Raw genomic sequence first — 141,960 nt, 5'->3', positions numbered from 1 at the left:
AATCTGAGAACACATAATCTGAGAAGGATCATCTAGGACATAGAGGAGAATGGAGCCCACTCACAGAAAAACATCAGGAAAACAAGAGTGGATGCTTAAGAGAGAACATAGACACTAGAAAATAAGCCAGTCTTTGAGGAGATCTTACTTTTCAATGGTTTGTATATGTCTTTATGATACACACCCTTTTACTTCAGCTGCTGAAATGAGCCTCTGTTCCTTCTTTCACAGTAATCCTAGGGGTGCCTGGGTGGCTCAGTTAGGTCAATATCCGACTTGGGCTCAAGTCATGATCTCACAGTTTCATGAGCTCAAGCCCCACCTTGGGCTCTGTGCTGATAGTGCAGAGTCTGCTTGAGATTCATTCTCTCTCTCTCTCTCTCTCTCTCTCTCTCTCTCTCTCTCTCAAAAATAAACATTAAAAAATAATAATCCTAGTACCACAGGACCGCTAGAATTGCGACTACCATAGACTACTATAAATAACCTCATTTAATCCCCAGAACAGCTATGGTTGTTATACTTAAATATTTCATAGATCTACATCTTAAACACAGATGACCAGCTTTAATTTTCATTTGATACTATGTAGACTTGATTTCTAGGAATAGAGTATTTCTGCTGGACCAGCATTCAGCAGACCTCCAGAGAATACAGTTAAGCTGGTTTGGGTTTTGGACACCTAGAAACCAGGTGTCCCTAGAGACTTCTCTGGTCAGAATGTGGTCAGAATGGTGAAGAAAAACTCCTGTTTCCTTATGGCTGTTCCTTTTACTTAGGTGTGTGTGTGTGTGTGTGTGTGTGTGTGTGTGTGTGTGTGTATCGTGTGTGTTAATGTGTTTAGCATTAGAGAAAAAATAATTATAAAGTTTTTGATGAAAAGGAAGCATCAGGGAGTGTGTGGCATTCTTCAGTCCTTTGGAAGATACAGGCACTAATATGGGACTGGGTTGATACGGTGTTCCCTGTAGGAACTTCAGAGGAAAGCTCTGAAGTCATGCTCAGCTTTAATGTGAGGGCACGTGCTGTCAAGCTTTGTAAAGAGAACCTGGAGTAGAACCTGGACAAGCGATATACGCACATGGAACAGCAGAAAGTCACACGCCGAGTGCGTTTATTCCACAAGCATGTGCTGAGTTCCAGACACGATTTCAGGCGCTGAGGACCCAGCAGGGTTGAGAACAAAGTCCTCTCCCTCACGAAGTTTATATTCTGGTTCAGCGTGTGCCAAAGTGTGACCTCCAAAATGCCAGTGTGTGGAGCGTCAGTGGCCAGTGCTCTGGTTTAAAACGCTGGAAAATACGTGGTTGGGTGAAACCCAGTAGGTTTTTCCACTGGGTGTCTTCACAGGCGTATTAGTTTGCTGGGGCTGCCTTAAGAAAGTGCCGCAGACCTGGGGGGCTTGCGCGGCAGAAATTTACTGCCTCCCGGTTCTGGAGGCAGGAAGTCCAAGCACAAGGTGTGGACAGGGTTGTTTCTTTGGAGGCCTCTCTCGGCTTGTGGATGGCCGTCTTCTCCCCGTGTCCTCTCGTGGTCGTCCCCCGGTGTGTGTCCATGTCCTAAGCTCCATTTCTTACAAGGAGACTACAGTAGTTATATTGCATTAGCACCCACCCCAGTGACCTCACTTTACTTGAATTGCCTCTTTCTTTTATTGTTTTTAATTTTTTTTTTTAGAGCATAAGCAGGGGAGGGGCAGAGAAAAAGAGAGGGGGGGGGGCAGAGGATCCAAAGCTTGCTTCCCTCTGACAGGCTGACAGCAGAGAGCCCGACGCGGGGCTCGAACTCACGAACCACGAGATCATGACCTGAGCTGAGGTCGGATGCTCAACCGACGGAGCCACCTGGTGGCCTACTTTAGTTGCCTCTTTAAAGACCCTTTCTCCCAATACAGTCACATTCTGAGGCACGAGGAGTGAGGACTTCATAGGAATTTGGGGCAAAGAAGAAATTCCACCAAAGCTGTGAGCCTGACTCTTCCAGAGTTGTGAATTCGACTCCACCCCCTGCCTAGGTTAAGACCCCTTGAATGAAAGACTGAACCCTAATGTAAACTGGGGACTTTAGTTAATAGTCAGCATTGGTTCATTGGTTGCAGCAAATGTTAATAATAGGAGAAACTGTATGTGGCGGGGAGGGGGCTACTTAGGAACTCTGTTTTATGTTTCTGTAAACCTAAAACTGCTCTTAAAATTAAAAAAAAAAAACACCTGATGGTTTTTTAAGGACACATCCTACATAAACATTTTAATTTATTTATTTTTTTATTTTTATTTATTTATTTATTTATTTTTAGTTTCTTTTTTTTTTTAATGAAATTTATTGACAAATTGGTTTCCATACAACACCCAGTGCTCATCCCAAAAGGTGCCCTCCTCAATACCCATCACCCACCCTCTCCTCCCTCCCACCCCCCATCAACCCTCAGTTTGTTCTCAGTTTTTAACAGTCTCTTATGCTTTGGCTCTCTCCCATTCTAACCTCTTTTTTTTTTTTTCCTTCCCCTCCCCCATGGGTTCCTGTTCAGTTTCTCAGGATCCACATAAGAGTGAGACCATATGGTATCTGTCTTTCTCTGTATGGCTTATTTCACTTAGCATCACACTCTCCAGTTCCATCCACGTTGCTACAAAAGGCCATATTTCATTTTTTCTCATTGCCACGTAATATTCCATTGTGTATATAAACTACAATTTCTTTATCCATTCATCAGTTGATGGACATTTAGGCTCTTTCCATAATTTGGCTATTGTTGAGAGTGCTGCTATGAACATTGGGGTACAAGTGGCCCTATGCATCAGTGCTCCTGTATCCCTTGGATAAATTCCTAGCAGTGCTATTGCTGGGTCATAGGGTAGGTCTATTTTTAATTTTCTGAGGAACCTCCACACTGCTTTCCAGAGCGGCTGCACCAATTTGCATTCCCACCAACAGTGCAAGAGGGTTCCCGTTTCTCCACATCCTCTCCAGCATCTATAGTCTCCTGATTTGTTCATTTTGGCCACTCTGACTGGCGTGAGGTGATACCTGAGTGTGGTTTTGATTTGTATTTCCCTGATAAGGAGCGACGCTGAACATCTTTTCATGTGCCTGTTGGCCATCCGAATGTCTTCTTTAGAGAAGTGTCTATTCATGTTTTCTGCCCATTTCTTCACTGGGTTATTTGTTTTTCGGGTGTGGAGTTTGGTGAGTTCTTTATAGATTTTGGATACTAGCCCTTTGTCCGATATGTCATTTGCGAATATCTTTTCCCATTCCGTTGGTTGCCTTTTAGTTTTGTTGGTTGTTTCCTTTGCTGTGCAGAAGCTTTTTATCTTCATAAGGTCCCAGTAATTCACTTTTGCTTTTAATTCCCTTGCCTTTGGGGATGTGTGGAGTAAGAGATTGCTACGGCTGTGGTCAGAGAGGTCTTTTCCTGCTTTCTCCTCTAAGGTTTTGATGGTTTCCTGTCTCACATTTAGGTCCTTTATCCATTTTGAGTTTATTTTTGTGAATGGTGTGAGGAAGTGGTCTAGTTTCAACCTTCTGCATGTTGCTGTCCAGTTCTCCCAGCACCATTTGTTAAAGAGGCTGTCTTTTTTCCATTGGATGTTCTTTCCTGCTTTGTCAAAGATGAGTTGGCCATACGTTTGTGGGTCTAGTTCTGGGGTTTCTATTCTATTCCATTGGTCTATGTGTCTCTTTTTGTGCCATACATAAACATTTTTAAAAAGACCCCTCAAGGGGCTCCTGGGTGGCTCCGTCAGATGAGCATCCGACTTCGGCCTCAGGTCATGCTTTCACAGTTCGTGAGTTCGACCCCACGTCAGGCTCTGTGCTGACAGCTCAGAGCCTGGAGCCTGCTGCGGATTCTGTCTCCCTCTCTCTCTGCCCCTCCCCTGCTCACACTGTCTCTGTCTCTCAAAAATAAACACAAACATTTTAAAAATAAAAATAAATATCAAAAATAAAATAAAATAAAAATAAATAAAAATTAAAAAGACCCCTCAACTGGCTGCACATTACCAGAGACCTCGAAGGCCTGCGCCCTTTCTGTGACTCTGAACACCTCTGCCCCTAGCTTCACTCTCCCAGCCACACCGACCTTCCTTGTGGTTCTGGAGCCTGTCGGTCTTGTTCATAATTGAGGGTCTTTTGCTTATTGTTTCCTCAGTCTGGGTTCTTCTTTTTCCTTACCTGGTTTTGCAGCTCTCAGTTTACAGATCACCTCCTCGGGGGGGGGTCCTTCCTGACTACTCACCCAAGGTGACAGGGACAGGGCACTGTCCCATCTCCCTGCTTTTTATTTTCTTCACAGAATGTATCCTTGCGTATTATGTTTTATTTCTCTGTCTGTGATCTGTTTCTTTTCTGCCGCCCCCCGGGGTTCTTGTTCTCAGTGAGCCCTCACTGACCACTTACCACCATTTCCTCTGAGGCCACCTGGTCCAAGCCACCTTCTGACCTGATCAACCGCAGCCGCCTCCTAGCTGGTTATCGATAAGATACAAACGAAGATGAGTGGGGGTCCTTGAAGATGATTCCAACAATTGGGTCCTTTCGGCCCCATGTGGATTTAATTTTCATACACAAGCGTTTACCCGCTCCCCCCCCACCCCACCCCCGCTAAGATTTTCTCTTGAACGGTGTGGCTGTAAACACAAGGACATGTAAACACAAGGACAAGAAAAGAACGCCTTCTTCCCGTGAAGAGCTTTGTTTAGCATTTAAGTTTTAACATCTTGGAACTGTTAGGGTGACCACCTGAGTTGATCTCAGCTGGCGTAGTGGAGAAAGGTGATCCTGAGAACAGTGCGGATTTACGAGGCAATTTAGAAAAAGATAGATTTAAAAACATTTGAGTGTTCCTGGTAGATTTTGGAGCACAGGTGTACTTTCTTCCATTTGGAAAGAATTGCAAAGAATGCTGTCCAACGCTGTACATTAGCTGATGCATGGCAAGGGCTCTTCTCTTTCCCCAAAGGAAATGGGCTTTAATGGGAGATTTGAGAGGTAGGGGAGGGGGCCAGGGAATTTTATGTCTCTTTTCCTGTAGGAAATGACTCCCTCCTTTTTTATTTTCCAAAAATCATCACAGGGGTGAATGAGTTAATGGGTTGGGGGTTTTATTTGTTTTGTTTTCTCTTTGTTTTGTTTTGCAAACAAGAGAAACAAACTCAAACTCTCTTAGGCAAACAAGAGGGAATTGATGTTGGGACGCAGGGGTGCCATGGAAGTGAAGGGCAGAAGTGGAAGGTGGCCTTAGGACACTCCTGGAAAGCTCTCAGGGCTCCCTGTCACTGCTCCTCTCTGCCTGACTGCAGACTCCCATCGCTTCCTCCGTGAACTGCCTTTCCTCTTCTGTGCCACAAAGTGAACACCCATCAGCTTCCTTTCATCACCCAAGTACACAGAACGTCTAAGTGTTACAGTCAGTAGAGGCTGTCATGAGTCTCCGTCTCAATCCGCATTCCTGGCTGAAGTCATTTTAGCGGCACGGTATCTGTGTCTGGTCCAGTATCTGTGGCCAAGGGGAAGAGGAGAGAGGCTCACAGTGCACACTCACAACTCTCATCTCTGTGTTCTGTCCGTCGTGGGAGCGAGATGAAGGGTGGGGAAGTGAGAAAAACCTCAGGGAAGGGGAGTCGTTGGGAGCCTCACTGATGTTCCCCCAGGGCTCCACAGAATGTGCATAACGGTCATCCATTCACCATGATTTATGGAGCCACTAAAGCAGAGGGGCAGACTTGCAGGCACCACCGAAGACAACCTCTGCCCTCTAGAAGCTTGGAAAGAAAATATGCATGGATGGCAACTGTCGGGCAACATGCAGATAGGGCATCTTTGGGTGAAATATTCGTCCAGTACCTGCCATTTGCAAGATACTTCAGGTCCTCAGGGAGTGAGACTACAAATAGCTAGCTGCCCCCTCCTTGTCCAAGTTTGGAACCCACTGAGAAATAACAGAAAGCCTGCAGAGTGCTGCCTTTACTACCCGTGAAGGCTGTATGGAGGAATGTAGATGTTATCTGCAGTTAAATGGGTTTCCTTTGCTAAACCACAAAATTAGGCAGAGATGGGGGGAGCCATGCTTACAGACTGGTATTCCAGACTCAACGTATTGAACACCTACTATGCACCAGGCACTGCTGTACATATGGGGAGATAGCCATGAACAAAATTAAGTTTCTGCCCTTACGGACTTGACTTCCTAGTGGGGGAGAAATAGACAACAAAAACAAAAATGTTGCTATATACACACCTTTATTAGTCTGCTAGGCCTACTATTACAAAGTACCACAGACTGAGTGGCTTCAAAAACAGAAATGAATTTTCTGAAAGTTCTGGAGGCTGGAAATCTGAGATCAAGGAGTTGGTAGAGTTGGTTTCTTTTGAGAGTCATGAGGGGAGGACCGATCCCAGCCCTCTCCTCTTGTCTTACAGATGGCCGACTTCTCCCTGTTTTTACTGCATCTTCCCTCTGTCTTAATCTCCTCTTATAAGGATATCAGTCACATCGGAGTAGAGCCCAGCCCATCCTATCCTAAATACAGTAATGACCTGCAGTCTTGGGGGGGTTAAGACTTCAACATATAAACTTGGGGTGGGAAGACACACAGTTCAGCCCCTAACAGCACCATAAGGAAAATCAAAGCGGGGTTACAGACTTTTGGTGCATGGAGGGAACACTATTTTAGACAGGGAAGACATTTCTGAAGAAGTAAAATTTGAATCAAAGTTCTAATTTATTGAATAGTAAGGCCTTTGAAGACATTGCAAATAAGGTAACAGAGGGCTTGGGCATGGAGTGTGTATTAGCTATATCAGCGGGAAGTGAGGAAATCAAGGGGGACTCAGAGGAGTTTTGTTGTTGTCGTTGTTTTGCTTTTGTTTTTTTTGTTTTTTTTTTTCTCGGTAGCAGTAGAAATTAGAGTCATCTGTAAGGTGTAGTGAGGTAATAAATTACACTTAGCTTGAGGTTAGGAATTTGGGATTTGGCTTAAGACCACTAGATTCCAGGAAATGAGAAGAACAATGAACATGGCCTCTTGGGAAGAAGACTCTAAACTTAGTTAAGTAGAATGAATGAGCACTGGGACAGGCTGGAGTGAGGCCAGGGGATCATGCAGAGAGCTATTTAGGAGGGTCCTGGCGTGTTGTCCTAAAGAGTTGTTCAGATAGCACTTGGAGGAAGAAAAACTCAAAATTAAAGATAATTGTAGAGGAAGAATCCAGTGACTCAAAACCAGCATTCAAATCTCTTAGTTATGTGAAATAAGTCATACTCTTTAAACTCCCTGGAAATGGTTTCCTGGAGTAGAGCTATGCCCATATCTATAGTTCATCTGGTGCTGCAACTAAAATGCAGAAAAGGCAGTCAAACTTGGACTGGAAATACTGAGCAGGCCTCCAGGCTCAAGGGATGGCTAGTTCTTGGCCATGCCAGAGGTTGGGATGTCCATCATGCCTTTGTCTCTCAGGTATGTCCACCCCTCGACCATTAGTTATGGGCAGGATTGTGTCCCCCCCAAAACTCATACACTGAAGTCCTAACTTCCAACTACCTCAGAATATGCTGGTATTTGAAGACAGGGTGTTTAAAGAGGTAATTAAGGTAAAAGGAGGTCATTGGGGTGGACCCTAAACCAATATGACTGGTGTCCTTATGAGGAAGAGATTAGGAAGCAGACACGTGTGGGAGGGAAGACCATGTGTGGACACAGCAAGAAGACGGCCATCCATAAGCCAAAAAGAGAGGCCTCAGAAGAAACAATCCTATACACACTTTGTTCTTGGACTTCAGCCTCCAGAACAGTAAGACAAAAAAGTTTCTGTTGTTTAAGACCCCCAGGCTGTGGTACTTTGTTACAGCAGCCTAGCACCCTAATGCCCCATTCCATTCTGCTGGTGGCTTCTGAGCGTGCCAGAGAGCTCCAAAAACTCATCTTTTTCTCACGGTTTGCTCACAGCCGATGCTTAGCCTTCTTGCTTCAGCTGAAGTCCATTCCTCTTGTTCTGTCTGTAAATGAAGAAAAAGGATTCCAATCACCCTCATCGTGCTGCCCCATCCAACACCTAGCCACGCATCACATCTGTGCTTATTTAAACTTAACTCAATTAAAATTAAATAAAATTAAAAAATTCAGTTTCTCTAGCACTAGCCACAGTTCAAGTGCCCAATAGCCGCATGTGACGAGTGACCACCTAGTACCACATAGAACATCTCCGTTGTCACAGAACATTGTAGTGGACAGTGCTGGTGTAGAAGAATGCTTAACCCTTCCTTAAAGGCCAACCTGTTGTGTTTAGTAAGGTTCTCTCCGGCATAAGCATCAGAAATCCACTGTTGGTAGAATAAGTTTTTAAAAAATGGGATGGGAAGGTGGTGGTGGGTCTTCCTGGGAAATAGCAAATATCCTACAGGATCAGAAGGACAGTTGGAAGAACCAAAGGCCACTCCAAAGACTGGGGCAGTGACGCTTTTGCGGGCCTTTCCTCTACGGAGCTGTCAGTTTCCACCTCTTTCTACTCAAAAATCAGGAAAGAGAAACTGAGTGGCCCATTTTCAGACAAGAATCTACTCAGATAGGGCGCCTGGGTGGCTCGGTCGGTGAAGCATCCAGCTCTTGGTTTTGGCTCAGGTCCTGATCTCAACGCTTTTGTGAATTTGAGCCCCGCGTCGGGCTCTGGGCTGACACTGCGGAGCCTGCTTGGGATTCTCTCTCTCCCTCTCTCCCTCTCTCCCTGCCCTTCCCCCACTTGTTCTGTCTCTATCTTTCTCAAAATAAATAAGTAAATTAAAAAAAAAAGTCTACTCAGCCAAATGAGGCTGACAAAGAGACAGCAACAGGGTGCTGAAGGACAAAAGAATGGACATGTGATGTCCACCCCAGTGTCTTTCCCACGACACCAAAGAGCAAGGAGTAGCTGTGAGTGGAGCTGCCCTCTCAATCAGGGCACTGTTAACTAAGATAAATATGGTAGCTCTTTAGTGGTTGATCTAGAACCTTCCATTGCGTAGTAAGTGTTGTGTATGCTCTGATATTTATTTTTTGTAGGGTGCACGCAGCAAACATGTTGGTTCTCTTTACCTATTTTGACAAACATTTATTGAGGGCTTCCTTGGTGCACAGGTGCTGGTATAGAGACTATGGGACATATAAAAGGGGATAAGATATGTTCGGTTAAAAATATACCTAGTCCCCTAATAGAAACTCGTTTTATACAAAACTGAGTAATTTGGGAACTGAGAGTTTCACTGGATTCTTTGCCCCATAGTTGCCCAACCTTTATAAATATTTTTATTCTTTTGCTGCTTCATCACTACGAAAAATTACACACAGTAAACAAGAAACTCTCAAACCCAAGGCCCTCCCTTCCAAAGCAACTACCTCGTTTACTTTAACCAGGTATGATCACCAGGATCAGCTATAATGACATCTTGGTGAAACCAACAGTTTTGTTAGTGAGGGAAACCCTGTAATTTTCCACTTTCGTGAATAGTTCACCCCGAAAGAGTTTTCCAACTTGAATCTTGTACATTTTATGTAAGTCGGTGTACATATGCACTAACCATCCCATAACACTGAGCTTTATGATTGCAGTTAAATTCCACGCAAAGACTTCAAATCCCTTTAAAATATGCTAGCTTCCGTAAAGAGGCCACTTCATTTCAGAGAACTCAGCTTAGATTAAACTCTCTCCTGCTTCCAATTAAAAAATGTTACTCAAATGAATCATTAAAATGATTGCATTTGTGGTTAAAAAATTAAATCACTAATGATTCCAAAATTAATAATCAGAAAACAAAAGGAGGCGTGTATTGAGGGGATGACAGCAAAAATGAATCTCCAGGCCAACAAAACAGTGAAGATTTTAATTTGGAGTTGCTCTGCTCCCAGCTATCCATTCATAGTGCACATCCATCAAGTCCTGATGACTATGAAGGACCGCGGTTTATCATGCCATCAGAGCACCGACTGAGGATGTCAGATTTTGAGTTGGTCAGAGGAAATGGCAGACATCTATATGGTGAATCTTCACTGTTCCTCTCCTTCCTCCCTATTGCTTATTTCCAATTGCACTGATAAATAGCGTAATTGTCATTTCAAAGGCATTCCAGTTCTTTAGATACACTCACGGTGCTTCAGAATCTGTGCTTGACCGCGATGAAACGTAAACGCTGAACTAAAACGTGCTGCCATGTTTGAAACTTGAGTTATTCAGAGAAAGCTTGGATGTAACATCCTCAAAGAAAGAAAAGCAGCAAGTCCTTTTTCTCTCTCATTCAGATTCTCCTTTACTAGTTTAAACCACCTATATTTATTCTTGCATTTTTATCTCCCTGGCTCCGTTCCCTTTTGTGTCATGAAAGAGTATTTATTTTTCCCCTTTGTATTATGTACTGTTTATCGCTTTGTAAGAGCAGTTTGCCTTTTATCTTTTGCTGATGGGGAACTGTTACCTGTTGAGTGGTTTCTGGTCCTGAGTATGAATGTGCCCATCATGGGGATGGCATGACCATCCACTGAACCCATTTCAAGTTCATTTGCATTTCACAATACATATTTCTATATTTGCGTGTAGATCTAAGAGGAGCTGAAAACCATTAAAATTCCTACTATTCTGCATGCTCTACAATCTTCAGAAAATTCGTCAGCTGCCTCAGGAGTATTGGGATGTTTTCACCTTATGTACACTCGTCTGTGACTAAATATCCAATGACTTAGTATAGGCTTAATTAAGGTGTTACTAGGGTTGAAATAAAGAGTCTTAATTGTAAGTAACCAGTGGAATGTGAAGAGAGAAAAGTGATTTTTGTACCTGCTGTAAGTAGCTTGCTGTGACATCACAGGGGCGCATGGGGTCAGTAATCTCTTATATGAATAGTTCCTGGTGTTTATGAATATTGTCATCAGGCAGGATATGCATTCATTTTGGTTTCAAAACTGGAGAATTAGGTGTGATTTATTTCACTTCCTATCTGCCCAACATTGTGTTTTTATAATGTGAGTAGTAACGCTTTTCTATCTGTAGTAATGCACGGGTCCAAATATTGTAGGCATGACTTGGGAACAAATCTGCCAAATGGTTTAACTTCTTTTCTTTTTTCTGTAGCTAGTCACATTTGACTGATCTTTTCAAATTACATACTAAAAAGAAACAGAAATGTGGAATTTATTTGCATTTGTTTCCACCGAGCTTCGTCACTCCGATGATAGCATTTACTACACTTCTGATTTTTATTTGAAAATGAGCCGTGGCCCATTCGGGTTTAAACCGCACCCTCTGCCCTCGATCCCATATCATTCTGTTCTTGCTAATTGTGTGTTTTCGGGGAGTCTTGTTTCCCTCTTGTTGAGTTTGTCAGCTTTCTTTGAATGAATCTCCAGATGTACTAGGGTTGGTAAGCTGCATTAGATTTGGGCTTCTTTAGTTTGTCACTGGGGAACATTTCTTCATTTTCTGTGAAGCTGCTTTTGACTGTTATTCATGATACAGTTCCATACTTCTCGCTCACTAAATTCTTAGAATTTTATAATAAGAATAATCTCTTTCTCCTGAATGTTGGAATTTTTTTTTCATAAATCACAAGATGAAGATAATCTGCAACGTTTTCCTTTTTGCCTTGGCTACTGGGGAACCCAGAAGTATTTTCTATGCAGCAGCCACCACCCTTGATGTAACACTTCTGTGGCAAAGCTTTCTCCCTTGTCCCCAGCCTTTCTTTCAGTCACCTAGCTATAGTTCTCTTATTTTGATTTTTGAGGAGCTGTTTTACATGTCTTTGTGTTTTTCTCTTTAGAAACTTCAATACTTCTTTGGAACTAGGTGAAGTTTAGAAGAATTAATATGACCATTCTGTATGTTACTTTATTTTTTTTAAGTTTACTTTTTATTTATTTTGAGAGAGAGAGAGAGAGAGAGAGAGAGAGAGAGAGAGAGAAAGAAAGAGAGAGAGAGAGAGAGCAGGTCAGGGAAGGGCAGAGAGAGAGGAAAACAGAATCCCAAGCAGGCTCTGCACTGTCAGCGCAGAGCCCAATGCAGGGCTCAAACTCGTGAACTGTGAGATCACAACCTGAACCAAAGTCAAGAGTCAGACGCTTAACCAACTGAGCCACCCAGGTGCCCCTATCATTCTGTATTTTAGAAGAAATATCTTGCCTCCAGTTCTTGACAGCAGATAGACTATAGGCAGAATACCTTGGCATGAATCTTAAAGAAATGGGCGGAGAAACCCATAGGAGACCCCCTGGGGCCTGTAGTTTAGGTGCTTCGTATGGCCATCCTCTTGGGCCAAAATCCCTGAGAAACTCATATTCTCTTTCAGTAATCACAGTTGAATTTTTGCTCCCCACCATGCACACAGTATGAGGCATTTGGAAAATACAGTCGTTAAACAAATTTAATTGTCGTTTTCCACTATCATAGCCAACCCTGCACACATCTCTCCTTGCGAGGTAAACACATACGAGGTCTGACATCTAAGGCCCTCATGCATCTCTGCCTCCGATTCTTGTACAGGGTATTTCTCAGCTCCTAATTTTGCTGATTTTATAAAGATCTGATACTAATCTGCTTCTTAAACTAACACTTTTGGCAGGTGAAGGGTTTCCAGTCTTTTAGGGAAGTCTAGTCCTTGGAAATATCTAATTTCCAGTCCAGGCATGTTCACTACATCCAGATTTCTATTTTTTTATGTTTATTTATTTTTGAGAGAGAGAGAGTACGAGCGGGAGGGGGCAGAGAGAGAGAGAGAGAGAGAGAGGTACACGGAATTGGAAGCAGGATCCAGGCTCTGAGCTGCCAGCACAGAGCTGGACGCGGGGCACAGGGCTCGAACCCATGAAACGTGAGATCATCACCTAAGCTGAAGTCAGATGTCTGAGCCACCCAGGGGCCCGACCACATCCAGATTTCTTAAACCTTAACAATTTCTTTTGAAAACTATACTGTCCAATCGTGATTTAACAATTCCAATCAACAAACAACGCATTTGGCCCCTAATCAACATGTCTTTGGTGCCTGGGGGTGGCATAGGGCCCGAAGATGAAAACTGCTAGCATTTCTGACAGTAACAGAAGGGGGACAGAGGTGACAACCGCCCCCCCCCCCCCCCCCGGTCCGGCACCACCACCACCAAAGCAATGGGAGGGAAGTGCTGTGAACCAGGACAAGCCACAGGCTCTGGAAGAACCGTGGAGGCAGGGAGTGGCAAGGGGGTGCAGGGAGGGAGCCAGTAGGAGAAGGGATGAAGGAGGTGGTTTTAGCAGATGGGTGGAGTGGGGCTGAAAGAGGGATAATAGCAGAAGGAGGAAAGAGAAGAGGGAGGAGGTTGGTTGCCAGAGTAGAGGAGAAGGCAATGACAAGACCACTTCTGGCATGATTAACTGAAAACCAGAAAATGGATAAAGAGGGGGCTGGGTATGCAAATCAAGGCTGGCCAGGTAAAGAGGCCTTGGGGCAATTTCTGAAGAGCCCAGCATTCCAAGCTTGAGTACCTGGACTTTCTGGCCGTGCGGACACTAAGGGTGTTGCTATTTCTGGGCAGAATGGTGAACCACCCTGAGCAAGGTGCTGGAGGCAGGTCGTTGCAAACGGGAGCGTGAGAGGGGTCCGGTCATGGGAGAGGCGTCAGGAGGAGCAGATGTGTAGCAAAGCCCAGTTCTTTTCTTGCAGGTTTTAACTCAGTTCAGTTGAATTGAATGGAACACGTTAATGAGAAGATAATAGAAGTGACTTATCTAACAAATTCATTCTAACTAGTAGAGTCAAAACTGGATAAAACATTAGATTAGGGCCTTCTGTGCTTGTTCTGAATTTCTGAAGGAAAAGTTAATTATGTAGTTTAGACCTGATGCGTGATTGTATCTGAGAACCACATGTCTAAAATTCCTTTTAATTAAATCCTAATTTTTTTTTTCTTTTTTCTATTCAAGGCCTTTTGTAAAAAGGACCATGTCACCCTTAGCCCTCAGGGAAATGGGCAAAGAGGGCCAACCAGTGGTCTGTGTAATGCTAGAACAAATGTTCGTACTTTCCGGGGTGCCGAAATCACGTTATGGGGCTTTAACTAAGAGAAGCCATCATGGGTAGACCACATCTGGCTCTCATTATCCAACTACTAAGGTTTAACAAACCCTTAAGAGTACATGTAAAGAAACTATACATATGATTGCAAATACACACACACATATAAATGCATGATGGCAACTATTGGATAATAGACATGCTCGAGTAATCCTCAATTTAGCAAATAGTTTTGAACTTTCTTTTATGAAAGCAGCCATTGGTAATAAAATGAATCATTTTGCTTCTGTTTCCTGCCCCGGTGAATTTGCTAGCTTGCTAGAATGGTCCAAACAAGGCAGCAGCAGACAATAAAAGGCTAAAATACCCAGAATGATTACCATCTGTGGAGCAGCTCACACTCGGAATATTTTTATGTGCTGATGAGTCTTAGAAGGCCTGAGCGAAACCATAGACCTTTGTGGATATTGATGAGTGGAAAGATTACCGCTTGTATCTTGGACTGTCCAGGCAAAAGAAAAACATCAAACCCTCATCTAAGTAGCACCACCTTTTACTACATTTTCCACTTTCCAGAGCCAAATATAAAGTAATTAAATTATGAATTGTTGCAACTACTTTCAATGGGAAACACTGAAATATACAACTACTTATACTGAACATACAACTCCCTACGATAGTTATTTTTTTCCCCTCCAGCTTATTACAGATCTAAATTACAATTTATTTTTAGGATTATGGTTTTAAACTGTATCTATTTTTATATAGTTCAAGACTGTTCCCAAGAGGTTGCCCGAATTAGGGAAAAGCTGATATGTCTATTCATCTACAAATACCCAAGGAATGCAGTATTTTTTTTCCACAGGACAGATTGTTCATATTTGAAAGTGAGTTTCTCTGGGGGTACTCTCATATAGCAGTGGGGCTGAATGTACCTTCATTTGATGTTTCTGTCGACCCCAGCCCAATTTCTCTTAGAGCCAGATTCTAGAATAGCAGCTGCTCTTGGCAGGGTCTGGCTCTGTTGGTGGTTCTCTGTAACCTCTGTCAGGATTCATGATGCTTTTGATTTTTAAAACAATAAGACTACCGCAGTTCTTATCGCTACCTGCCTGATTGACCAATCTGACCTGACCAATTGACCTGTAGGCTTCACAGCTGTGTTTCTATGATATATCTCCTGCTTGGAATTCCCTATAGTCTAATGGCAGTAGTTTCTTGAACTCGCCCATCTTCCTCATATGGCTGAGTTATCATGACCATCACTTGGGAGGACTTGCTGACCCCTGAGATTTCATTGTTGGTAACTTTCCCTTCAGTTCTACATCAAATAGGGTCTTAGGGCCTGAACATTCCACCCGTGGAAAGCAAGTATAAAATAGCATATCCATACTAGAGATTTCATCCTTGCATTGATTGATATGACAAGAATTTGAGACCAACTTGAAGGGGCGCCTGGGTGGCGCAGTCGGTTAAGCGTCCGACTTCAGCCAGGTCACGATCTCGCAGTCCGTGAGTTCGAGCCCCGCGTCAGGCTCTGGGCTGATGGCTCAGAGCCTGGAGCCTGTTTCCGATTCTGTGTCTCCCTCTCTCTCTGCCCCTTGCCTGTTCATGCTCTGTCTCTCTCTGTCCCAAAAATAAACGTTGAAAAAAAAAATTAAAAAAAAAAAAAAAGAGACCAACTTGAAGCCATGCAGTATACCAAGTCTTATGCAATGTGCTACTCAATAATTTTCCAGCTGGCTATTCAATAGTTTTCTGGCAATAGACCTGCCAAGCCAGCTTTCCAACTCACTATCCTCCATGGAGAGTTTTTTGTTGAAAATTCCCTACTGCATGTGGTTATGACTTATTTCCTTCAGAGTGATTACTCTTCTGGCTAACTATACAAAGCAGCCCTCTCTGATATATGTTAACTTTTTCAAGAATCGTCATCCACGGGAACAGTTCCTGAGTAACTATCTCAATGATTTTTATGTACATTTGCAACCTGTTGATTTGGGGAACTTTCCGGGAACGGGGTGGGGGGGGCACGTTTTAACGCTTCCTAGTAGGTTTTAAATCCAACATCTTGGTCTGTGAAACTGCAGTGAATTCAAATTATCTTGCTATAAAAGTGTTTTTTTTTTTCTTATTTTGGAGAAAGGTGAAGGTGAGCGTTGTTTTGAGTTTCGTCTTACTTCATTTCATATTATATAATATGACACACAGGCGCATCTCCTGGAAAACTTGTGTGTTCTATCTAGTTTTGTCCAAGTCTGTGATACTTCGTATCCATTTGATGGCATTTGTCTTAAATCTGACCCTTTAGCTTCCTTTACGAAGCCTGTGTCCTACCGTCCAGCCCGTATGCACATGTTCTACTCAGCGGTCCTACAACAGATAAACATGAAAACTGACATTTACTGGGCTCTGGTCATGAGTTGGGTAGCGCTGTAATTGATGCAGTAACTTGCGTCTTCACAACAACTCTACAAGTTAGGTGTTAGTGTTATTCCCATTTTAGAGAAAAGGGAATTAAGCCTCAGGGAGATTAAGTAACTTTCATAGCTAGTAAATGAAGACACTGGATCCAAATTAAGACTCATCTGATTCCAAAGCCATAAGGATATACTACGACTTCCTTCCATTACTCCAAGCAGACCCTTTCTAGAAATCTCGAATTCCTCAGCCAAAGGAGTATATGTCCTGAAATACAATTTGGAGACCCAGAAATCAAAGGTAAATAGCTGATCGCAGTCTGATTTTTTTTCAGACTTTTAAAATCTCTATTTCTGTAGATAGTCCTTGGGTTTGCTAACTCCTTTTATTTTCTCCTTATAAATGCTATTTCTGTTTAAGTGTGGCTGCATTTGGAAATCATTCTCATGACTAAAGATTTGTTTGCCTTGTAAGAGCCCAGTGGAGGGCTGTGCTGCCGGTGGGCGCTCAATAAAGATTAATGATGTCCCTGCACATCTGTGTGGGAGTCGCGTGCTCAGGATCTGCTGGGTTCTCCGAAAGAGACAGAGATGATGTGGGGAAGATGAAAATCACAGCACCATCATCCAACCTGGATCTTGGGTTTCTGCATTTAACTTCATAATCCGAACGGTCACAAAGTCCCAGGTGTAGAAGGAACGGGAATACGGAGCCTTGCGTTTCCTTGAGGAATGATTGGGAAAATTAGATTCCCAGGGCTCATCTCCAAGATTAACATCAAATCTGAGCGATAACTTGCTTCTCTGATGATGACTGAAGAGAACCCAATATTTTTTTTTTAATTGACACATTTTCTATTATTATATACATATAGAGATGATGAGTAATATGCCATATCAGATGGCTTATTCAAACTGTCAGAATAAGGGCTGAAGCGTGAGTAACTTTCCAGAGAACCTTCTCAGAAATTCAAGTGGTGGAAAGTGGCTGCAAGCTGCCATTAGTTCACCTACTACCCAGTCATCCCTGAACAACAACAAGAAGCTTCTCCCAAAGCACATGGTGGGACGCTTCTAGAGAAAAGGAAGGAGACCAGTAATTTAAGCTTACTTCGCTGAAAAGCCAGATGTCCGTGGGCCACCCGGGTTTGTGCACTCAACAGGAAAATGGCTCAGCCATGTGGCCTGGCCAACGTTGCCTTCTTCGTGAAGGAGGACTACAGAGCACCTTTCCAAACCTCAGCGGAACTTTAAGATGCCAGTGCCCTCGCTCGCGAAGCCAAGCTGCGCTTTGGCATTAAAGGAAGGAGAAGGAGAAGAGCCTCCATGAACAGAACGGTACCATAGGTCCGTCGGTGCAATGTAGAGGAAAGGGTACCAGCACGCACACTGGACGGCCCCGGTTCTGCTCCCAGCTGTGTCCCGCCCTTACAAGATCTGCAAAAGTGAGCTGGTGTGGACTCGCTTGCCCGCATTCATTCCAACCCTACCATTTCATGGCGTCCTCACCGGGTTCCTCTGTAAGGTGAGCAGTCTCCAGCGGAAAATGCCATGTATCTCGAGATTTTTCAATGAGAATTTATTTATTTATTTATTTTTATTTAAAAAAAAAAAATTTTTTTTTCAACGTTTATTTATTTTTGGGACAGAGAGAGACAGAGCATGAACGGGGGAGGGGCAGAGAGAGAGGGAGACACAGAATCGGAAACAGGCTCCAGGCTCTGAGCAGTCAGCCCAGAGCCCGACGCGGGGCTCGAACTCACGGACCGTGAGATCGTGACCTGGCTGAAGTCGGACGCTTAACCGACTGCGCCACCCAGGCGCCCCGAGAATTTATTTATTCAACTCTACCTTTTAAAAACTCCCCCCTCTACCCCCCACCTGGACTCTCTTTAGCAATAAAGAAGTCTGCTGAATGTTGATAACTTGGTGCATCGGAAAAGAGTTTGATTAATGCATTAACCTTCATCCTGTTAACACCCTTTACCATCTCGTCCCCTAAAAGAAAGGTGGCTTTTGAGAAGCAACCCAGGTCGTGTGTTAGGAAAATAGGCATTGTGGCCAGTGGAGAATGTGCTATGTGTCCGCTGCTCAAATATATGAAAACAAGGTTCCTCGTGTGAATAAAAGTATTCTGAAATACATGTATAATTATGCCCAAGACACAGACACACGTTTCTAAAACCACTACCCGAAAATAAAAGTTAAAGGTTTGAGGAGTGGGAAGGACTCTTGTCCAGTAGCAAGAGCGGCGGCCCCCTCAGCAGCCAGAGGGAGAGAAAACCTGGAGACCTAGGCTGGGTTGGGCCCGGCGGGCCTGCGCCTCGCTGTTGATTCTCCCAGGAAAGGCCTGAAGGAGCTCCTGACATTTCTCTTAAAAGAATCAATGAATCGGTGTTGTCTTCCGCCTGCTCATTTGACCTTACTTTGGAAACCGAGAAGAAGGAAAGAAAGAACTAAACCGGGGTGCTGTGGAAGGTAGGCGGAAGGAACAGAAAAGGAGACGCTCGGTGCTATGGTAGCCGCAGACAAGATCCCAGGCCGCCGGGAGGTTACTGTTCGCTTGCTGTGGTGTTGTTTGTTCTTGCTCATTTCAGATTCTCACCCTGATGTAATAAGTCACCATCTTCCCAGCCATCATCCCCGTATTGACAAGCAAATGCCATCCACGTTTGATTGACATCCATGGGTCCTGAATGCAAAAGTATGATTTACAAATCAATTCTGCTTGTTTATTTAAGGCCGTTCTTGTGTGCCTTCTGTATTTGTTAGTGGGATAACTTGCCTAATACCTACTCTGGGGGTTTTACATTAATATTACAAATCCAGGCTTTCCCTTCTGCTCTCCCATGTTACCTCTTTTCCCCATGCCTCAGTGTACATGCAGGAACTGTGCCTGGAGCTTACAGGACACTTTCCATATCTCAGCAAAAAGATCTTGCCCAGCACTTTTGTAAAGGCTGCTTGCTTTAAGACCTTTAAAGACATCCGACAAGTCATTATCTCTTGCGCATGTGGTGCAAGTACATGCAACTTCAGATCCAATGGCAGGATCCCCTGAAAGGTAGCTAGAACTGCAGTCCTGTAAGCGAGGACACGGGATCCACGCATTTGTTAAAAGAACCCACCCCCACCCCCACCTCAGTGTGTGGTGGGCCTATTCATTCATAATCATTCAAAACAGCCCTTGGGCTTTTCGACACACCTTCCTGTTCTCTGGGTGGCATCTTGTTTCATTTTAGAAGACTGGCGAGGGAAACCATAAGGTTACAAAAGAAAACCATCTGGAAAATTCTAAAGGGCCCTTCTTATGTTAAAAGTGGCATTTTGAAAAACACCTGAAGCGCCGGCTGATTGTGGGTGAGCCAGCAGAGAAATATTGTCAACGGAGCCATCCTCTTTTCAACCCTCACCTCCACCCTCCAAGTGGCGCAGCTCCCCGCGGGGACACAGGGGGCTTAGGTGTGACCTTCGAGTCCCCGAGGCCATTGCACATCTGTCTCCCTCCCCCTCCCCCCGCCAGGTGTGTCCAACGAGAGAGCTGCCATCACCTGGGCTCGGCAAGGGAGTGTTCACGATCTCACTGTTCATCCATGTGCAGAGGGGGAAAAAAAGAGAAAGAGAGAGAGAGAGAGAGGCTGAGAAAAAAAAAAAATCCCACATTGTCAGAGTAATGCCAAACTCTCTCTGAGTGGGATGCGCGGAGCAGATGCTGCAGTGAGATGCCAGAGCGGCTCCCCTTCCTCTGTGCCTTGGGTGCCTATAAATTGCTCCGGCGCGCGTTTGTCAGCCTCCTCTTCTCCTGGCAGGTGGTACCCGGGCAGGATTCTGCGTTCAGTCTCTCTCGCGCTCCGCTCCCGGCCGCCAGGCGCTCGCCGCTGCTCACTGGCTCCTCCGCTCCAGCCCCGAGCCTCGCCGCGCTGACCGTGCCCGCCGCCGCCGCCGCTGCTCCGCGCACCCGGGGGGCGGCCGGCCCGAGCTCGCGGGGGGCGGGGGGGGTGCGCCTCTCTTAGGGCTGCCGTGGCGGTGGCGAAGGAGGGGGAGACAGGCAGCGGAAGGGCGAACCGAGCCAGCGAGAGAAGCCGAGGAGGAGGCAGAAAAAGGCAACTTCAGACGGAAAGTTGGTGCGAACTGGCGCAGTCGGCAAAAACGGAAAAGTCGATCGCAGGCAGCGGCCGCATAAAAGTGTGAGCGGCCCCGGGCGGCGCGAGAGGCGGCGGCTGGCTCTGCCCTCCGGGTGGCCGCGCCGGCGCCCGAGGCGCAGCCACAGGTGCCAAGGGGCTCGCGGGAGGCGAGAGGGCGCCCTGCGCGCCCCTCCCCCAGCCCCCACCCCCCAGCCCGGGACTTCAGCTCAAGTCGCCTGGCGTCCGAGCTCCCTCCCCAGCCGCAGCCTCAGCAGGGGGAGCGGGAGCAGGAGCAGGAGCAGGCGGGGAGCGGCCGGCGCGCGCCCGCCCAGGGGAGTTGGGGTTCGCAGGGGGTTGTTTTCGGCTCTGAGGAGGTCCCCGCCCAACCTTCAAAATTTTGTCCAAAAGCAGACAAGAGGATCGCCCCGCGCTGAGCCGGCTGGTGGGCAGCAGGAGGCGCCTGATCGCCGCCGGGGCGCTGGGGGTGGTGATGGTGCTGCTGTTGGTTATCCTCATCCCGGTGCTGGTGAGCTCGGCCGGCACGTCGGCGCACTACGAGATGCTGGGCACCTGCCGCATGGTCTGCGACCCCTACGGGGGCACCAAGGCGCCCAGCACGGCCGCCACGCCCGACCGCGGCCTCATGCAGTCCCTGCCCACCTTCATCCAGGGCCCCAAAGGCGAGGCCGGCAGGCCGGGGAAGGCGGGCCCGCGCGGGCCCCCCGGTGAGCCCGGGCCGCCGGGTCCCGTGGGCCCTCCGGGCGAGAAGGGCGAGCCCGGCCGCCAAGGCCTGCCGGGCCCGCCCGGGGCGCCCGGCCTGAACGCGGCCGGGGCCATCAGCGCCGCCACCTACAGCACGGTGCCCAAGATCGCCTTCTACGCCGGCCTCAAGCGGCAGCACGAAGGCTACGAGGTGCTCAAGTTCGACGACGTGGTCACCAACCTCGGTAACCACTACGATCCCACCACGGGCAAGTTCACCTGCTCTATCCCGGGCATCTACTTCTTCACCTACCACGTCCTGATGCGCGGAGGGGACGGCACCAGCATGTGGGCTGATCTCTGCAAGAACAACCAGGTGAGTGCCGGCGGGCAGCGGGGTGGGCGGGGAGGGAGCGCGGGAAGGTGCAGGCAAGAGGGAGGAGACCCCGGAAATGGGGGTGGGAGCCCGCGGAGGAAGGGCGCGGCAGCCGGGCTCCCGGGAGTGGAGCCGAGGGGACGCTGTTACTCCCTGGAGAGGCGGGGGTCGCGGGCCTAAGAGGGCGCCCGGAGGCCTGGAGAGGGCGGTTCCCAAGCTAGGACCTGCGCTCGCTGTGCGCGCCAGTGCGAGAGCGACCCTCGAGGGCAGGGGAGCTGGGAGCTCGGTCCCCTGGGCAGCCTGTGCCCCGGGAGGCCGGCAGAGGGACGCTACCCTCGGCCGGGGGATCTTCTGCAGCCTAGGGTCGCTCTCAGGCTTTGCCTGGAATAGGACGGCTAGCGGGGAGCCCCGAAGTGGGCGTGCCAGGGTGGCAAACTCGGGGGAGAAAGGGGCCCGCTGGAGAAAGAAGGGACCCGAAAGAGCGAGTCCAAGTGTGGGGCGTCCCGAGCCGAAGAGGGACCGGGAACTTGCGGTCGCCAGGGCCCTTGCGGCGTCCCAGACCTCGGAAACAAGCATATAGTCAAATGCAAGACGCAAACTCCTGTTTAGATTTCAGCCCCAGCAGAAGAAGGGGGAGAAGTAAAGAGTGTTGATGACAAAAGAAAAAAGTTGAGACTCGTGAGTGCACTCCATAAAACACGCACCCAAACGCAGAGCCCTTACTCCACCGGCTGGGGTAGGAGGCCGCACAGGCAGGGGGCAAGGAGGGCCGGAGGCCGAGCCGGCCCTGGGGCGACGGGCCTCACCGCCAGGGAGCCCCGGGCCGCCGGCTGGGTAGTCTTTCCAACCCCGCCTTCTCTCGAGAGGCAGTGGCCTTGGCCTTGACTGTGAACCAGCCTCAGAGCAGCGCCCTGGCCCCTGGGACTTACTCTCCTGAGCTGGTCGGCTCTGCCACAAGGGCCACGGGTGGGCACTTTTATGCCGGGGCCACTTTACCGTTTGCTTGAGAAATTCGCGGTCAGTGCGAAAACAAAGTGTGTCTAATTTCTCAGTCAGAAGAGGACAATAGTATTTGTAACTGCCTAAAAGTGTAATCGGACCTGAGGCTCGCGCGCTGAATCAGCAGCCGCACTCGGGCAAGGCCTTGCAACCTGCAGCCTGAAGTCTGGTCTGGGTTCTCTGGCTTTAATGTTGCTTATTGGGTGGCCCAGGGAACCCCGCTGTGGCCAACTTAGATTTAACGAGGGCTCATTGGGCTTCAGATCACCCGCCCCCTCGAAATCAGACCTTTTCCGTTCTAACCCAGGTCTCTATTAAGCAGCATTAAGGCAGGATTTATTCCAAAGGCCTAATTCAGTATCAGAGTTTTTTCAAAAGTGGAAGACAAATACTCTAAATGTATAAGGAAGGGCACAAAATCCTGCCCTCCCCCTTCCTCCCACCTGTCACTTCTAAAGGAATTAAAAAAGCTCAAGGAACCCACAAGACAGGTAAATCAAAACAAAACAAAACAAAACAAACAAACAACAACAACAAAAAAGGGAAAATGGCCACCAGGCGGCACTGACAGGGTTGTTTATTATAGTTATTATGCACAAAAATAATATTAAGATAAATAAAAATCATTTATAGAGCAGTGAGCCAGGTGTAGGTAAATGGCTAAAAAGGGCATGACTCACCGTACCCAAATAGAGGTATTCTGTCGCCTTTAGGGAATGGTTTATGACCAGCCCCTTGGCAGACAGTGATGAGGCACCCATTTCTTTTCAAATTGGCTCTCTTCTGACTCAAAGGTTAGGTCTGGAAATTACTGTCGGGCTGAAGGATTGTTTTTAGAGGTATTAATTAAAATGGAACAATACCAAGTTTTATCAGCCACTGAATAAAAACACTCACATCTTTAAGTATCCAGAAATGGCAATTGCATGACTAATCAGGGAACGATACATATTAATTAGTTTAAGTGTTCTTATCTCAACTGCTGAGCTCAGGTATATTGTACTGATTCCAAGAAAACCATTTCTTATACATGCGCTACCTGCATTTTGTTTTTAAAATTATTTCATTGTTTGGAGAGTCGAATGCTCCTTTGTATCATCCTAGCAGGCACATTCTGTGAGGATCAGGAAAAAAAAAAAAATAAGGCAAACCAGCTGACCTTATCATGTAGCAAGCTCTCCATTGGCATTATTAAGCTGTGACTTCTTCAAAAGGTGTGCAACAAGTAATTAAAAAATATATGTATATGTAGCACCACACAATGTATTTTCGACTTCAACATGGACTCTTTTGGAAAATGGCTATTAAAATATTACCATTAAGGAATTTTATCCCTAGGACAGGACTATTTTGTAAAGTCTGATTTGCAGAGAGTTGCAAATGAGAACTATTTTATGAAATTTATTTTATTACTATGAAACAAATTGTTTATCCTTGGTTTTCAGTTATGTTCTTGTCCGATCACTTCTTAGCATGGCAGTCTCCCCCCTGAGCAGACCTAATTTGTTTTCATAAAACAGAAACTCAGAGATCTATGTCAGTGTAATGTGCTATGGATTAAGTGGATTTGAGAAGCACAAAAATTAAACTAAAAATGCAGTTCACTCTAGGATAGAAGAGTGCCTCTGGACCGTAACTATATGGGAAGCATTTTATTTGTGCTTTGTGTTGAATGCAGGATCACAGATGGAAACATCAAAGGCCGGTAAATTAACCTGATGCACCACTTAACCTTTTGTTTATGATCCCACAGAAGTACAATGAAAATGAAATTATGGGAGCATCAGTAGCAATTAATTAAATTAGCAAATGTTACCATAAATATCGTCTCCGATGATAAACCCTCACTAATAAGATAATGCTAAAGCCACACAGGCTGCTACATTCTCACAAATATGCCACTAAAGGGATTACAGTTCTCGTATTCCCTGTTGAAACCATCAACCTAAAATCTAATCATACCATTTGTTGATATGAAAGGTAAAAGTTGGACTCAAATGGCTTTATAAAGAGACAGGAAACATAATTGTAATGTGTTTGTACACTTTTAGCAGCCAAACCTGAATTTAAAAATTGCTGTGTGAGCACAGTCACTGTAATGTCCCTGTAACAAGCCACTGTATTAACCACTGAAGCTGGCCCCAGATTAAAACCATAAAACAACTCAGGACCGATTTTTATTCTAAGAATGTGTGAATTACAGCATTGAGGAACATGAGATATATTGGAAACAACAGTCTGTGAGTTGATATTCATTTATTAGCAAGATTAATGAAATGCCAAATTAATACCATCATTTTAAAAAGCTGTGAAACCCGCACTACAGATGAAGCGGAATCTAAATAGTTAACTTGTGATATGAAAAGATTTTAGAGGACCTTTAGGCAGAAATGGGTACATAGGGCTGAGGAAAGGATGCATCATATTCCCGGAGAAAATGCTGAAATCGGTGTACATTTGGGAACCTGAAAATAGCCTCCAAGGTGGATGCATTACCTTGCTCAGTAGTTTGATGGCTTAAAGGAAGAATTGTTCGAAGTCGCCAAGCTGGTTACTAGAGCTTGAAATTTCAAGTGCCATTGTACCTTCCGAGCGTGATCAGGTGAGCAGACATTCTGAAATTGTCCAAAGCGTGCTGGAGTATGGCAGTTATTTAATTGGGAAAGTCTTGCGGTCTACAGTATAGCTTAATAGCTTAAGAGAATCACTTTTATTAAAAAGCAGTCACATGACAAAGGAAGTGAAAAACCATAAGGGTAACCTTCTAGTCTGTAGGATCACACTAATGCATTTGCAGGTCTCCGTGTTGTACCTACAGAATAAAAATGGTCACATTTACATGGTTCTGTGCTTATACCCTATCGAATAAAAACTACATTTAAGACTATTGTCTCTAAATCAAGGGATTTTAATGAGTCCTGGTTCCCAGATGCCTTTCTATAGAGAACAGTGTTAAAGCGCAACACCCATAGAGCAGAGCATATATTAAATACCTAAAGCACTAAATATGTCTGGTTATCAATAATAGCTGAATAGTATATTTATGGATTGTGAATTCATTAATATATTACTGATATGGCCGATTACTAATTTGTCTTTTAATTTCTCTAACCCATTAAAAATTCACACGTTAAGAAAAACATCAGGCCATAACAGCACTATCCTCCTTGTAGATCCCCCCTCCCCCCCCCCCCAGGGAATTTATAACTAGGTGAAATTAATGAATCAAAACATTCAACTCCTACAAACCTACAATTAATTTCTAGGAAATATTGTGACGTTACATTGTATTATTACTTAATGGTCAACACAGATCGCCTCGCTGAATCCGTGTATACATTTGAGTCAGTGTTTCTGAGCATAATTGCGTGGTACATTGCTTTCACTGTATTAGTGTCAGTTAGCCCAGGGTTAAGCAATTCTAAATCCTTTAAGCCCCTTTCTCCTTTTGCTATACGATATCCAGAGAAAGAAATTTTTAAAATATTACTCAAATTACTTCACAAGTTCAGCAGTGTCAAAGAGCCTTGTCCTTTTTTAACATTTCAGCATTAATGTGAGAACATAGCCCATGAAAATTTAATTTGAAAACCTATCACTTAAATTTTGAAAGAAACACCTGGAAATTCTTGACGTGTGCCTCGTTTCCCTCATTTTGCCAGCACACGGTACCCCAAGTCAGGTATTAGTACATAACACAGGTTTACAAAACCACTAAATCGTTTGCTCTGTTATTAAGGGAAGCACCATTATAATGGAATAGAAACAAGGCACAGAGTGGAAGATGTCTTACTGAAAGTAGTCAAATGTAAGTCTGCCTATGGAAAATTTTTTTTCCAAGGCAGAATCAAAATATGGCTAAATGAATATGAAGCCTAATCGGAGTTGAGAATGTGATAGGATGTCTATGTCACAGGCTGAACATGAGAGGATTATAGGCAGCAAACCACACATTTTAGAATCACCTAAATATAAAACGGTATTCAATCAGATCATTAAAAAGTTTTAGAAATTTTAGAGGCCTCAAATCTTATTTCCTTCTACAACTTTTAGATATGTGGCAATTAAATAATTTATTTAAGTGCACACAGCACAATGAAATAATAAAAAGCCACAAATAGAAAAATGACCTCTGCAAACTTGGGTGACGTTTAAGTGAGTTAGATTTCTGGCAAAAAAAAAAAAAAAAAAAAAAAAAGGCTTTACTTGAATTAGATTTCGAAAGCCTCACGTGAAAAGGCTTTCTTCATTTTTTTTCCCCTATGTAGTAGAGCTGGGGTTGTTTTATTTCCCTGAATCTCAACTGCCTGTGGATCTCGATTTTCTGAAAATCCTGGGGACCCGCTGAAGTTTGGATTAAACCTCTGTACTCATAAACAGCTGGTTTAGATTATTGCTAATTGGTCTGAATTGAAATGCAAAAAAATTACCCTTATTTCCATTCCAAGAAGTGATTGGGCGGAGAGGTTCAAGGAATTAGAAAAAGTGCTGATTTAGGAAGAGAATAGGTTGGTGTGCATTGTTTTTACCACGTAAGGTAAGGTAAGAAAAGACGGCTGCTGTGACTCTCAGGAAAGCACCATTTTCTTCTTTCTGTTCCTCCTTTCCAGGGATAGAGCTCGAACTGTTGCAAAGATCTCCTCAAAGAGCTCCAAGGCCCAGGTGGACTCTCTCATGCTAAATTCTGTGCTATGGCAGCAAGTCTGCTTACGGTGCTGTGAATGGATGAAAAAAGAGAGAGAGAGACAGAGAGACAGAGAGACAGAGAGAGAATACTGGAGAATTTTCTTCCACGCATTCTAATTCTTGTTTGTTTCACATAGGTGCGTGCCAGTGCCATTGCCCAAGACGCCGATCAGAATTATGATTATGCCAGTAACAGTGTGGTTCTTCATTTGGAGCCAGGAGATGAAGTCTACATCAAACTAGATGGCGGGAAAGCACATGGAGGAAATAACAACAAATACAGCACATTTTCTGGATTTATTATTTATGCGGACTGATAACGCAGAAACTAAGCTTATTATTCTGAGTTTGGACACTGGATTCGTACGGCTGACGTCACTGAATCAAGGATCCCAGGGGATGCCAGTTGCGGGGCACCTCAGTTGTGTATATGTGGGGAATTCAAATGCTACCTGACTCACATCTGTATACTCAGAAACATTCTGTAAAAAAAAAAAAAAAAAAAAAATTAAAAGCAAGATAAGCAGATGTGTTATCCATTACCGCCAAAGCAAATTCTCCTCCTCATTGTTAGTGCCCATGTGAATGAAGTCCTATATAGATCACAAATTTTTATAGAAAAATCTAAGACACTGAATTATTTCTCCAATATCTATGATACTTTGGTGTTCTGTGACCCTGCTGCTTTGATCCATATATCAGCTTTGGTTCTTGTGAGTTTACCTGCTTCTGATGATACTTGGAGTCCATTCGTAGTGTGGGGAGAATGATCTTACCCTGCAGGAGAAGGTCTAATTGAAATAATGCTGCTTGTCCCCAAAGAAATTGTTTGCCTTGTACTTTTGTTAACTTTAGAGCTAGTCCTGGGAATGATTCAACTTCAAGCCTTAACCTGGAATTTTCTGGATTTGAGGGAATTCCCAAGCCTCTGATCATTTTCACATTTCCTTTTTCTTGTGAATTTTCTTTTCTCTCCTTTCTGGTGATTATCTTTTAAAAATGGAGATCGAAATTGTATCATAGGATTACCCTCTAAGTGTGCAAACGTGTAATTATGTGTGGTATTTAGAAAATCCCCTGTGTGTCCATTTTGTCAATAGAATGCGTTTAGATTTACTTAGAAAGTCAGAGAAATTTATTCTTTGGTGTTAAATCAGACTGAGGCTTTTGCTTTCTTTGGAACAAAAGATTATTCATAAACCCAATGCACAAAGGTTTAATTTGAGCTACTGCATGGGTCACCAAGGGGACACTAAGTAAGGCCTTCAAATAGTTACTACAAGTCCTGGCCTGAGGTTATTTCAAAAGGAATAATTTCACGTATAACCAATATGACAACAAAGTGTATATATTTTATACCAGTATCTGCTACAAATACATGTATTTGTGTGTACACGCACACACACACATATGTTAGAGGAAGTATAATATATATATGGCTTCAGACCACAGGCACAGTGGCTGTATAGCCTCAAAAATTTAATTTAAAAAAGTATGTGTATATATACACACAAACACGCAAAAATTATTTGACTTATTTTGGATCGAAATATATTTTGGATTACAAAAGCGTATGGAATAGCAAAACAATTGAAATGGCTTCTCTTTTAAGAGCTACCCAGAAACGTAAAGTTTATTAGGTTAAAATGCCCTATCCGTCACATGTCTGTAAATTAAGCCTACGGCTTCTTTATCACCATATGCCAATCAATATTCCCACCGCATTCTGTGTCAGACTGTTAATATTAGGACTGCAGAAACGGGTGGCTCTTCTTTGCAATGTCTATGAATGATATGCATTTGAATGATCACTTTTTTCTTTTTTCTCAGGTGGATTAAAGCTGACAGTAAAGTAGATTCTGAGAGTAGTGCAAATCATTTCTCTCTGGTTAAAATACACTGCCAAAAGCCATCTCTTTAATCTAAGAAAAAGATTAAAAATGCATGTTGATATATCCTCCCTATCGGACAACTTCCACTGTTACAATGAAAAACCTGTCCCCACCCCTCCCCCCCCCCCACCTCCTCGGTTGCCTTTGAAGACTCTGACAAGTAGATTTCAAAAACAGGGATTTAAAAATCTGCTGGTTTTACTGGTGAAGGACATTTGCATTTTTTCATTTAAAGGAATTAGTTTGTTCCCCCGGCTCGTTCCTCTTGGGTACTTTATGTTCTAATACACAGAAAGCGTGATCATCTTTGAGCCACAGAAATATCTTGTGTTTCGTAAACCTCAACTTTCCGAAAGAGTTATGCATGATGTTCCCATCTGAAGGTGCTGTTTGCTTAGTTTAAATGCCTTGGTCGGAGTCACTGTCATGATGTCTATGATCAAAAATGCTTAGCCCATTCATCAGGAATAATGACTAATTCTATTTGGCCTTTCTAATATGTTAGATAACTGATAATGGGGTTTCAACGAATTTATTTCTATTGAACGATATATATTTATCAAAGAGGAATTGGTAGCTGGAGTTTGGAGTTTTTGGGATTTTTTGTTTTTGTTTTTGTAACAAATAGCATAATGAGGAATCAACCAAAAGATTAATTTATAAACAGCAGTGCACATCAACTAAGAGTTTTAAAAAGGCTTTATTTACACAAAACATCGGGGGTGGGTACCTTTTGAAGAGTAGGCTCGAGTCAGAATGCCATTTCTAATAGATCTGACCTTTTCTTCAGATAACTAAGCATCATTTTCTCTGTTTAGGCCCAAGGAAAAACAAATAAAAGGTAAGGGAGATAAAGGGAATATACATATGGCAAACATTTCTCTTTTTTTGCATATATATTATTAATTAAACTGTGGCCTTTGTTATTATAAATGTAATGATTCATTAAACTATATTATGTAATATATTTTGACTTTTACCATTGAATTTTTATAATTCAGTATTATGTTATGTGTTCATGCCCCCTTATACAAATGTTTAAACTAACAAAGCTTTACAGCAAAAATGGACACCAGGAAGCCACAGGCAACAAAACTGATTTATTACCAGTCAATATAGATAGGTAGACAACTTCTACAATATATAATGAATATAATTAAGCTTCGACAATATTTTTATCACTGTGAATTGGTGATTGTATTACAGTGTCCTTTGGGGGGGAAAAGCCTCAAACTTTAACTTCCCTTGCTGCAGAAGCTATTTTCAAGTGCCATATTATTCATTAAGCATTAATTAAAGAACAGCAGGATAATTAGTAGGATCATCAATATTACAAGAAACATTAGATTGCTCCAGAAGGGGGTAATTTAACTAGAAACACTTTAAATTTCCTCAAGTAGTGCAGCTGATAGATTAAGAAAACAAAGCAAAGCAAAACTTTGCTAGAGGGGATACAGAATGTAAATCACTGTTTGGAAATAGGTGCTTCTGTATTTATTTTGTTAAAGGCAGAACAAGAGGGCTCCGTTAGGTCAGTAACTTCCTAAAGGTACCGATGTACCAGCTGGTTTCTGAGAAGGCAAAATTTCTAATTCTCATAAATAGGAAATGATCCGTCATTCGTCCTACATAGCTCTGATTAGTATCTCACTGTGGGTCTGAAATCACTGAAAAATGTTCTCTGCGAGCTTTCTACTCAAGGTGTGAGTCTGTAAACAACCATCCTACTTGAAAGTTAGCCATTGCTTAGGGTTCTCTATTAGTATCTTATCAAGTGCATTCTCAGTGATCCCTCTAAGCAACATTTTAGGAACAATGTTGGTAAGTATATGAGAGTAGCCGTGACCTCCATACTTCATCAGCCGATGCTTCGTATGTATGTCGTGTGCCATCAGAATTCGATCTTCGTAGCCTTCATCCACCAGAAGACGCACTCTGTGAAAAATGTCAACTCATTATATGGCATTTGTCTCACATTTAAAATGATCAGGGTGCTTTCAACTTTTTACTCATAAATCTATTGTGCTTGCTGTAGAGCTACTGCCTTCTTCTATGGCATGTGTACTGGGAGACCCTTAATAAAGATTGCGTGGTCATGATAAAGGTAATATTGCATCGTAGTAGGAACATGAACATGATCCTTATTCCATGCACACAGAAACTTCCAGCCTGTGATATTTATGACAGTGCCTACAATACGGCATTAAAAATCGTTCTAATAGGATGTGCCAGTCTGAGTGAATGGCTGCTTGGGCATTTCACGAAATAACTTTGTTCTAGGTTTGTATCCAGCTCTCCACTCTAAAATACCTACCTCGGTGGTCCCATTTTCCAGACCTCACTCTCCCCCCGCCCCGTCTTTCTCTCTCCCTCTCTCTCTCTCTCTCTCTCTCTCTCTCTCTTATTTTCTAGCAAATAAAATCAATGGCAATTTCTGATTAAAACAGAGAAGCAAAAGGAACCTTCGCAAAGGTAAAACATTCTGAGAGTCAGATCAGTTGATTTGAAAGGAAGGGGCATATGATAAGCGAAATGGTCATTTTCAAAAGATCAGGAAGGGTACCTCTGTATTTTGAGCATCTGTTCCTTTGAAGTCTACGAGAATTCTGACTTAGTAGTAGTAGTCTTGGAGCACTGTATTAAATCAACCAGTACAAATTTACTCTGTCTTCCTTCTATCTCAACAAGATTGCTGTAAATACCAAGCCGTTCCTTTAAATTTATAGCCAGTTGACTGGAGAAGGGCTTTCCAACTACTGTCTAAACATCTAATCCTCTTTGCTTTGTTAAATGCTGTAATCTATAGTGTGAGTCACCTCCTGACAGCCACCATCTGTGTATGTCTGGACTCTGGGCAGTGTCTGTCATGACTTCCACGGGATTCTACTTGCAGAAGGTGCAAAGTGGAGACAATGGCTCTTCCCTGGCGTTCTCTTCATGGTCATGTCAGTCTCTGGATTCCCAAATGAATCTAGATGGTCAGACAGCACCTTCCTCCAAGGGCTAATTATTCAGAAGATATCCTTTTTGTGTCTGTGACATTTCTTGGCATCCTAGCGTGTGAGTCATATTTAGTAACTACTAAAAGTATGCAAAATTGGGCCACTGCACAGAAACCTCAGACACAAAGCTCTGCCCTCTGAGAACATACATTTTAAAATAAAATAATAATTGAAGGTGAGACATTGTGTTCGTAGGTCGTGCCTAACAAGAGCCACGCCGAGCATTTTTGTCTAGAAATCTGTATTCGTGTCATTCATACGCATGTCCTGTAAGTACTTGGATGCTGTTTGAGCCACCATGGATATTTACCTCGTAAATCTGTACAATGTCCAAAAGCTCTGACCTGAAGTTACTTTTGGAACTCTCTTTGAGGCAATTCCCTAGAAAGTTCTAGGGTCATTTATGAGAAGAGAGAAAGATTTGACAGAATGCATGCCCACGCTGAAACTTAGTGTGGCAACCCTTAATCCACAACTGAGAAGGAGTGTCACGTTATGGGAAATTTTAGGGTATGCCTTCCTCCTTATCGTCTCTGAGCATTTCCCAGAAGTTTTTGTCTCTTTCCCTTGTCTGAGGAAAAAAAAGCGATATCGTATTATGTCAGAGGCATATCGTATGGAACAGCAGATCCTTGTTGTTGTTCCTGCAACACTGCTACTCAATTGTGAAGTAGTAAGGAAAGAGTATAATGGCTAAGACACTCGCTTAAAACTGAGAATCCTTAGAACTGATTTAAGTCAAGAACGTAGAGACTAGTTACCTCACGACAAAGACACTGCTGTGACTCTACAAAACAGTTCTCTCCTGACTATCAAATCAAGATATGACTTGGCCAGTCTTAAAATAAAAGCTCCTCTCTCATGCTGTGCCATTGTGTGGAAGAACAGTTCCGAGACGCTGCCAGAAGGAAGGAACCACTGTAGATGAGAAGACAAAAATGACAGTAATTATAGAAATACAAATGAGTTAGTGTTTTGCAAACAAATATTAGAGAGAGACTACAAAGTGTGAAAAGGCAGAGATATAATAAGATTTGAGAAATGGAGCGTAAGATTGAAAACAGGTGTCAGACACAGAATTTCTGGTGCTGAAAACCAGAGGTAGGCAGAAGCGTGCTTCTATGTTCTTGCAGTTCAGAGATGTAAGATGACTAAGGCTCAGAAAGGGACTGCCAATGGATGATGAAAATCAAGTGCCCAAGAGATGGCGGACCAGGGGGGGTGCTGGAACACACCCGCTGCCTAAAGGTCATTCGGTAATTACCGTGAATTGTGCTTGAGCCAAGTGACCTTATGCATGATTTTAATTTAGGGAAGATAAAGCATACATACATATACATGAACACGCATATACCGCATATATATTTTGATGTATTTCCAGACATCTAGAATGTTTACATTTGGCTCAATGAAAGCTGGCCAAAATTAAATTCTTGTTCTTGAATTAATAGCCAGAAGTTATCAAGGAGGAATATGAGGAGAGGTGCTGGTCATCTTCCCCCCATATATCCTTCAGACCCCCTCTGCCGATCCCCTCTCTCTTAGTCAAGGTCTGGGAGCCGCATGGGTGGCGTAGGGTTGCTTCAGAAGATATAAAAGATACAGCTCACTGCCCCAAAGGGGCTTAGGAAAAGGAAGCGGGTCTTAGAAGCAAACTTCCCATTTCCAAGATGAATCGTAAAACGTATGTTGAGGGCATTCATCAGGAAACAGGGTTTGGAGATCATGAAAGATGAGAAAGCCCTACCCTACGCCCCCACTTTAAATCCCAAAGAATATTCACCTCACAGCATGGCCCAGGCTCGTAGGGCCCTGGGGTAACTTGTCTGCCTGTACTAAATGGTGCTCCTAAGAAAGTTAGGTAAAATCCTGACGCAAAATTAACAACAACAAAAACGGAACAATAAATTGCTGTATTAAAGAACTGATTTCAGTGGTTTAAAAAAATTTGTTTTAAGTCCTAGCTTCATTGGTCAGGTCAGTTTGCTCCTGTACAGCTGAGCATCTCCATATTTACATAGCAAGCATTACATGGATCAGCTAGCTCTCCCTGATGATATTGAACTTGAAGCCTATTTTACTGTTAATGAGGTCATGCAGGAAGAGTATCCATACGCAGGGATGGCAGAAGGCACACAGGTGTAAAGGTTGGCCGCCCACGCTAAGAGCTGAGGGCTGTCCCCGACCGTGGCCACAGATCTTCCCCTCAATTCCAGTGTGGGGGTATGTCCTACCATTGCTGCTTTAGCCTCCGTTTCTGGACATCACTTCTGTAGGTCAGGTGTCTTTACTCGTAGCCCACACAGTTTTCTACGCCCTTAACCACATTCTGGCCCGTCTCCGTCCCAGAAGACTACTTCCTCTCTGAAACCCCAATCTTCACTCTCCCACCCCGACCACGAGTCACATTTCTCTTTTTCCCTCACCGTCTTCTGGGTACATTCCCGCCTCACTCAAGCTTCTGATTGGTTGTCGCTGCTATGTTATTCCCACCTCTTCTTACTTTTCTCTATACCTTCTTCTGTTCGTCTTGGACCTCAGGACCCTCACTCAACCCCACCCCAGATCCCCTGTCGACCACATTTTTCAGACAGAATCCCAACCCTTAGTCTCTCTAACTGTTCACGTTTTCTGCTTCTCCTCAAAGCTTCTTTGGTCTTATTATCAAAATACAAAACTTTTGGGCGGGGGCGGAATAATCACCAAGTCATGTGCACTGGTGCCCATGTTCGGTCGTGCAGACATGATCTTGAGCCTCACCGGGGTCTCACACACACCGTGTCCTATCAGTATCTGTCTCATTCACTCAGTGTCCATTCCCAGCCTTCCTCCTCTTCTACAAGGTCCTGCCCTGAATCTGTTCCCTCCTTCGCAGAAGATAACCATGTTGACTTCACAGGGACCCTACAGAACACAGGTGGTCATATGTCCTCGGTTTCCCATTCTCACCACATCTATCTGCATTCACCCCATTACTCGCCTTACACCTTTCAACCAACTTTCTGTTTGCTTCCCAGCTGCCATCTGTTTGTCTCCTTGGAAAGCTTGCTCTATATCTCCTCTCTCCAGATTGTTTTAAGTTAGTGTCGATCGACTATTTTCATATTCTGCACCAGACATTCAGGAAAAAACTCTTCATACTTTATTTCATATAAATTCCATAACCCTATAGAAGAGGTACTTCTTCCTGCGATTTGTTCTCTTTGTGTCTCTGCTTTTGCTCTCAGCCACATAAACATTGCTTAACCCTTCGTTAGTTTGAGAGAGAGAGAGAAAGAGTGAATGGGGAAAAAGGGCAGAGGGAGAGAGAGAAAGTCTCTTAAGCAGGCTCCACACTCAGAGTAGAGCCCAGCCAGGATCCTGGGATCATGACCTGAGCCGAAATCAAGAGTCAGATGTTCAACTGACTGAGCCACCCAGGTGCCCCAAACATTGCTGGACCCTTGACAAAACCTTCCCTTGATCCTATCTTGTCTTCTCACTTTGACCCTATGCCCCTGCTTCCCCTGACCACCAAGCTTCTTGAAAGAGTAACCCTACCTTCTCTCTCCTCTTCCTTACCCCCTACTCATTCTTCAAGACTTTTCTACGGAGACTTCACTGACTGCACAGTGAGAATCTCCAGCCTTTACCTCACTGATGCCTGCCACCTGTCAGTTGCCCAAGCCCTTCTGCTCCAGTCTCCTGCACCTACTTGCACAACAACATATTTCCCTGATTCTCTTCTCACTTTGAAAACTTTTCGATCTGTCCTTGAGTGACTCTTCCTGAGTCCATTCCTTAAATATCATTGTTCCCTAGAGTTCTGTCCTCATTCTCTCCTCTGAGTGATCTCATTCATTCCCACGCTGCCAACCATGACATACAAACCAAAGATGCCTAGATTTATGTCTGAGTCCAGCTCTCTGCCCTGAGCCTCACAGCCTTATCCACAGCCCCACTGGATAGCTACTCTTAGATTATTCCCAAACCAAAGTCCTCCTTGTCAATCCCAAATCTTTTTCTCCTCCCAGATTCCCTAACTTGGTGCATCCAATGTTCACATCACCTTGTAACCAGGACAAACCAGGTAACCATCCATCCTTGACTCCAGAAACTTTCCACTTGGTTACAGAGAATGACTCGGACAATTTGTTGCTTCGGCAATTTTGAGGGGTCAAATTCTGTATGATGTTTGGTCTTTAGACATTCTACTTACAGCATTTAAGTTTCAATCATCTCCATAGTGAATATTTTTGATAAAGCATTTCACACACACGTTGTAGGAGGTTAGGACTTCAGTGTGGTCAACATGGGAAAGAAACCACTTACTTCATTAGGGATAGAAAGACGAAAGCATCTTTGTTCTCTTTTTGTCATGGCAGGGGTTAAGTATTATCTGTTTCTTGTCAGCTGCCCATCTGCACTGAACTCCTAAGGCTCTGCTAAGCTTTTGCCTACTTAGGATGACTCATTTGCTTCTTGAAATAATATATAGAGATTTCTCTCCCCAAAACAGCATTGATACATTTTTTTCTGCAAGTCTCTGGTTCTGCCTGCTCACTGTTTTCCGAATCTTTGCTAATACCTACCCAGATATGAATCAAAAAGGACTGGTAAAAGGGAACACTATCAGGGATTTCATCATATTTACCTCCTAATTCTTTTATTATCATTGGGCATGTCGATATCCGGGTTGAATTGGTAATGAAGGAGTTCAGTCCCAAAGAGATCATATTCCAAGTAACAGCCAAGTTGAGCAAACTCCAGGAGTTCCTTTTTATCAAGTATAGTCCTAGAGGCAATAAGACGGACACAGTGTAATTATCAAGAGCATATTTTCCACATATACAGATTAAAAGTCTTAAGTACACCATGAACTGGAACATAATTAAAGTAACAGAAGTTTGAGTCCGCTCTTATGATGTGACTATAAAATAGTAAGTTCAACCTGTTACCAGAAATAAGGGAATTTACCGTATCTAAAAGGGAGTTTCCCTTCTAAAGTGATTGGGAACTATAGACATTTTAATTATGTTGCCATTACTCAAAAGCAATCTTGCAATTCTCCTTCAGAACTGTCATCAGGATATGTTCCGTATTCTTTTGGAAATCCTTCATAGCAGCGGAACAGCTGTGAGCTCTGGAAACTATCAAAGGGAACTTGGCATCAGTCTGGTGAACTAGGTGAGTAATACTAATCTGCGTAAAACATGAAGCTAAGGTAAGGAGATTTTCTTATGAAGATCATAAGGTGGTTCCAAAATTAATTCCAAGGCCTTTGTGGATGTCATTGCTTCTTTTTAAAAAGGGGGGCAAAATTCCTACAGATATTTATTTGTGTTCTGGTGTACCTATTTTTAAATAGAATTTATTATTTTGTGATAATCTTTATGGATGTCTTCTCATTTCTTTAGCGATCATAGTAAGAATAACACTATCTTGTGATGTAAGACTGTGTAAATGAATGGGAAAGGAGAGGTATGTGAGATAAACACAGGCTACAGACAGGAGAGCAGAGTCCAGAGCAAGAGTAGATTATCTCGAGAAATTTAGATTATAATAAGTAAAAAGGGATGCATTAGGTCAACCCCCAAAATACCATGGTAGAGATTCAAACACATGGAAAAATAAGGAAGGAAGGAAGGAAGGAAGGAAGGAAGGAAGGAAGGAAGGAAGGAAGGGAGAGAGGAGGGAAGGGAGGGAAGGAAGGGAGGTAGGGAAGGGAGGAAGGATTTGTTCTTCAGGAGACAATATAGAAAAAATGTGAGGGGAAAAGTGCACCCCGTTAGACATTGTGTGAAGGGTGGTAAGGGTGTAGATTACGGAAGTGATTGAGATCCCAAATTGGCCTGGTGCAGAGTGGGATTTATCAGATGATCATTGTCTTACTAGGCTTTTATCCACTGATATTCTATTACCTTGGCTATTCCAGGATGCAAGGATTAAAGCACTATCATATGTCTATAAATCTGCTTCTAAGAGGTCACAAGTATTTTCAAGGCCTTTCTTCCAAACCATGGGAGGACCAATTAAGCCTCTGTGTGTCATGAGTGCAAGAGTTTTCTGCTGTCTCGGGATGCTCCCTAGGAGCTGACTATTGACTTTCACTCTGAGCAGTCATATTGTAGCTGCTTCCTTTTTATTCTATTCAACAGTTCAGCATAACTTAGAGTTCACAATGTTGTTTTAGGCAGGGAGGCTAAAATATCTTTCTTTTATACTATAAAACGTGCATTAGTTCTGTGCTGTCTTCTAATACTATTCCTTTTCCATCTTTTTACCCCGGGGACCATCTTTTGCTTCCAAAATTACTTGCCTAAAAGAATATGTGTTTTTCTATAGTAGACACATTCTGTTTTCCCCCAAAGAACCATGCTTAAAAACAAAATATGCACAATTAAAATAACATAAGAAGGAAAAGATAAGTTTAGTGTGTTTCTTTCGAGTCAGTTCCTTCAGTGTGTTAATTACTGGGTAGGTGGGCGGCGGGGGGGGACAAACCAGGGATGTAGGGGCCAATAACATGTTGGATCAGACTCTTTTCTGCTTCTAATGTCTTTATTCTTTCTGTGGCCTAATGTCTTTAGACTAAGTTTTCTGGACTTTGAATGACACACCAAGATAGATATTCAATGAGAAGCCTGTAGTAAATGAAAAGCCGTAGGAAACTTTTTCATCTTAGTTCCAACTGAAAATGAAAAAATAAAATTGCTTATCATCATAATAGCTAAAAATTATAAGAATTTACCATGTGTCTGGCATTGTGCTAAAGCACTTTATATTTGTTACCCCATTTCATATTCTCCGTAATCCCACTGGTCTCAATTATACAGATGAGGAAACTGGGATGTGAGAGATTAGAGACTTATTCAAGGTGATGTGTTGAAATATAAATTCATTTCAGTGCTAGAATCACCTATCTTCACCCTCAATCTATATGACTTCTACTGCTAAACATTTTGTGCTCAAAGAACGTTTTCCAGAATTACACTGACTGTAGCACACAAAGGGTTTTTTAAATCTTTATTTTGAAATTTAATTCCCTCCCACAAAACACACTTGAAAAATGGGGAATATGGGGCACCTGGGTGGCTCAGTCGGTTAAGCATGTGACTCTCAATTTCCGGCTCAGGTCATGAGCTCATGGTTTGTGATATGGGGCCCCATGTTGGGCTTGTGCTAACAGCACAGAACCTGCTTGGGATTCTCTGTCTCCCTCTCTCTCTGCCCCTCCCCTACTCTCACATACTCTCTCTGCCTCTCAAAAATAAATAAATAAACTTAAAAAAAAAAGAAAGGAAAAAAATGGAGAATTTCCGTCAAAGGGTAGTGTGGGGGCTGGGCCATGATAAACCTGAAAAGTAAGAAAGGATTACTTTGAAGAGTTCTTTGCTAGCTCGAAGTGTAGATATATACAGTAGGCAGTATTTGACCATTACAGTTCTATTAGACAATTTCACTGACATGGTCAAAGAAGGAGAAGGAACTATATTAATTATGACCATTGCTTACTTTCTTACCAGGAGCCTGACATTGCCCTGAGCCTCTTACAAATATTAAGAGGCACATATTAAGAGTCTCCTATCCCAGGCTGGACTCCTGAAGTCCAGAACTGCATGTCTAATTGCCCGTTTGCCATCCTCACTGAGATGTCTAATAGATAGCAGACTAAACCCCTCCTCGACCACCATAAACCAGCTGTCCCAACACCCTTCCCTCTCTCTTCTCACAGCAACTCCATCCATTCGTTTGCTCAGGCCAAGAACCTTGCTATCGTCCTTGACAGGCTTCATCTCACACTACACATCTAGCCTGCCGGGACAGCTTTTTGGCTCAACTTTCAAAATGTGCTTGGAATCTGGACGTGTCACCAACTCTCCCTCTACCCTCCTGGTCCAAATCACCACCATCTCTTTCGCAGCTGCTCTCTTTGCTTTTCTGCCTTTGGTCTAGTACTTTCTATTCACATGTAGCAACTAAAGTGCTATCACCACAACTAAGTCAGACCAGGTCTCTCAAGTGCTCACACCTCACCAGTGGCTTCCCATGTCCCTCAGAGACAAAGCCAAGGCCTTGCAGTGGCCCATGAGGCCATGATTGATCTCTTTGATGTGGTCTTGTAACCGCCTCATCTAAGAGAGGAATGGGGAAGGTAGGAATCCGTTTCTCCAGATGTCAATTACATATAGGTGCTACCTACGTTATAAATGTTATCTGAAGAACGTCGCTATAGGTGAAGATATCTTTCCAGAGGAAGACTAACAGGTTTAGTAAGATTCATCTACACATGTGAGTTTCAGAAGTAAATCCGTGGGAATTATTCTGTAGGACAGCACATAGAAAGGAGTATGATTAAGAGGCAAATGGTCCTCCTATAAAATACTCTTAAAAATTTCATAGTCACATGGAGAGAAGATTTCTTCAGAAGAGGAACAAAAGCTGATATTTTGGACATTAGGAAGATGCAGTTAAAAACGAAGCTGAAAAATGTGCTCTCATGAAAATGTCAGGAGATAGATAGATGAAATCATACATTATATATCATGTATTATGTATTACATATTATTATTTTTACAGGCATTTGGTAATATAACACCCTCTGGATAACTGAACATTAGGGTGAAGGTGACTAAGAAATGAATTCACCTTAATTCTCCTTACTGCTGCACAAAATCTACGGGGAGAAAATAGTGTCAGTGATCATGCATAATGTTCAAGGAAAGTCCTGAAAAAAATCCCAGAATTTGGTATAAGCTATTAATGGGGGATGGTAGGTAAAGCAAGACAGTCAACACATAATAATCATCAGGTATTTAAAACAGCCCTATCTCATTTAATCCTTACAAAAACTGTATGAAGAAGGTCTGATCATCCCCATTTCATAGACAGGGAAACTTGAGACTCAGAAAAGTTAAGGAACTCAACTTCCAGACTGAGGGACTGAGAATAAACCTAGACTGTGTTTGTCTCCAAATCCATGTTCTTAGGCCATGTAGCCCCTTCTGTGTTGGGAGAAGCACCCACATCCATCCACTCGCCGGTGCTGAGACTCAGCTATGCCGAAGTGCACCCCATCACAAACTAGTAACCCTGCACCATGAATGTCTAACAAGGTGACTTAGCCACATTCAACTGACATTCCGTTGGATGACTTCCAGGGACTGTCAAGGTGCTACTGAAGTCACATTTATGCAAGTGACTTTTTTTTTTTTCACTTGGAGAAAGGATTGACCCCAAATGTCAGAATGGTACCTTGGGAAAATGTACTCTGCTTGACGTCTTTCAGATGAGGATTAAAGAGGTCCTGGTCCTCCCGGTCGTCAGGGATCTCGTAGGGCTTCTCATACAAGGTGTCAACTCTAATTCTGCTCATTGCATATTCTAGATCCATGAAAATGATATTCTTTCTTATTCCAATCTTCCCCAGCCTTTAAGGTAATTATTTTTCACCTCTTGCCCTAAGCAGTCAGTGGGGTGATTTTGAGATACAGAAGGGCTCCCGCATTTCACACTGGAGAAAGTTCCTTGTTCAAGGTGGATGAAGTGGTTACAATGTCGTTGTAAAACATCCTGGGATTTCCCAGGAAGAAGCTGAAATTTTTGTATCAAGTATTTGTTCCTGTCATTCATATTAAATATACTCTTTCTCCTGTTGCATGCTTTATGTTTATGCTCCCTAACTAATAAACAAATTCTCTCTATATCAGGAACAGGCATAAATTTATGACAGACATATTACCATCAGCCACAAAGTGGTACCTGAAGCGATTTGGCTATCTTCATTTTCAGAATATGGTTATCATTCACTAGTGTTTTCAGGCTGGTACTAAATCTCATGACAGTTGATTCTGTTTGTCAAACTTCTTTATACTCTAGATCTTATCCGAGTGCTGAGGGGTTTAGTTTAATGTCAAAATGCATTCTGAGTGGGAGCAAGGAAGTCTGTGTGAAGTGATAGTTTAGACAAGGGTCGAAAGAACCAAGCAGCAAAGAATATGATCCGTGGGTGTGATCAAGATGATAACAGTATCTAACATTTGTCTTGGGCTTTCCAGTTTCAAAGAACTCTCAAATGCCTTCTTTCACTTCATACATTCAAGCACACCTTCATGAATTAATTCAGCAAGCATCTACTATCTTGTACTATCACCTACCTTGTGCTAGCCTCCGCTGGGAATACAGATATGAGGGAGATATTTAAGCTGCTGTCTTAACGAATGTAAAGCCAAAGGGAAGGAGATAGGTATTTAGACTAATAATTGCAATTAAACGCGTTGAAAGGTTTTTTTTAGTACAAATGAATACAAAGTATCGTGAAAGAAAAATGAAAAGAATAACTCATTTGGGTGGAGTCTATTGAATAGAAGATGATTCAGATAAAGGTTGGTGGGGTTCAGGTGTTGCTGGATGGATGATAATGAAGTACACCTGTTGAGAGGCAAGAGACGAAAAAAGAAAAAGAATCTTGCTGTTCCTGATGATAAAGCTGTAATTATCAGAGCCAAAGTGCATGAGGGGAGGGCTTGGGTGGTGCAGTTGGTTAAGAATCCAGCTCTTGATTTCAGCTCAGGTCATGAGCTCATGGTTCCTTAGTTTAAGCCCCACATAGGGCTCTGCACTGACAGCACGGAGCCTGCTTGGGATTCCCTCGCTCTCCTCCTATCTCTGCTCCTCCCCTGCTCACACATATGCTCTCGCTCTCTTTCTCTCGCTCTCAAAAATAAATAAATAAACCTAAAAAAAATAATAAAGTCCATGAGGGAAGAGGCAACCATCCATCTATCCATCCAGCCACCCATCCATCCACCAATAAGAAATTATTACTTTTGGGGCATCTGGGTGGCTCAGTCGGTTAAGGGTCCGACTTTGGCTCAGGTCATGATCTCATGGTTCATGGGTTCAAGCCCTGCATCAGGCTTTGTGCTGATGACACAGAGCCTGGAGCCAACTTCAGATACTGTCTCCCTCTTTCTCTGTCCTTCCCCCTCTCTCACACACACTCTCTCTCTCTCTCTCTCTCTCGCTTCTCTCTCTGTCTCTCTCAAAAATAAATATTAAAAAAAAAAGAAATTATTACTTAAAAAATTTTAAGTTTATTTATTTATTTTGAGAGAGAGAGCCCAAGTGGGGGAGATGAGAGAGAAGGACAGACAGGATCCCAAGCAGGCTCTGTGCTGCCAGGGCAGAGCTCCACATGGGGCTCGGACTCAACAGACCTTGAGATCATGACCTGAGCCAAGGTCAACTCAGGCGCTTAACTGACTGCGCCACCCAGGCACCCCAAGAAACTACTGATCATCAACTTACAGGATGAGATATTAGTTGGCTAAACAAAGACAGCACACTGTCCCATCCTTCAAGAAGTTCAGTGTCTATTAGGAAAAAAGAGACATGCAAACGATTGTTTTCCAGACCTACCAAGTCATAATAAAAGTACTGCTAGGAACGGGGCTGGCACAGAGAAGGAGATAACAAACCCTTCTTGGCTCCTTCAGGAAAAGCTTTCTTAAGAAGAAAACCTCTGTTGAACTTACTGTGTTTGCAAACAGACTCTGCCGAGTAGATAAGGGAGAATGGAGTATTCACAGCAAAGGGACTAGCTTGTGTGAGAAGCATGTAAGAATGATCAGCACGGGGCTCTCAGGGTCACAGTCAGGGTGGCCTTGGTCCAAATTTGGTGTGTGCACTGGAGTCCATGGGAGATGAGGTGAAAGGATGGGTAGAGGCCAGATGACCAAGATATCTGGATTTTGTACTGAAGGCGAAGGGGTCATTAAAGAGCTGTGACTCAGGGTGGAATGTAATCCAGTTTGCACTGGAAAGATCAAAATTGGTGGCCACGTGGGTGAGGCGAAGGGAATGATTCCTGTTTGAAGATGATTACAGTAGTTCAGAGGGCAGATGAGGGCCTGAATTAAGTCAACAAGGAAGGAATGCATAGGAGGGGTTGTATTTGGAGATCTTCGTAAAGTAGACAGGTTTCATCATGTGGGGGTGCAGGGAAGGGAGGAATTTAACACCTGGGTGAATAATGCTGTGTTCGACCAGAATAGGGCACACAGCAGGAAGAGGAAGCCACGAGTCACTGTCCCCATAGTGACAGCGATGGAGAAGGAGAATCAAGGGCCTGTCTTGGGCAGTCGATTAGATATTGGTGTCGTTAAATGACACCAAGAGCATGGGAGGAGCAGGTTCTGAAACTCACAATCAGCTGGTGAAATCATTTTACCACATATTATCATTATTATATAGAAGAGGAAACTAAAGCTTGGATCTTTTGAGTGGTCAAGTATTCCTACTCCAATTGCAGTTCACTTTCCATTACACTGCATTGTTGACCGTGTTGTAATCCATCAGCCAGTCCCATCTGTGAATTCCTGGGCCTAGAGACTTAGTACCATGAGGGCAGCGCTAATTTGAGATCAGACCAGCTCACGGCCTGATGCCAAGAGAAACACAGAATACATTCAATGCTAAAACTAATGAACTTGACCAAGTAATTTTTTAGAATTGGCACACAAATACAATAATAAGTGGGTGTGTATACACAACTTATTTTATTTATTTATTTATTTATTTATTTTTTATTTTTTTTTTTTTCAACGTTTATTTATTTTTGGGACAGAGAGAGACAGAGCATGAACGGGGGAGGGGCAGAGAGAGAGGGAGACACAGAATCGGAAACAGGCTCCAGGCTCCGAGCCATCAGCCCAGAGCCTGACGCGGGGCTCGAACTCACGGACCGCGAGATCGTGACCTGGCTGAAGTCGGACGCTTAACCGACTGCGCCACCCAGGCACCCCTACACAACTTATTTATTAAAAACAATGTTGGGTTGCCTAGGTGGCTCAGTCAGTTGAGCGTCCGACTTCGGCTCAGGTCGTGATCTCATGGTTCTTGAGTTCAAGCCCCGCGTCAGGCTCTGTGCTGACAGCTGGGAGCCTGGAGCCTGCTTCTGATTCTGTGTCTCCCTCTCTCTCTCTGCCCCTTTCCACTTGAACTGTCTCTCTCTCTCTCTCTCTCTCTCTCAAAAATAAATAAAAAATGTTTTAAAAGTTTTAAAAAACAATGTTGAATTTTAGTGACTGATTATTATAAAAATTAGTTATCACCAAAGTAATTCCCAAAATAACCTTTTAATCTCTGTCCTCACTGAATTCCTCAATTTAAAAACCAGTGGATATTTGTACAGATAATGTTACGTGGGATTCTTTATTATTTTATAAGAGTTTTTCAACAACTCCTTAAGGGAATTACTAAGCTCACTGAGAACTATCCATGTAATAACTTATGTATGTTTAAATATAATGTAATGTGTTGAAGAAATTAATATATAAATTACTATAATCTAATAAGTTCAATATTAATACAATTCTAAGACACTATTCATATATGTTCATATATTGCTAATGGCACTTGCACCTAATAAATCTGAGAAATTCTTAATTGATAATTTTTGTTTATTTTTAATGCCAAAATAGAAACTAAATAGAATGAGTTGGTTTTTTTTTTTTTAGTTCCAGTGTAGTTACCATACAGTGTTATATATACAATATACTATGTGCAATATAGTGTTTCAACAGTTCCATATGCTACTTAGTGCTCACCATGGTAAGTATACTCTTAACCCCCTTCACCTGTTTCAACCCCTGCCCCTGGCAGCCATGTTTGTTACCTAGTTAAGAGTCTGGCTTTTTGGTTTGTTTGCTATTCTTTTTTCCCTCAATGTTTGTTTGTCTTGTGTCTTAAATCCCACATATGAGTGAAATCATATGGTATTTGTCTTTTTCTGACTGGCTTATTTCACTTGGCATTTTACTCTCTAGATCCATCCATGTTGTTGCAAATGGGAAAGATTTCATCAATGGAAATTTATATATATATATATATATATATATATATATATATATATATATAAATTTATACACACACACACACACACACACACACACACACCACTTCTTCTTTATCCATTGGACACTTGGGTGGCTTCCATAGCTTGGCTATTGTCCATACATAATGTTGCAATCAACATAGGGATGCAGCTATCCCTTTGAATTAGTGTTTTCGTATTCTTCGGGTAAATGCCCAGTAGGGTGGTTCTATTTTTAATTTGATGAGGAACCTCCATACTGTCTTTCACAGTGGCTGGACCAGTTTGCATTGCCACCAACAATGCATGAGAGTTCCTTTTTCTCCAATCCTTGCCAACACTTGTTTCTGACTTTCTGTATTTTAGCCGTTCTGACAGTTGTGAGGTAATACCTCATTGTGGTTTTGATTTGCATTTCCCTGATGATGAGTGATGTTGAGCATCTTTTCACGTGCCTGTTAGCCATCTGGATGACTTCTTTGGAGAAATATCTTTTCAGATATTTCTGCCCATTTTTTAATTGCAGTGTTTTGTGTGTGTGTTAAGTTGTACAGGTTCTTTACATATTTTGCATGTGAACTCTTTTTTACTGGATATTTCATTTGCAAATATCTTTTCCCATTCAGTAGGTTGTCTTTTAGTTTTGCTGGTTGTTACCTTTGCTGTGTAGGAGCTTTTTATTTTTATGTAGTCTCAATGCTTTATTTTTGCTTTTGTTTCCCTTGCCTCAGGAGACATATCTAGAAAGATGTTGCTATGACCGGTGTCAGAGAAATCACTGATGCTTGTGCTCTCTTCTGGGATTTTTATGGGTTTCACATCTCACATTTAAGTCCTTGACCCACTTTGAGATTTTTATGTGTGCTGTAATGACCCAGTTTCATTCTTTTTCATGTAGCTGTCCAGTTTTCCCAGCATCATTTGTTTTTTTCCCCCATGGCATACTCTTTTATCCTTTGTCAAAGGTTAATTAACCATACAATTTTAAGTTTATTTCTGGGCTTTCTGTTCTATTCCATTGATCTATGTGTGTATTTTTGTTCCAGGACCATGCTGTTTTGATTACTACAGCTTCGTAATATAACTTGAAGTCTGGAATTATGATAGCTCCAGTTTTGTTTTTCTTTTTCAAGATTGCTTTGGCTATTTGGGGGTTTTTTTTGGTTTCATACAAATTTTAGAATTGTTTTTTCTAATTCTGTGTAAAATGCTGTTGTTATTTTTATAGGGATTGCACTAAATCTGTAGATTGCTTTAGGTAGTATGGACATTTTAACAGTATTTGTTCTTCTAGTCCATGAGCATGGAATCTTCCATTTGTGTTGTCTCCAACCTCTTCTATCAGTTTTATAATTTTCAGAGTATAGGTCTTTCACCTCTTTGGCTGAGTTTATTCCTAGGTTTTTTTATTATTTTTGGTACAACTATAAATGGAATTGTTTTCTTAGTTTGTCTTTCTGCTGCTTCATTATTAGTGTATAGAAATGCTATGGATTTCTGTGTATTATTTTGTATCCTGCAACCTTATTGAATTAATTTATCAGTAGTTTTACCAGCCTTATGGTGGAGTCTTTAGGGGTTTCTAGAAATAGTATTTTGTCATTTGCAAATAATGATAGTTTTACTTCTTCCTTACTTATTTGGATGCCTTTTATTTTTTGTTGTCTGATTGCTGTGGCTAGGACTTCTAGTACTATGAGGAATAGAAGTGGGGAGAGTGGACATTTTTGTCTTGTTTCTTACCTTAAGGGAAAAGCTCTCAGTTTTTCCCCAGTGAGTATGATGTTAGTATGATGTGGGGTTTTCGTACAAGACCTTTACTATGTTGACGTATGTTCTCTCTCACCCTACTTTGTTGAGGGTTTTTTTTATCATAAATGGAGATTGTGCTTTGTCAAATGTTTTTTTCTGCATCTGTTGAAATGATCATATGGTTTTTAACCTTTTTCTTCTTGATGTGATATATCAAACTGATTCATTTGGAAATATTGAACTACCCTTGCCTCCCGAGAATAAATCCCACACTGATCATGGTGAATGATTTTTTAAAATATATTGCTGGACTTGGTTTTCTAATATGTTTCTGAGTATTTTTGCATCTATGTCATCCGAGATACTGACCTGTGGTTCTCTTTTTTTGTGGTATCTTTATTTGCCTTACGGTTAATGTAGGCCTCATAGAGTAGAATTTGGGAGTGTTCCTTCCTCTTCTATTTTTTTGGAATAGTTTGAGAAGAATAGGTTCTAACTCTGAATGTTTGGTTGAATTCACCTGTGAGGACATCCAATCCTGAACTTTTGTTTGTTGGGAGTTTTTTGATTCATGATTCAGTTTCATTGCTGGTAATTGGTTGAAGTTTTCTGTTTCTTCCTGCTTGAGTTTTGGTAGGTTATATGTTTCTAGGAATTCACCCATTTCTTACAGGTTATCCAAAGTTTGGCATATGATTTTTCATAACATTCTCTTATAATCATTTATATTCTGTGGTGTTGGTTGTTATTTCTCTTCTGTCATTTCTGATTTTGCTTGAGTTCTCTCTCTCTCTCTCTCTCTCTCTCTGATGAGTCTGGCTAGAGGTTAATCAATTTTGTTGACCTTTTCAAAGAACCAGCTCCTGGTTTCATTGATCTGTTCTATGGTTTTGTTTTGTTTTTTTAGTTTCTATCCCATTCATCTCTGCTCTTATCTGTATTATCCTTCCTTCTGCTGGTTTCAGGTTTTGTTTGTTCTTTTTCTAGATCCTTTAGCTTTAAGGTTAGGTTGTGTATTTGAGATTTTTCTTGCTTTTGGGGGTAGGCAGTAGTGCTATAAATGTCCCACTTAGAACAGCTTTTTCTGCATTTCAAAGATTTTGGCCCATTATGTCTTCATTTTCCTTTTCCTTTTGTTTCCATGTGATTTTTGATTCCTTTGATTTCTTGGTTGACCCATCCATTGTTTAGTAGCATGGAATTTAACATGCATGTATTCGTGCGCTTTCCAGGTATTTTCTTGTGGTTGATCTAGTTTCATAGCATTGCAGTCCGAAAAGATGCATGGTATAACTTCAGTATTTTTTAATTTATTGAGACTTGTTTTGTGGCCCAATATGTGACATCTTCTGGAGAATGTTCCATGTACACTTGAAAAGAATGTGCATTCTGCTGTTTTAGAATGGAATGCTACGTCCATATCTATTAGGCCCATCTGGTCCAGTGTGTCATTCAAAACCACTGTTTCCTTATTGATTTTCTGTTTGGATGATCTGTCCATTGATGTAAGTGGGGGTTAACATCCCCTACTATTATTGTATTACTATTGATTATTTCCTTTATTTTTGTCAATAGTGGCTACATATATTTGGGTGCTCCCATGTGTAGTGCATGAGTACTTACATTTGATATATCTTCTTGTCGGGAAGGACAAAGATTGTCCTCTTTGCTATTATTCGGTGTTCTTCTTTGTCTCTTGTTGGAGTCTTTGTTTTAAAGTCCATTTTGTCCAATATAAGTATCGCTACCCCAAGTTTCTTTTGACATGCATTTGCAAGATGTTTCTCCATTCCCTCACTTTCAATCTGCAGATTTCTTTAGGTCTAAAATGAGTCTCTTGCAGGCAGCATATAGATGGGTCTTGTTTTTTTTGTTGTTGTTGTTTCTGTTTTATTTAATCCCTTCTGCCACCCTATGTCTTTTGATTAGAGCATTTAGTTCATTAAATACAAAGTAATTATTGATATATATATTTTTATTGCCATTTTGTTACTTGTTTTGTGGTTGTTTCTGTAGATTTTCTCTGATCCTTTCTTCTCTTGCTCTCTCTCACGGTTTGCTGGCTTTCCTTAGTGATGTACTTGGATTCCTTTATCTTTATCTTTGCGTATCTATTACTGGCTTTTGATTTGTGGTTCCTCTTAGGTTTGTTTATAACATCTTCAGCATACAGCAGTCTACATTAAGTTGATGGTTGCTTAAGTTTTAACCCATTTTTTTGTTCCTTTCCCTCTATCTCATGTTTTAGGGATATAGTATCATATTTTACATCCTTTTATTTTGTGAATCCCTTGACTGATTTTTACAGATGTACTTATTTTTACTGCTTTTGTTTCTCACTTTTCCTACTTTTGCTTATGGTCTTTCTTCTCTACTCAAAGAGTCCCCTTTAACATTTCTTGTAGGGCTGGATTAGTGGTCATAAACTCCTTACCTTTTGTTTGTCTGAGAAACTCTTTATCTCTCCTTCTATTCTGAATAATAGCTTTTCTAGATAGAGTATTCTTAGCTGCAGATTTTTCTCCTGTCAGCACTTTGAATATATCATGCCACTCCTTTCTGGATTGCAAAGTTTCTGTTGAAAAAACTGCTGATAGCCTTATGGGGTTTCCCTTATATGTAACTGTCTTTTTTGTTGTTGCTTTTAAGATTTTTTTTATCAGTACTTTTTACCATTTCAATTACTATGTGTCTCAGTGTGGACCTCCTCGTGTTGATTTTGTGAGGCATTTTCTGTGCCTCCTAGACCAGGATATCTGTTTCCTTCCCTAGGTTGGGGAAGTTTTCAGCTATTATTTCTTCAAATACATGTTCTGCCTCCTTTCCTCTCTCCTTCTTTTGGGACCCCTATTATGTAAATATTATTACGCTTGATGGAGTCACTGGGTTCCCTAAGTCTATTCTCATTTTGCAAAATTTTTTTCTCTTATCTGTTCATCTTGATTACTTTCCATTACTCTGTCTTCTAGGTCACTAATTCATTCCTCTGATTCCTGTAGCCTGCTGTTTATTCCAACTAGTATATATTTTTAAATTTTACTTATTGTGTTCTTCATCTCTGATTCATTCTCTTTTATCTCTTTGTTAAGGATCTCGCTGAGGTCCGCCACTCTTTTCGCAAGTCCAGCAAGTATCTTTATGATCATTACTTTAAATTCTCTATCAGGTATATTATTTATCTCTGTTTTGCTCAGATCTCTTGCTGTAGTGTTGTCCTGCCTTTTTCATTTGGAACATATTCCTCCGTCTCTTCCTTTTGTTTCACTCTCTGTATCTGTTTCTGTGTCTTGGAAAAGTTAACTATATCCCCTGTCCTTGAAAGTAACGGCCTTTTGAAAGGGCTTATAGTGTCCCGTGTTGCCCAGAACCCGGCGTTTCAGGAGGTGTCTCCTATATGTGTTGCATGTGCCCTGCTGTTGTGCCCTGGCTGCTCTCTCTCTCGGGTCAGCTGTCTGCAGAGGCTCTCTTTGCCTCTTGTGGGCAGTGTTTGGCCCCTGGCTGGCGTGAGGCATGCAGTTTTAACAAGGTACACACCGGGAACTGTGGCTGCATGGACAGGGCACACAGTTTTAACAAAGTGTGGCTCAGGCTTCTGCAGGGCCTCCCTTCAGGCCGCTGCCCCTGCTGCCGCTGATGCCAGGACCAAGGCCCCACAACGTGTGCCCGTCAGGAGACATGGTGTTGGCAAGGCTTGCAATGCTCTTCTGGGGGAAGGGACCCCAGGACTGGGACTAAAGCAAGCAGGACTGGGAAGAGCAGATCCACTGAAGCACAGGTGGGCATGGCTTGGTGTAAGCGAGTGAGGTGGCCAGTGGCAGTGTCATGCTTGTTCCCACAGGTGAGTGTGTGTTTATTCCGGGGGGCGGGGTGGGAAATGGAACCTGACAGCCCCTTTGTTCCTGAAGGGGTCTTCCTGGTGATCTCTGCCCCTCTGACGTGCTCTGAGATGGGTAAATAGCGCTCCCTTCCCATTTGCTCCAGGCATTTTTCAAACTGCCGCTTCCAGGCTCTATCTCCGTGGGCTGCTTGTTGTGCTGTCTCTTTAAGGACAAGGAGTCAGCTTCCTATCTCCCTTTGGTTGTCCCAGAACTGAGTCCTCTGATTTTTAAAATTCTAGGCTTTAAATCCCTCTGGTTGTAAGAACTTACAAAAGTTGGCCCTTCTTGATTTCAAAGTCAAGTGTTGCAGAGATTTTTGTCTTCCCTGTACAGGCTCTCCCCACCCTCCCCGACATCGTCATAGTCTGTTTCTCTCCCCTCTCCACGCTGATGCCTCCCCCATCCCCTCAGGACAGCGAGTCCCTTTTGTTCCACACCATGCCTCCATCCTTCATACCCTCTCTGATGTGGTCTCTTCTCTACCTTTAAGGGTAGAGTTCGTTCTGGTAGTCTTTGGGTCATTTTCTGGGTTATTTATGCTGCTGTATTATCGAGTTGTATTTGTGGGACCAGGCAAGCCTCCTACTGACTAAGGCAGATTCTTAATGTGTGATCTAAACATTGCCTGTGGTTAGCAAGTATAATTTGTTATTTCAATTAAATATTTCCCAGAAACTTTGGTTTCACACAAACTCAAAACCGTCCATTATTAGGGTGCATTCACATGAACACACTTGTTTATTCCGTATATGAATTTTAAAGATCACTTATCTTTTTGTGTTTTAAGGCATTACTTTTATAGCACAGTCTTTTCAATGTTAGAAAACCACTGGGAATGAAAAGCAATAGAAAAACCGTTCAGATTGTTATGTATTCATTGTATTCCCCATCACCTACATCTGAACGAGCATCTTCCTCCTGCCTGGTTCCACACCATGCAGAGATATTAAATGACATCATAGAAGGAATGACGTCACACTTTCAATATTATGACTTAAGGGTAGGCTTACGCAAAAGGAACAGATGGCTGCAAGAGAGAAAAACCCTTGTTTAAATTAGACTAACACCAGAAGTTGGCTCTGAATTGTGAAATGTAATTAAAACTTTATTTTAAAATACATTTCACAGTTTATATACCCTAGGAAGAGCTTTTTACCATATGAACTTTCCAGCTGCCACCTAGCACAAAAGAGGTTGCATTTTTCATGTAAGGCGGTCCACAGTTCAGGGAATGATGGTATTGAGAAAAGTAAAGATAAATCTCATAGACATGGCAATCCTATTTGTTAAAATGTCACATTTCATGGGAATGGTGTCAGAGTCATGAGAAATTACTTTAGAAAAAAAAATTACTGGTAGAAGCTTTGGGTGGGTATAATGTGCTGGAGAGAATATCTGACCAATGCCTTCTTTGGCCCTGACGTGGGCTGATCTGCCCAAATGTCTGTAAAGAGTACGATTTGGGATACTCCACAAATACCAATTACCAGCATTACTTAATTGCATTTTATTTGGCATTACTCGTGTATATTAAGAAGTTCTACCATGGGGGAGGGGAAGGAAAAAAGAAAAAGTTAGAGAGAGAGAGCCAAACCATGAGAGACTCTCAGAAACTGAGAATAAACTGAGGGTTGACGGGGGGTGGGATGGCGGGGGGGGGGGGGTGGGTGATGGGCACTGAGGAGGGCACCTGTTGGGATGAGCCCTGGGTGTTGCATGGGGACTGATTTGACAATAAATTTCATGTTAAAAAAAAAAGAAGTTCTGCTATATTTCAATCTGTCAAACATTTGTCTGCACTTTGTTTTTTCCTTATTGAAGAGGTCCTGCAATGAAAAGAAATCCATGGTAAACAATAACAGGGGAGGAATGCACATAATGCATTAAAGGGTTAGAAGTAGTTTTTCTTAACCCCCTTTGACAGATGAGAAGGACTTGAAGGCTTCAGTGACTTTCTCAAGACCAAGCAAATAAGTGCTGTTGTCAGAACTAGAAATTAAGCCACATGACACCCGTACCCCGTTTCTCCATTGTCCCATGCATAGAATATAGAAGAAAATAGATACACACACACTGATGATGTAGTTCCTTGCCGATATCCTCACACAATGGTAACCTGATATGTGTTCGGTGTTTGTGTTTCTGTGTCAGTGAGTGCTCCCTACAAACCAGTGTAGACTTTGATATAAAATTCAGCCCCAACCATACAAGTTACATACTTGTGGCCATAATGACATGCTTTCAAAGCATCTATTTTTTTTTTCTTTTTTCTAATTTTTCTTTCCTGTCATCTGCCACAGAGATAGCAGAAGAAATATCAGAGGACATTAGTAAATTTTAAAAAGGGGTGTGTTATTAGTAAATATTTCCTTTTTAAAAAAAAACTGTCACTTGCTTGTCAGGCCTCTACTTTGTGGCCTGAACTGTTTCCTTTGATTTTTCACTCCATGGTAGGATCTGAGCCAATATGGCTAAATAAGTTCTCTTTACTATAAATAATGTGCACAATGTGTATACTATCCAATGTGTGTACTCATTCCTTTCAGGCATGCTCTACTTATGCACATAATGCATGCATATGCATAATGCTAATAATAAACTGTTAAGAAATACAGCATTGTACACGCAGGATTCTAAATGTTATAAACCATTTCATGTGCATAGCATTCCAATTGTTCTTTCTTTAAAATGCCGTACTATTTAAGTATATAAGGATGTTTTGCTCAATTTAAGTTTGCAAAACATTTGCCTGGAATTGTTTTTGAATGGTTTCACGTTAATTCACTAGGATTCCTAGGAATTAAAAGTGTACAGTTCCAAGAATCCCAGATAATTTTTTTGTGGCTTTTCAAAGGCAACCTTAAGGTTAAAAGTCACCATAATTATAATTCAGTAATCATTTTTTTAATGTTTATTTATTATCGGGAGACAGAGAGAGACAGAGTATGAGCATGGGAGGGCCAGAGAGAGAGGGAGACACAGAATCCGAAGCAGACTCCAGGCTCTGAGCTGTCAGCACAGACCCCGATGCGGGGCTCGAACTCACAAACCACGAGATCGTGACCTGAGCCGAAGTCGGACGCTTAACCGACTGAGCCACCCAGGTGCCCCATAATTCAGTAATCGTTTTGAAGGCAGAGAATATGTTGTTCCCTGCTACTTTCCACTGTCTGGTACATGGTAATGAGGTGCTCAATAAATATTTGTTGAGTGAATGAATAAATGAATGAATGAAGTAATATTCTACCCTCTTACTTCATCTAATTAAGTGCATGAAAAAACATATCAAAATTGTAACCTATAAAGAGGTGAATCTGGCATGAATAATCAGAGGTACGAAGAATAAAATGTGTTATTAGCCCATTCCCTGAGCTCTCCCCTTTCTTTCAGAACCCTGGGGTCAAATTCTTCTACCTTCCACAGGGAGCAATTTTCAAAGAGAGAGGTGGGCTATCTTCCTACACTTGATTATTGTTGTGCCCCTAATCAGACTCTGGGCCCTGGATTTCCATCAAAGTTCTGTGGTTTGTTAGATAGATAACCAAGTAGAAAAATGATGGAGGCATAGCACCTGTCTTTTGCCCTCCCCGGGACTCAAACTTTAATCAGTAAATAGTTAGCACCCAAATGCCTTCCAGCCATATTGCTTTACTCAACTTTCACTGGTAATGAAAGAACTGTGTTGTCACAAAAATACCTACAGCTACTCTATAGTACATTAAGGATAAAATTTCCTTGGAGATGAATTGCAAAGAGACTATCCATGGGGTATCCTCTTTAATCACATACACCAAATATTAGACCAGGGGCAGACACAGGGCTGTGATTACATGCCAACTGGAAATGTAGATAGAGTTTCAACAGGGAGTAAAATTATACTAAATGATTAAAAGGCATAAAGCCTTTGTGGATTAACAACCCAAACAGGAACACTTAGGTGCTGGTGTTATTTTCCAATAACTGTTGACTTTGGGTGACTATAACTGTCAAGGACAGCCCCCTGCAGTGTTCCCTAGGGCTAAATTCACAGCAGTCCATAGGCGCATCCACAGACCCATATTTCTTAAAGAGAACAGATGGTTAGGGGAGGGCCTAGACACCGAAGCAGATTTATCTTGTCAGGTTGTTATCTCCAGGTAAATGACCGTAAGCAGGTCACAAATGGTCACATGACAACAATGTGGTTCAGAGGTGTCCTGAGGTGTCTGCCATTCATTAACTCTTCCCTCTCAGGGTCCCAACTGCTCCTTTTGGATAGGTAGATAACAGTTTTGCTATTGTTGTTGTGTTGTGTTGTATTGTGTGTGTGTGTGTGTGTGTGTGTGTGTGTGTGTGTGTGTAAACATACATTTTAAGATAAAATGCCTTATGCATGAATGCTAGTGAAGATTTATATTCCTTCCAAATATTTCACTGCTTTAACGTGATTGTGTCCATGCTGGAATATTTTATTTTGTATTCTGAAATGATAGAAGTCTTACCTCTGAGGGGATAAATGCACCAATTTTACGCGTGGTCAAGGCTGAGCGCCAGTCCTGGGGGAGACCCCCGTGTTCTAAAAGCAGCCACAGGGCCGAGCCAGCACCTTTACTGGTTACCTGGCAATCAGAACAGCCGGTGGGTTCAGAACCGTCTCTTTTATGCCGAAAACGGCATGGTGGGAGAAAGGAATGATTCTGTGTTTTGTTCCGTTTTGTTTTCCTGGGAGGCCTTGTTTTCAGAATGCTCTTCTTTTTTTGTATGTTGTCTGTGCATTTTGTCGCAGGAAATACATGCTCTTTTGTGATTTGTCCCCATTATGAAAGCTGCCCTTTCAGTACAGATCAGATTGCGTGCACAGCCCAGCAGACCTCAGAGAGTCTGTGAAAGGCTGACCTAGTCAAACGTCAGCCTGGCAACTGTCTTGCTGTGAACACCCACATCAGAGAGCTAAAGTTGCCGGCATCTGCCTCCCTGATTATTTTTTTTTTCTGTTACTTTATTCCGTTTGTTTTTCTAAATGCACTACTTTTTCTGAAGCCATTTTGCCCAGTTGCCTCTCACTGAAATGTTCCTACTTGTATGTATTTCAGGCACTGGAACCCTGCATAGTCCCTAATATAGGTACAGAATGGGTGGCTGTTTGAGAAATGGTCTCAGGATTTTCTAGGATGCTCTGAATCTGTCTGATGCCAGGCCAACCTCTCAGTTCCATCCTGAGCTATTCTAGAGGGAGGCACTGGGATGGCAACCCCTGAAAATCAGATAATGTACCTTTGTTAGTTTATATATATATATATATATATATATATATATATATATATATACACATACACATATATGTACATGTATATGTTGTTTGATTTTATGAGCAAAATTATCCTACTGTCCTAGGAGTTAAGATTTATTTCACAATTTCCAACAAAAGCTAACTTTCTACTACGGTCAAGCATAATTTTCTAACTTACCTACATATCTAACTATAGTGAGAATTAGAAAGATTCTTCTTTACGAATCACCATAAGGCAGTTCAAATAGTATGGCGGACTAAATGTTCAGAGAAAGCCTCTCCAGCATAGTGCATGTAAAATACTGAATATAATGAAAGGGGGAAAATAATCATATTTTTAAATGCTTGATTAGACTGGTGGGGAAGTAAAGGACTTTCTCATGGTGCAGAAACAACAAGGGAGCAAAGAAACTGAGAGGTAAGGGGAGACCTAGAGTGTTCATTTGCCTGGCAGGTGGGGGAGAGGGGTAGGTTAATGGACCAAAGGGAGACAGAGCCCAGCCTGGATAAGGCAGGAAGTAAATTGGAGAACACAGTTCCCATCAGTACATAAAGGGAGGGCTCCCTCACCCCAGACACTACCATGTGGGCAGAATAAGTAAAAACCTGGTTCACAGAGGGAGTCTTTGGTGATATGCCTTTCTCAGTATTGTCTTCTGGTGAAAGGGAAGCAGAGTGAGAAAAAATGTCTCCAGTGAGAATCCATAACCACAAGCCCACACTCACTGAGTTTAGGGGACAGAATTCATAGAACCTGTGTGGTTCGAAACTCTCCAAGTCAAAAGTTTAAGCAGTCACACACATACAACAAATACTGTATGACTTGAATGAGGTACCTGGAGTCATCAGATTCACAGAATGGTAGGTGCCATGGCCAGTGGGGAGGAGAAGTGGGGAGTTGTTGTTCAATGGGTACAGAGTTTCAGTTTTGCAAGATGGAAAGAGTTCTGGAGATTGGTTGCACAACACCGTTGAACTTTATGCCTCAAAATGGGTACAGTGGTACATTTTATACTATGAGCATGTTGCCATAAATAAACATTTTTTTTAATTTACAAAAATGGAATCTAAAGTAGAACCAGATTGGCAATGCCCCCTAACTGCCTATAAGAAACAAACAAAACAGGGGCGCCTGGGTGGCGCAGTCGGTTAAGCGTCCGACTTCAGCCAGGTCACGATCTCGCGGTCCGGGAGTTCGAGCCCCGCGTCGGGCTCTGGGCTGATGGCTCAGAGCCTGGAGCCTGTTTCTGATTCTGTGTCTCCCTCTCTCTCTGCCCCTCCCCCGTTCATGCTCTGTCTCTCTCTGTCCCAAAAATAAATAAACGTTGAAAAAAAAAATTAAAAAAAAAAGAAACAAACAAAACAAACAAACAAACAAATGGGAAAAAAAAACCTTCTAACCTAGGACTCATAATAATTTCCAAGGAATCCAAGCTCACAATAACATTTTTTTAATATGAGAAAATAACCTCACATGAATAAAAGCCAGAAGAACCAACAAACTATAAAATCAGGCCTTAGAAATTAGATTTATTGATTACAAGGTAAATATGGTATGTTTAATATTTTTTTAATTTTTTTAATGTTTATTTTTATTTTTGAGAGAGACAGAGAAAGAATGCGAGTGGGCTAGGGGCAGAGAGAGAGGGAGACACAGAATCCGAAGCAGGCTCCAGTCTCTGAACTGTCAGCACAGAGCCGACGCGGGGCTCGAGCTCACAAGCTGTGAGATCATGACCTGAGCTGAAGTCGGACACTCAACTGACTGAGCCACCCAGGCGCCCCTATATGTTTAATATTTTTTAAAGATTTAATTGTAAACATATTGAAGGAAAAAGAAATGATCGGAATTAACCAAGCAGATGTAAAAAGTAAACAAATAGAACTTATAGAATTTTTTTTGAAAAGACTACGGTTTTAAGTTTTATGTTCTTATTTTTTTTAAGTTTATTTATTTATTTTGAGAGAGAGAGAGAGAACAAGCTGGGAAGGGGCAGAGAGAGGGAGAGCCAGAATCCCAAGAGGGCTCTGCACTGTCAGTGCAGAGCCTGATGTGGGGCTCGGACTCATGAATCGTGAGATCATGATCTGAGCCAAGATCAAGGGTGAGACCCTTAACCGAGTGAGCCACCCAGGTACCCCTATTCTTAATACTGTAAACCAAATTGATAGGCTAGGCAACAGATTGATTTTGCTGGAGAGGGAAGTAGTAAATAGGAAGATAGAACTTTAAGAAAAATAGTTCAAATATGCAAATGGATGGAAATATGAAGGAGATGTTAAGAGACCTGCAGGACAGGTAATAAGATCCTACATGTATCAAATTGGGGTTTATGATGCAAATAATCAAGAAGATCCAGATAAAGTGATATTCAAAGAGACAATGGCTAAAGTTTTCTAGAAACAATGAAAACTACATTTTCATATCCAGGAATCCCAAGCATACGCCATAAAAAGAATTTCACACTGAGATAGATCATAGTGCAAATACAGACTACCAGAGACAGGTTAAAAACAGAAAGAACAAGGCACGTTACTTCAAAGGAAGCATAATTAGATTCAGCCGACTTATGAACGGCAGTACCATATTTCAGTTGAAAATGGAATATCTTTAAAGGGCTTAGAAAAACTAACTTTTAATTAGAATTGTATATTTTAATTAATTATGATAAATTGCCTTTTCTATTTGATTACCTCTTATGAATGAAGGAATGAAGGCATTCTCAGATACCTTCTCAGCATTCTCAGATATGCTAAGTTTTTATTACCAAAACAGATACACATCAAAGGATCTTCAAATGATGTACCTTAGGAAATTCAAGGATAAAGACCTGAGATGTAAGAGTAAATGGTGAGCAAAGAAAATTGCCAGCAGAAAGGCAAATCTAAATATACAATGACCATCAATATGTCTTATGATAGTAAAATCGTGTCTAATCACTGGGATTAGAAAAAGAAAATAGACACACATTCTGGAAAAAAAACAGTATAAAACTTAGATGGTAGATGATTGAAATTGAAGGGTTCTAGGGTCTTTGTCTTAGCAGGAAGGTTGGTAAGAAATTTATTATATTTAAAATTTGATTACATGTTACATTTGATACATGTTACATTTTCTATCATAACCACTGATAGGATAGAAATAGTATATATACCTTCCAAAGTATTAAAGGGGAAAGATAAAATAAGGAGGTGAAAAAAAATCAGTAAAAGAAATCAAGAAAGAATGACATTAACTATGACAAAAAGAAAAGGTGGGGTAAACATTTTAGTAAACATGGTCAATGTATGTAAACTGAATTTTTCATATAAAAGAAGAGACTGGGTAAGATCCCAAACCCAGCCACATGCCCCTTATGTAAAACACATCTGAATTATAAAACTAATACAGAAAGATCAGTATAGTCGCACTAGCATCAAATAAAACAGCCTTTCAAACAAAAAGCGTTACTCAAATTACTAGAGATAAAGCAATTCAATATACATTGAAATAAATTTCAATTCACCAGGAAGGTGAAAAAACTTGTGACAGCATAGCTTCAAAATACACACACACACGTGCACACACATGCAATCAGAAGCTAAAAATCCACTGTAATAGATTTTTAACATACTGCTTTTTGTAATCAATCAGTTGGGCAGTCACAAAATCAGTAGGAATATACAATATTTGAACATGGTTAATTTAATAACTGTGGTCTAATGGACCTATAGAGAGCATAATCGTAGCAGGATACAGATGTTTTCAAGAACCCAAGAAATATTTATGAAATTTAACATATATCTTGCTCGTTTGCATGACATACTTCACATTGTTTAATGAGTATTAAAGACTCATCTTTCTCGATTAGAGACACTACGTATGTTCTGTATCATCCAAGGTGACATGATCAAATACATTATTTTAAATTCGCATGAACCTACCCTAGATCTCATGGCACATGGTAGAGTGAAGATTCAAAAGCAGGTGTCTCTGGGTCCACAGAGTCTCTTCTTCATACTGTGGTGCACTGTGTCTACGACGGGGGTCTAGAAGCATCCCTGTATTTTATCAGTATGACCAGGAGAGTTTGAAAATAGCCACGTATGTACTGTTCTTGATACTAACCCAGTTGCCAGGAAAATTGCGTTTACCTTGGTGTTCTCAGTCTCTCCATTAATATTGGCTTCTCTATTCTGCCACAGCTATCACTTACGTTTCTCAGCACAGGCTTTTATAATATTTCTATTAAGTAGAAGCATTGTTTCAGTACATTCTGTAGGACTGTGAGTTTATTAAATAGCTGAATGCCAGGTGTGGTTATGAGAATTTACCAGTCTGTTGATATGGCTTTATTCCAATATACAAGATAGAAGTAATTGTAATGTATTATTAGTCTCATTTGTACTGTGTTAGTTCCTTAATCAATTTAATTCGTTAATCAAAGGCTATGTCTAGCCTTTGCAACACTGTCAGGCCTTTTCATAAAACAAACTGTAGCCAACACCTGTTCAGATAGTCATTTATTCTGCTTGCTCCTACACATCTAATATAATGTGTTGGGGGTTGAGTGGTGGACTCCAAAAAGATCTGTCCATGTTTTAACCCCTGCACCTCTGAAAATGATCCTCTTTGGGAAAAGAGTCTTTGCCGTTGTGATGAAGCGAAGGGTCTCGGGATCAGATCATTCCGGATTATCTGGGTAGACACTAAATCTAATGATGTGTCCTTCTAAGAAATAAAGAGAAGACACAGACAGATAGGAGGAAGCCATGTGAAGAAAGAGGCAGAAACTGAAGTTATACGGCCACAAGCCAAGAATGTCTGGAACAACCCGACAATGGAAGGAAGAAGGAAGGTAGATTTTTCCCCTGGAGGCTTTGAACAAGTACAGTCCCACCAGCACCTTCATCTCAGAGTCTGGCCCCCAGAACTGTGAGAAAGAAATTTCTGTATTTTAAGTCATCCAGTGTCTTCTAATTTGTGATAGCAGCTGTAGGAAACTAAGAATACTGCCAAACAAATCATTATACCTATTACTATCATGTTTTCTAATTGCATTTGCAAAATTCAGAGGATTCAAACCACCAGTCACAACAGCAAACTTGAATGTTTACATTTATGGTTTTCTTCTCAGGGTGAAACCATTCACTTTCCCTTCCTTTTATGTTTGCAGAGAAATTTATCCCCCAACTGACAAATACTGAGCATGTACAATTGGCACCTACTGTAATATCAGAGCCAGCGTGCATAGAGACAGTTATTATGAAGAGTTGGGGAGGACTCAGTAAATTAAAAGGAATTATTTACACAAAATACCTAGGACACTAACAGACCCAGAGTCGGGACACAAAAATGGCAGCAACGATTTTTATTGGTGTCTATTGTAAAACATTATAAATACTATCATCCAGGTAGTTAGTGGTTTTCTCTAGGTGATTAGTATTTCATTAATCTGACGATACTATTTATTTGATCATCCATAATCATCTGGTGCCTTGGGACTTATTTGGAGATAGTCTGCTTACCTATCAATGTGGGACATAACCGTTTTGGAGACGTCTACACCTGCTTCTTGCAACACTCGGATAATCTGAAATGGTGCGCTTGGATTCCTTCCAGGATGAATAATAACAGGACAGCCGAGCTGAGCCTGAGCATGAGCTGTTGCCTGAAGAACCTTCTTCTCACTCTCTGTCAGAGGCCAGGAGCAACCAATTTCTCCAATGACCCCACACTTGATGCTAGTTCCATCAGCTCCATGGAGAATTTCATTAATGAGGACATCAGTAAGCTAAGGAAGAGTGGGAAAGAAGATACTTTACAGATTGTGGAATTTATCAACCCATAGTCACCACAGTGTGGGAATGAAATTTAATCATTTCGTCATTCGTGCTTTAAAAAATCTGCTGGACATCCATTCAGCGAATACTGGCCAATGAGAAAGGCCAAGTCTCAAATTCCACAAGTTATTCTAAATCAAAGGCTCAATAATATCTTACTGTGATTATTTCACAAGAAATTTGGGGCTTTAGAAAGCTATAGGGAAAAAGATGTGACTTCATGCAAGTACATTCAGATGAGAAAAAAAAAACAAACTGTAATTTAACCTGAGGAACATCTAGAGCGTAAAAAGACTGCCCTTGAACATACGTCCACTGTATTAACTGATTCTTTAGTTCTCCCTTATTTATGCAGCCCTTGGTCCCATACAGCATAGGAAATTCACAGCACATGATATTAATATCATATTTTTTGGTTCATATGTATATTCACTACTAAGAGTGGTTGGAAGAATGTATGATAGCTGACTTCAGGATAGTCTTCAAATAATAGACATATAAAAAGGTAAAGGGCTGATTGGAAAATAATGCAAAAAAGCTTTGAAATATGAAGATTTTAATAATTGACTGATTCTTTGCAAACACTATGGGTGACATTCCTTGCCTATCAAGCAGATAATGGAAGACACGTACAAATGAATACAGTATGTATAAACACATTAAGTTACTATCACAGAAAGAGAGCACATGTATATGCAAAAAAGACTTGTGGTTGATTCTTTCTTTTTATCTGTGAAAGATTTACTTCCTTCTGCCCATTCTTGCCTCAGATCATATGATAACAAAAACAGGAATGGATTTTCTTCCACCACCCCTCCTGTTTTGTAAAAGAAGGAAACATATTCGCAAATGCGCCAAGTCTCTGCCTGCCAAGTTTCACCCTGCAGTGAATTTTTATTGCTGGTTATTATAAAATCCAACAAGAAAATCGAGGTTACATAACTGAAGTTTATAATGGAAAAATGAGGTTTACAAACAGACTGTGGCACCACCACTGAGCACAGACACAAGACATACAAATCTAAGCGTTCACACTTTGGGTTTTCCAGTGACCAGTGGGTTAAGAGCTCCTTCCTTCACACTTTTTTTCTTCACGAAATGAAATGTTCCTAATTTGGGTCCCAACTGGCAGATGCCTTTGCTAGCTAGCAAACTTCTGTAGCATGCCCAGCTACCTCTGAGTCAGTGACATTCTCCAAATGTAGGTGACACACAGGGGTAATCCGACGTCTGGAGTTCTGGCTTTTCTGAGTTTACGTGCAAACATTGCTGAACAACTTGGGGCTTCTTACCTGTTCCACTGACATGGCTCTGGTGTCTGGAGAGTGAGTTGCGTCCACATAAAATCCAGCTCCAGATATGATATGGACGCCGGTCTCTTCGGCAAGCCACTTCAAAGTCTTCACGTCTCGGCTGATGCCAACAGTAGTGTTCTCGACCAAAGCCCCTCCACCGTTGGCTTTAAAATACAACAGTTCTTCCCTGATGGCTTCCGTCTCCTGATTCAGCTGAAGATTCTCCTTATGGGAATAAGGGTTCTTTTGAATCCAAAATAAATTTTTCATCATAATAGGTTCTTCGGAGGTAGCTTCGTAACGTGGAGGAGGTGGGTAGTAACAGCAGTCAAAGGTCATTGTCAAATGTTCGTGGGTCAGAGTGCGGCCCAGTTTGCCTGGCTCTACCAGGCCCAAAACAGTTTGGACTTTCCCACTTAAGGAGGACATTTCTGATGATACCAGGAGATGCTCTGAAAAGAGTGTTTTCTGGAAAAAAAAGAAAACCATAATCAGAAAATTTAACACACACATAAATTCTGTCCATAGGGGATGGGAGGCTGTGAATGTATACCCGTGTAAGAAAGAGAATCAATGAGACTAGAGATATGGTCCCATTTATCACCCTGCCAAAGCCAGAGTCAGTCTCTAGTAAATTGTGTAAGTTCACTGCAGCCTTAAGTGACATGCATGGTGTTAAATGTCCCCTGGCCACTTCCACTGGGACTCCTCTGCCTGATTTAATCCCATCCTCATCTACTGAAAATATTTCTTGGTGTTCAGCTCACATTTTCCTTTTGCTTAATTTCATCTCATTAGTCACAGGTACACACCTCTTGGTCAATTCAACAGTAATCTCCATCTAAAAAAACTCATAACCAGTAAGTTTTATCCAAACCAGCCTTGTCTCTGAACTTTTTGTCATTTTTTTCAGATAAATTAAATATATACTGAGGCTACTGATCATCACTAGCCATTACTACTCATTCACTATCCACATGAATCTACTATCAGACTCCTGTTGATGGTCCATCACGTGCCAGAAATTGGAGATACAAATATGCATAAGACAAAACTCTCTGACCTTGATGATTTCACAGACTCCCCACCACCGCCGCAAAAAAAAAAAAAAAAAAACAAAAAAAACAAAAACAAAAACAAAAACAAAAAAACTGGGGGAAAACCTAGGTTCAATAATAAAAAAAAAAACAAGAATAAAAACCTCTTCGCTCTAGAAGTTTTATTGTGTCTAGGGCCCATAGAAACATTTCAAAAATCATTAAAAGCAAAAATCCTTTGTTATAATGAAAGCAACTATAATTTATTGAAGCTGAAATTTGCCATCCCCCAAAAGAGTAAATACCTCTCCACTTATCCTATTTACTTTCATTTGTAACACATACTAAGGATTCACCAAGTTTCCATCACTGATAGCAAAAACCACAGTTCCGTATGTTCCCTAAATGAAGGGATTCTCTTGGAAAGAAGAAGGCACGACTGAAAGTGTGAAGACAAACACCTCCATGGCCAAGAGCGAAACCCCTGCCAGAAACAGTGGTCTACATAGACCGCCAGCCACACACATTTGGAGGATGGTGACAAATGGACTGGGAACCAGGTAAAAGAAAATGCCTTTGAGGCTCTCAAGCTGTTTCTTTAAAAGACATTCTGAAATCATTTCCCCCCACCCTCCACATCCCTGCCCCTTTATCACTTTTCTTATCTATAAATTAGAATTATCTATAAATTTATCACTTTTCTTATCTATAAATTAGGAAATCAATGCACATTTCCTAGGCTATCCTAAGAATTCGATGAAATGAGATACCACAGGTTAAAAAAGACCTGTAGACATGGTTGGCACAGCATGTGGCCAAAAAGCAGTGGCTTTGTGATGCTGGTTCCAGGAACTATTAGGTAGTCCCTAGGTTCTTTTTTTCCAAGTCTTTGATTAGAGAGGAGATCATTTGGGGGAACAATGGGTAGAGGACAATTCGCAGTGGGTGTAGTACGTTCAAGAGACACGGTGAAAAGAGACCAGCGTGGGAGAAGAGGGAGCAGCGAGTTAAAGGCAGCTTTATATCAAGCCATTGGAGCTGAGGGGTTTGATATATATTGGCCTATAATGTGTAAATAATTGATTTCGAGTGTTTGGCAGAGAACTATAGGATGTGTGGCTAGCATGGCCATTCGTTTTCGTTAGGTAGCACTCTTCTGCAAGCCAAACTTCTAACCTCTAAATAATTCACACGGTGACAGAAGCTAGCTGCCAGTCACTGCACAGGGCAATCATTTTCATCGATGATGTCTAGGACCCCACTGTTCAATGCCTTATTCCCTGTTGCTGAATGCAAGGAATACATAGCTAGTTCTCTCTGTTGACAAAATCACAGTTCCACTAATGATCGATTTCATTTTCCATAAGGGTTAATTTGTTCTTTCCTTTCTTCTGACGGACGGAGGCCAGAAACTTGGATAAACTGATAAAACGCCATCACTGTCTTTGTGTGTCAACTATACTTCAGTTTTTTTTAAAAACATGGGGAGGGGGAGAAACCACTATCACTTTTACTAGCAAAGTACCACACAGCATGGTTAATTGATACGGATTTGAAAGAGCAATGTTAGTAAGTTTCAAGCTCGCAACCTGTGAATCTGTGAAAAAAAAAATCACTTAAGAAATGTCATCTCTCGTGGGAAATTCCTCAGGCAGAACTAGTTGGTGCTTCCTATGATCACAATGTAACCCATGCTTAAAGGATAGGAAATGACTAAAGAACAAACCAGAGCTGCCACTGCTCTAGGCTGGAATGTGTCTTTTAGTGGGATAAAATACGTATGTGGCAGTCATGATTCCCATGAGGCTAGAAAGCCCTCTCCTAGGAACATTCAGCCTGAAAGTCGTTCTCTTCTGAAGGTAGAGACAAGGGGCTACCACTGGCCTTCCGCCATAGAGAGAAGAGTTCACAGATTAAGGAGGAAGGTTCTGGGCAATGAGAACTGCCAGCTCCCAACCGTACAGACCGGAGGGACCTCCACCAAAAAAAGCAGGCTTCAGGCATTTTGCAGGGCATCCATGGGAAGCTTCGGCATTGCACACACCTGCAACAGACAGTGGTGGGAAAAGAGACAGAGGAGCTGTAACATTTGCCAAAAGCTTTGTTGTGCTTCGGAAGTGAAATTTGAGCAGAGACACTGACGCGACTCCTCTGCAAATCCTGTCACAGCCGGGTCAAAGGAAATGAGCCTTCTCATTCCAACAGGTACAGAATCGGATAAGAACGCAAGCTTTAAAGGAAAAAAAGAGAAAGAAAAAGACAAGAGCAGGGGATCCGTGCTGTAGTGCTGAACTGGAAATCAAAGAGAGTGTGTAGGATGTGTCATTTTTGAAAACATATACATGAATTCACTTTTATAAAATTCAGAGCAGATTTGCCAAATTGTTGGAGATTTGGTGGCGGGTGGGTAGTTTGAGGGCGATTTTGGTTTTGTTTTCCCCAAGATTTTGCTACACCGATTTCACCCTGATCGTTATACTTCATTTTGATTTTTCTGTCTCCTGGAGTTGAATGTTCATTCCAGTTACATTCCACATTTCAGAGGGTAGGGCTTCCTGAGAATTTCACATATGAATGAGCTTCCTGTAGATCTCAGAGACTCATGCCCTTTCGGGGCCCCTGTCCCTGCTGTCACTGGTCCTAGACCCGGCTGAAGGTTCCTGCCCTGCAAGTTTAGACGCATTGGTTAAATTGGCAAGTGACGTTTGCTGCACTGATTCTCAGCTCACTTCCCCAACAACTGTGCAACTTCTGATCTCTATAATAAATCTTTGTTCCCTGATCAACCTCCCCCCCCCCCCCCGCCCCGGTTAAAAAAAAATGGGAAAGCATTTCCAAGCTTTATGCAGGAGAAGATATGAACTGAATACAGGCAGCCCTGTGGAGAATGGACGAAGGGGAGCCAGTGTGCCTGCAGAGACCCACAGGGCGTTGCTAGAACCTGGAAAAAAAAAATCAGGTAGTGGCTGTCTGAGAGGACAGCAGTGGAGATGGTGGGAAAGCAGAAGCAGCAGGAGTTGCTGGAAATTTCTAACCGGACTTGCTGATGCTGTAAGAGTATCCTCCAAATAATGGGCTCCTCAGAAAAAAGTGCCGTCTGGTGCAAATATGCAGGTGCTTCTATTTTTTTATGGTTTCAATCGCACAGAGCCGCAGCACCCTGTAAACATTGCACTTAGGGCTGACATTTGATTTGTCATCGAAATATGTATGTGTTAAACCACATAATATTTCTTAAAGCTCGTTTGAATACTTCACCAAGTGCAGTTTCAAGCCCGTGACCTGTCTTCTCGCAAACAATATCGGTCTGGTGGCTGAGCGGTGGTGACACAGGATTTCCTCCCCATGCACAGTACCTGTCCGCTTGCCCACGTATATATGACTGTGTGGCCCTATTGCATGGAGGCTTATAACTTTTCATATTAAACATTGTCAAGACATCAATAACTCTACCTGCGTAAAGGGAAAGAAATCCAACCACTTCAGTACACAGAGGAAAAAAGGGACCCAGCGAGTTCTTCAGACTGTGACATAAATAAAACAGAACCACTCGAGGATACAAATGAACAGCCTTGAATTTTGCATTCAGAGGAAAACGGTGGGTTTCATTCCCAAGCTTTTTTTTTTCTTTTCCTTTTTTGCCCTATTTAAGGAAGTTGGGGAGATGATCTGAGGATATCTCCAAATCCCAAATCCCACATATGAAGATGGTGATGGAGATATACCCAAGAGGTGACACTCCTGGAAAAAGCCACTCACAGATGGGTGTGCCTGGGAAAGATTCCCTCCCCTGGATCAGCACAGGCCTTCCTGGGCCTGAGCAAGAGTTCATCTAAAATGAGACGTCAGTTCAGGGGCACCTGGGTGGCTCAGCTGATTAAATGTCTGACTCTTAGATTCGGCTCAGGTCACGATCTCACAGTTCGTGAGATCGAGCCCCTTGTCTGGCTCTGCACTGACAGTGCAGAGCCTGCTTGGGATTCTCTCTCTCCCTCTCACTCTGCCCCTCCCTCCCCTGCTGTCTTTCAAAAATAAATAAATGAAACATTAAAAAAATGATAGTTCAGTCCAGTAATTATTAAAGCCAGAAATCACTTTGGGCTGCTCAACTGACAGGATGCGGCCTGTGGCTTAATTGACTCTCTTTTTAAAATTTTTATTAAAGAACTGTTTTTAAACTTTATTTATTTTTGAGAGAGAGCATGAGTGGGGAGGGCCAGAGAAAGAGGGAGACACAGAATCGGAAGCAGGCTCCAGGCTCTGAGCTGGCACCACAGAGCCCGATGGGGGCTCGAACCCATGAACTGTGAGATAGATCATGACGTGAGCCAAAGTCTGACACTTAACCAACTGAGCCGCCCAGATGCCCCTAAAATTTTTATTTTTAAATGAATTATAGTTGACATACAATATTATATTAGTTTTAGGTGTACAATCTAGTGATTCAACAATTATATACATTATGAAATGCTTGCCATTTAAGTATAGTTACCATCTGTCACCATACAGTTATTGCAATATCACTATGTCCCTTAAGCTTTACTTTTCATCCCTGTGACTTATAACTGGAAGTTTGTACCTCTTAATCCCTTTCATCCGTTTTACTCATCCCCCCCACTACCTTGCCTCTGGCAACTACCAATTTGTTCTCTGTATTATGAGTCTGTTTCTGGTTTTGTTGGTTTGTTTTTTAGCTTCTGGATAGAAGTGAAATACGGTATTTGTCTTTGTCCAACTTATTTACTTAGCATAATGCCCTCTGGGTCCACCTATCTGCATATGGAAAGATCTCACTCTTTTTCACGGCCCAGTAATATTCCAATGGATGCCACATCTTCTTCATCCATTCATCTATCAATGGACACTTAGGGCAGCTTCTCTAACTTGGCTGTTGTAAATAATGCTGTGGTAAACATAGGGGTGCATGTGTCTTTTTGAATTAGTGTTTTTGTTTTCTTCAGCAAACACCCAGAAGTGTAATAGCTGGATCATACGCTCTATCTATTTTCCGTTGTCTGAGGAACCTCCAGAACTTTTTCACAGTAGCTGCGTCAACTTATATTCCCACCCACAGTGAACAAGGGTTCCCTTTGTCCCACATCCTCACCCGCACTTGTCATTTCTTGCCATTCTTCATACTAGCCATTGTGGCTGGTTTAAGGGGATCTCATTATAGTTTCAGTTTGCCTTTTCTTGATGATTAGTGACACTGATCATCTCTTCATGTGTCTTTTGGTCACCTGTATGTCTTCTTTGGAAACATTTCTATTCAGGTCCTCTGCCCATTTATTCCCAAAGTTTATTTATTTATTTTGAGAGAGAGATGGAGAAAGCATGAGCAGGAAAGGGGCACAGAGAGAGAGAGAAGCCCAAGCAGGCTCTGCACTGTCAGCACAGAGCCAGAGGAGGGGCTCGATCTCACGAACTGTGAGATCATGACCTGAGCTGAAATCAAGAGCCAGAGGCTTGACCACTAGAGCCACCCAGGCGCCCTTCTCTGCCCATTTTTTAATGGGCTCTTTACTCAAACAGGTGCCAGCTGGTCACATACACTATGACTTTGGCAAATTACTATTGGCTTCTTGACTTTATCTGTTTAGTCAACAAATTGAAAACATTTCCTCCTTGATAAAAAGAGGGAAGGAGGAAAGGAGGACGGCGGAAAAGCCTTGTATTCAGGTCAAAATGCAACATTACTCACTACTTGTCATAGTAACATCAGAGCTGGGACACGTGTGATATTGTCAGAATGCTATCTACAGAACTGACCTTTATGTTTTCCTTCATTTGGAAAAAAAATGAGATTTAGCTCATCTCAACCCCTCATTCTCAGAGAAAGTTTCTACACTCCCTTCTGTGAGGATGTTTGATGTAAATTCCTTGATTTTGCAACGAGCATAATCCTAGGAGTAAAACACGTAACAAGTTACTGGATACAACGATGATAACTTCTTTTTCTTCATAAAGAACTCAACCCTGAAGTTAATTCTCAGCTTTTCCCAGAGCAGATTTCCTCTTCCATGGGTTCTTAGCACTAGGTTTTCTCGCAGAAACAACAATATTTTCAGCAAATTGCACAGCTGGTCCTTAACTGTATTTAGTCACTTAAAGAGTTTACAGTTTGCATTACTTTTATTTATTTATTTTTAAAAAATCTTTATTTATTTTTGAGAGAGAGACAGCGTGTGAGCAGGGGAGGAACAGAGAGAGAGGGAGACACAGAATTGGAAGCAGGCTCCAGGCTCCGAGCTGTCAGCACAGAGCCCGACCCGGGGCTCGAACTCACGAACTGTGAGACCATGACCTGAGCCGAAGCCGGACACTCGACTGACTGAGCCACCCAGGCGCCCCCAATTTGCATTACTTTTAATTCCAGGAGAATCACATGTTAATGTTTTATTTTTTTATTTTTTTATGTTTATTTATTTTTGAGAGAGAGAGACACAGAGCACAAGAAGGGGAGGGGCAGGGAGAGAGGGAGTCATAGAATCCGAGGCAGGCTCCAGGCTCCAAGCTGTCAGCACAGAGCCCCACGCGGGGCTGAAACTCAAGAACCACGAGATCATGACCTGAGCCGAAGCTGTCTTCAGTGGCTTGATTTAGTTGGAAGAACAATAGGTTCAGAGTCAACAGGTCTTGGCTCTTTCACTAAATAGTTGTGTGATTTGGGGCAACCAACTGAACCACTCGGAGCCTGTTGTCCCATCTATGAAATAAATGGCTTGGACCAGATGACTTCGAGATGACATTCATGCTTCTGTAATATCCTTTAGCTTGAAATGGATATTAATGACCTTCCATAGATCATTCAGTGAAGAATCTTCATCTATCAATGAAGGTGTATTTTAAGAATGGTTTTTAAAATGTATATTTTATATACATGTGCATATATATATATATATATACACATTTCTATATATGTAATGAGAATGAATTTCATTCATTACCTTTCAATTTTATTCATTCCCTATCAGTAAGGCTGTACTTACTGATTTTTAAAATGTACAGTTTATAAACATGTGTGTGTGTGTGTGCATGTGTGTATACACACATATATGTATATAATAACAGAATGGGCAAATTGCATTCACTACCTATCAATTTCATTCATTAACTCTCAATGGAGGATGTACCTATTGAGTGTTTTTAATGTATAATTTATATATGTGTGAATACATACACACATGTACACGGAGAGAGAAAGAATCGGTTTTAGTTTGAGATCCTTCTAAGTTTAAAAGAACCCTAGGAGGGATGGCTGGTTTGAAAGAATCCTAAACTTGGAGTTCTGGCTCCAATGTTTCCTATCTGTGTAACTGTGAAAAATTGAACAGCTTACCATGCGTTAGTTTCCTCCCTTGAAAACTGGAATACCTGCCTTATTGCAAGATTTGAAATGAAAAGCAAATAAGGTAACACCTAAAAGCACTACCTAATTTATAAGGCACACACAAATGCTCCAAATTCTTATTATATACATCAAACTGTGAATTATTTTCCAAACACTTGCTGAGTATCCTTAGGCAAATAAACCCAAACTTGTTCTTTCAAAAAACGAACAGTAAGGGTCTGAAGTTTACGAATCAATTAGAGGCTGTAATCTGTTTATTGGTTCCTCCACTTGAGGCCTGTGATTCTTAAAAGCAGATTGACTGTTGCAATTGACATCACAGCTCATTAGGCTTTTGGAAATGGCCCACCAAAGCGATTACAGCTATAGGAGGTCCTCATTATCCAGGGGTAACTAGTACTGGAAATGCCTTTTTAAATGAATGCGCTTAATACAGTGTGTGAGCTGGTGTCCACAGATGGCTTCCAGTGAACCATGCCTTCTCGTATTCACATCTGTGTGCAGCTCCCTTCCACGTGGAACCTGAGCTTCCCTGTGACTCGCTTTAACCAATAGCATGTGGCGGGAGTGATGCAGTGTGTTTGGGACCCAAATCTTCGGAAGGAGTTTCTGCTTTTGTGCTTTGGGGAAACCTGCACTGCCATATAAGTATAGCTACCCCTAATGTGGAGAAGGAGAGGCCCTCAGACTACATGGGGAGTGAGAGAGGCAGGCGCCCCAGAATCCAGGCTGTCCCTGAGAAGGCACCAGATGAATGAATGAGTCATCTTGAACATTTTAACCCAGCCACGATTCCACATGACTGCGAGCCCAGCTATGGCCAATCGAGAAGAATATAGCCAACCCACAGAATTATGAGAGATAATAAAATGGTCGTTGAAACCTGTGGTTTGGGGTTGTCACACAGCAGTAGGTAACCAGAAAATACAGAGACCAACACTGAATAATAAGTTATATTAAGACTTGATCGGGGTGCCTGGGTGGCTCAGTTGGTTAAGCGGCTGACTTCGGCTCAGGTCATGATCTCGCGGTCCGTGAGTTCGAGCCCCGCGTCGGGCTCTGTGCTGACTGCTCAGAGCCTGGAGCCTGTTTCAGATTCTGTGTCTCCCTCTCTCTCTGACCCTCCCCCGTTCATGCTCTGTCTCTCTCTGCCTCAAAAATAAATAAATGTTAAAAAAAATTTTTTTAAATAAAAAAAAAGACTTGATCAATATTTCAAATGAGAAAATAAAATAAATATGATAAAAATAAGTCATAATTATAAACATGTCCTAATTATAGAACAAGGAAGTAATTGAATGTTAGATTTGGGGGTGACAAAATGATGTGAAATGACATCATTACTTGACTTTTGCACCCAGTGACGAAAAAGGCTATCTTTGCGGAAGTATCTCTGAAGGCTTTATTTTTTTACCAAGGCCCTCTATTTTTTTTAAGTTTACTTATTTATTGTGAGAGAGAGAGAGAGAGAGAGAGAGAGAGAGAGAAGTCTGGGAAGGGGCAGAGAGAGAGAAAGAGAGGGAGAGAGGGAATCCCAAGCAGGCTCTGAACTGCTAACACAGAGCCTGACTTGGGGCTCAAACCCACGAACTGTGAGATCATGACCTGAGCCTGAGTCAGACCCTTACCCAACTGAGCCACCCAGGCGCCCCTACCAAGGTCTTTTATTATGCAGTTGTGATGCAACTTATTCCACAATGGGCTTTGTATGTAGTACAGTTCTCTTCCAATATCACTGTCACTGCAACTCTCTGCAATATCTCTGTCACTGCAATATCACCACAACTGCATCTTCTTTTTTTTAAGGCTTTCAGTTTCAGTTTGCGATCTACTTGCATCATATTTCTTGAAATTTATCAATATGTACAACAGTCAGCCAGAGATGAAAAAAAAAAGATGCTGGGGTGCTAGGCAGGCACAGAAATCCACACAGGGAAAATAGGAATGCTTGAACGGAACCTGGTTGTTGAATGGTCAGTTGGGTAGACCATAGCATTGGCTTATCTGAGCAACCTGTTAACTGGGGGAAGAGGCACTTGTAAGTGAGTACATCGTATAAGGGGACCAACAGTATGCTCCAGCACGTGTCACATTGTACTGACTCGATCTGGTGAGGGATTTGTCTCTGACGATGTGCTCTGTGTGTCTTTATGTATGTGTGTGTCCCTTGTCTTTACATAGTATCTAGCATTTGGTTTGCATCTGTGAACCTGAACTGAACAGAATAGACAGAAAGAAAGTGATGAGCTTATGCCTTATGTAAGAACGAGGTTGAAAGAGTCAAAAGTTTCATTCTAAATGAATAAAGTAGTGGCACCTGGGTGACTCAGTCGGTTAAGTGTCCCACTCTTGATCTCACCTCAGGTCTTGATCTCGGGGTCGTGAGATCAAGCCCCACACTGGGCTCCACGCTGGGTGTGAAGCTTACTTAAAAAAAAAATAAAAATAATAAATAAATAAATAAATAAATAAATAAATAAATAAATAAAGTAAATTTGCTATAGCTCTAAAATGCGAATAAGAATTAAAAAAAAATTTTTTTGGGTTGAAGTTTCAAGTGGAAAGGGCATGTCAAATGTAGAACCCAAAATCCCACTGGATTAGAATACCCTACGATAGTTACATCTTCTTTTATATACAAACAAATGTGACAATCTAGTTTAAAATAGGCATTTTTCGGGACAAATGAAGAAAGCAGTGGCTACATACATAAAATTCTCATGCCTACAAACTACAACTAAATAAAGCATGATGTATTTTTCAAAAATAATTTCCAGAGGATTCAGCATAATGGAAAACTGCCCAAATTTCAAATAGCTGTCCAAATGTCCAAATCTCAACTAACTAGGATATTTATTTGGAATTACTGTTGCTAGATAAGCCCCTAAACGTGACGAGGGGAAGAGGGATGCTTGCTTGATTTTAGTTTTGGGTGAACGGTGCTAAATGACAAAAACATTTAAAATGGATGCCCCATTTAAGGAACTTGACTTGCCACACTGGAAACATTAAATAACCATTTGAAATTTTTCATGAATAGAAATCTAGCTTCACACTTCAGGAAAAAAGGTTTCCCCTTTAAATGGCAAGCTAGTCCTAAAAATGTACAGAAATCACATTATGGGGTTAGGACAGAAAGCACCACTTGGGAGGCAGTTAAAACAAATCTGACCCACAGGTTCACTGTGTGGTTTGTGAAAGATAAGACAGATCACAGTGAGTGGTGATACGGTGGCCCTCCCACACGCACAGCCTTGGCCACAGTGCAAATTTGCCCAACTTTTCTGAAAAGCAGTTTAGCAATATGTATCTAGAGTCTCAAAATGTTACTCTGCTGCTGGGGAATCTGTCTTCAGGAAATATTTAGAGACACGTAAAAAATATTTACGCACAAAGATTTCATTATGGCATTATTTAGAATAGCGACCAAAATATCTCACAGTATGGGAATGTTTACACGTATGATAGAACATTATGCAAACGTTCAAGTTATACTTTCAAAGACTATTTAATGACACAGGGAAATGCTCTTATTATAACTTGTGAAAAAGCAAAATACAAAACTGTATTTTAAGTGCTATCAATTTATGGGGAGTATATGTATCTACATACATGTAGAGCTTAATTAGAAGCACAAAAATGTTATGTGTATGTTTGGGTGGCATTTTGTTCTTCATTACAGTTTAACGTATTTCCCAGGTTAATGTATTTCCAAGTTTCTGTTTTTTGTTTTTTATATTTATCTATTTCATTTATAACCAGGAAAAGGGAGTAACATGGGAAAAGACCAATGATACCAGTATAAACCTACCCGATGCTTATATCAGTGCCGCATGTAAAATAACCGGATATATGTTTTGAATTCCCCAACGAAAACACACAGACAGGCAAAGATTCGTGAGCTCAAGAGCTATTTCAAATTCTTTATTATCACGGAGTCGCTAATTGCCAGCCATGCCTGAGACTTGGTATGTTTGTGTGCAAATATTTCTGATCAAATTACATGTCTCTGCAGTGAGTATGGTTCACTGTGATTAAATTCAAGCTGTTTTACCAAGTCCTTAATGGACTGATCTTGGCTCTAGTGGAAATCCTGGAGCCCAGTAAGAATTTTAGGAAAGGTTTAGCACTCTAAGTAATTATCACAGTCAAGTCACACAAGAACCAAGATCCCACTATCAAACACCGTCCTGTGAGAGGGCAGGAGTGCAGATGGCTGGGGGGGGGGGGGGGGGGGGGGGGAGAGGTCAGGGGGTTGGTGACTGGGTGGCTCAGCCAAAGTGTCCAACTTCGGCTCAGGTCATGATCTCGCAGTTTGTGGGTTTGAGCCCCGCGTCGGGCTCTGTGCTGACAGCTCAGAGCCTGGAGCCTGCTTCGGATTCTGTGTCCCCTTCTCTCTGCCCCTCCGCCATTCACGCGTGCGCTCCGGCTCGGGCCCGCCCGCGGTCTCTCTCTGTCTCTCTCTCTCTCAAAAATAAATAAACATTAAAAAAAAAAATTAATAAAAAAAAAGGAGTTCAGATGGGGGATTGTCAAGGAGACATTTTATAGGAGAACGTCAGAAATTATGAAATGTGGGTCATCATTTAGAAGGAAAAAAGAGGGCCCAAGTGAAATAAAGTTTAAGTAAAGATAAACCATGCGAAGACAAAACCATAAAAAGAATCTTTTTAGGGGCGCCTGGGTGGCGCAGTCGGTTAAGCGTCCGACTTCAGCCAGGTCACGATCTCGCGGTCCGGGAGTTCGAGCCCCGCGTCGGGCTCTGGGCTGATGGCTCGGAGCCTGGAGCCTGTTTCCGATTCTGTGTCTCCCTCTCTCTCTGCCCGTCCCCCGTTCATGCTCTGTCTCTCTCTGTCCCAAAAATAAATAAACGTTGAAAAAAAAATTAAAAAAAAAAAAGAATCTTTTTAAAAGAGGGTTAACCACCTTTAGCAGAAAGACAAGAAAAGATGAAGTAGCAGTTATTCTAGTTTCAATAAATATTTACTGGCCAGCATTAAGTGTAAGGCCCTGTGCTGGGTAGGCAGGGCCTGTGAGAGTTACAAAGATCCATGAGAGAGAATGCCCCCCAGCCCCTGGAGGCTGAGAACCAACAATGACGCCTTCCATTCCTGTACGAAGCTGTCATTTACTGAGCTTCCATTATGCATACGGTGCCACGCAAAGGACTTTATATCTCTTATCTCAAGTTCTTCCTGAAACGTTCGTTGCCTGGTTGATATTATAAGAGGAAACAGGCCAAGAAAATGGAAGAAACTTAAGAGTCTCGAAAGTTGCCATCTGATCCAGAGTCTGCTCAGAGAACGCACATGTCGATCATGAGCAGCACTTTCTAGAGAGTTCCATTAGAACTAACCAGATGAGGTTAGCCTACAGTTACAACGATAGCAACCTTATTGGATGATTACTACCTGCCAAGCACATTTAGTCCTCAGACAGAATTTAGAGATGCGCATTGTCTGAATTCTCTCCGACACTCCATTGAATCAGCCGCCTAGGTTAAAAAAAATAATAACCCAGTGTCACCCCAGACTCCCACCTCACCCACAGGGAGTTTCTAAATGCCACAAACACCACCATTTTAATCTCTCCTTCACTCCGTCCCTCTGTATCGTCACAGCCACGGCCACAGTGCAGCCACCATCCCCCTCTCTCAGGTGGATTACTGCTAGGAGCTTCTAACCCGGTTTCCCTGCCATTGTGGTCCGCTTTCAGCGAGCCTACAGAGTGCTCTTCCTAAAACACAGACTCAGATAGGTCTCCCCCGGGTGTCGTCCTGCTAACCTTAAGAGACAAATCTATACCTAGAGCCTGGTGGCGCCCCCTGAACCCACTCTGCTCCAGCCGCGTTCAACTGCCTGCCCTTCTCTGGGCTCAGACTGTTCACGCTTCTCTTAACGTCCTTGAATGCATCCCTGCCTCTTTCTTACTGAGCTTACACAAACCCAACCCCCTCCACCCTTTTCCTCTACTAGCTCACTTCTGCTGGGCATCAAGATCAGGCCTTTTGGCATCATCAGAAGCTTTTCCTGATGTTCCGCCTTGTGGCTCAGGCAGTCCGGGAAACATGCCGATTCTAAGTTCTCTCCTAGCCCTTGGACCTTTACCTTGAAACTCACTTCTTAAGTTAATGGTTCACGTCTCTCCCTCCAGACTCTGACCTCCTTGAGGGCAGAGTCCGTGTCTCGGTCAGTCGCGAGTCCTCAGCCACCCGCAGTGCCTGGCACAGAGTCAGTACTTGATTAACATGCATACGTTTGCTTGTTTTGAGCCAGCCTTCTTCCACGAAGGACTGGAGGTAACTTGCACAAAAGACACATAAAGCGAAGAAAAAAATATTAAAGTAGGAGCGTGGAAATTATACACTGAAGTAGAAGAAGGGACCAAGAAGGAAGAGCAGGTTAACAGTTGTGGGCAAAGGGCTAAAAAAGTTGTCCTGGAATATTTATGTAACACATTTCTGACGACAGATAATTCTGAGATCATAGCACACCCCTTTTCCAGCAGTTCATATTATTTCCCTAAATCAAAACAGCTAAAAGTATTATTAAAAAGCATGGAAAATGGATTCCCAAAACTTTGGGGGCTTGGGATTTTGAAGCCATGTTTGTTTTTACAACTTACCCCCCCCCCTTTTTTTTTTTTTGCATTTCAAGCTCTCAGAAGATAGTGAACATGCCATTTAAGCTTATTCTTTTGCACCCAGCATGGTACTTTGTAAGTTTTTTTTATAACTTTCCCTTAGTAATAAGGGCAAATTTTTTTTTAATTTTTAATTTTGTAAGATTTTTTAAAACTTTAATGTTTTTATTTATTTTTGAGACAGAGAGAGAGACAGAGCATGAGCAGGGGAGGGGCAGAGAGAGAGGCACACACAGAATCCAAGGCTCTGAGCTGTCAGCACAGAGCCTGACGCGGGGCTTGAACTCACAGACTGTGAGATCATGACCTGAGCTGAAGTTGGATGCTTAACCGACTGGGCCACCCAGGCGCCCTTTTAACTTTTTTTAAACATATATTTACTTTTGAGAGACACAGCGTGAGCAGGGGAGGGGTAGTGAGAGAGGGAGACACAGAATCGGAAGCAGGTTCCAGGCTCTGAGCTGTCAGCAGAGAGCCCAGTGCAGGGCTCAAACCCACAAACCGTGAGATCGTGACCTGAGCTGAAATTGGTTGCTTAACCAACTGAGCCACCCAGGCGCCTCAGATTTTTTAAAAAATTTTTAAGTAATCTGTGCATGCAATATGGGGCTCAAATTTACAACCCTGAGATCGAGTCATACACTTCCCTGACTGAGCCAGCCAAGCACCCCAGGGCAAGATTCTTGAGCACAGAAATAACCAACAGCAAGTGACTTCATCTTCAAGCACATTTTCTATCTAAATTAGTGCAGGTGGTTCATGACAGTAGCTCATCCTTTACAAGGAGTAAAACTGGATAACGACCCGTAAGGCTAATTTTTAAAATGTATAGACCACCCACATTAATTTCTTTTTAAGGTAGTTTAATTTTAAAGCACTCTTCCTCGAATTACAGAGAGCCCTTCAGTTGCATGAACCCATGTGTATCTAAAAGCTATTTCCCACAAAATCATCTCAGGTCCTTTATTCTGAAGACCATACAGTAGATTTTCTTAGAAAAGTCTTGACTTCCGCTACCCTGCTTAGCTAATTCCAAGTTACGAAGAATCAGTGCCATGAATGGGCTTTCACATTGTCAGGCTTCTCCTGTTTGGTGTTAAAAAGGATAGTCATGCAGGAAGAAAGGTCTGAGAGCCACTGCAAGGAGGGCGAGAAGCTCTCCCAGCCTGGTTCTGGCCCATCTTGTCTTGTTCTAGTGGCTTCCAAAACATGGTCCACTGTATGAGAAATGCCATGCCATGCCTGATGCAAAGGAGAGTCATCTCTAGAACTAGGTTCTGTTCTGATAATCTCTCTAGTTCCATCCCCACACATGGAGAAGTAGGTACCAGCCCTGGGCTACAAGAGCCACCGGCAAGAAGTAAATGCTCAGTGGGTGTCTGTTCAACCAATGAACACTTTTCGTTCTATCCACCTTCAATTTCACAATGATGGGAGGCAAGGTTAGCCAAAAGCAATTGGATATTTTCATGAACATCACAGCCTCTTCGCAGGCTTGGGACCAGCTAGTGTTACTCTCCTTGAAATAGTAAGAGAAGTTGCTTTGGTTTACAGAGTTGAGGGATAGCTTGGACTTTAAATTCACAGAAGACAGGAAGGTAACAAAGATGTTTGCTTTCTGGGCATCTGGAAATTTCACCTGGGTACATTTCAATTCAATGTGACAAATGTTTGCTAAGGATCTAGTGCATCCAAAGGAGGATACTACGAGAGACAAAGATGAAAAAGGAATAATCTGGGGCGCCTGGGTGGCACAGTCGGTTAAACGTCCGACTTCAGCCAGGTCACGATCTCGCGGTCCGGGAGTTCGAGCCCCGCGTCAGGCTCTGGGCTGATGGCTCGGAGCCTGGAGCCTGTTTCCGATTCTGTGTCTCCCTCTCTCTGCCCCTCCCCCGTTCATGCTCTGTCTCTCTCTGTCCCAAAAATAAAAAATAAAAAACGTTGAAAAAAAAAAAAAGAAAAAGGAATAATCTTACTGTAAGAGGCTAAAGAGCCCCCAGCATGGTACCTGGCACATGGTGAGCATTCAATGGGGGATTGATATTTTTTATATATTAGTGGGACACCTGCAATGTTCAAGTGAATGCAGTAACGTTGGAAAAGAGGTCCCAAGCAGATGTTCTGGGAAGATGTGTCTGGCTAAGATTCATCAGTGCTGGAGGGTTTGGGAGGGCTCTCTGGAGGAGGGGAGCATTTAGGCAAGGCTGCACAAAGAGTTTTTACAAGGAGGCATCCTGGGGGCATGAGCAACGAAAGGCATGTTTTGGGATTTGTAAGCAGCCCGCTGAGGCTCATACACATGATGCATGGCAGGTCCACAGTGAAGACACTGACACAGGCACCGGATCCAGAGGAAGCGACCTGTGTTAGGATGGTAATTAAATGGGCAGCGTGCGTATAGACTGAATGCTGGAGACAGGGGATGAGTTAGGAAACTAAAGCAATTTTCATTGTTCCCGGGGGATTTTAAGAGCAGGAGAACTACATGTCAGGGCAGAAGAAGCCCGGAAGAGCACTCTCTTTTTCACCCTTCTCTAACTTACAAAATATCATGCTGGGAGTAGTGTAAAGTACTCCTTTTAATCATACTTTAAACCAAGAAGTAAAAAAAGTAAAAAAAAAAAATTTATAAAGCCTTAAAAGTGGGCCAGAAACATCATGACTTGAATACTTCTTGACCTCTCAAATGTGTTAGTTATTGATGGGAAAACATTAAATCAAAATATTTACAATTAAAAAGTTCAGTCATTGAAGTCTGCATTCTCAAAGCCACACGATGGCCACTATTAATATGACGTCGTAGGAAGTTCTTCATAAAACTGCATTGAAGCCCCCACTTTCTATGTTGTTGGTTTCATTACCTTCAAGAGATTATGGAATTTCAAAAGTATTATCTACAATAATAACGCTATGTGTTTCTTTGAAGAGCTTAAGGCACTGTACACACTTTAATTAAATCTCCTAATGTCCTTGCAAAGTTGGCAAGGGATCAGCAGAAGGTGAGTCATCGGAAAGTATCCAGCTAGAAGACTGGACCATAGGACATACTTTTAGATGAAACCCACTTTTGATTATTATTGTTCCCATTTCACCAATGAGGAAATGGGGTTATTATTCAGAGGAGGATGATGAGCTATCTTCTATTTTCACTGAAGGCAAAATACAATGCCATAGGCTCTGTAAGCATTTCCTGGGAGACCTTTGAAAATTGTACAAACACCATGACCCCTGAGGTTTCTCCTTTGAGAGCTGACCAACATTTATGAATAAACACCTAAAATGTGCACCAAGAGAATATACATTATCCGTCTTTTGCAAAATCAAAAACAAAACAAAAAAACCACAGGACAAGAATCCCAATTTATCATGATGTACAGTCTTTAAACCTTGATTGACTGGTTGGCCAGAAGTTCGGCTAGTTCTTTCCATAGACTCTTATCCCCAAGCTTCCCCCTACAACACCAGAGAGAAGAGCGGGCACCGGTCTGTTGGAGATCAGGGAATAGAACTGGTTAGGTTGAAGACAGTACAAATCACAGGGCTAGAAAAAATGTTGAAGAGTAGAAAACTGGACAAGTCTTGACTCACGGTTCTACCCTTTGGATAGCGGTACAGATTCCAAAGTCAGATGGTGAAAAACAAACATGCATGCGGTAATCTTAGAGGCTCCTGTTTATAAAACAACTCCACTTCTAACAAAGGAAATGAAAGGGCCCAAACCACCTTACCAGACCACGACGCCACTGTGTCAATCTAACCACCTTCTGATGTCCCAGAAAATGCAGTCATGTCGCCCAGGAAAACATCCGAGTTTGGAAAAAAAATCGTGAAAAAAGGTAAATGTTATTGTTTTAGGCAATAATTTCTTTTCACCGAAGTGTTAAAAACAAACAAAGATATGAATAATGAAATCCTATGGCAATATTTGGTTGAATGATGGTTATATTGACCCAGACTATGCTTAAAATTGTTTGGCTTATCATAAAAATGAAAATGTAAATTCAAAAATTTTGATGACAACTTGTGGAGCCTCAAGTTTGAGGAAAATTGTCTCCAAAAGACAGTCTTTATTAGTGGAACTAGGGAAGAAGGCAAGATGACAAATTTTGCCTAGTTCTAAAACAGTGTGGCACCTGACACAGAAACCTCTTTTTTGGGAAAGACTAGTATTTGATGCACTAAAAATAACAAACAGCTTATCTCTACTCCTGAAAGCCGATTTACTACAATGGGATCAAGGGCAAATCTAATAGCTTCATGGGTCATACAGCAATAATTTCTCTTTTCCAATCTTTGAGATGGCAGGGGAAAAAATGCTCTAATGGAATTCTCTAGATAAAAAAGATTCACTAAATTAGGAAAATTTTCTATAGGCAAACAACAAATTTTTAAATAACCAATCCTTAGTCACATATATGTATTGAAATATAAAGGGAATGTAATTGCTTATGTATTTTCCCCCATAAAAATAAGGTACCCTAAAAGATTTAGGAAGGTTTGTCTAGCCAATAATGTATTTTATTTTTATTTTACTTTATTTTTTAATGTTTATTTATTTTTGAGAGAGAGAGAGAGGGGGAGTGGGAGAGGGGCAGAAAGAGAAGGAGACAGAGAATCTGAAGCAGGCCCTAGGCTCTAAGCTGTCAGCACAGAGCCTGATGTGGGGCTTGAACCCACAAACTGTGAGTTCATGACCTGAGCCGAGGTCAGACGCTCAAGTGACTGAGCCACCCAGGCGCCCCAGCACTATATTTTAATTTGGAATCTTACTCATCACTATTACCTGCTTCCTAAGAATTCCCACAAAGCATTTATATATTTATATACTTATACATTTCATTTCACTGTAGTTCTGACATATTTTACCGATATTGCCAGTGTACCAAAGGACTATAATTTTAATCTTCTCCTTGGATAGACTTACATCTGTAGCTTTACTAATTATAATAAATTCCCTAAATAAAAAAGGCAGTTTTAAATCAAATTATAGATCTGCTAAAACACATTGAATTATGAAATGCATCTAAATAAGGTATGGTTTTGAATTTAGGTTAATAGTTTTAAAATAAGTAAAATCAATATTTTATTAAATATTATTTTAAAATGATAATAGTTAACAATAATTAACATATGTAAATTTCAGTGACTGTTAAATGCTATTTGATCTCAGAATTTTTGAGCAGAAAGGGACCATGCAGATCATTTAATTCAATGACTTCATTTTTAGGTGCAAACACTGACTGCTCGATCTCCTGAAGGCCAGACAGCCCCAGATAGAACCCAGTTCCCCAATTTGACAGGCAAGTGTTTCTTTCCTTTAACCATGGAGATATTTGCTATAAACATCACATTAAGTTATCCTGGTATCCATTAACGTGGGAGTACTATTCAGAGGTGACATCACTCAATGGCCCAAGGAAGAAGCTACACTTATCTGGGACCAGAAAATCCTATCCCAACCCCACTGCTGACTGGATGCCATCAAGCAGGCCATTTAATTGCACTGCACTTTCCTCTTCCTAATTATAAAAATAAGGACTCGAGTAATTTAGACTTCCCTGCTTAAATTGGCTGTTGCAATCAGTAGTAATAAAAATAACTCTAAAGCATACAGCATATCTAAGTGCAAAAGAAATGCTTAATAACAAAAACTCATCTTCACTATATTTAAACCAAGGAGTAATAACCACTTTTAGTCATAATTAGGAGGGAGTATATATTAGCTGTTGTGCGTCCTTATAACATCTGAACACGCTAATGCAGGTGTATATCTAACAAGTACAGTAGCTCTTACTTTTTATAATCTATCTTTATGTTGACCTAAGCCAGATAGTGATTATCAGTGGAGAATAAACGAGAAATGTTTGGCTTCTGAAATGCACCAGGCTTCCCTAACAGAGAGAAGTGTTAACAGACTACCTAGTGTTTCTAACAGAATCAGAAAATTTTACTACCGAATCACCCTGTACCTGATAGATGGCATGGCATAAACCCCACCAAATACTATTCCCTAATAGTCAAATATAAGTTTCCTGACATGTAAAATCATCCATCTTGAGCTGACCTTTAAAAGACAAACAAAAATTTAGCAACTGGATTCTCCTGGACTCTGAGAGGGATAGAAAGAATTAAGAAGTAGGTTTTAAAAGCATTGCATAGGGGCGCCTGGGTGGCGCAGTCGGTTAAGCGTCCAACTTCAGCCAGGTCACGATCTCGCGGTCCGTGAGTTCGAGCCCCGCATCAGGCTCTGGGCTGATGGCTCGGAGCCTGGAGCCTGTTTCCGATTCTGTGTCTCCCTCTCTCTCTGCCCCTCCCCCATTCATGCTCTGTCTCTCTCTGTCCCAAAAATAAATAAAAAACGTTGAAAAAAAAAATTAAAAAAAAAAAAGCAATGCATAATACAGTTTTTTTCCTAGAAGAAAATGTATATACTTTGCATAGAGAATAACCTGAAAGAAATTACCCAGAGAGGCTAAGTCCTGATACTGGTTTCGGGTAATGGGAGCCAGCACAGACAGAAGTCTGGGGAGGCCACTTTGTTGTGAGTTTCCATACCCACTAAGTACCAAAGGGCAGAATTGGGAAAGGTTTCTCACCATCATCAGCTCATGCCTGGTGTGCGTCCTTTACCCACAGTTTCCTTTTCTGGATTGGAGGTCTCCGTCTTAAATTTAAACAAGCATGGCTTTCGGTGTTTAATTACAATTTAATGGAAATACTACTCGCATTCAAATTAGCTTTTAGTTTTCACATCACGAGTGTGCATCCGAGTTATTGTGTCATTATAATCTCATGTTATAATGGCTTCATAATGCAAGTCCCTGCAGGGTTGAATTAGTAGTTTCCTATGGTAATCGCCCATCGCTATAATATCATAATCACATAAGCACGGTCCCCACGTGCCTTCCACTGCAATCATTTTGACATGGTAAGAGCATTTTAATAGTATTAGCATAGATTCTCCGGAGAAATCATCTCATTGTCACTGCATTACCATATAAGATTAATGGTGGTAGGAAAGCTCAAAAAAAAAAAAAAAAAGGCAATGCTCAGCAATAAAGTGCGTGCATTTTGCACTGAGGTTTGCGACACAACCCTGAATTGAACAGACGCCCTTGCACACCATGGACGGGTTTTGTTTGGGTTTTCTTTGTGTTTGTTTGTTCAGGACTCAGACAGTGGTAATCAGTTGGGTCAATCCCTCTCTGTGATACAGAAAGAAACAGCCCTAGTCCCTGTCTTCAAGGAGTTTACTGTTTAATCAGGTTCGCAACAAGTTCTATAGAGCATAGAGCTCAATGCAATTCATAGGCTCCAAATAAACAAAGTACTCTGGTAACCGGCATTTAAGTAGACGGTGAGAACAAACCACACAAGGTGTTCCTCAAGGGAAACGGTTGATAATTATAAAGGGTTAAACAGACTGAACATGAGGGCTGCGTGACAGAAATGGAATGCACGTTATCAGGGCTCCTAAGAGTCAGGCTGGCGTCTTCATTCCGCATTCACTAAGGCTGCGGAGAAGGCAGGCCACTGAAGGCACCAGTAGCGGCCACGGCCAGAGCCACGGCTTCCTGGCCAGAGGAAGCGGGAACAGGTTTCGGACAGGAAGCGTCTCCTCTGCACACATCTCCCCCGCTGGGTGGACAGAATGGAAGCCTGACCTTGTTCTTTACTGCTAAGAGAATAAGCAGAGACGGTCTCCGAAGCATCAGACCAAGGGCCAGCAAAAGGAAACTCCTACTCGGAAAAGCACTGCCCAGCCCCTACTACTCTCCTTGGGTTGAAGCCACAGGGCTAAATGACTAGGTTGTGTCAGGGACGAATGGCACACGCTGCAAGACTGGCAGTCTATTGTGTTCACTTGAGGGGCTTCTAATCATCTGGTACTGTCTGGGGACACCACAGGAGAATTGCAAACAGATGATCGTAAGTCTCAAGGAATCCTCTCCGCTCGGTGTGTGAGTGAGAACGTCACAGCCAGCATTCGGCACCGTGACTGGCCCAGAGCAGGCATCCGGTAAGCGCTGAGGATGGACGGATGCGTAAATTAACACGGCTGGAAGGAACACACTGTGCTGTGGGTCTGAGCACACGGGCAGCAGATTGGGAATACGTGCGCTCCCATGGCATTAACAGCGGAGGAATTAACAACTGGCAATGTCTCTTGTATTATTAAAGACCTGCTTTGCCTTCTTGTTCTGGTAGATTACAGCATTCTGAGGGGGAAGGGTTGCTAATTTCCCTTTTCTTAAATTGTGCGGGCCTGGGAGATCTTGGAGCTACTCACTGGCTCAGTATCCGAAAAGAAGTAATACTGCTTTTTTAATTGGAAGACGACGAGGGGAAAGATTGCTCTCTGAGTGCTCAAAACTACTTTTACCAACAAGCTGTAGAGCAATATAAACGTATTACATAAACAAAATTAGCTGTCCTTCCTTCAGAAGTTATTTTTAATTTTCATAGGTAAAGTCTACGGGCACCTGCCACCCGATTCTTCCTTGGGCTCTTGGTTAGGCATCCTACGTAATTAAACTCTTCTGGCTCATTCTTCCCAGGAACATCTGCCATTATGCATTCATATCAGAATTTACTTTTATTACCCCTGATTACCAGTTTTTCTTATTATTTGCTTGGTTATTAGACATACAGAGTAAAAATCAAGAATCAAGAATGGGATGTTTGAATCCGAAGGTACTCCCCTTAAGAACACAAATCTTACTTATTTTGTAAAAGATATCTTGACACTGTTTAGGAAAATGTCATTTTCCTTTCTCACTCAAATGTATTAAAGGCAACAGAAAACATTCCTGATAATGTTCAATAGAGTTCATCTTTTATTTGACACAAGCAATAGTCAGTAGCTATTAAATATCTAGAGTACCACCAAATATTAATGCTCCGCTGCTGTATTTCAGAAATGTAAGAATGCAACAGAACGCTCTTATGAACATATCACTATTTCCTCAATAGGAAGAAATGCTAGAGCTTGACGAAGCACACAGATGTTTCAAAAAGTTGATAGGATCAACGTGTGTCTTTGGGCAAATGTAGCACATGAGCCTCAGTTTTCTCCCAGATAAAACAAAGGAGTTAAACAAGATGATCTCCAAAGTTCTTTCCGGACACAAATTCCACGATTCTAGGCAAAAAGGCAGTAAATGACCTGTAAAGAACTCGTGCAGTGGCTCCCCATGACTTCACCTTGTTTAGACATTAGATAAACGGGGATATTTATATAGTCGAAAATCAGACAGAACATTTCTATACGACAAATGAGAAGCCTATTGATATCTTTCTAATTCTTTTTCTGAACCACCCTCTAACCACATTACAGCATTTACTTTACTATAAACTTCAGATTATTATGGACAGAAGAATGAAATAAACATACCTCACAAGTCAGATTATTACTTTTTAAATTATCACTCTTTATAATGCTTACGACTAACAGTACAATAGAGACACCAGGATCAAATAATGCTGGCTCTGTTAGCCTCAAATAAATGATGCTCAGTATCTAAGCACTTGAAAACTCTTGGCTATTTCCCAAATAACAGCTAACATGATCCATTATCTACCTATGTACATGTGTATATATGTGCATTTATATATATATATATACACACACACACATACATATACAGTGTGCACATTTTCTAATTATCACAATACAAATACGGAGACTATTCTGAAAATTGTTTTGTGCCAACTTCACAGCCAATGATTATTTTATTTCCTCGTGGACAGTGAGATAAGTAAAAAAGTCAGTAATCTGCTTGGTTTTGTCAATGTTTTCAGAAGGTGTGATATATTTCCCACTGGTGGTTCAAACCAATTTTAGGTGATATATGGGCATTTAAGGTCTTTTAAACACATATTTGTTTATTTTAATGTGTTTTAGAAGGGTGCCTGGGTGGCTCAGTTGGTTAAGTGTCTGACTTTGGCTCAGGTCTTGATCTCATGGTTCATGGGTTTGAGCCCCGCATTGGGCTCTGTGCTGACAGCTCGGAGCCTGGATCCTGCTTCAGATTCTGTATCTCCCTGTCTTTCTGGCCCTCCCCTGCTCGCACTCTGTCTCTCTCTCTCAAAAATAAATAAGACATTTAAAAGAATTAAAACAATGTTTTAAACACATATTTGTTTATTTTAATGTGTTTTAGAAAAAAGTATTAATGTTGCAAGCCTCTGACTTTATGGAGATTGTTGTTTTGGATAAGGGTAAAGCAAAAAAAGTGGGTTACTTTAAAAAAATATGTTAAGTAATTAGAAAAGGTAGTACCTGGGCATAGCAAACATGCTTTAAAAATGATAGGAGAATGAATCAAATTTGACAAACTTGATAAATATTAATGAATGATGAATTCATCCATTCTGATGAATATTATGCTGAGTTTGTGAAAATTAAAAGGCATATATCTCTACAGTGTCTTGTAACACATTTCTTTTCTTGGGCCTATCAAAGAACTAACTTCTGATTCATCAGAAATATCATCGTGATTTTTTTCTCTGTTCATTTATTTAATTTTGAGACAAAGAGTGAGAGAGAACATGCACACATGAGCTGGGGAGGGGCAGAGAGAGAGAGAGAGAGGGTGACAAACAATCCCAAGCAGGCTCTGATCTGTCAGTGCAGAGCCTGATGTGGGGCTTGATCCCATGAATCATAAGATCATGACCTGAACTGAAATCGAGAGTGAGAAGCCCAACCCACTGAGCTATTCTGGTGCCCCAATCATGACTTCTCATTAGGCAGGGAAAGCTATCACCCACTTTTCACTCTTAGACCTTTTTCTTGGTCCTATAATTGTTGACATTATTTTAAATGAGGTTGATTTAAAAATATAAATATGATACATGGTGTCAAGAATATAAATTGGGGCATTATGGCTCAGACATGGTGTAGCTACTGAGTAAGCTTTCCAATTTTAGTAGAGAAAACTCTGAAATTTAATACATTGTTCTTTGTATAGAAACAACATATAAAGAAACGTTCCTTTCTGCTAATGGTATGAAATCATTACATTAAATAAGAATAGTTAATGAATATTTATTTTAGCCAAGGTATTACTAACGCAGAGATAAACATAAAGAAGTGAAGACAGGTTCACAAGAAACTATACCATCCCTACATAACGCATTGTGAAAATTCTATATAAAAAAACCTTTTACAATTCTGATTCGGTCTATCAAAAAGCAACGGAATTTAGAAACTAATCCTTTTGACTTTACTGTGTCAGGAGTAAGTAGTAGCAAAGGTCCATGAAGTATCCCTAATGCTAGAAGCTGTATATGTTCTTTTATATATTTTAAATCTAACAGTTAAATGAAATTCAATAGACAATATAGAGAACTATGTAAAATCTTCGCAGGGATCATTTTAAACCTGGCTCTCTTAGCTTGAAACATTTTGAGCTTTCTACTAAAATCCACTCATAAACAGAAAGCAAAAATAACAATAATAATAATAATAATGCCTGGGAGGAATGAATTATGTCCAAAGGGAGCACTGCCGTGTGGTTTGCAGGACCCTTCCCCACCCCGCACACCCACCAGATCAAATATGTCTGTAAGGCCAAAGGCTCAGGAATGCGAGTGCTCAAAACAGCAGGTTCTTTACTTCTTATACACCAAGCTGCTCCAAAATATTTACGCAAGACAAAGAGGAACACCTTGAAGATGAACTTCTCTGAATGAGAATGGGGCAAATTCAAAGCAATGTTGGGCCTTCGACTTATGCAGGAATGTGAGACTCATAAGAGAGGTCCGGGACAGTCCCTAATCCTCCCTGTGGAAGCTGGGGGGACTTGGATGGGCAGTGTCAGCAACAGGCTGGAGACGGGGCTTTGGAGTAACTTTCCTCAAAGGACATTCAGCAGAGATCTGTTCTTGCCTAGCGGCAATCTGTGAACACCCGTCTTGCAGGAGTAGAGGACATTTTTATAGAAAGTATTGGGCAGAAGGTATTCGCCAGGCATGGGGCATTGGAAGCTAGCACCCTCTTCTTGAATTCCCGTGTTAAATGGATTTGTATAGCTACAGGTGGAAAGTGTCTGAAGCTAAAAGACTCAACTGGGAGAAAATGCGGCCGGGGCAACTCCATGATTGGTAGAAAGACATTGACTCATGAAATGACAGATATGCCATACTCCAGGGAGTGATAAATAAAAACATGTGTCAAATAATCTAGGTCACAACTAAGAAAGACACTCTCACAGCCTTTCCTAGATAAGGGTCTCAACAGTACTTTTCTATGGCAACATTGGTAGTAAAAAAAACCCTTCTGCTCACACATGTATTGTCTTACATATGCACTCATACTTCATTATTCAAATGTAATTTGTCCCTGAGCCCATGATGGGTGCATTGCAGAAGGCTATATATTTCATTCATGTCTTTTTTTAAGAAAAAAATCATTTCAGTTCAACTTTTTAATACGAGCATTTTCAAAAGCTTGCAAATGTGGAGAGAACAGTATAATGGACCTCTAGGTATCCATCACCCAGCTTCAACAATAAATTCTAATGAAAACAGTTTTTAAGGGGAAAATTAATGTTCCGCAGCTCATTCAAAACTACCAACCAATTATCCCAAATATTACTAACATACTCTTAGAGATCCATATAACAATCCTCTAAGGGTTTCTGGCTATTAATTAACTACAAAAGACATTTTTTAGAATTACAAAAACACTATTATTCTATTCTGAAGGAACATTGTAAAGCTTTCCAGAAACAACTATAGTACCCATACTAGAGGCAGGCAGGGAACAGTCAGATTGAGGTATTTGATGCTTTCACGTTCCCAATATTTTTTTTCAAATGTAAGAGCTTTTCTAGCTTCTTAGGCTCATCATCTCTCCTTAGAAACTCTCCTGCTTTCTTAGATGTTTTCAGCCGATAACATGAAGGCAAAAATGTTCGACACGTTTAACAACATGAGGGCAAGATGTTCCCCTCTAGGGGGGAGATCTGAGCTGGGACCACCGTGCCCTCTACATCCTATTGCCCATTTTGATGATACAAGCATGTGGACTAATCATAGCCAAGTTTTTGGTTCAGAGAGGAAATTCTGGGTAAAAATATTGGCGAATTGTTATAACAAATATTTGGCGGGTGGTAGTTCAGATGGCAAGGTATACTTAATTATGTACACTTTAAGGTTAGCATCTTAATAAAGTATACAGAACTCACTTAATGTTGCTACAATGTTTATCAAATTACTTCATTGTTTTAGTCACAAGCATAAAGCCCTCCTCCAAGTAACGTTAAGAAGCTCCTATACTGAGTAGACCTCCAAACGCTTGTAGTCGTCAGCTGTCTGCTCAGATTTGATAAGCAACGAAAATAACTCCAAAACTGGTAGTTTCCACAGATCATTATTATAGTTCAGGAGTATGGGCTGAATTGTGCCGCCCCCCCTCCCCCCGCCCACCTTTATATGTTGGAGTCTTAACCTCAGAATGTAATTGGATTTGGACATAGGGCCTTCATGGAGGTAATTACATTAAAATGGGGTTTGGGGAGTGGGTCCTAATTCAATATGACCATTTTCAATACTTACGAGCAGAAATTAGGACACAGACAACATAGACAAAGAGAAGGCCAAGGGAGGACATAGGGACAGGTGGCCATCTACAAGCCAAGAGATGCCTCATAAGAGACCAAATCTACCAACACCTTGATCTTGGGCTTGTAGCTTCCGGAATTGCCGGCAAGTAAATATCTGTTGTCTAGGTCACCCAGCTGGTGCTACTTTGCTATCGCAACCCTAACAAAGTAATACCTTCAGTATTGAGGTTGCCTAATCCAAGCTACAGAGTGGCCTTTAGTTACACCCGGGGAATCTGGGGCTAGAGTGAGCAGAAAATTTGTTCAAAGGGCTGGCCGGGCACGTGTGATTCAATCTAACCCTTTTCGACAAAGTTTAATGACAATCAGGTGATAGCTCAGTAGATGGACTCAGCGTTATTTACCTCAGTTATTTGTCAGGGTATAATAGGTCAGCTTGCTGAAAAGTTAATCAGATACTACACACAGATTGTGTAGAAGATAGCACGTGACATACCTCTGCACTGGGGGTTGGGCTTTCTATTTCCTCCAAACTTTAGAGAGCACGACTCACAACATTTAACTTTTCAGATGTGTAATGAATATAGTAGATGACACACGTAGAAGTGGGACAGTGTGAACATGATAACTTTAGGAATTTATGACAGTATTTAAAATTTTTCAAAAATCAGTAGATATATAATGTTGAAAACAGTAAGCAGTACTAAGACATCCTTGTTGGTACATAGTAATACCAAGGACTTTTCGGGTGCAGTGGACTTTCAATTACAAGGAAACATTAAATTAACAACAGTATTTACCAATATTCTCCTCAAAGTGCTTTTCAAACGCTAAATAATGACCCAATTAAGCCACTGCAAGATAAGCTGTTATTACTCTAGATTTAGTGAAAAGGACTAATAATTACTATTTTAACAGTTTCTGTGAAGAAAGACTCGATGTTTACTGAACACAACTCTGAGAACGCCCCATCGGTTTAGCGAGTAGAGAACAGAAAAACAAAAGGTTGATTAGTTAAGTGAATTCAGGGAAAGACAGAGTTGATTAAGGACGAACAACCATGACCTGTGAAAGCAGCAAATTTAATATGCAAAGCGGTGACCAAAATTGGCAGGAGGCTATTTATGAATACTGCCAATATTCAATGTGGCATACTGACAATGGAGAATCTGTGGTCATGCCCTCAACAACATAATTCATCACACTAGTGCTTGGGGCAGTCATGTCCAAGCAATTTATCATCATCATATCACTCGTCTGAGTAAGAGAGGGGGAGAACTTTGATTGTTAACCTCTAGGGAGAATGGATTTATAGCCAACATCCCTAGGAGCACCGCATGGCTCTGCCCAAAGCAAAACACTCCCTGCTTCACTTCTGCTTAACTCAGAGTAAAAGTGCGAACACACTGCCTCCAAGACAGTGAGAGCAAAACCCAGGTCTGATGCTTTTAGCGCAAAAGTAAGATAGCCAGGAAATCATACTTAAATATTCATTTAAAAATGAATGCCTTAAAAATGCCTTAAAAATGCTTATGGATGAGGCATTTCCAATGTCCTTTGGTGACAAAATCATTTTTGAAATGCATCCACGGATACGGACACTTGGGAAGAATTATCTCTTAACATTGAACCCATGAACATTTCTCTGTGTTGGAAAACTTGGAAGTGAGCTGACAATTAAAAAAAATAATATGTGTGTGTGTGTGTGTGTGTGTGTGTGTGCGTGTAGTGTTTTTCAAAATAGAAATGAGAGCCTTAATTCCTCTGGACATTGAGCCTTTATGTACTTTACACTTTAACAATGGCTGCCCTTACAGGGTATGATTGAACACCTAAATGCCATTTTGCCCCCTTTGATTAAAATCTTGAAGCTGAGTTGAGCGTTATGGAAACAAGTACCCTGCTGTTTACCAACAGTAAGAGGAACATGAGTCACAACAGCAAGACTTCCAGGGTGCCTTCTCTCTTAGGCTCCCACTGTATCTGGTAAACTGGAAATCAGTAATTCCTGGAGGCACATGGATCAGACCTTACCCAAGTACATTAATCAGGATCGGCAAGGTTATGCTGTGGTAACAAACACATCTCCAAATCTTGAGGCCTAAACACAACAAAAGCTTATTTCTAGCTCTCTCTATGGCTAACAGAGGTTGACAGGGGGCTCTGCTCACTGCCCTCATTTCAAGAGCCAAGCTGACAGAACAGCCACTATCTAGAAAATTGGTGGTCACTCCGGCAGAGGGAAAGAAAGTGTGACAGACTTCTCACTGGCTCTTAAAGCGTCTACCTGGAAGTGACATTTCCCTCCACTCACATTGCATTGGCCAAAGCAAGTCACGTGGCCATACCTCACTGGAAGGGGACAGAGAAATGGATAACACTCAACGACTGCCATGAGGCAGAGGCATCTGTATTCAGGCAGATGCTGCCTTCATGAACAGACAGAACCACAGAGCCAGCTTATGCCAGGTGGCCAGGTGGGAGCAGGTATTTTATTTTTCTCCATCTTCCTTATTTTATTTATTTATTTATTTATTTATTTATTTAGCCCGAGGCCACATTTGGTGTGTGAAAAACATGTACAACAATCCTCTTCGGTCCTTCTATTAACAGTGAAGTTCATAGGGCTATGAGCAGGACACCACTGAACCAGGAGTTAATTTTCCCATTGTCATTGTATGGCTCACTGGGGTATTTAAGACATTCGAGGAGAAAGACTCCTGATACAGTAATGCTATAGAACATATGGAAGTAAGGGTAGGCCTTTTCCAAGGCCAGTAGCTCCACCTATGTTACATCCCTTATTCTTTTCTCTTCAACCTCTAAACTCTTTACACGGGGGCTCTCTACCAACTATAATCCCAGCCAGGGCACTGAGGATGCAACCATAGACTTCTCAAAACTCTAAATATTCCATCCCAGGGCACTTGGGTGGTTTGATCGGTTAAACAGCCGACTTGATTTCAGCACAGGTCATGATCTCACGGTTCATGGGTTCGAGCCCCTCGTCAAGCTCTGTGCTGAGTGCAGAGTCTGCTTGAGATTCTCTCTCAGTGTGCCCCTCGCCCACAGAGTTACATAAATAAACTTTAAAATAAACAAATGTTCTTTTCTCTGTTTCTATCTGGGTCAACGTTTAACTACTCACATTTCAACTGTATTAAATTGCATCGTTTCAGAAATTCTTTTCATTTCCGCCATATTCAAACTATTTTCTGCCCTTCACAGGGAAGGGGAAACTTGTCCAGTGAAACCTATCTTTCCCTTAAGTCACCCCCAGAATACACGCTGTGCTGGCCATCCTCCTTTGCTGGCTGCTACTCCACTAACCATTAAGCATTGGGCTCTTCGATACTGGGTCCAGGATCCTCTTCCCTTCTCCACCTTTATTCTCTCCCTGGATCCTGTGACACATTTCCAATGATTCCCCAATAATTATCTGTGGCCCAGATCTCTCCTGTGAGCTACAGCATAATATACCCGCCAGCCTATATGACATTTCCCCTTAGACAGCTGATAGACCCTGTAGGAGGCAGATACTACAATGACACCCAACAACCCCACCCCTCTTAGTATTTGCACCCCTGTGTTGTCCCCGCCACCCCCACCCCTGACACTGCACCAGAGTTGATCTGTGTGATCAACAGCACACAGCAGAAGTGATGGTATGCTACTTCTGAGATCAGGTTCTAAAAGAAGACTGGCTTCCATCTTGGGTTCGCTTTCCCTCTTGGAACGTTTGCCCTGGGGGAAGCCACATCATGAGGAGCCCTGTGGAGAGGTCCATGTGGCAAGGAACTGAACTCTCTGGCCAACAGCCAACTGAAATCTGTCAACAGCCATGGAAGAAGCTAAGAAGCATATCTCACAGCTCCAGTCAAACCGTGACATGACCACAGCCCTGGCTGAAAGATTCACTGGAACGTTATGAAAGACCCTGAGCCGGAACCTCCCCAACTATGCTGTGTGCAAATTTCTGACCCATAGAACCTGAGGCAATGAATGTCTGTTGTTTTGCTCTGCTAAATTTTAGGGTAATTTTTTAGATGTAGTAATAGGTAACTAATCCACACACCACAGATTTAATATGTACCAAATGGAACTTTCCATCTCCCCTCCCCCAATTCCCAATTTGTTCTTTCTCTAGCCTTCTCCTTATTGATTAACATCCACATCTGCCCAGTTTCTGAGCCAGCATCTTGAGACTCATCCTTGGTTTCTCCTTATCTTTCACTATCATATCCCATTCATCAGCAAGCTCTACAGAATCAAAATCCAAAGCATTTATCACATCCATTCTTACAACAAATGGATCAAGGGCCCACTTTGCACAAGGCACAGCATCGGGTGCTAGAGAAACAGCCATAAATAAAACATGCACACCCTGCCCTCAAGTGGTTGACATTCTTATAGGAAGGAGTAAATAATTTATAAACAAAATGTGTAATATGTCATATGGGAATACGTTGTATGCGGGAAAACTAAAGGGAACAGGAGGATGGGAATGCCAGGGTGTTCGAGGGGTGTTAGCATGTGATTTTAAATATGCTTGTCAGGGGGCAGCTGGGTGGCTCAGTCGGTTAAGCGTCCAAATCTTGATTTCGGTTCAGGTCATGATCTCGAAATTCATGAGATCAAGCCCCGTGTGGGGCTCTGCACTGACAGCATGAAGACTGCTTGGGATTCTCTCTCTCCCTCTGTTTCTCCTCCTCCTCCTCCTCCTCCTCCTCCTCCTCCTCCTCCTTCCTCTCTCTCTCTCTCTCAAAATCAATAAATACTCTTACTGCCACCCCAACCTGAGCTACCTCTGCCTTTCACTTGGGCTGCATCATAGCCACCTTCACGTCACTCCCCTGCCCACAACCCTTCAGTGGCTTCCTGTTGCCGTGAGATGAACATCTAGAGACCTTACCAGGCTGCACAAAGCCCTGCATGACCTGGTCCCACCCTGTCTCTCCGACTTCATCTTGAACCAATCACCATCACAAAGACGTTCTGGTCATTACCAGAACATGCCAAGTCCTTTCATGGCTCCTTTGCCCAAGCAGGTCCCACTGCAAGGAAGGAACTTCACTAGGTCCTTCGCATCCTTCCAAACCAGCAGGCCTTGGTGAGGACTCCTTTTCACCACCACATCTAAAGTGCCCCACCACCTCTCTGCTCCATTTTCCTTTATCACAGCCCTCTGTTCACAACTTGTAGCTGTTGGTTAATTAATTTGTTTGTTAGTTCCTTCTTTGTTTGCTCAGGTCTCCCTGCCTCTAACCAGAATATATACCCCTGGAGGCTAGAATCCTCATCTGTCCTGTTCTGTATTGCAGCAGCCCCAGTACGTGTCCAGCTACACAACGCACATTTATTGAATGAATAAACCAACCCTTCCTGACCGCCCTGTAATTCCAACACCAAGTGTGACCAAAAATATCATTAAGTGGCAAAAGCGGAATATTATTTTCACAAATCTATAGGTTTTTCGATCTAGCAGAGACCTAGAGATCAATTACTTTCATGTGCCTAGAAAAGATAAGTAACTTGTGCAAAGTCACAGAGCTGGAATCGGAAATAGAATGAGATTCCACTCACGGGTCCTGAGTATGTTAAACTAGCAACTTGTCTTATAGCCCCCTCTACCCGCGTATCTTTAGTTCCTGTTGGACAGGGGGCATACTTATGAAAAACAAAGTACAGGGGGGCTCAGTGGTAGGAGCACAGGTTTTGAGTTAGAAAGACATGGGTTTTTTCCCCCTAAACTTTCCAGCAGTGTGGCCTCACCCCTATGCCTTAACTTCCTCTTCAGTATCAGGAGAACACCTCAAGGAGCAGTGTAAAGTGTGAACTTCTAGGGCACAGAGCTCAAAGAAGACCCTTGGTGATTAGCTTTCACTAATGTTGAAAAACATAGGCGTGGGCATTCCTCTTCCGATACTAAGATCCAGGAATGGGAATAAAATGCATTTTGCATGCATTTGCATTTTGCAATAAAAATGCATGCCCCAATCTATACTACATACATTTTTGTAACTTCCATAAGAATAAAGCAACATCCAGCCTCCACACATGGAAAACGTAATTTCACAGAGCAGCGCGCCGTGAATTTTGTGTTCCAATTCTCCTGTTTTCTGAAATTAAGTTGCTGCCTTGCTTTCCACGGCAAGTTGTCCGATCCCTTTTTCTTTGCAGCGTGCACTGAGATTTCTTTTTAAAAAGGGGTTCATTATTTCCGGAATTGCATCAGGCCTTTAGGATAACTGCTGAACACCCCTGCTGTCTATGCAAAACAAGACGCAACTGGCCAAGTCGGTGTCAGAAGTGTTAGCTCGCTTCTCTCACTGACGCTCATTCTATTTGACAATGACTGCGATGGTCCTTTAGGATAGGAGCAAACGCTTGTCGTTTTCCTCCAGTGTGGCAGTGATTTGAGGGCGAATGGACACGTTTTTACACAAGGCGGAAGCTCTCCTCTGTAAATGTGTCCCCCTCGGAGGTGTCCCTGCAACCCGAGGCGCCTCCACAAGTATCACAACGTTGCGCCTGTAAACACCGCGCTCTTATCTGTAGGGGAGGCGCACCTATGTGTGTTTGGAATATCTTTACAACAGAAGAACCATGAGACGGTAAAATAAAGGGCAAGGCTGAGGCTCAAGGCTTAGAGGTATGATTTCAAAGCTCAGGAAAGGAGAACCAGCATGTTAGAGAAGCCTTCCCCCCCCCCCACCCCAGCCCAACGGCCCGACGACAACCCCTGCAGCATTTCTGTCCAGCAACACTGGGCTGGAGCCACGCGAGGCCCCCCGGGGCCTTCCTCCTCGTGGGACTCTCGGCTTCGGGTTTCAAGCCAGGCTTCGCTGCACTTTAGACTTTGGGGTAACCAACCACCCACTTCCAACACAGACCAGCCTCCTAGGCCTCGCGCAGCCTCACGATCCGCGCGTCTTTGCAGCGCATCTGGAGAAAGGCAGCAGCTCGCCAAAGCGCGGATTGCTTTCAACCTCTCTCCCCCAGGGGGACCATCGCCGGGGCTCCCCGCAGGGATGAACACGAAAGGCTCCCCTGCTCACCCCACCCTTCCTACCCGGCTCACAGCCCCCACGCCCCCGCCCCCGGCTCCCGCGCACCTTCCCTCCGCTCGCTGCGCGCCGCCTTCGCCCCCGGGACCCTCGGCGGGGCCAGCGTGCAGGGCCTTTAAGGTCTCCCCACTCCCCTCGCGCTTCACGCTCGGGGCTAGTCTTCTCCCCGCCCCCAGGTCCCAGGGCAGGGTTCCGCGGGTCCCGGCCACGCCCCACTCGGCCCTAGGTCACGCCCTGTGGCTCTTGCCACGCCCTACCCGGCCCTAGGTCACGCCCCGCGGGCCCAGGACCCGCCCCGCCCGCCACCCGTCCAAGTCCGGGTTCACTCCTGTCGGCTGCCTGTCCTAACCTTGAAGGGGGCAGTAGGCTGGTAGCTGCAGGATCCGTTCAGCTGCCGCACTGGAAGCCTACTTTCTCTGCGTGAGAGTCTATTGTAGATACCCCCCCGCACCCCAATATCCCGGAAGGAGAGGTTTCTCGTCTCCCTCGAGTTCAGCTGAGTCGAAAGAATTAGGGGCTAGATCCCCCAAGGGGAAAGGAAGCAGCTGCATTTTCCCCAGACTCCAGGTCTCTGTAGAAAAGCCTGGAACATGGAGGCTTTAGTAGCTATTGTAGCTTCCTCCAAGGATAACGGATCGGCGGGGGTGCACTGGCAGTTTGGTATCTTGAACAGGATTTGGATAATCATTCCGAACGCAAAGCGACTTTGGGTTGATTGTCCATTGTTTCATGTCCCTGGACCTGAGGTTTCTCATCCTTACCAGCAGAGTCTGGACGCTTGAAGTGGCCCTACGCTTCAGTGCCAGCTGGCTTAGGGAAAGTGAGTGCACCTGTCGACCAAACCTAGTGCTGGGAACAGTCGCGGCGATACAGGACAATACCCTTAGGTATTACGCTGTATTCAATTAATTTTATCCTGAATTCTGGGGAAAAGGGGATGAGTACTCAGATGGCAAGAATCTCCAGGTGTCGTTTGGAAGGAAGGTAAACGTTTAATAATTAACGATAATAATGATGATGATGATACTTCCTGAAGCCAATTCTCCTCCTCTAGGTCCTGTGTGTAGGTTATCTTGCTTAATTTTTTAGAACAGCCTACATGTGGTGGAAGCGTTTCCTCTTCCAATTACGGATAAGAAAACAGATCCCGAAAGAGAAGTCCCTTGTGCCAGGCCAGGGCTAGAACGTGCTGTGGTCGATGTCACTACACCACACCTTCCTGGTAGAGAACAGGGCACTTTGGTAAGACGCTAGGTACTAGACTGATATATTTCGGTCAGAAAAAGAAGAGAAAAGGAAATGAAGGGGTGTGTGTGTGTGTGTGTGTGTGTGTGTGTGTCTGTGTGTCTGTGTGTGTGTGTGTGTGTGTGTGTGTGTGTGTGTCTGTGTTTTAAGGAGGGTAAAACTATAACTTGGTTGGTGAAGGACAGGCAGGGGGACAAGACTGAAGGAGAGCAATGTTCCTTAAGGAGGTGGCTGCTTAAATCCTAGGAACAGGGAAGGGAATAAAAATAGGGCCCAAGAGTGAGAGAGATAAGAATAAATGTAGAGGTTAAGAACTCCAGAGGAAAGAGTATTGAGAGAGTTCAATATCACTAGGGATGACTGGGGCTCACACGGAGATTGTTTAGTGAATAGATGGATGGAGGGAAGCTTCTAGAGAGATTTCAGTGCTGGCTACCCCTTTGATTGCCCGTGCTGCAACCATGAAGCCATATAAATGTGTACCTGACAATGGCTGTTAAAGAGAGGACTAAAAGTCCATCATTTATCATGCTTTGCATTTTACTAGTCTATGCTGCCAGAAGTGAAATTATACACAAGATTCATGTTAAAAAATGACGTCAGCTTTTCTTTATGGAAGCTGCTAAATCCTCCACCGCCCACATTACACCCATTGTACAAGGTTTGTGACGGATTTCACATGCAGGCTCTCACTTGTATGGCTTTACTCCCTAAAGACGGTGTTAAAGAGAAGCTAGTGTAGATTTTATTTCTCTTTGAAAGAAATCGCTTCAAGGAAACTTCCAATTAATACGTAGAAGTCTTATATCGGGAATTTTATCCAACTATTGTGAACACATCTGTTCGAACAAAGGGAGAGAAATCCACAGCAATCCAGTGTGCAACAGTGAAAAACGTTGATGTCATCCAGTATTTGAGTATATACTGTACGATTCCATTTCACATCATAGGTGATTTAAGCAGTACTGTTGGTGAAGCAGCAAACGCTGTCTTACTGAAAAATAATTAAAATAAACATTGTCCCGTGCTGGCCCCCCAAATCCGCTAGGCTTGAGGATAGGCAGGCAAGAATGGATGAAAGGGGTCCTGTATGGTGTTATGCTGTCCAAAATGATAATCTGTTATCAAGCCATGTGCCCAACTTCATTTTTCAGCCTTTCCTCCTGGAAAAGCTTAACTTGGAGATAGTTTTTGAAACCTAGAACATCAATGTACTGCCATAGCCTGTGATGAAATAGCTGAGTTAAAAATCATATTATTAAGGAACCAAAGGTTTCCAAATCAATCTGTCAGAGAAGGGTTTAGTTCAAACGTGCTCTCATATCCACAGTACCTGCTTTTCATTTTCATGGTATCTTTGAAGTTTGGTAGTACGTGTACTCAGAAACCCTAAATTGGCAGAGAGAATGAAATCAAAACCAAACATCCAAACCCCTCGCTGGTTGGGTTAAACTTCTGGAAAGCACTCAGGTTTTCATCACCTTAGTTAGTTGTTTTAAATATTTACACAAAAATAGTCTATAGGGAAAAAGAAAAAAAAAAAAAAAACCAAAGAGGTAAATATAAAGTAAGCCAGATAATTATCGGATGAGCAGCAGAAAAAAAAAGCACAGCCAACGATATCAGTTTGTAAATGGTGTGGCTGTCGGGTTTTAACTGTTAATTGGAAGTTCAAGTTGACAGTGCTACAGAGATTTTCTTGGTTTAATTTTTAGTCATGGTGTGATAAACTAGTCCCATCATTTCCAGGAGATCTATTAGATACCAATGTCACAAGAGGGCCAGGACAGAACTTTCATCACACATTTTTCTATCAAATTCCTATTCTTTATACCTCCCAGAGAACACAAGTAATTACTCAGTATATTTTGGTACTTCATTTAGAGGCAAAGGAAGAATGAAATGAAAACTTTTCTAGTTCTTAAAGAGCTAAACGGAAAACACATAATCCCCCAATTCCAGAGACTTTTTAATGGAGACTCTCCCTTTACAAATCAGCCTTTACAACCTTTTGTAGAAGCCAATGATAAGTTGGTCTTTGGAACTGTTACCACTTTACAGCCACTGTGAAACACAGTAGAACAGTTCCTCAAAAAATTAAGCATGGAATTAACAAACGACCCAGCCACTCCACGTCTGGGTGTATATCCAAAAAAGGTGAAAACATGGCGTGAACAGGTATTTGCACACCCATGCTGGTAACACTATTATTCACAATAGTCAAAAGGTGGCGATTCGACCCAAGTGTCCATTGGTGGATGAATGCATAAACAAAATGTGGTCTGTGCATCCAGTGGAACGTTGAAGACATTATGCTAAGTGAAATAAGTCAGACGCCAAAGGACAAATATTGGTTGCTTTCACTTCCAGAGGTCAAATTCATGAAGACAGAATGTAGAATGGTGGTTCTCTGAGGCTGGAGGGAGGGGCAAGGAGGAGTTCGTGTTTAATGGGCACAGAGTTTCGGTTTGGGAAGCTGAAAAAAATGGAGGTGGAGCGTGGTGACAGTAGACCAACAGTGTGAGCCTACTTAATGCTGTTGAACCGCACACTTAAAGATGTTAAATTTCACGTTGTATTTTCCCATAATAAAAAATTTTGACCCTGAGACAGCTGTTTGTAACTTGTAAAAAGATGACGTGAATTTAGAACACCTGTTACTCTCACTAGATTTGCTACTATAAATAAAAGGTCATAAGGTTCAATTTTATCGTCATTAATTTCAAAATTTTATTTATTTATTTATTTATTTATTTATTTATTTAGAGACACACACAGAGCGTCAGTAAGGGAGGGGCAGGGAGAGAGGCAGACACAGAATCCGAAGCAGGCTCCAGGCTCAGAGCTGTCAGCACAGAGCCCGATACAGGCCTCGAACTTAGAAACCATGAGAACATGACCTAAGCCGAAGTCGGACGCTTAAGTGACTGGGCCACCCAGGTACCCCTCCCCCCCAAAAAAACCCTTTTAAATTGAATTTCCTTTTTTTTTTTTTCCTCTTGCCTAACAATTTCTTTTGGTGTTTATGACAGGCTCAATTTTATTCAGTGGCTAGGTGCTCACTAAAGTCATGTCCTCCTTCTCCTGGGCAGGTAGCTATACTACATTTCCCAGCCCCCTTTGCGGTTAGGGGAGGTCTTGCCACTGGGTGCCAGCCAATGGGATGTAGTGGAAGTGGCAACCAGAAGCAGCCCCTGGAAAAACCCCCCACCCACCCCGCATCCTCCATTCTTTCTCCAGTGAAAAGTGTATTAAACCATGGAGATGTGGGGATCATTTGTTTCAGAAGATAGTCGACCCTGATTAATATAGTGTTTGTCCCGGTAAGAGAATTGGGCGGTTCTGTATGCAAATTAAAAAACCACTATCCCTTAGCCAGCTAGTATTAATGACTAATATTAGATGGCTTCCATTATGGCTTCCCAAATCCTTGAGAGAATTATTTAAGTGTTAGAGGCATCTGTTAGCACACAATAATGTGATTATTGATCTCTAATAAATACGGTGTTGAGAGCTAAGTTGAACAGAATGAAATCAAATCCAAAAAACCCAGCAGGAAGCTATTCATTAACTGTAAGTCCAGGCATGCGTGTCTGTGAAGAATACCAAATAGTAGTTGTCTCAGTCTTGAAAAACAAAACAATGTGGACTTGAAGCAAATGTTAAAGGGATGGCTTGAATTTATGATTCAAATAATTCGACTTGTTTTTCCTTTACATAAGATGAAGAATTTCTTTGTTTTCATTTCAGGATCTTTTTTGATTGTGCGATTTTTTTTTTTTTTTTTTTTGCTATGGAATTAGTTTAAATTGCTATTCAGAAGCTTTGTTGAAATCATGGTTTGATATAGTTTGTACTATGGGAAGGCAACCTTTGCAACTTTAGTCCTTGAATTCTTGAATCTGTTGGCCAGATTGTGTCACTTAGTAAATATTGACAGAAGTGACAATATACTGGGATGTCTGAAAACACAGTAGGGCATATAACTACCCTAAAATAACTGAAGAGAAGAGTTTGCTTCAATCTTCCAGGTAGAATATGGGGGGAAATCGGGGACAAATCGCCTGTCAGAGAGTGCTGGAAGCAACTATGCTCTCAGTGAACAGTGTGGTGGGGAGGCACCAGTGACAAGTACCTTCAGACGCAGCTCCAGAGTCTGAAAGGCCTGACTTCAGTTCCTGGCTCCTTGTCTTTCTTACTGTGCGACCTCTTAATTTCCCTTAGTCGCGGTGCCCTCTATAAAACGAAAATCCTAATACCTCTCTCTGGCAGCTTGCTGGCTGTCCTGAAGATCCGTTCTGACTTTCTTTCACCCTAATAATTCAGCAGCGTTCGTGGCCACCCTGTTTTCGTTTTTGTTTAACTTTATTTCTTTATTTTGAGAGAGACAGAGACAGTGCAAGTGGGGGAGAGGGAGAGAGAGAGAATCCCAAGCAGGCTTCACGCTGCCGGTGCGTGAACCATGAGATCGTGACCTGAGCCGAAACCCCGAAGTCACCCAGCGCCCCCATGGCCACCCTGTTAGAGGTACGCTTTGCAGCCTCTCTTGTGGCTGGCCACGGCCAGGTGACTTTGCGGGTTTGATATGTGCCTTATCTGGCTGGGAGATGATGGGAGCTGTAGGGGCAATCTTGGGAGATGGAATCTGCGTGTTGAGGATGGCAGAGATCCTGTACCTCCGTAGGTTTGTATGAAGTCCTCATAAGCATTAGGGCTATGAGAGTGTCTTATCTGGAGTCTCGAGAGCAATATTGGGGGACTTTGCTAGGCAGGTGGCGTAAGGAGGGTTTAAGTACAGAGAAGTCAGACACAGCAAATAGAACAAAGGAAACAGTGTGAAAGTGTAGATGGGCCTCAGGGTACAGCCCTCTGGGGAATCACCCATGTGAGAAGCCCAGGGTCCAACAGGTCAGAAGGGATCTGACACCCAGGCTGGACGTAAGAAAATCAAGCGTCAGAGTCACCAGTGAGGAGCCTAGGAGCAAGGGTTCAGGAGTAGTGGTCTGGCAGTATTTTTCACTGGCAATAATGCTAATAGTAACAAAAATAACACTAACAACAATAGCAAAAACAATGTCGACGTTTATGGCGGTCCGTGTGCCAGTCTCTCTATTCTCGTAGCCCTTTGTAAACACTTTTAAGATTTTATATTTACGTAATCCGCATTTTACAGATGTGGAAACTGAGGCTAACACATGTGAATTCTTTTTGCTCGAGGTCTCATAGCTGATAAAGGGCTGACCTGAGATGTCAGTCTAGGACTAGCTGACCCCAAAACCCAAATGCTAAGAACTAACGACCCAGTAATCCAAGTTAAGTGCTTAGCACAGGACATAGCAAAGGGATCAAGAAATGTTAGCTGTTGTTACCTAGACAAGGGAATAAGTATGTGGCACACATCAGCAAAAGCAACATGAGATCGGAGCTGAAGACTCTCTGAGGCCAGGCTCCCCATACATATTCTGTGTGTGTGTGCGCGTGTGTGTGTGTGTGTGTGTGTGGTGAAGTCAGGGAGCAAAATAATTCCTAATTCCATGCTTCTTTTTCTTTAATTGTCTGAAGAAGGAACCAGATGCTCTGAGAACAGGGAAGCTGGAAAGGCAACCTAACACGTCCCTGGATTGTCACAGGATCAGATTTTTAGAGCCAGAAGAAGATCTTAAAAACAATCTAGTATCCCAACTCTCTTCTCTCGGAAAGAGGCAAAGGACATTCACTGGGATTTTAAAAAGTCACCGACCACAGAGAAATAAGCAAACTCGAAAGGGCTTTTAACTCAAACAATCTAAAGTCCCAGAGAAAGGTTTTAACTTCAGAGAAACAGAGTGAGTGAGTCAGAAAGCACTCTACAATCATGGCATATGTGTGAGATTAAGGTTAGAATGTGTTAATAGTAACAGATGTAATAGGAAAACATCTATATTTGATCCTGGCATTCTTTTTCTTAAATTCCCTTAAAATAGAGCATTTCATTATTCTGATGTTTACATGGTAATAGGATGTGAGGATGATGTGGTCGTTTTAATACAGAACTATCGTTTTTACCCTAAGGTGCATAAATGTGTGGAAGCTTTAAGAGTCCTATTAGAATACCAGGCACATGGCATTTTTAATTGGTAGAGAAGAATATATTCAATAAACCTTATGGAAGTTATAAAGCCTTGTAATAAACATCTATGAACCCACCATTCAACATTACCAATACCATAGACGCCCAGTGCATACTCCTCTCTGGTCTCAATTACCCTCTGCTTTCACCCCCACTCCCCCCGCCCCAGGGGCAGCCACTCTTCTATACCTAGGCATCCAATATTTCAATATTTCAGGTACCTTCACCACACCGTAGCCTGGATGCAGGATTCCAAAGAGTAGGGAAAGTATTACTGTTATAAATCAGGGTTGCAAACTGACAGCAAACGCCGTATTTCTTAACACGGGTTTGCCAAATTTAGCTTGTCTTGAAAATTAACTAATGATACTCCTTCTCCGAGACATAGCAGATAAGGTAGAAGTGACTTGTAAAAGTTCTTTCACAATAGAATTAAGCACACAGGATGCTAGTTAAATTCCACAACACATGAGTAAACTTGACTTGGCCTCAGCCTTGTAATGAAGGATTATAATTCCCCAAGGAATAATGTCCACACTAGGTGTATATTGAGAAGGCTATTTTAACATTAATACTCAAAATCTTATAATGTTCAGAACATGCAAATTCTGTATTTGTGAGAAAGACGGTTCTGTACTCGGCAGATTTGGGGTGAAGAGGCTCACTCCTCTTCTTAAATCAAAGATCCGAAGCTTTTCCTGGTGAGACACTGTGACACTTCTCACAAAGACCCCCTTTTTATCGGTGTGGTGCGGGGTGAGGTCGTTATGTGGGGAGGACGCTAAGTTGATGGCGGCCGTTCTGGCCTCACTGGCTTCCCTGCTAGAAGTAGGAAGGGCAGATCCGGAGAGCCCAAGCTTGGACAGGCACCCAGAAGGACTCAGTTCCAAGGCAGGTCATAGGTCATGCTGGACCTTGGTCAACTTCATGGTGTCCCATGATGGGATGGGTTCCATCTCCCTTCTGCTCAGCCTCTCCCTACTAGACCCAGTCATTAAACAGAAAGAAACTTGATAACTAACTAAGAGCCCTGGGGCCAATGAAAAAAAGGGGGTTCAGTCTGTTAAGCGTCCGACTCCAGCTCAGGTCATGATCTCATCGTTCGTGGGTTCGAGCTCTGCATCGGGCTCTGTGCTGACAGCTCGGAGCCTGGAGCCTGCTTCGGATTCTGTGTCTCCTTCTCTCTCTGCCCCTCCCCAGCTTGAGCTCTGTCTCTCTGTGTCTCTCAAAAAATAAATAAATGTAAAAAAAAATTATGTAAAAAAGCAGCTGTGTGCTATTGAGAATGTGCCGTACAATTCCTCCATTTGATCAGCAGAATGGATAGAAGTCCCTTTGCCTCATCCGGGATTTGTTTCTTGCCTGCGGATTGCATGAAAACCTATTCTGGGTCTTCATTGCTCACACCTGACTTTGCAGATGTACCCGCCCTGAGTCATTCCTGTGGCTCAGATTCATGATTCTAAACCAGCCTTACATGAAGGTGACTTTGTAATAGGTCGGGGATAGACAGAAAAGTAAAGAGGAAAAAAGGTGGAAAATACAGGTTTTGAAATTAATCAGGGATTTATTTAAAAGGACAAGCTACTGTTACGTCACTGATTATGGCAATAGAAAACAACATCATATTTTTTAACATGGGGCAAATTCAGTATTTTAAAATAAATCCTGTAGGAATAAAATATCACCTAGACTCCTCAGAGGTGGGATTATTACTTTCCTTCTGGCATGGGTGAAAGTCATGGAAATGTTTATTTCCCTAAATTTTTTTTTGCTTGCCTTCTTTCCTCTTTCAGATAACAGGACAGTCTGACTTATCAGCATAGAAAATATGTCTGTCAGCATTCGGAGAACATGGGGTAAGTGTAAAAGGAGAGTGGTTATGTCAGGCTACACTTTTAACCTAAGCCTAGACACCAAAAGCTGTGCTACATTTAAAAAAAGAAAAAGCTGGGGCGCCTGGGTGGCGCAGTCGGTTAAGCGACCGACTTCAGCCAGGTCACGATCTCGCGGTCCGTGAGTTCGAGCCCCGCGTCAGGCTCTGGGCTGATGGCTCGGAGCCTGGAGCCTGTTTCCGATTCTGTGTCTCCCTCTCTCTCTGCCCCTTCCCTGCTCATGCTCTGTCTCTCTCTGTCTCAAAAATAAATAAAAACTGGGGCGCCTGGGTGGCGCCTGGGTGGCGCAGTCGGTTAAGCGTCCGACTTCAGCCAGGTCACCATCTCGCGGTCCGGGAGTTCGAGCCCCGCGTCGGGCTCTGGGCTGACGGCTCAGAGCCTGGAGCCTGTTTCCGATTCTGTGTCTCCCTCTCTCTCTGCCCCTCGCCCGTTCATGCTCTGTCTCTCTCTGTCCCAAAAATAAATAAAAAAGTTGAAAAAAAATTTAAAAAAAAAAAAAGAAAAAGCTTGCTAGGCTGTCACTCTAATTAACAGTTGATAAAGTACAAACATCTTAGCACATCACATAATAGGCAGATTGTGCCCTTTGACAGGCAGCAGAAACCTCACAAGAAAATATTACATTGAGGGGGCGTGTGAGTGGCTCAGTCGGTTAAGTGTCTCACTCTTGGTTTTGACTCAGGTCACCGTCTTACAGTTCGTGGGATCAAGCCCCTCGTCGCGTTCTGTGCTGACAGCTTGGACTCTCTCTCTCCCTCTCTCCCTGCCCCTCCCCCTCACACACACACACACACACACACGCACACACACACACACTCTCTCTCTCTCTCTCTCTCAAAATAAATAAAATCACTTAAAAAATATTTCATTGAATGTGAGGATTAAGGTGGAAAACATGACTTTAAGTGGGAAGGAGGAGATAAAACCCTCTTGCTATGGCAAGACACCTTTTTCGTTCAGCTGGAAAACGATACCGTTCAAAGTAACAGTCCACCCATGTATCATGTCTTCCTTGAATTATGGTCCTGACATGATATGCTCATCTCCCAAAATAGAGCGCCTGTCACCACCTTCGAACTATATTCAGCTCTAATGAGAGGCAACGCACAAAAGTTGCTCTTAGGTTCAGTCGAATCCCCAATCATTTGAAATGTTTGAGCGCTTTAATTTTAAAATAAGAATGGTGTTTATGTATGAATTCCAAAGCCTTGACTGAAACTTCACTTTTCAGTAGAAATCAATATCTCCTGTAGTAGAAAGTAATATCCCTAGGAGCTGAATCTAAAACTCTCAGCATAAGAATACATACAAAATACAGAATTAAAAATTGGGGTTTTTTTTTTCCTATTCCAGATACACACTTTTAACCAATGCCCTTGTTTTTTTTTTTTTCTATATCTCTTTTTAAAAAATTTAATTCCAGTCTAGTTAGGATACAGTGTTGTATTTGTCTCAGGTGTACAATATAGTGATTCAACACTTCCATACACCATCAGGTTGCTGATCGCAGATGTACTCCTTAGGTACTTAGGTACCTCACCTACTTCACCCATCCCCCCACCCACCTCCCCTCTGGTAACCATCAGTGTGTTCTCTCTAGTTAAGAGTCTGTTTCCTGATATGTCTCTTTTTCTCCCCGCTTTGTTCCTTTATTTTGTTTCTTAAATTCTACATATGAGTGAAACCGTACAAACAGTGTGTGATTTCGAGCGATGATTTTTCAAAACGTGAAATGGGGGGATGCCCGGGAGGCTCCGTCAGTTGTGGGTCAGACTCTTGATTTCCGATCAGGTCGTGCATGACCTCATGATTCCTGAGATCCAGCCCTGCGAGAAGCCTGCTTGGGATTCTCTCTCTCTCTCTCTCTCTCTCTCTCTCTCTCCCTCTCCTTCTGCCCCTTCCCCTCTCACGCACTCTCAATCTCTCTCCCTAAATAAATAAATAAATAAATAAACTTAACAAGAGAGTGACATGAACCCATTTTCCATAAAAGAAAGGAGGCGTTCAAATGCTTCTGGCATTCACAGTGTTGGAGGGTCATGGTATATTATTGCATGTTGGGCATTAACTTTGTGTTGCTGGAGGCCTCCGCCATTTTGCACAGTGCCACTGTGCTCCTTATGTTTGAGTGCAGGAAGAATTCCATTTGGAAGACTTTGAAACAGGGGTGGCTATCATGGCTGGCTGCCACTGGAAATTGAAATCGTGACTTTTTCTCTTGGTAAAGGTAGTCCGAACCAAAGGATTTCCACGAACAAAATGTCGCTGTAATGTCTCTCTCCATTTTCCCTGTTCGCTTCCATTCTGGTCTGTTTGGAGATTCTCCCACGTTGTCTGGACTCCACATCGTGCACCCTGGCCTCACTGGGAGAGGGGTAGTAGTAACTCTTAGTGTGCTGCACCTAAGTCCACCTGCCAGACACTAGCCCTCACCCCTGCCAGCCCCCTCTGGGTAATACTCATTCTCTTTCCTTCAGGCCCAAATGTAAATCCCTTGTTGCTGCAAGTTTCTGTTCTCTGGAGCTCCTGAGTTGAATGGGGTTGGGGGCGGGGAGGTAGGGACCCATGCTCAACTATTCATGAATGATAATGAGTTCATGAGTTGTCCATCTTGCTAGGACATTTGCATACTCTTATGGGTCATCTGGGAAAGATGCATTTTCTAGTCTTAGAAAAACCTGAAAGTTTAATAAGGTACATTGTTTGTTTTTTTTTTAAAAAGGGTGTCCTATGGCCAATCACATTTGGAAAAACTACCCATTTATGCCCGTTATTGGAGATTCATAAGACTTTGTAGTTTTTCCAAGCCCGGGTAAGTTCTACAGTAAAGACAGCTGTTCATTTAAACCTGGGATTTCCCCACATTTATGAACATTAGTGAAAATATCTGTCTGTGTGCATTTTTTTTCTTAGTATAATGACTATTAATGCTCCCTGGAGAACACACTTAGAGATATACTTCATTATTCCAAAGTTGTGATTTGTCTGCTGGTGTGAATTTCAGATACCGTGGTGGCACCTTGAGTAAGCATTTTGGAATTAGATCTTCTTTCAATTTCTCTCTCTTTTTAAAAAGTTTTTATTGATTTTTTTTTGAGAGAGAGAGAGAGAGAGGGGCGCCTGGGTGGCGCAGTCGGTTGAGCGTCCGACTTCAGCCAGGTCACGATCTCGCGGTCCGAGAGTTCGAGCCCCGCGTCAGGCTCTGGGCTGATGGCTCAGAGCCTGGAGCCTGTTTCCGATTCTGTGTCTCCCTCTCTCTCTGCCCCTCCCCCGCTCATGCTCTGTCTCTCTCTGTCCCAAAATAAATAAAAAACGTTGAAAAAAAAATTAAAAAAAAAAAAAAAGAGAGAGAGAGAGAGAAAATGAACACGGTTGGGGAAGAGAGGGGGACAGAGGATCCGAAGTGGGCTCTGTGTTGATAGCGGGGCTCAAACTCACAAACGGTCGGATCATGACCTGAGCCGGATGCTTAACAGACTGGATCACCCAGTCAGTTCAGTCTTTCACTTCTTCTAACATCATGCTATCCGCACAGCTGTCTCCTCTGCCTCTGAGTATTTGGCTTTCTTATCCAGTTTACTATGTGATCAGTTCCGGTTTTAAGTTTATGTAGACAAATCATTCACCTGTTATTGACATCATCACTGTACTTAAAGTTCTCTTCAGCAGCCCATTCAGGAAGAGGAGTGTGTATTTAGACAAAGAAAGCATCTATTTTCTGCCTACAGACAAAGGCCTTACCTTGTTTCCTCTTGCCAAGTTTCACCCATTTCTCTTTACGTGGAAAAGGGGGTCTGTGATGTCCAGGGTTGTTGCCTTGAGCATGTAAACGCCCCCAGATCGAATCCTGCAGGACCAGCGATGGTGGCTGTACTGTAGAAAGATGAGGCAGACCACATTTTCCTGGCTGAGAGTCCCCACTGTTGGAAAGCTGGGTGGGGGGGTGCCATGGTTGCTTCTGATGGGATCAAGTCGCCATTTCAAAGCTGAGCTGGCCAAACCTACTGGCCTCCGAAACCACTTGCTTTGATTGGGGGCAGTTTCTCTGCATTGTTTGGGGACAGAACAGAAGGGCCCCATGCAGGACATCACATCTTTCTCAGTGCTTCTGACCTAGCAGTGGCAGTGCCACTTTTCACTTAGGATCTTTTTGACCAGTCCATCAGCGACCCAGTCTAGACTGTGCACCTCCTCTTGACCTTGGGGGTTAGTGTCACCTGGTGAATCCGAGCCTTCTTGGAGAGGTCATCAGGAATTTTATTCCTCTGTAAATTAGGCTGGAAAGAGGTTGGAAAGAGGAACATGAATAGAAGCATAAATATGGGGCGCTTGGGTGGCTCAGTCAGTTAAGTGTCCGACTCTTGATTTCGGCTCAGGTCGTGATCTCACAGTTGTAAGTTCGAGCCCCACATGGGGCTCTGAGCTGAGTGTGGAGCTTGCTAGGGATTCTCTCTCCTTCTCTGTCTGGCCCTGCCCCACTCGCATGCTCTCTCACTCTCTCTCTCTCAAAATAAATAACCATTAAAAAAAAAAAAGCGTAAATGCTATCAGTTGAAACTAGGATGTATAATTTCTTGTCTAAAAGTAAGTAGTGTGTCCTGCTTTATAAAGAAAATAATGCTCTAACAATTTACTGAAAAAAGGTAGTTTTGTCCATCAAACCATCATTTGAGAATATACAGGGGAAGGTATTATTTTCCAAAACCAAACCAAAGCTAAAACAAATTAAAAATGCAGGAATTGGAGAACAAAAAACACACATTAGAATCTTAATGTTTGTCCTAAAACAATGAAAAAGGTAGATCTGTGTACATTTTTTTTTTTTTTTAGCTTTAACATGGTTTTTAAAAAATATTGCATAGGGGCACCTGGGTGGCTCAGTCAGTTAAGCATCTGACTCTTGGTTTCGGCTCAGGTCATGACCTCACATTTTGTGACTTCGAACCCCACGTCCAGGTCTGTGCTGACAGCACTGAACCTGCTTGGGATTTCTCTCTCCTTCTCTCTCTCTGCCCCTCCCTGGCTAGTTCTCTCTCTCTCTCAAAAAAATAAATAAATAAATAAACATAAAAAAATTGTTAAAAAGTATTGCTCAGAGATTTCAAACATTACTCATAAAAGCAGATTAGAGACAATGCTTAATTTCTAAAAGTGTAGCTTAAAAATTTTTAATTTTAAATATAAATTTAAAAATGTATAGTATTTAACTAACTGAAAGCTCTGATGAACTCCACTGAGTCTCAATTTGCTCCTCTGTAAAAGAGAATGTAGGCTGGGCATAGAGTAAGTTTCATGGGTTGTAATAATGTGAAAGCATTTTATAACAGAAAAAAATAAGCAGATAAAGTTACTATTATTATAATTCAATTTGTTTTTAAGGGAAAGTTCTAAGAAAGCAAGCTATTCTACTTAGAAAAACATGACAAAACAAAACACATCCCCATATCAGTACATCATCAATCCATCCAATGCCTTCTACATATAGTCTAGGTGCTTTTCCAACTGCTGTTTTTTCACTGGGTCTCAAGGTAAGTGAGATATCACTTGAGCCCTTTAAAGGGTGAATCCTAGGGATGCCTGGGTGGCTCAGTTGGTTAAGCATTAACTCTTGATTTCAGCTCAGGTCTCACTGTTGATCTCACTGTTGTAAGTCCCAGGCCCAAATCGGGCTATTGACAGTGAGGAGCCTAGCTGGGATTCTCTCTCCCTCTCTTTCTGCCCACCCGCCCCTTCCGCCTCTCTCTCTCTCTCAAAATAAATAAAGAAACTTAAAAAAAAAATTAAAAAGTGAAAGGGGAATCTTCGTTTTCTACTACATTTTGGGTCCTTTGGACATTAGTCCCATTGGTTTTCCAAGCCAGACATTTTGGGCGCTCATGTCTCCAATGTAGATCCCAGGGGTGGGGGTGCCTGATGAGATCCTTCGCTGTTGTGGGTTGCCACTCTGGGGCCGGGGTGTTGATGAGACCATGTCTCTCTGCCTCTCCTACCCATCGGGACATGGTCTTTTTATCCTTTGTTGTGGAGAAGCAATTCATCTAGTTTTCACATCCTTTTCAGAGCTGTAGCTATAGATTTGGTGAGTCCGTAGAAGGCCGTGAGTTCGGGATCTTCCTACACTGCTGACTTGCAGGAGTTTCCCCCCACCCCCCACTCCCACCCTGGAGCATTCTTTATAAGAACTAAGACACGGAAATAGCCTAAGTGTCCACCACCAACAGATAAATGGATAAAAAAATGTGGTATGTATGAAATGAAATGTTACTCAGCTGCACAAAAGAAGGAAATCTTGCCATTTGCAATGACATGGATGGAATTTGAGGTCATTAAGCTCAGTGAAACAAGATAGACAAATACCACATGATCTCCCTTATATGTGGAACCAAAAAAATAAAATGAGCTCGTAAGTATAGATTGGTGGTTGCTAGAGGCAGTGGTGTTGGGGGGTGGGCAACATAGGTGAAGGTGGTCAAAAAAGCCAGATTTCCACTTCTAAAATAAAGAAGTTGTGGGGATGTCATGTACAGCATGTGTACTATAATTAATAATACTCTATTGCATAACTTGAAAGTTGCTAAGAGAGTAGATCTCAAAATTTCTTGTCACAGGAAAAAATTTCCTAACCGTGTGTGGTTATGAGTGTTCACTAGAATTATTGTGGTGATTATTTCATACTGTATACAAATATCGAATCGTTACATAGTATGCACGAAACTAACGTGATGTTTATGTCAATTATACCTCAATTCAAGAAAAGAAAATAATAGATTTTACACTCTTGCTCTTCTCCATCCTCCCTGCATAAATTTACTGAAACCCAGCTTCTAATTGCTCCTATTATTTCCACTTTTCTTCCTCTGTATTTTTTTTTAATTCTGTTCATGGGAACCAAGAGTATTCTTGGTAAACTCATCCAATACAGCGCAGAAGCTCACTTTCTTTGTATATTTTCTCAAGGTTACTAGATGACTGTGTTGATCATCTGGGTGCTTGTTAAAGCAAAGATTCCTGGACTCTTCTGTAGTCCTTCTGTATCAGTGTTTCTGAGTGTGGCCTCAGAATTTAAATTTCTAGAAGATTCTTGCACATACTAAAGTTTGAGAGCTACAAAGTTTTTTTTTTTTAACTTACTTTTCTCAATAGTTTCTTTTGCTAAAATGGGAAAAGAAAATTTTGCAATCCACCAAGAGCTTGTTTTCTAGATGACAGAAAACAGAACAAGTACTTAAGAGTATCCACATACATTATAAAATCAAGTCCTTGTATTTTTTTTTCTAAAAATCAAGACCTGTGGTCACTTTGAAGTGAGTCTGGACACAGTCTCTTTTTTAGTATCTTGATGAATTATTCCTGAAGAAAAGAGAAGGTACAAGAGAAGAGCAAGAGGGTGAACCCTTCTTTCTTTTGAGGAGGTGAGAGCTAGATGCCCAAAGACCTGACTGTTCTGTAACCTTAGATGGATCCCTTTGTTTACCAGGAGTGGGGTCGGGGGGCAGTTACAGGTACCTTATGTAAGGTTGAGCAAAAGAATCTCTAGTTTCCTTTGAGCGCTAACAAACAATGTATCATTCTGGGGCACCTGGGTGGCTCAGTTGGTTAAGTGTCTGACTCGATTTCCACTCAGGTTATGGTCTCACAGTTGGTGAGATCAAGCCCTGCCTTGGGCTCTGTGCTGAGAGCACGGAGCCAACTTGGTATTCTCTCTCCTTCTCTCTGCCCCTCCCTGCCCCTCAAAATAAATGAAAAACATTAGAAAAAAATTTAAAACCCAGTATATCATTCTTCTTCTCTAGGGGAAGTATAAAGCTGAACCAAACACTAAAATGGAAATGAAGATAGAAGTTCTCTTAAACAACAAATACTGGAGATGTATGCTTATAGCCAACTTTCCTCCTTGCATTTTCTTTAAAAATAAATGATGTAAAATTACCATACAGCAGTGAAAAAGAATAAAATACACATCACGTTGGATACATCTCAGGAAATAATACTGAGTGAAAAAAAAATCAAGTTTCAGAAGAATTGAGCAATTCCATTTATATCAACTCAACACATTCAAGACTAAACTACACATTGTTTGAAGATATCAACATATATGCCAGACTACAAAGCAAAACAAGGGGATGATAAACCAAAATTCAGAGTAGTGGTTTTCTCCAGGGAGAAGCCCCACAACATTAGGGAGCGGCACATAGGCGTCCTCAAAGGGGTGGGCATGGCGGGGGGGACACTCTATTCCTTATCCTGGGTGGTCGTTTCATGGTCCTCAATTTTAGTGTAATTCATCATGCCTTATACACATGTTACAATTATTCCTTTGTATCCAATCAGTTTTTCATGAAAACAATTAAAAACCAGTCAGGAACATATAATATTTTGATACATGGCAAATTTTGCTCCTCTATTGTGTGTGTTTCCATGCTGTTTCTTTCTTTCTTTACAGACTTTCATGTTTAAGTAAATAGGCATTTCATGAGAAACAGGAAACAGAACCCTGTACCTCGGGAGTTCTTAATGTAAAAACAAAACAGCATCAACAACACAAGGTAAGAGAACATCAACAAATATGTAACAGGTACCTTTGCTAAAGTAAACTAGAACTGTATAAACAGGGATTGTGTAAGGCAGGCATTTCTGCAAACAGAGAAATTTGATGCCAGATTTCCAAGTCATCATCCTGTAGCACTATTATTAGCTCCTTCCATTTGAATAGCAAAAGTTCTTTTATTCACAAATATTAAAAATTATGCCTTATTCTTCCCCATCCCCTTGATCACAAATGCAGTGATTCATTTTTTAAATATCATTATCCAGGCACTGCTTTGCAGGAACTATTCTCCAAAAGAACACCAGGTTACGAGGATGTTGAGGCTGGATTTCTTGGCCACACTGTTGAGCCCAGGAGTCTCCCACTGGTAGATCAGTGATTTTGCAGCTTTGGAAAATGTTAAATTAGTCATCAGGCACCTTTACTGCAGTTGGCCAGGCTTCCCAGCTCATAGGAGATAAAATGTCTAGTGAGGTAGGGAAAACAAAAACAGCGAGGTCCAAGATTTTAGAACTTGTGAACTTTCTCCCAAGGCTAAACACCACCAACAATGACCACCCTGTTCCCCAACAGACAAACACACTCTACCTCACTCCCTCCTTCACTAAATCCCAGCCATGATTCAGATCCTGGAGATCACACAGCTGTGTGTGTTGGGGGGTAGACAGAAGGAGAGGGCGAGGGCAAGGGAGAGAGATCGGCTTCCTTAAGCATGTCTGACTTCTCCATTCCCCGGATTATACATGAAGTAAATCATTTCGTATCTCATGTAAGTGCACAGTGCAAGAATTTTGCTTCCCTGAAATTTGGCATCTAGCAGAGGTCACAATTAAAGTTGTAGTTACAAAATAGAATTTACTCAGTTCGTTTTGAGAGACGTGCAATAAATTTTGGGATTTGTTCTCTCTGCGAATGCGATGGAAATGCATTTAAAAGGCAAAAATCAAAGTAGCTCAGAGGCGTTTATCCTAGAAAATGCAAAAGAAAGCCACATCCTTTCTTGTATCTTGTTGCTATGGAAAGCTTCACAGTCTGGATATGCACCCTAAACTGTCTTCAAAAATGGAATAGACAATGCAATAAAAGTGAAACTCATTGTTGGCCGAAGCATTTAAAACAGAGGCGGCATCTGATGATAAAATTCAAAAGTTTGCTCTTCTATTAAGATGGAAAATAAGTTTTTTCCATTCATAATTTTTATAAAGGCAAGGTCTCTTTTGTAGTTGTTCGAAAATAGAGTGACAAAACTGGATACAACAGGGCTAACATACATGATGCCTAAAAATGGATGTGGAGACATTCAGAGCAACTGAAGATGCATGGCTGAAAAGATGTGCACGGAATACCGACTTGAGGAATCTCATCATTCGGTGGCTTGTTACCAGATGCACATTTGTTTACACTGAAATGAAAGCAGAGAAACAGTTAAGTGCGTAAAGAAGGAAGACAATATCTTGTAGGAGCCCAGCCTTATATACAAGTCCAATTAGAGGACCCCATCATTAACATGATCAAAAGCAGCTGACATTTCTAACACAAGTTAAGATCTGAAAATCTGGGTGGAATTGCTTATGCTTCTATTCAGACTCCCAAAGAAAGACCCTATTAAGCCCAACTAAATTGCACCAAGTGGCTTAAAGAGATGCCTGTCCGTTTTAATTTTCCTGACACTCCTCTCTGAGGCTTGGTCTAATAGTGATTGTATAGCACTATTAGGGATGCCTCTGCTAGGAAAACACAGTTGTCAGCGACCTGCTTTATTATTTTGATGGTATGCAATAATTTCTCTCAGGGCTGTTGCTCCAGAAAAGGATATATTGGCCTGCTCTCTCAGCTCCTAATTAAGCAACGGTGAAATTTTATACTAATACCGGACTTAAAGGGAAGATTGGAAAAGCATTTATCTTCCAAACTGACCTAATTATCATTAGTGTACTATTCTAAACATAAAGAAATCAATCCATTTTAGAAATGGATTTAATAATGCAATGCACTTTGTATTATGTTTCTGAAATCTCATTCTTGTTGGGTATTTAATACTTGCTTTCCCTTTTAAAATCTACACTGGAGTGACTTTACGTGGGACTGTGACATTTTCAGGCACTTTTTTTTTTTTTTGCATGAATTGCAAAAGTGGGTGCTATACAAATGTCATATTTCATCAGTAGCATGTTTTGCCTTTGAGGTGAGGAACCACTTGGAGAAACACTGAGTGGGTATAAATTAATCTCAAGGAAATGGGGGGTTCTTTTACAAACGGGACCATTTCAAAATTAGCAAGACAACCGATGTGAGAGAAGTAGCTGGGGAGTGAGATACAATGAAACAAACGCACAAACAAAATGGACTGATCACCGATCTGCCCTTTGAGGTATTTGTGTCAAATGTAGGCACAGGTCAGTGTTCTCTCTCAACGCCAGCTATTTTTATTCCCATCTTTGCCGAAATTTGGTGTTTTCCTGGCCCTGACGACTAACCTGTTGCAAATGCCCAGGGTAATCTGATTCGGCCTGTGCTCCTATTTCTCCTGACCACCCCGTCATTCCCAGCACTGCTGATTTTGACTCTTATCCTAGTTGATCAACTACCATTTCAGTTCCCACTGACCTCCTGTCGTTACCCTCAAATCGTTTCTTCGGTGCCTAAGCAATGTGTCTCTAACTTTCCAAGCTACTGTGAAACAAGAACCTCCAGATGCTGACGGGGGCTCTCCATACACTAGTTAATCAGCACCTTTGCTGTAGAGTGGACCTCACAGCTGCCAAGTGGCAGACGCAGGATTTGAACCCAGGGCCAGCAAACTGCAAGGAGTCCTCTTTCTCCCTTTTGAGGCCACACTCTCTAGGGAAAGACCTCAAATCGGTTCGGTGGAGTTATCAGCCCAGTCCCTAAGAAAGCGATGTGGTCTGCGTAGGGACCATCTACGGGAAATAAAGGGTGAGTCGCTAAGGATGGAGTGAATTAACGCATTTAGAGGTGAGGCCTGAGATACGTGAGAAGTTGGTGATGATGTCACAAGAGTCTTGTTTTTTCTTTTAATTTTTCATGTTTGTTTGTTTTCGAGAGAGTGCGCATGGGGCAGGGGCAGAGAGAGAGAGAGAGAGAGACACACACACACACAGAACCCGAAGCAGGCTCCAGGCTCCACCCAAGGTGTCAGCACAGAGTCCGACGAGAGGCTCTAACTCATCCAACTGTGAGATCACGACCTGAGCCAAAGTCAGATGCTTAACTGACTGAGCCACCCAGTTGCCCCGGTGTCAGATGAGCCTTATCCAGTATCTGAGTGGACAGCAGACTCTGGATCAATGAAAAGCCCAGCAGGGTTTAGGGCAGCGCTTCTCTACTGGGGGTGATTTTCATTCAGCCCTCCCCCACCTGGGACCATTTGACAATGTCTTGGAGACGTTTTTGGTTGTCACGACGCGGAGGTGGTGATACCAGCATCTAGGGGTTAGAGGCCAGGGTGCAGCCAAACCTGCTACAATGCACAGGACAGCACCCTCTGCCGCCGACAAAAAATGATCCGGCTCCAAATGTCAATAGCTAGAAAGCCCAGGCCAGGGTGAGTTGAAGGTATCAGAGGGGGAGAATATTGCCTCAATATGGTGCATTGCACCGCCCCGATCTTTCTTTGCAGGGCCACGTGTTTTCACTTAATTACGTTCAGGGGGGTTGGATTTCAATGATCTCAAAATGAATGAAGTGATTTTCAGCTTGTTCACTTCTGACGGGATGACAGCCGATTCACTGTTCCGCTACAGACGGAAAGTCTTGGGTAATCTCTCTTCAGTCGATGTCCTTTGACCCCGATGACTTTGAAGTAACTCCTCACTTACGAAGAGCACTCAGCTTTGTCTGTGATGGACGCAACACCTCCACCCTCTCCGTTGTTTTTAAAGCAGAAGTAAAACAGTGCTTCTTGGCATCCCCTCTTCTGTTTGTGTCCAATCCTATAGAACCTGGGATGCTGTTTTGGCTGGCGACAGGAGACAACTTCTCAGAACCCGGTATCACGCTCGCCAGACTTATCCTTTCCACCCTCTGTGGGTTTCCTTTCAAAACACCACAATGAAATCATTCCTTTTCCCTCCAAGATGGAATCTCAGATATAGAAGAGTATTAGCGGCTCATATATTCATCAGGCTTTTTTTTTTTTTTTGAAGATAAGGCTTCTTCTGTGTCGAATATGAAAAGGCATTTTAATGCTATCTCTCTGACTTATTCTCCCGTGTTTTTCCCTTCACACGTTCACATTATTCATAGCAACACCCGCTCTTATTTCTTTTTAAATAGTGTGGCTTTTAAGCCGGGCAGACCCTGGTGGAAATGATCAGGGAGGATTTCGCAGAAATATTGCTTCTTCGGGAGAGCATTAGCTCCCCATCCTAACAGATTGAAGAAAAGCAGTGTTTGTCCTCACTCAGCTCCACGGCGCGGAGCATGTTTGCCCCTCTTCCTTATCAAAATCCCCTCCTCTGGAGTTCTTGAAAGATGAAACAGAAATAAAGTTGCATTTTGTTTTGTTTTCCTTTTCAGCCACTGGTAGCCATTCAGTGCTAAAGGATATCGGTTCTGATCTGGGGTAGAGAATGCAGCAGGGTGGAGAGGGCCGTTCTGGGCTGCCCTGCTCGTCTTCCCTCTGACACGCTGGTGCCTTCACGGAGCAAAGTCACCCGGTGGCATCTCACCGGGGGCCTCCGGGTCCTCATCCACCAGATGAGGCCCCTCTGGCCTCCTCCATCGCTCTGGCAGGTGCTTGACACGCCACAGATGAGGGCGCGGATTAGCTACAGGATTGTCAGGAAGATGAGCTAGCCCTTCAGTAAACGTTGATCAAGCCCTCACTAATAAGCAGAGTAACGAAGGTGGTGCCCAACTGTTCACGTGCGAAGGATGTGGTTTGCTCCAGGTCTACACCCGCCATTGCTGCCGTTGTAATTAAGTTCAAAAGGCCAGACGGGGTGAGAAATATTGTAAGGCTCCGAGATCAAGAGGAGGTACATTGCGCTGAAGTGAGAAAACTGTTCATTTCCAGGTGACCCCGTGAACCAAAGCTGATAGGAGGGAGCCAGACCTGTTAGGGAGGTTTTCTCCATTGTTCTTCTACGTACCGACTCCCTCCTACCCACCTCATCCCCAAGGATTGGCTCCAGTCCAAACAGGCGAGCTCTCTCCGTAGAACATTGCCCCTTGGCTTGAGTTTTCTCTAGCAATGTCTTACCTTTCTTTCTCTATTTAGTAAGCGCCAGTTGCATACGAGGCTTCAACATTATGACATGTTGACAAAGGAAATACTTTTATTAGCTTTCATTTCATGGGTAAGAGACTTTGGATGGTCAACCATGTGCCCAAGGTCACACAGGGAGGAAGTGGACGCACCAAACTCGGAAGCCCTGTGGGTTAACTTCAGACTCGGTTGTGTCTACTCGGACAGACTGGCTTTCTTCTTCCACCACCACCAGAGCAATGAACCGGTACTTGGTGGACATCTTGCTCTCAGCACCACCCTGGTCCTTATCACTACGGGGACCTGGAAATGGTATGAGCCACATCCCTACCCTCCCGGAGTGTTGAAGGTCATGCTACTTAAACAATACTGAACAGGTAATCATTGTTTTTAGTAAAAAGAGCTGAGCCCTGACTCACAGTAAGGAGTCACGGAACTGGAATCAAAATTAAAATTTTAGGAAAATGTTGAGCTCTTTTTAAAAACAAAGTGCACCAGGAAGAAATTAGGGATGATTCCATTCATTTACGGACTCCTACTTAACATTAAGTAAAAGCAGAACACAGGGGCTCCTGCCTGGAGCCTGGCTTCCTTGCCAGTCCCGTCTCTTGAGAGAATGAGGTAGCTTTCTTCTCCACTTCCCGACATGCCTTGCGGTGGCTTCCACATTTTACTTTCTGGGATTTTGCGGTGGAGGGTGGGAGTGGCCCCGGGTTTCTGTCTCTTGCGTCTTACATATGCTTGTTTTCCTACGATGCTTAAGTGGAGTGACTTTTTTTTCCCCCGTCTTTGGTCCCTGGTTAAACCTTCATTTTGCTTAGAGAAAATTAAAGGCTCCTGTTGCTAAAAATAAGAGAGATGAATTGATAGTTAAACGTATTAAATAAAAACATTATACTTGGCTGAATGTGAGAATAGCAAAACATAAAAAGTACCATTATAATATATTCTACTTCTCTTAATTTGACACTAAGCTGCTTGCTTGCCTTTATACATAGTCAACATCGGTTCACCAGAAGGATGGGAGTTAAGAAACAAGCTGTTAAATATTAAAGCTGAATCTATGTAATTGAATGTTTTGGGTATGGCTGTGTTCTAAATATATGCTATTAAGATACCGTTCCAAAAAGATATTTAATTACTGACATCTAATCATGTTATTGCTGTTTCTTTAACCAAGCAAAAATATGAAGTGCTGGAAAGAAAACAGTTTCATTTTAAACAGAAACATTTTATTAATTTCAGCAATAAAACCGAACTCCGATCTCCAAATGAAATCATCCCATTTTTAAAGATAGCACTTCTCTGTTTGGTAAGCCTTGTGTAATGCTGAGATAGATGGTCCTACTTAACGTGTTCAAACATTCCCACAAATAATGCACGCAATAAAAGTTAATTATGCTCGTTTATTACATCAAAATAAAATCCAAACCATGGAATTCACAAAGGAGAATTTCATAGTCAACTGTGGAGCATTATTATGGATGTTTATGACCGTAACATTTTTAATACCAGAGACAATTTGGGAAGATGTTAAGGCGACAATCAGAAAATCATAATATCTTTCACTGGTATAGCGCCTGCACAAATTCACAAACATCGCCACATTTTATCATAACAGCAGCACTATGAATTAGGCAAGGAAGATATTGTAATAATTTCACATATGGGGAAATCGAGGCCACAGAAATGTATGTGACTTGTATCTCACCTAGCAAGTTCAGTGGCAAAACTGGAATTGAGACCTGAGGCTCTTAATTGCCATTCCTGGGAATTAGAAGACAAGTTAAATGTAAGTGGTTTCTGGGGCGCCTGGGTGGCGCAGTCGGTTAAGCGTCCGACTTCAGCCAGGTCACGATCTCGCGTCCGTGAGTTCGAGCCCCGCGTCAGGCTCTGGGCTGATGGCTCGGAGCCTGGAGCCTGTTTCCGATTCTGTGTCTCCCTCTCTCTCTGCCCCTCCCCCATTCATGCTCTGTCTCTCTCTGTCCCAAAAAATAAAATAAACTTTGAAAAAAAAAAAATTAAAAAAAAATGTAAGTGGTTTCATAACAGTGGTTTCTGATGGTCAATCTTCCATTTTTTTTTTTTAAATTAAAGGGGCATTGTTTAAAATGACATGGCTAAACTGATTTGACCAAGAATTATTTTCTCCTGGACCAAACATACTAAACGTTCTGAGTTCATGCAAATACCAAAATAGTGGCTTTTTTTCCTGTTTTTTTTTTTAATTTTTGATTTTTTTTTAACTTAAAGCTATCTTTGTTAAAAGGCAATATTTCAGATTTTTTTTTTTTTTACTTCCTGACTCTTCTTCTCTTCCTCATTTTATTTCTTCTTACAAATAGGTCAGTTTCTACTAGGAGAATCAAAAGGCTATTTCTCTCTAGTGTCTGTGAATGCATTCAGAGAGGCAAGCCAAAAGTAAAAATGAGGCATCTTAGCTGCCGACATAATTTTCTAGGGATGCTACCTATGTTAAGCAGTGACAAGACGACTCAGTCCACGTTCATAAGGAAAGAGTTAGGAAATTTGAAATTTAATTTTTTTCAATTTTTTTTGTTTGTTTTTTTGTTTTTTTTTTGTTTTTTTTTTTTTGGAGAGAGACAGCATGTGCAAGCGGGAGACGGGCAGAGGGAGAAGGGAGAGAACCTTAAGCAGGCTTCACATTTTCAGCACAGAGCCCGACTCGGGGCTCTTATCTCACAACCCTGGGATCACGACCTGAGCCAAAATCAAGGGGCGGACACTTCCCTGCCTGAGCCACCCAGTCGCCCCGGGAAATTTGAAATTTGATAATTGCCTAAAAGATTGGGTACACCACTATCGTATCTCAGTTCGCAGACATTCAAAATAAGTCAGCTGACCAGCTTTATTGTTTCATAACTGGATTCGAATATCAGCCTACTCATCTAATAAGTAAGAGGGAGCCCAGCTAGACAGTTGGGCGTTCAACTGCCATGATGGGTGAATGTGTGAATTCCTCTTTCAGAATGGTTGGTCCAACCTGTCTGGAGCAAAATTCTGATTTAATCATTTTCATTTTCTAGACCAGGAGTCAGCAAACGTTTTATGTAAAGAGCCAAATAGGAAATATTTTAGGCTTGCAGGGCATATAGTCTCTGTTCCGACTATTCAACTGTGCCACTGAAATACAAAGACAGATACAACCAGTATGTAAACACATGGATACGACTGTGTGCTGATGAAGTTTTATTTACAAAAACTGGGGGCCACAGGCTGTAGTTTGCTAACCCCTGATCTAGACCAGTTGGATGTCATTGTTCTGCGATTATCTATGAAACGTTATGTCAAAATGCTGATTTTGATTGTTTTCCCAACCATTTGTTTTGGCATCCATGTAGATGCAAAAATTCATTTACTATATTTTATTGTCAAATAATAACCTTAAAGTTAAATCGTCCTTGCTGGGTTTTTTTTTCCCTGAGTTTCTTTCCCACAAACATTCAATCTGATTTCTTGAACAGCTGCAGAGTAATAAGCAAAATTCTTGGCACTGGAGAAATAACTTAAAGACCCAAAAGTATCTTCTTCTGGGAGACAATAGCCTGTTAAGGTGACTGTCATATACAAAATACACCTGAGTGTGATGCAGCTAGCGTGGACATTTGACAAAGGAGGGTGGGACTTCAAAAGGAGGGGTGGTTGACCGAATAACACATCCCTGACCAAAGCAGTCTAAGTCCTGATCCCCAGAACTGGGAATATGTTACCTTACATGCAAAAGGGACTTTGCAGATACAATTAATTTAAGGCTCTTGGGATAGGGAGCTTACTTGGGATTACCAGGTGGACCCAATGTCATCAGAAAGGCCCTAAAGAGGGAAAGAGGGAGGCGGTGGGGTGGGTCTGTGAAGAAGAGGGAAGCAGAGGTCAGTGATTTGAGGGAGAGAGGTCATGAGCCAGGAAATGCAGGCAGCCTCCAGATAAGTGGAAAAAGCAAGGAAACCAAGTGTCCCCTGTGGCCTCCAGAAGGAACACAGTCCTACTGGTACCTTGATTTTAGGACTTCTGACCTCAGAATGGTAAGATGGGGTTTGGGTTTGTTATGCCCAGAATTCGTGATCCCCAAAGACCACCAGGGAGCCAAGTCCAATGCAAAAGCAAAAGAGCCTTTATTTGAGCTAGCTTGAGCTCAATCCCCTACCTGCACCGACACAGCAGTGAGATGCCGGAGAGCGAGTTTCAAAAACACAAAGGTTTTATAGGGGTCTAGGGGCAGTTGTGAGGTAATGGCTGTGGCCTCAGCCGATTGGCTGGGGAAGGGTCAGAGTCCTGTTACGCAGGTCGCAGGGCGTGTTTTGATCGGGAAGTTACTCAAGGTGGAGGACACAGAACAAGATGGAGTGGCGTAGGTCCGCCCTTTCAGGTTGTCATAAGTCACTAAATGTATGGTAATTTGTTACAGCTGCAGTGGGAAGTTAACTGGGGCAAGGGTTCATTCCTCTGACGTGGGGTCGGACACAGAAAGGATCCTGGGGAGGTGGTTCCTGCCCTGGCTTTTGAAAGATCACTTGAGTGTTCTGGAGGCAGGAGAGGGTTGGGGAAGGAAAGGCCATTCCAGGTCGAGTGAGCAGTGCAAACACAGACCTGGAGGCACAAAGAGCTTGGTATGTCTGGGCTGTTGGGGGAGATTTGCCAACTGACTGGCTAATTCACCATCAAGGTTCTATTCAAGCAGCGTTATGGAGAAAGACTGAGGTAAGATGTGAATGGCGGAGCAGGGGATACATTTACAGACTATTGTGGTGATAAAGCAAGAATGCCTTCTCTCACATGCCCGGAAGCCCTCAATGTCACAGCTGCAAAAGGGGACCAACCCCACACTTCTGCTCATTGTTGCTGAAATTCAGTAGCTGGAGGCTATACTGTGACCTTTCCACTTCCCAACTTGGTCCTCTCTCAAGGGCAGCTTGTAGCAGCAGGGATGGAGAGAAATGTTACAGAAAGTGTATTCTGATCTTAGGCCCAAGTTACCGAGTAAACTCTTTCGGACCAAACTAAACTCTTGGAGCCCTACTTGAAAACAAAAGATAGCCAGGTGTCAGGAGAGTGTTCACACGCTGTACTATTACTTTGCTTAGAGCAGATCTCGGACACTTAAGCAGAAAAGGTGAAAAAGGGGTTGATGTTATTAATTGAGGACATTATCAGGTATTTACTAAAAAATAACTGTATACCTGACACTGTGCTCATGTGAGATACAAGCTACCATAAAAAGGCAATCTAAAGTTTTGGTCATGTGTGTGGAGATAATTTTGTTTTCAGAAATGTATGACTCTCTGCTCATTGGGTATTTCTGCATCCATGATAAAAAAATGAGTTAAAGTCTAATTGATCATTTGGGAAATGACTTTTTGCTGATGATGCTATTTAAGAAATGAAAGTGGATTTGAATTTTTGCATTTCCAACCAGGGACCTGGTCCCAGGAAAACATTTTCAAGTGGGCACAGCTCTGATTTAGGCATATACCATGAAAATAGACGAAGCAAAATATAATTTATCAGTGTTTAGTTTGGACATATGCTCACTTTTCCTTTTATAAAGATGGAGTTATGGTTCTCAGAGTTTAACAAAGTTCCAGGATACTGTATTTGAGTGTATACTCCTTGAAGGTGAGAATCCTATTCTTCATGGTTTCTCTTTCACAGTTCCTAGTACAGTATCTTATACACTGAAGATATTTGACAGCAAATGAATGAATGAAGAAATAAATTAAGAATAAATGAAGGAGGGGGAGACTGGCTGACTCAGTCGGTGGAGCATGCAACTCTTGATCCCGGGGTGGTGAGTTGGAGCCCCACGTTGGGTGTAGAGATTACTTAAAAATAAAATATTTTTTTTAAAAAAGGAATGAGTGAATGGTATATACTAGTAGAGTTGAAATGGAGAAAAGAACATCAATGATGGTGGCATTTTAGCCCTACTGCTCATTGCCATATTATCTTTTCCAAATTGTCTTGTTGGATTGGATTTCTTTTTTCCTTTTGCTTACTCCCTTCTTAGGAGACTAGCATGGTCTTTTCCAGGGATAGGTGAAAACAATATCATGAGGTTCGCACCAGGTTTATGGGACTTTAAACAGGAATTCAAACCAACTCTAGCAAACCATTGAAATTCTGATCTCTTTCCCCATGCATGTCTGCGCTGTATGAGAAGATCTCATATTGCTGCACTTTTAATAAGATTCAGTCATTCTGATAAATATAAATTATTTATCACTTACTTCCCATTTTATGGCCTTGATGGTATTTAGAATTATATTACCCGGCATCATAATGCTCCCTTTTCCACTTCTTACAGTGCTGAGCCCCTCCGCTAAAGGGACAAGTTGGCAAATGCAGCATTAGGGTGACAGCCTTTCGAACAGATAGATGACGTGATTGTATAATTTAATCCTGGCCACTTACTGCATAGAAGCCTTTATGAAGGAGAGAATCACATTAGCCATTTCTCTGCTTCAAGGATATAAGCAAAGGGACATTAATCTCGTATGACTGAGGCACTGGTTTGATTACTTGGCAAGAATGCAGCACCCTTCACCAAAAGTGGAGTACATAGCATGAGCTATGTGGGTTGTTAGTCTCCCATAACAGCTTGATGGGGAGCCCTTAGATAGTTCAAATCAGAGACTGTCTGGGAAGAGGTCCCCTGGCAGATAGCTGAGCATCTAATTGCAGGGAGAGAAATATGAGTGCACGAGGAGACTAGAGATCAATGCATAGTGGCTTGCCGAGGTTATTAACTCAAACACCCTCCCAGTTGACCTCCGGAGCCCAACTCTGTTCCTGTAGGTGAACAGAAATGAGCAGAAACCAGAAATAAAAGCAGAGAGAAAGTAGGGAGTTGATCTGATGATGTATGACTCTCAGAGCTAAAGCCAGATGCCTGTGGGCAATGAAGAGATAGTCTACCTTAGAAGATACAAATGTAAACTGGAATTGAGATTTGGCAAGTTCTTTGAAGTTTTTCTAAAGTGAGGTAAACAGAGCCAGTGTTCAAGAAGATCATTTTGTCAGAGATAGGAAATAGCACCTGTATGACTTAAGCAGCTGAATGTGTGGTTCAGGTGGACAGTATGGTCTCAGGAACATCAAAGACGTATGTGCTGATAGCACCAACAATAAATTAATTGGAAAGGAGATTCTGGCCCAAAGACAAGAAAAATGAAATAATCAATATGTCAAGGAGAACTTGTTTGCGGTGATGGATGTAACATCTGGTAGGTGGTGACCTCTGTGAAGAAGTCAATATTGATAGACTTAGATGGTCACTTGGGGATGTTTAAAAGGAGGATGGGGCCAGAAAACGTGCCGTCTAAATGGACAGATTGCAATGCTTTGGAGAAGTCGGTGAAATCTTAATATGAAATAGACTCCATTGATAAGCAATCTTCGGGTTTGTTTGGACTGAAAAGTGTTCATTCAAATAAGTCCTTCTTGGCACAATTAGGCTTCCTTTTCACTCCTCACAGTCTCTTTCACTTTTTCCTCTCTTCTCATAGCAAGAGGAAATTGCCAAAACTCCTCTCGTGTCTTCTAATAGTACACTTCTATTAGTATAAGCTCTGTGAGGGCAGAGGCTGGGGTTGGTTTTCTTCCCCTGCCACATCTCCAGCCCCTAGAAGAGTTTGGCACTGAGCATGTGCTTCATATGCTTTCAGTGAGTGTCTGTATACCTTTTTTGTTTTTCCCTTCTGCTCCTAGTTGCTCTCTGCTCATTCTTCTGCTTCAGTTTGCTGCTAGAACCCTGAGCTAGCTGAGATAGAACAAATCACAGACACTTTTCTTTGGAGTTGAAAGCATTTCAGATTTATCACTCTGCTCTCCAAACAGTTTCAGTAGAAAGAACCTATTTTGTAGCAATTGGGACTGAGTCGTTACTTAGTGTTTGATTACCTTTACAATGGGGAGCTCACTTTCATTCTCAATTCTCCATTGCATTTTTGGAGCTATTTAACTGTTCCTTGTCTTATAGTTAACTAATTATGCCTTCTTACAACTTTCACATACTCAGCGTTTTGCCCAGTTCCAACAATGTAAGTCTACAGACTACCTGTTATCTAAAGAAAGGTCCTTTCCCCACCACCCTCCAAACTATCATAGGAAGTATATGTTAGTTTGTAGACTCCTCACCATGCTAGCTATATATCCCTTTTTTGGCTGCATGGTAGTTTGAAGATTTCTTCTCTTAAAATGTCATGCTCAGAATACATATGGTTTGACCAGCACAAGAATAGAGTAGAACTATTGTCCTCCAAGAATTGAAAAAAAAATGTACACATGAGTAGCAGTAACAGTATTAAACAGAATTTTATTGTTGGCTCAAACAAAACTTGTACCAATGATATCTTGTGGAAACAGTTCTGATGTTTTTCTTTTCACGCATGCTTCCATAGACTCCATGATCCTTTTTGTCCTTGATTCTCATTCCAACCTGTTGGCATTACTTTGTTGCTTGACTGTTATCCTTTTCTGGGCATTTATTCCTTCCATGTTTTGCATAATCTGCATATTTGTAAGCATGCTTCCTAGGTTTCCATCCAAGTTAACAATGACAAGGCTGACCAGGAGAGAGCCAGAGAGCAAGCATTTTGTCACTGGAAGCTTTGTTTTAAGCTTTCAGGAGCTAATCTACCTTCTCTGGGAGGATTGTATCCCTCTGTACAGTAGATCCACATTTTAGCTAGTGTTAAACTACCTTATCCCCAGGTGTGTAAAGAGATACCTTATCTTGATGAAATCACAATAAAAGTGATATATGTGTCTGAATAGCGTGCTCTTTATCTATAATTATAGTAGACCTATCAAGTACAAAAATGCACAAATCAGATACTCACCTCTAACTGTGGAAGGGAAGGATTATAGAGAATTGGTCCACTTCTGAGCCAGGCAGGAACATAGGTGGAATCCTGAGAAATACCCCATCACTTCCTTCCTGTTCAGTTGTGAGCAGGGGTTCCTAAACTAAACGGAATTCAGAATCACCTGGATGGGGTAGCTTATTTATAAAACAGAATCCTGGGTCCTACCTCCAGATGTCCTGATTTAGTGGGCTGGCATAAGGTGGAGGAAATTGTGTTTTCACTGAGGTTCCTGAGGTGGTTCTACTGTAGATGGATGGCAAGCCAAATTTGGACAGTGTCCTACTGAGTCCCTGGAGAGTGGCATTCCTGAATCTTGTTCTTTATCTCCCCCAAACCCTCCAGGAGCCCTCCCCTTAGGATGCTTGCAGATGGCATCCTTTGCTCTTGACTTTCACACTCGTTCTTTGACATTGAAGTTGACCCATCCTGCGATGCATTTGCTTAGGGCCTAGCTTTCTAATATACCAAATCTGGTTACACATTTAATATTAAGGTTGTAGCCAAATGTGTTGCTAGAGGTTGGTGCACGCATCTCACCAGGCTTCAGCATGGCATATTGTAAGAAGGGTTGACCTCTGTATAACCTGCCAGCAACCCCATTACGTAGGAGCCTTCTCTGCATTTACTTAATGCTAGGTCCAAGCATATGGCCCGTGAGTCTGACGAAAATGATACCATTTATTGGACCGTTGCTATGGGCTATTTATTTATTTTTTTTTATTTTCCTGTTTAATCATTGTACAAGGATAGATCCAAGATTTGTGGGGCCTGAGGTTGAGAAGTTCTGTTTAAGGAAAGGAATAACACATGCAAATACAGTAAGAGGTACAGGGCCTGGGAGACGTGCATGCCAGGGAACAGCTCTGAAGATGAAGCTTCCTCAGCTCCACTGCACAGCCACCTGGGTCTCTGACAATGCTAAAGGACAGATGTGTATAATCGATGGCACAGTTATGGACACTGAGACTCCGCTACTTTGAACACCTCGCCAGAGACCACACAGCCAAATACAGGAGAACGGGGATTTGAACCCAGATCTGCCTCACCCCAGAGGTCATGGCCCCCACGTAACAACAGGCCTGTTCACACGAAAGGTGCCCATGGGTCTCAGTTGCTGTTAGTTTGGGTAACAACTTGTTTTAGGATGTCCCTGTACACCCTGAATTGAAGATAAAGAAGGATGAAAGAAATTTGGAGGGAGAAAGGACATGTGGTCGTTCTGGAAGAAAGCTATATCTGTGATGAGGTTTAGAGATGGGTATGTTCTGCTTCCGTCCCAAAGTGAATTTGGTGAATTCCCAAAGATTCTCCACTTTATGGGTCCAAGGATTTAAAAACGATTTCTTTTGTACTTTGTATTCATGAAATAACAGAAAGAACTAAAATGGAATTGTATTATTTAAGGACACTTAATATCAAGTCGGGACAAAAAGATTGTTAGTGACTAGGAAAGAGCGGTAACTCATATTTTTTGAGAAACTATTACGCGCTGAGCATGGAACCCTTACTGTGAACCCATGGGATAAACACACAAATCTCAGTTTCTTCGATGATTGGGAAAACAGAATCAGAGATTAATAGGTTAAAATCCATACTACTATCCCAGGAAAGAAGAGGCTGCTCTTTATTTTAAATGGCAGCAGTTTAAAATAAAGACAATTTCTACAAAACGCCATATCAAACCCACACTTGTTTTAATGCAAATTAATTTAACATAAGATAGTGGTTTTCTGAAAAGGAAAAAAAAACCGATGAATTTTATTTTCACAGAAAAGAGATATGATTTACCCTATATGGTACAGCATGGTTGAAATTCTTTAATTGCAGTCTATTTAAGGGGTTGGCTAAAAAGAGTTTGAAGGACCTATTAACACCCGGTACAAAAAATATGACAGAAAAATAAGAGAACAGACCATTCTAATTGTGAAATCATTTGGTGTTCGGGTTCAGTGTGATTTGCAGCAAGCTCATTAAAGTCCTGTGAGGGACCATCTCTCTGCCCAGAACTGACTGCACGCAGCTCCCCCCCGGCCCCCCAAGAAACAGTCTGACTGCTTGTCCACGTCTTTCTGTCATACGGGACTACACGTCAAGCCTCTGACCTTAGAAGGGTGGGACCTGTCCACGAGGGCTTAGAAAATATATTTCCCCCATGATTGTCTACAGAGAACTGTCCCTAGATTATTCTCAACACTAAAAGTCACGCTTGTGAGTACTTGCTTTGGAGGCCTTTGAATGTGCAGAGTAATAAAGAGAAGTATGTATGTGCCTTACAACGCATACATTAACTTCTGCCGAGAACAATTTTATCCCAGCTTTGTACAGCGTGAGCGCACCAACTTCACACATGAGTGGAAAACTAGATTTTTGGTCTTGTTGGGCACGTTGGGCATTTATTATGCGACAGAGATTATACAATGCAGAAATATATGTTCTTTTTTTTCTTAAAAGATTTTTGATGTTTAATTTAGTTTTGAGAGAGACACGGAGACAGTGAGAGCAGGGGAGGGGCAGAGAGAGAGAGAGGGAGATGCAAAATCTGAAGCAGGTTCTAGGCTTTGAGCTGTCAGCACAGAGCCCGATGCGGGGCTCGAGCTCACAAACCGTGAGATCACGACCAGAGCCGAAGTCGGACACTTAACCAACTGAGCCACCCAGGCGCCCCCAGAAATATATTTTCTTGTGTGTTTCCTCTCCTCATCTATTATTTCTATAATTCTAATTCTTTCAGAGGATGTCCTAGAGAAAAGTCCCAAACCTATTTTGGGGCAACGTAGAAGAAAAAGTACTTAGAGTTCCTCCGTTAGTAGTTAGAGTCTCAACAAAAGGATTATAAAATCTAACAGTTTACCATTACAGGTAGGCTCGCATTACTTTCTCTACCAGTTTCATGGGCTCATGTTTCCTGGATTGTCCCCCTCTTGTATTGCTAGCGAAGTGGTTTACTGATTTCAGTTCTGTGGTGGTGCTGCAGGTACCCATCGGTCCCCTTTCCTGGGACTGAGTAGGTCTTACTCACAGAATCCTGACCCAGACCACCTGAGCAGAGGCATGCTCAGAAGCTGGCATGTTTTCCCTACTGGGTCTCCAACCATATGCCTCGTTCCACACTCTGGCACGGGCCCCACACATGTGTGTAGAGCAGCCTAATGGGCAACAGCAGCCCCTCTAAAGAGACAGTCCTTCTGAGATAATCAGATAAGCTTCCTCTACGGCATTGTGGATTTTACCTTGCCCCCGGATAGGGTGAGAGCCTCTGATTATTGCCATGGTGATCAATTTGTCGCCCGGGAACCAGCCGGAGGCCATCAAACTGACTCTATGCAGCCCATTAGGTAATGCCGAGAATCTTGGAGAGAATTGCATTTTTGTATGAAAGGAATCCCTGTGGACAACCAGCACTAGGTTTAATTGGACTGTGTAGTTAATACTGACTGAGAGGGGACAAAGGGTCTGCAGAAATAGTCTCAGAAGTGACCTGACTGATGGGTTAGTCATATTCTGCTCCATTGTCCTTTTCCTCCCTTTTTAGATATTTAGCAGGAAGGAGGTGAATCTCCATGTTTTAGGGCCAAAAGCTATAGGCTATTTTCAACTAATGGATTTGCAGATAACAAATAGTTGGGAAATTTTTCGAGTACAGAATGTATGCTGGTCTTCATTGACAGGACACCTGAAAAGTAATTGTTGCTTCTTAGAGACCAATTACCAGACATCAGCCCAGCTGGAGACCACATTCCCTCCCTCCTCAGTTCTGGCTGAGATTCTGCCAGAGAGAACTAGCCATTCCTGAGGACCATTCTGGACTTGAGGAACCTCACCCCCATCTTTGCAGATAGTACCTAGTCAGCCCTGTTCTGCCAGAAAGTCCATTGTGGATTTGACTACCACGGCCCTCTGGGAGCTCCTACTCAGTCTTTGGTGATTTCTGGATGGATCCTTAGGCTGCTAATGAGAGCTTCGGTGGATACACAGACTTGATGCTCGGTTACCTTCTCTGCCGTTCCATGTATGCTGTTCCAGGCCGTGTTTTGTTCGAGGCCCTGAGGAAAAAGTCAGTGACTTGCCCTGAGTGGTCATACAGCCAATTGGAGAAGGACTTGAAGATTACTATTAAAGTCTTTGGGCTTAAGCCAGATGTCCTTGAGGGTCATAGGTTGCATTTGCCTTGGTTGCTATTCTTTTCTGTTTAGATATTCCAACTTCATTGTGGGCTAGGCTAGCCTTAAATAGTCCCAATTATGCTGACCCCTAAATTCAAATGCTTTTTTTCAAATGCAGGGATTTCCATGCCACAAGAAAATAAGATTGTCAGCAGAGAAGAGCATCACATTCTGGAAGATTCTAAGCCACAGTGCCAAAGCCTGTCCTCCCATGTGGATATTGCAGTTGAGGTAGTGTTACCTCCATCTTCTCATGCCCCAGCAACGGCCGCCACTTACCTCAGGCAGCTGCATGGAGGGTCAGGTCTGTCATTAACACACCTACTTCAGTTGGCTGAAGCCCTGTCTTGGGCTCTCCCCTCCCCCGGGGAAACGATGTTGTTTCTCTTTCACCCAATCACTAAAATGCCCTTGAATTTCTTCCTCTCATCAGGCCTCCCAGAGATAAACATAGAGCTCACCATTTCCCCTCACAGCGAGCGTGTTAAACTTAGTGGCTACCTTGCCTGATGCTGTCCTGATTACTTATGCCTTCATTTATGTTTCCAAGATGCGTCATTTGAGTAACTATTCAGTGATACATTTTGGGCCATTTCTGGTTATTTTTTTTTTTCTTATTCTATATTCCTATACATGATAATCTTTGTCAGTCTAACAAAACAGCTAGCAAACTATTGTGCATTTAATGTGTACCAAACTGACATGCTAGGTAAAAACTAAGAATATGAAATTTTCTTGGAAAAAAACTCAATACCTCGCCAGCCATGCTAAACTGACATTTACTAGATGCTTCCGGAAGGTGATGGTGATGGTTTATGACATTCGGTTAGCAAATCACACCTGTTCAGATATGATTGAAAAAATACCTAATTTTAGTTGATGGCCTCAAAACTCTTTAAATTGTGGATGTCATTCCTACGACTTATTCTGTGTTATCCAGAAATTTCTCTCGTTTTGTTTAATGTCCGTAAAGTTTTATTCTTTCTCCTGAAGGCCCAGCTTTCTTGAGTTCTTTTCTCTCCTTTGATTTTACCTTTATTGTTGCCTTCCTAAGACTTAAATTCTATGTGGTACTCATTTTCCCATAGCCTCAGTACTTCCTGCAAAATGCTTTTGTAATCACTCAGCCACATCGTGCTACATCTCTATATTCTGGTTGCTATAGCATTCTCCCTTGGTGCTGACAGTATAAGTCGCAGAGGAAGAAACAAATTCTTGACTCATTAATCATTTGCTCCGTCTCCAAGTCAACCGAACCCATAGCAGAGGTTAATCATGAAGCAGATGTCCATCCATACGGGACAGTGCTCGTGGACAGCAGTCACCAGTGAGTCACTTCTGAACTGGGAACTTCTGTAAATTATTATTTACTTTTCATGTAAAGATCAACCATTTGGTCTGGGTTACATCGCTGGTGGAGTCTAGTTGCAGAAAGTAGTGTACAGGTCGAAAAATGGATGAGCCATGTAGTAAAAATGGCTTTAAAGCGGTCCTTGACCGTTGCACCCCTCAGTAAATATTTTCTTTGAATGTACCTTCCCTACTTCTTTGCCGAAGGATTCTTTGGACTAAGGGTAGTTTCAAATAACCCCGAAGTTTTGCTTCTAATAATTCATCGAATCATACTTCAGTTTGTTTTATACCTTATGAGAATCTCCACTTAATGAAAATTTCATCACTTTTTAAAGTTAATTCCATTAATTTTCCAAGTCATTCCTTGATCTTAGGAGATATTAACTATTGTTATGAGTTCTTCTCTGTGGAGAAATATGTTTATATCTCTTTAAATTCCCTGTTAATTTCTATTGAAATATGCTTCAAATGTGAGGATACAGAAAAAAAGTTTCTCTCTCTTTTTTTTTAAAGGCACTCTATATCAGATGAAGCTAGATTGGTTTTGATAAATAGGTTGGCACATTGTACTCACGTTAAAAATTACAAAAATAATAATTTGAATGGGTAAACAATTGAAATAGAAATGGAGTTAATGGAGGGAAGGTCTTCGAGTGCGACATCAAAGACCTGTACAGGTATGTCCTGCAAGCCAAAAGTGACAGATCAGGAGAATGAGCTCTGAAATCTCACATAGTCAGGCGTCTTCAGTTAAGTCACTTACTAGCTATGTGACTTTGGGCAAGAAAAGCAGCTACTCTGTCCTTCTCGCCTGTGAAATGAAGGTGATAATAACACTTCATACACTTTATAAGATGGTTCTGAGAATAAATGAATAGAGCATTTTAGCAGGATGCTTGACACACAGCATTCCTGAATATTTTCTTTGAGGGAGGGTTATTATTCATGCTCTGCTTTTGTTTATGTTTAAAATCTAGATAAAAGTCTCTTGATTGTTTACAATGCTTATTAGGAGTCAAAAGATATGACTCAAGATCTTCCCACCTTCAGGGGAAGACAGTAATAGATAAAATTCAGTCCTGACTACCCAGGAATTAGCATTTTTCTTTGACACTAAGTTAAGCTTAACCTAAGCTACATACTGATTAGCCTTGAGTAAAGAAGTTTTGGAGTAAATGAAGGAATGGTTTCCTACGTCTGGAAATATAGGCAGGGTCAATATAAGCAGAAATTGATAATAATCCGAAAGGATATTTTTAATTTTTTTTAAATCTTAGCTGAATAATAAATCATATCAGATAGTGCCTTCCACATAAGCCTCATTGTAGGAGAGTTGATATTCAAAAAGATCTTATATTAGCTTTGTTGAGCTGTTTGGAACATGGTGTCACAAGCTGGGCATTATCACCCACCTGAGAGTAACATTACTGAATTTCAGGGGTAGTGACAATGAAAAGTAATGGCTTCTGGGTAATATCCTTGAAAACTCAAATATATGCAGTGATTAAAAACATTCACTGTTTTGTTCTGGAAATGTATATATTGGTTGAATTGTGTTGTTTCCGTTGAGACGGGAACCTGGGGAGTTATTTCCTGAGTTCCACCTATAAGCATTACATCATACATCAAACATGCAACATACACCATTGTTATTGTAAAGAAAATTATTTTGTATGATCCAATAACAGTCTCATCGGATGGGTCACAGTTGTTTCAGCCAACAGCCCAATTTGGCCAGATAATTTGTTTTTTCAGCTTTATCGAGGTATGATTGACAAAAATTGTATATATTTAGGTCGTGCCAAGTAGTTTTTTTTTTTTTAATTTTTTTTTCAACGTTTATTTATTTTTGGGACAGAGAGAGACAGAGCATGAACAGGGGAGGGGCAGAGAGAGAGGGAGACACAGAATCGGAAACAGGCTCCAGGCTCTGAGCCATCAGCCCAGAGCCCGACGCGGGGCTCGAACTCCCGGACCGCGAGATCGTGACCTGGCTGAAGTCGGACGCTCAACCGACTGCGCCACCCAGGCGCCCTGCCAAGTAGTTTTTTTAAATGTTTATTTGTTTATTTATTATTTATTTTTGAGAGAGAGAAAGAGAGAGAGTCTGTGTGTATGCAAGCAAGTGAGGGGTAAAGAGAGAGGGAGACCGAGACTCCCAGGTAGGCTCTAAGCGTGCCATCAGAGCAGCCATGAGATCATGTCCTGAGCCGAAATCAAGAGTCAGGTGCTCAACCAACTAAGCCACCCAGGGGCTCCTCAAGTGTCTTTTTAAATGTATATGATTTGATGATTTCATAAATGTGTACATTGTGAAACGCTTACCACAGTCAAGTTAATTACATATCCATCCATTTGTGTGTGTGTGTGTGTGTGTGTGTGTGCTGAGGACACATAGAATTTACACTAAAATGTTTGCAATTGAATGCCTTTAGATAGGAATGATCTTCCTAGTTGGTTACAGGCTCCACTATTGCTACTGCGTTACCTTTCACCTTCTTCCCATATTTCTCCAATACTTTCTCCACTTAATACAAAAACAAGTTGTGTATTTAGTGAACCCAGTTAGTTTAAACTTTTTTGGTGTGTACATGGGTAGGGTTGTAGTGAGGCTGTAGTTAAATTCTAGCCCTGAACTTTAGGGGACCCCGTGTAATCCCAAATACCTACCACAAATAAATGCTGGTGCTCAGCACCCAGTACAGCTACCGCCATAATCCTGAACATCTGCTGCGGTGACTACCACCCTTCAGGTTCCAGAGAAAGTTTATCCGTTTTTCATATTCTTGGACCTTAAAACAAAAGGTGATTGCACTTGAGTGCCCTCAGGGTTTTGTCGGTTTGCTGACTTTGGAATGCTGGGTTGCAGAAAGGGCTGGCAGCTGGGCTGGGTTTTGAATAGAAAGGTTACATTAAGGGAAAGACAAATTAATTAAGTTACCAAATTTTTCTTCTATGATGGCATGAATTTAATAGATTCTCACATAAATGTAATTTCCCTGTAGAACCTTCAGTGCAGTTTTCAGCTTTCCTTCCTAATCCACAGTTTTGGATATACTCACAAAGTTTTATAATATTCGCAGTAGTTACAGGTGTTGGCAGAGGAATATTTTGTGATGTTAAATAGTTCCTGCCTCTCTTAAATTTGTATCTATGTAAGTCTATGTGTGCAAAGCATGATAGCAGTTCTTTACAATGGCAATTAGATGGACAGTGAGCCCTAGATTATAAGTAGTTTTGTTTTTTATAAATATATTTAATGAGATTTACATTTTTCAAAAAATAAATAAATATTGAATTTTGCTTAAACATTTCAGTTAAATTGATCTAATTAAAAATGTTGCTGTGCATTAAATGTATTTTATATTTTCCCTTTATTTTAATTAATCTGTTAGAGAAAAATATATTTTAAAATATATAAACAATGCTTTTGGATATTTTACATTTACATTAATTTGCATTTTAGATGAAAATGTATTCAAATTGTGTCACTGAAAATCACTACAGTAAACAATTCTTAAGGTGATTACTGACAAACAAAAATTAGATCAATATCTTCATTATAGCCACATACTTATTGATTTTTTTAATGTTTATTTATTTTTGATAGAGAGAGAGAGACAGAGAGAGACAGCATGAGCAGGGGAGGGGCAGAGAGAGAGGGAGACACAGCATCTGAAGCAGGCTCTCCAGGCTCCGAGCTGTCAGCACAGAGCCCCACACAGGGCTTGAACTCACAGATTGTGAGATCATGACCTGAGCCGAAGTCGGACGCTCAACCGACTGAGCCACCCAGGCAACCCACATAATTATTGATTTTGTAGAAAGGAATATAAGAAAAATTTTATGCAATTATTTATAATTTATATGTAATTTGTTTTTGTCTTATTACCAACTGGTGCATCAACAAAATATCCTGACATATACAGAAATAAATTTAGTCATTTGCTATTTTACTGATTTTCAGTGTCATCAAAGCCAGCGCTTTATATGCATTTTTCCATTTTATTACTATGCACGTGTATTTCTTAAGGTGGGAGAACCTATTTTATTTCCTCGTTATTAATCTGATTTTTAATATGTAAATATGTAGACAAATAGATGTCTCCACGTGTTACCTTCTTCCCCATCCTGCAAATGTTAGGGTAGGTCTCGCCTGAAACAGAGCAGAGCATCCACAGGGAAATGGTAAGTTTCACTCCCTTTCTGAGCTCTAGAGATGACTTCTAGACTTGACCCTTATGGACACATGACAGAAATCGCTTCCTCTGCACTGCCGTAGAAGCTGACTCATGCGCCCCTCTACGTCACTTAATTGTGCTTCCATAGTCAAGCTCCTTGATCTTAGAAATTTCTATAGCTACCCCTCCTTATCTCCCAGCCTTTGTCTATGGAAACAGATCCTTTCCTAGTAGAAGTGTGTCAAACCCAGATCTAGAGAAATTAGAGCATGGAATTAATAATACCCCTCTTCTAAAAGAATTGATGTCTTATTGTGGGGAAAATTAGAAACATTTAAAAAATGTCATTTTACCTAAAATCGTGCTTACAGTTTGTGTCATTTTGGTGATGAGCATATTTATGGACTATTCCTATACAAGAACGTTATGCATGTACTTACTGTGGTATTTAAATGAAAAAGGAGGCATTGTAGATGCATTAGTAACTGTCTCCTCATATGAGATATGCATCATACTGTTATTACGTGAATTCAAGACAAAAATAAATTCAAAGTGCATTCTTTACAGAATTTATGTTATAATTTCAGTTCTGTTTTTTTC

The 141,960-nt window shown here is 42.0% G+C and overlaps 2 protein-coding genes and 1 long non-coding RNA gene across 3 annotated transcripts; 2 read left to right on the top strand and 1 right to left on the bottom strand.

Moving 5' to 3' along the window:
• The first annotated feature begins 20,484 nt into the window (after positions 1 to 20,484).
• C1QL3 (complement C1q like 3) lies at positions 20,485 to 27,831 on the top strand. The gene is made up of 2 exons (XM_043564675.1): positions 20,485 to 21,632; positions 27,455 to 27,831. Exons 1-2 carry the CDS (start codon positions 21,045 to 21,047, stop codon positions 27,632 to 27,634), a joined length of 768 nt encoding a protein of 255 aa, XP_043420610.1. The 5' UTR covers positions 20,485 to 21,044; the 3' UTR covers positions 27,635 to 27,831.
• Positions 27,832 to 29,823: 1,992 nt separating this feature from the next.
• Positions 29,824 to 99,920, bottom strand: PTER (phosphotriesterase related). The gene is made up of 5 exons (XM_043564673.1): positions 99,800 to 99,920; positions 64,081 to 64,551; positions 62,474 to 62,739; positions 36,845 to 36,985; positions 29,824 to 31,144 (listed from the first exon to the last, which is right to left on the bottom strand). The coding sequence occupies exons 2-5, from the start codon at positions 64,510 to 64,512 to the stop codon at positions 30,934 to 30,936; spliced, it is 1,050 nt and encodes a 349-aa protein (XP_043420608.1). The 5' UTR covers positions 64,513 to 64,551; positions 99,800 to 99,920; the 3' UTR covers positions 29,824 to 30,933.
• Positions 99,921 to 104,185: 4,265 nt separating this feature from the next.
• LOC122473544 lies at positions 104,186 to 111,818 on the top strand. Its single transcript, XR_006294697.1, has 3 exons — positions 104,186 to 104,319; positions 108,902 to 108,964; positions 111,723 to 111,818. It is a non-coding gene; the product is annotated as an uncharacterized LOC122473544 (long non-coding RNA).
• The last annotated feature ends 30,142 nt before the right edge of the window (positions 111,819 to 141,960 follow it).

The sequence above is a fragment of the Prionailurus bengalensis genome, chromosome B4 (genome assembly GCF_016509475.1).
Source record: "Prionailurus bengalensis isolate Pbe53 chromosome B4, Fcat_Pben_1.1_paternal_pri, whole genome shotgun sequence".
Classification (NCBI taxonomy): Eukaryota; Metazoa; Chordata; class Mammalia; order Carnivora; family Felidae; genus Prionailurus; species Prionailurus bengalensis.
This window is presented reverse-complemented; position numbering and strand designations above follow the sequence as displayed.

Excerpts from the sequence above, each read along its gene's own strand:
- C1QL3 (XM_043564675.1), top strand. The coding sequence starts at position 21,045 with ATGGTGCTGCTGTTGGTTATCCTCATCCCGGTGCTGGTGAGCTCGGCC. Across the intron at positions 21,633-27,454 it reads ATCTCTGCAAGAACAACCAG|GTGCGTGCCAGTGCCATTGC; the intron begins GTGAGTGCCGGC and ends TGTTTCACATAG.
- PTER (XM_043564673.1), bottom strand. The coding sequence starts at position 64,512 with ATGTCCTCCTTAAGTGGGAAAGTCCAAACTGTTTTGGGCCTGGTAGAG. Across the intron at positions 62,740-64,080 it reads GAGCCATGTCAGTGGAACAG|CTTACTGATGTCCTCATTAA; the intron begins GTAAGAAGCCCC and ends ACTCTTCCTTAG. Across the intron at positions 31,145-36,844 it reads GATAATAAAAGAATTAGGAG|AGTGCGTCTTCTGGTGGATG; the intron begins GTAAATATGATG and ends CATTTTTCACAG.